At 30.2% G+C, this 144,179-nt stretch overlaps 2 protein-coding genes across 4 annotated transcripts; both read right to left on the bottom strand.

Annotated features, from left to right (window-relative positions):
* Positions 1-26,110: 26,110 nt before the first annotated feature.
* Positions 26,111-31,674, bottom strand: LOC129989039 (sperm-specific protein PHI-2B/PHI-3-like). Of its 2 annotated transcripts, XM_056097350.1 has the most exons (3): positions 31,408-31,674; positions 27,238-27,288; positions 26,111-26,670 (listed from the first exon to the last, which is right to left on the bottom strand). In XM_056097350.1, exons 1-3 carry the CDS (start codon positions 31,535-31,537, stop codon positions 26,249-26,251), a joined length of 603 nt encoding a protein of 200 aa, XP_055953325.1. In that variant the 5' UTR covers positions 31,538-31,674; the 3' UTR covers positions 26,111-26,248. The 2 variants fall into 2 exon arrangements, with proteins under 2 accessions (XP_055953325.1, XP_055953326.1); XM_056097351.1 differs by lacking the exon at positions 27,238-27,288.
* Positions 31,675-47,772: 16,098 nt separating this feature from the next.
* Positions 47,773-133,867, bottom strand: LOC129988378 (chorion peroxidase-like). 2 transcript variants are annotated; one of them, XM_056096596.1, is made up of 15 exons: positions 133,678-133,867; positions 107,268-107,510; positions 100,658-100,790; positions 90,702-90,928; positions 88,456-88,629; positions 86,512-86,667; positions 85,901-86,005; positions 85,683-85,793; positions 83,461-83,596; positions 79,222-79,599; positions 66,721-66,915; positions 60,132-60,301; positions 54,738-54,840; positions 54,586-54,654; positions 47,773-47,965 (listed from the first exon to the last, which is right to left on the bottom strand). In XM_056096596.1, the coding sequence occupies exons 2-15, from the start codon at positions 107,500-107,502 to the stop codon at positions 47,905-47,907; spliced, it is 2,253 nt and encodes a 750-aa protein (XP_055952571.1). In that variant the 5' UTR covers positions 107,503-107,510; positions 133,678-133,867; the 3' UTR covers positions 47,773-47,904. The 2 variants fall into 2 exon arrangements, with proteins under 2 accessions (XP_055952571.1, XP_055952572.1); XM_056096597.1 differs by lacking the exon at positions 54,586-54,654 and having other exon boundaries at positions 133,678-133,866.
* Between the last annotated feature and the right edge of the window lie 10,312 nt (positions 133,868-144,179).

The following is a 144,179-nucleotide window of genomic DNA, read 5'->3' as shown; positions in this document are numbered from 1 at the left end:
CTGTAATGGAAGTAGTGCTCTGAGCAAAATAACTTCTCCATCAGAAATCGTATTTGGATGTCCAATAAAAAGGAAGACTAACTTATGACCCTATTCCTAACCCAGAAATAAGAAAACGCCCTCCACTGACATTCCAAATTATATCAAAGCATAGAAGATTTCCCGCATGTTTCCAAAGATTTGGGAGAATGCAGGAAAATAAACACATCTGTAGGGGAATCGGTACTCTTTACCATTATTTTATAGAAGTTTCCGAACCAAGAAAGAATCTGAAAGTTGAAAATTATGACTTAAGCTCAGTACTAATGATACCAGGAAAATCGTAAAATACTGAAACGCATAATGTTTAAAATTGACAGTTTTTTGTCAATTTAAAGTTTAAAAGTGTTTCCCTTTCTCCTGTTGTGGGATACATATTTGGAGGAATACAGAGATATTTCGAGAAGGTTTTCTCAAAGTGTTGACCTGCTGCTGGTAAAACAGGCTGACAAATGTAGGGGAAGACGTGGAGGAAAGTTAGAGATTGATGATTTGTCGCTTAGGGATAACCTCCTCGAAGAGTATGCCAGTTCGGAGAATTTGTCACTAGTATGGAGGGATTATGTTAAAGACAACAGTCGGCCTAAACAAAACTTGTCACCACTACCACAACCCACCCACCCACTACCACCATTTTCTTAAACATATATACAATAAATACCAGGTAATCCTGATTTTTTAAATTTCAATATAAACCGACATGAGTTATCTCCCCAAAACATTCTCTAATAAAGATATCATCCCTTTCCACTTTTATATAAAATTCTGGGCCTTATGTAATGCACTGATTATTAAGAATACTTGCTTGTTTTTGCACATAGCAGCTGCGAGTTTTTTTTATAAATATTAAATGATGACCGCATGCCATTGGAGAGTAATAGTTACGAATGATAGATCTTTGGCGTGAATCTGCAGCTTCTACCAAATCCAACTTATGATATTTCGCAATTGAATACAAGCGGTTAATATGCAAGTACCAAAAATCGAATATGCATTTTGGAGGCCTTATTCGATTGAAGCCAACATTTGACAGAGGTACAATTGCTGTTGCTAGATCACATTACAAGTTTTATTTATTTATCACCGAGTTTGATTCATCGCATTTACATGTATACAAATAGGCAAACTAAAAACACGATTAGCTCCTTGATTAGTTTGGTTTCAAATTTGATGCCGAAATTCATTATAGATGCAAAATTTTGGTTTCAAATTTTAAGTAGCTGTTTCCTTTTCTATATTAAAGTATTTCATTGTTCTCGGGCGGATACATTTTCCCGAATAAATTTCTTTTAGAGAAATTCTAATCTAAATTTAGTGTAAATACTATACAGGAATTTTCATCTACTTAAAATTTTTGAGTTATTGTGTTCAGATAGAATCTTTTTTTTTTGGAAGCAAGGAAGTATGAAACGTGGAAATTCATCCAAATCTCGAATTGGAATTTCATGATTGCAATGCTTTCCTCGTTGTATACCTCATGTATGTGAAAGTTGAAATCTTGTAGCCGCGATTCAACAAAGCAAGATATGGTTATTTCTTGCAGCACTCATTAGTTTACTCTAGACATCATCGTTATTACTTCGATTTTGAAACTAGGTTTTCTCGTACCATTCGCGAGAATCTTGCCATCAAAAAATAGCAGGATTTAAGTTTTACATGAGAACAAAACACATTTACTATCAAAGAGTTGTAACATACCGTGTACAGTATTGCACGCGATAAACAAAATTACAAAATCTTCACAAGCGAATACAAAAAGCTAAGTGATAAGGAATTGTTTTCCAGATTATATACTGTACTGATTACATCAAATATTTGAATTATGAAATCCTGAATGCTGTTTGAAAGAATATTAAACCTTTTCTTCTTTAGAAATCGTTAAAGTTTCATTAGAGATGGAAGATACCGATTATCAATTCTCTTAGAAAAGATACTAAAGGATTCAATCAAATTTGGTGAATAGGAACGATCGAAAGAGTTGCTTAGCTGCATATTTTTTTAAAACGGAGCTTCACAGGTTATGAAATGGATTTTTCTTTCCGGAAAAGAAGACTTCCGGATCTCCAGAGAAAAAGGTTTTACCATAAGACGCGTATAAAAGCGAGTATGTGGATAAAAGGATTGCACGGTTATTTTCCACGTTTCTATAATTGATGATGGAACCTACAGGAAACCTCGAAATATCCGGATCACGATGAACCCCAACCAATGTTCAAGAATTAAAGAAATCAATACGAACTGAAAAACTTGTGGGCATTATTAAAAAAAATCCCTTCACCGTTGTGGAAAATAAAAGCTTTTCATTGGATATTTCTCCCATGAATTGTTGGACTAGATTTAATAATCATAGCACCACTTGGACATTTCCAATTATTATCACCCAGAAACGGCACCGGAATAGCTAATCGGTCCTGGAATTCTGTTTAATTCACGTCTGTTGACAGATATTGGCAGAGCTCTGCTATACATTTGGCTTCGATTTTGATGCTCCATTTGCTTCCCAATTAATATAAAACCTCCAGAGGACGTGCAAGAAAGCTTCATTTTGTTCCAAAACGCTCCGAGGAGAACGGGGACTTTTCATATTCATGGTCGCGATATGCGAATAAGGAGATTTTGAAAGTCTCTTTAAATTATTTGCTTTCGATGAGCGAAACAAGAATGTTTTAGGACAAGCCCCCATAAAAGATACATGAATGCATATTTTGAAATAACCTTCTCTAAAAGATACGTTTGTGAAAAGTTTGAAGATGCAGATGCGTAGAAGATAAATATTTGTATTCAGTATATCATATACGTAAGTGAAACATTTTGATAAAATGAGCTTTTATGAAAAATGCTGTATTAAAGTTTAGCTTTAATGCGATAACCAATAATGGACATCTTTACGAATGAACTTGATCTAAATATTCATATTTGTGAAATTTTGCTCATTTAATATTCGTTGATACTGTATTCTGAAATTACTAATAATTAATGGCATGTGAATGAGATTATACGATTTGTTTGCAAAATGATTTAGAATTTTAATATAAATCATTTTCAAAAAAAAAAAATCACTCCATTCCAATAGACCAGGCTCTGTAAATTTTCATTATTCTACAGCTTGTCAATATAAATTTCATCTTGCAATGGAAGTAGTAAGAGTTCCATTCTAACTTTGAGAAAAATTCCAAAATTCAGTACCCTCACAGTCTCGAAGACCACTTCCGACAGCTCAGAAACCAACCTCAAATTGTTAACACCTCAATTATAATCCCTGTAAACCAATGATTCATAACTACTGAATTATCGTATTTACATGATTATTGAAGTACAGTCCAATAAAAGGTCACTCTCTTGACGACTTGGGTTCCAGATTTGACATTTAACTATCATTTAGATGTTAAAATCTGTACCAAATTTTACTCATCTAGGTTTCTTCATTTTGTAATTATCGAATGAACATATTTGGACGGCCGGACAGAAACCAAGTTTTGAACATTTACATTGTTAGCTCTATATAGCCTTTTACCTTTGGATTTTCTAGCATTGTTGAGTTATACTTTAATATCCAGACTTCCTTTGAATACATTTCGTTCAAAATATAGTAGATATCTCCAAATCTTAATAACAGGTAGTTGATGGAAGACTTATATTTGCGTATACTATAATTAAAAATACTTTTATAATTTATAATAATGTAATTATAAACATGTCATGGCAACAAATTGCGCATCATTAATGCAGCAACCTTTTGTACATATTGCAGTTATAGACTTTTCAATTCCTTTATCCACCAACTGTATTTGCAAAGCGAATTTTGAAAAAAAAAAAATGTTGGATTTTCACTAGAATAGAGCCGCGAATTTCAGCGAATGAGAACAGTTCAAGATACTTTACGAGCAAATGCAAATCCAAGACTAAAGAATACTTTTAAGCCTGTCTTATTATTCGATTATATTTTCTTATACATACATACAATTTCAGTTCGAAGACGATTTTTCGATTTGTTGATTATGCGCATGTGGTAAACATTTTTAAAAAGTAGTTCCTTTTTAGAGAGATATGTCCTCTTGTTTAGATAATTATTTATAGATACAAAGCACTTCATAGAAATTGGGGAAACAGAACGGCGTACTTACCTTCTCCGAAAGCATCCTTTCATACTGTTGCGCCCTGGACTTGACGCTGGAAGGTCTTGGGCCGGTTTCCTCCTCCTCCTCCCGACTCCTCTTTCTAGAGGGTCCTAAAAGAATTAAAGAATTATTGTATAAAAAATTAAACATGCCAGGATAATTAATAATATTAAATAATTCGTATAAGCTAGAATCACGATAAATAATTTTAATATTAAAAACTCTCACGCTTACATTATTTAATATAGTGTTTATTATATTTTTAGCACCAAAAATGACGCCTTTTAAGGTATTCGAATATTATAAAAATATTGAAAAAACAATCAGTGCATTTACTTTTTTTCTTACACAGTTCGCATCCCTATTCGTTGGGAATCTGCACGATTCTAAGTGCAGAGGGTGGTACTGATGTTAAAGTATGAAAAAGTTACTGCGGATTTCTTTATATCGGTTTATATGAATTGCATTTTTTTTTCACTACACTTTTAAATTTTGGACTACATGTTTACAGAGTTTTAATATTAATGATAATCGTGGGTGATCGATAAAAATCCGGTATGAATGAAGTAAGTGATCGAGACTGCATTGAGACTTTTGTTTGAAAACGTATACAGAGAGTTGACCTCGCGAGTTACAAAAATGGCCGAAGATCAGGGTTATATCGGAGCTGACAGTTATTGAAATTTTTCCTTCTCATAACACGGGCATTGATTTCAAAGCAACTTATTTTAAAGTAAAACCGCGCTTGTAAAGCACGAAGAGTTTCAATTCTCCAACACTGGCGAAGCAAAGTATGAGATTTAACATTCATCGGCGGAGTTGATTCCAGGTTGTATCGAGATTCCAAACCGAGCGCTTCTGATTCAGGGTTTTATCCCATTCTAAAACACTTACGCATACTATAATGAGTCTGATTCGCGTATCAAATGACTGCATTTTAAATTTTAAATCTAGAATTAGGTGAAAGTCATTTTAAACGCAAAAGTCACTTCAAAAGCACTTTATTATCGTGAATAACCTTGTATTAGTATAGAAATTATAATAGGATGCGTCATCTAATTAGGAAGTTAAGCAAATTCGTTGCCTTTTCATAAAATACAGCCAACCAAGGAAGTTGAGCATTTAAACCACCTCACATAAAAGATTTACCGATTTTAAAGAAAATGAACAAGAGAATAGAACTGCTCGTTCGAAGCGCAGAATCACGAAAAATTGATTCCTTCATCAGTAGTATATAAATGCATAACTCTGCATCACTTTGCAAAGTGATACAGACTTATACATAATATTTGACGAGAGAGCTCTTATGAATCGCAAGACGAGAGAAGAAAGGCATCGGTGAGCTGTAAGCAGGGAGAAAGTGAATGTAAATCCGGTTAGGCGAAGAACTCGAGTGGTATTTGCGTAGGAGGGAAATAGATCGTTCCTTCGCTGAGAGTTAACGAAAACCACTTACTCTATTCAACTTATAAGTATAACGGATGGATGAAAAAGAGTTTTTGCATAGTTCAAACCAAGGCTAACTAGTCTGAAAATAACATCATTGTCAATTGCGTTAAAGTGATTCAAGGCGAAGAGCTCTATGATAGTAATAAATGAAAGAGATGAGATTATTTTTCACGAATACTAATGCAGGCCCGGGGCCGGTAGAACATTTTTTGTTGAAAGCAAAAGAAATTAGTTTCGATTTAATTAAAGAATTAAAGCGAGTGAGCAAAATAGAAATTAACGATGAAAGTTTATACGATCCTTCTCGCTGCGTAATTTGCAAAAAACATTTTCAGCCGGGCTATATCAAAGTAAGGCACCATGAACATCATCAGAATTTTACAACAGGACTAGCACATCAAGTGTGCAACATTCTTTATAGAAAAACGTATTTTATTCCGATAATTATTCATAATTCTAAGAACTATGATTCTCATCTTTTATTAAAAAACTTACGTTTTAAATTTGCAGAAGATATTAATATCATTCCGGTAAATCTCGAAAAAATCACTATGTTCACTCTTGAAGATCTCCAATTTTTGGATAGTTATCAATTTTTAGATGCGTCTCTTGATACGCTAATAAACAATCTGCTTGTATCCGAGCATAGTTTTGAAATTTTTAACAGTTTCTTTAAGAACCGATATCTGTTAAAACGTAAAGGCGTTTTTCCCTATTCGTATATGGATTCTATTGAAAAATTGGCCGTTAAAGGATTACCACCTCGGGAAGCATTTTTCAATGTTTTGACTCAAAGTCACATTGCAGAAGCGGATTATTCTTACGCAAAGCTCGTATACCGAGCATTTAACTGCCAAACATTCGGTGACTACTTAAAGCTTTACCAAAATTCTGATGTTATAATGCTTGCAGAAGTATTCTGCTCATTTCGAAATACATCACTGAAATGGTATGGATTGGATCCGGTTCATTATATTTCAGTGAGCGAATTAGCATTCGATGCGGGTCTAAAACTTTGCAAAATAGAGTTGAAACTATTAGGAAACATCAACGATTACATTTGGTTCGAAAGCCAAATGCGCGGCGGCATATGTTTAGTAGGGAAACGATTTGCAAAAGCAAACAATCCTTTATTACCAAACAGTTTCGATAGTTCAAAACCGATAAGCTATATCCTTGCATTAGATGCTGTTAATTTATACGGCTATGCAATGAGTAAACCATTGCCTTATGGAGAATTTTATTGGTTAACTGCAGATGAAGTACAGAGTTTTAATTTAGATGACATCTCTCCCGATTCTGATATAGGCTATGTATTAGAAGTATATTTGGAAATACCTTTATCACAGCATGAGAGACAAAATGATTGGCCTATGGCTCCCGAACATCTTACGATCACTTATGAGATGTTATCTCCATATTCCAAGTAGTTGTGCTCTAAATTTAATTTGAAAAATACTTTGCCAAGTAAAAAATTAACTCCGAATTTTTTCCCCAAAAGGAATTACATAACTTATCATTTAAATCTAAAATTTTATCTCGAACAGGGATTGGTATTGAAAAAGATTCACAGAATTTTGGCTTTTGCCCAGAAACCATGGTTGAGAGAATATATCGATTTTAATAATTCAAAAAGAATAGAATGTAAAACAGAAAGCGAAAAATTGTTTTTAAAAAAATTGAATAATTCTTTCTATGGGAAATGCTTACAAAATGTAAGAAAAAGAATAAATTTAAAGGGTGCGCTTACCCCTGAATCGAATCAAAAATATCTATCAAGCTCAGCTTTAGAATATTTTGAACCAATAAACGAAAATTTAACTTTGCGCATTTTAAACAAACTTAATTTAATATTAGACAAACCAATTTATATAGGGTTTGTAATTTTAGAGATTTCCAGACTCAAAATGTATGAGCTGTATTATTCAAATTTTAAAAAATTTTATGATAAAAACTGTGAATTATTATATACAGACACAGATTCGCTCTATTTACACATACACACAAACAATGTATATGAAGATATAAAAAATCATTTCTCTCGTATATCAGACACTAGCAATTTTCCTCAGAATCACCTGTTATATAGTGGTATTAATAGGGGAAAACTAGGAACGCTAAAACACGAAACATGCGAACCTATTAGTGAATTTATTGGATTAAAGCCTAAGATGTATAGCTTTCTGTTTGGTGATAACGAATGCAAAAAAACAGCTAAAGGAGTTCGCAAAAGTTCGCTAGCCCTTTTAACTCACGAAACTTACAAAAATGTATTGAAAGATTAATTAGTTATTCGAAAAAATCAATATTCCATAATTTCTAAAAAACATTCTTACAACAATGGCCCAAAACAAAACAGCTCTCTCGTCTTACTACGATAAAATGTACGTTTGCGATGATGGAATAACTACGCGAGCTTATGGGCATATAGAAACGTTAAATATCCCTTCTCCTCCCTAGATTATATTCTTTTTTTGGTTTTCCATTTTCTTTGGTCAGCTGCTTTTTAAATCGCAATTTTTACTGAGAAAAGCTCTAGCTTTTTGTGATTGCTTTAATCAAAATGCTTTTTTCATTAAAAAAATTGATAAAAAAAATGAAAAAAACCTGCAAGTATTAAAATGCTTATCATTAATAGAATTATTAATGTTTCTCATCATCATCATTAGCAAAATTTTACGAATGAAAAAAGAATCGAATCAACAGAGAACTGAATCCAAAACAACAGATGAGGCGAACTTTGAAACTGCATTGTCATGAGCTGTATTGAACAAGAGCTGTGCTACCACATTATCGAATAGAGAAGAATTCAAAACGCAAAACATCCAATTATGCGAATTATTAGTGAGAAAATTGAAATTGCTATCATTTTCATCATCGTCATGCTTTCGAAGTATATTTGCTTAGGTGGTGTTTTCCATTTATATGCTGCTTTCTATCGTATTCCGCCATTTTTTTTCCCCAGGTAACAGCAAACCTGAGGAAGCCACGTTTCATTTCTACATTTTGGGAATTGTTGCGTTAAACTTCCTAAAACACTGTCGTGTAGAATAATGGAAGCTGCTACACGTTAATTCAACTGAGCTTCCAAGTCCTCACGTCGCGAATACTTACTAATTACTAACATCTAACACTGTTTCAGTTGTCCTCTCAGCAGCTAAAACAGTTCAAAATTTAATTTTTAGATTTTCATTAGGAATGGGTGAGGTGCTGCTTCAGTTGATTTCACATCAGCTGAACGCAGTTCAAAATTGTAAACTTTTAATATCTATATTATTCGGCAAATGTGAGAACGGGGAATAGGACTTAAGCAATCTATGATTGTTTGGGTGAAACCTCGTGAAAAAATACGAGTGGGGATATCTGGCTGCGGCCTCCTGGGTTCCCACATGGAAAGCCAGATCCCAAATAACGCATCGCTGTTAATGCTTTAACCCCGCTTTACAGATCGTTGATATTTTTTTCTCCTTGGGAGTCAATGCGAACAACATTCGATTGAAATGTAACTTTTCCTGTCATCAACTATCGATAGCGGCTGTCGCTTCGCTTTGCATTCCCCCCACTATGTATACACTGGTCTTGCGATTCATAAGAGCTCTCTCGTCAAAAATTATGTATAAGTCTGTATCACTTTGCAAAGTGATGCAGAATTATACATTTATATACTACTTTCATCTGTATATTTTTAAAATTTTATTAATTATGGCATACCATTCACAAAAATATTTTCGGAAAAGCTTGCGTATAACCGGAGCAATTTATTCAAGTTGTTATGAACCACGCTTAAAATTATTCGCAGGTATTTATATTCATAGAAGAATTCCATTTGCTATATAACTGATAAATCTGTAGTTTCTTGCATTATATCTTAATTCCGAGCAAGTATTTATATATAAGCACTAATTTTGTATAATATTCGCAATCTTTGTATTTCATCCTACCACTTCATTGATTGTAAATGACCAAGGCCCATTGGTAATCGCTTGAAAATAAGATATACGTCAGTTTTTACAATATTTTCTACTCCATTAAATAGCCAATCATGAAGCCAATAAAAAAATTCCAAGAAGGAAATGAAAAAACATAGTGGGACAGTAGATCAGAATCCTATTATTTTGGTAATAAAATTCCAATTTCTCATTTTAAAATTAAATTTAATTGCAGACACAGTTGAATCACAGAATTCGAAATCTCTGAAAATTTAAAATTTTGGATTCCACGACGGTTTTAAAACAGTTCTATTGAAATAATTTTCTTCGAAATGACTGCAAAAAATCGGCAACATTTCAGTTAGCTTTTAATTGAATATGTAATAAACTTTTGTGCTTTGTGAAATGGGTGGTGGTCTTGTCCTAAATAATACGTTTACAAGGCTTGGTTGATATTAATCCATTCATACACACATAGATAGCAGCAATGACTTTACATTACGGCAATAAAAATTCATTTTTAATTTTAAATTAACCGGGAATGTTTAGCATAATTACTGACAAAATTGAGGAAATACAACCTTTAAACTGCCGATTATTTTTTAAATTAAAATATTGAAATGTCCTTTCTTAGCGAACACTTACTACCTAAGAAATAATTAAATTTCAAATCTGCTAACTGTAAATTCAGTATTTTGCATGATTCTAACTAAGCATCTCGCATCGCGTAATGGACAGATAGTGCCTGAGCATTATGAACATTATGTTGAAATGGATTAGCTGTTCATACGGAAGTGAAAGATTTTTCGGTTCATACAAAATGAATTTTCTTAGAGCTTTGACTTTATTATGCATCATATTTTAAGGATACGAGTGGGTCTCTGCCTCCAAATCCTGACATCCGAGGATGAAACAGAATGTCTTGAAAGAATGCATTCCTACCCGTTCTCGCATTGACGAACTTGACAGCAGATCATATTTTTCTCGATTTGTTTTATCGTTAATTTTTTTAATTAAACATTTTTAGTTTGGTGGAAGGTTAAATAAATGTATACAAGATGCTCAATCTGAAATACACTTCGGAGAATCGAAAGATAAGATTTGCGACTGTACGCATAAAATCGTACTTAAACGATGCGGATGCAGGAATATTTCGGAGATTTACTTGAAAATCTCGAATGATAAATCTTGAAGAAAAAAAAAACATAACTAAAGTGAATAGAAAAGAAACTTACCTGCTCCCTCAGGATCGGGGCTCTGCCTTTTACTCATCTGAAAAGCGAAATAAACAAAATTTAATTGTCATGACATATCTGCATTCCCTTAAGAGAAAATTTCGTTAAATCTGTTTTCATAGATTAATAAATTTAGCATTTTATATACTAAATAAAAATGATTTAAATTTGTTTCAGTTATATTCAACATTCTATTCTTGAAATCTGGCGTGCAAGCAAAAGTTTATCTACGGACAATTAATAAATAATTAAGCCTCTGAAATATTGTATTATCATCGAAAACATACGCTTCCAAATTCCAATCATTTTGCATAAGATACATTCACGGCCCAGCAATCTAACTGCACAAAGCAAATTTTTCATACAATTTGTCTACCTTCTATTAGTTACACAGAAATTAATAATGAACTACACACCATTTCTTGCATCGCCTCGGCACTCTACGTTCCCTACGAACAGCATATGGGCCCAAACGAAGTCCAATTCTGCTCATATTTAAATGCAAAATTCTATAAATTTAGAATGCCTGTATTTTACAATCCTGATCAGCCAAGTTTTAAAACGCACGCGAAAATCAACACAAGATGTTTCTCAGCACGGAAAATTGTTTTCAAAATGAAAAATAAGTCTTCTGTCAGGTTCATAATTACCGACATACACGTTGAATCACTGTCCACAAAGTATCCAAACTATATAAATTTGTACTTTCTTTTGCCCATCCTATTATTTGAACTTGGCTCTTTAACTATAGAACATAGGAAAATAATGGCAAATCTATTTTAAATTTCCATTTTTACAAAGCATTAAAAAACATTTATTTTTGTCAGAAAGATTATTGCTTTTACACTTCAATTTTACATTCAAGCAATTAAAAATGGCTTTTTTAGTAATCGATTTTTTTTCCAAACCTTTTAACAATCAACGCGCTACATGATTACATTAACCGCTTAACTGTTTCGCCCGTATTCTGTACGTGCATCGATTTATCGAATTTTGATAGTTGAAAGCAAAAAATAAACCTTTCATAAAGATTATAACTCCATATTAAAATTACTTCAAATATATAAATAAGTATTCAATGGATTTCCATTTGAATCAAAATAAAATATTCACAAAATAAAGACTATCATCTTATTAGATAGTAAAGGAAATAAAACATTTAAGTGATTAAATTTTCCTATGTGAATTTATAAGCTGAAATTCGGTCATTCAATGGCGAAGAATATCAGAAATATTCCATTTTCAAGATTCAGTGCTTTGCGGTTAAGCCAATACGCTGATATACGTTCCCAAATTAAAATGGGTCACATGGTTAAATACTACAGTTGAAGGAGGTGGGGTGTAAAATTCATCACACCCATTTTACAGCAGATATCACTGTTGTCTAACCATAAGAATAAATACCATTCATCAAAAAATCCCAAATCTTAGGTGATCCGAAAGTCGGGAATATACGAAATGTATCATTTATATGGTTATCCAAGACTGATTTCCCCCCCATAAAAAGCAAAATGGCGCTTTACAACATAATTCTTTCACAATTCATTTCAAATCTTCGTCTATTTTGTAAATAATTTCATACAAATTTTGATGGTACTTCCTTGAATGTTATTTAACGAGAACTTGGGGACTGTATGAGAAACATTTTCTACTTTGCAGGAATCGTGATATGTTCGACTCGGTAAATACCAGAGTGGAATCATTTTTATGCAACTGAAATCATTTTGCATAATTTTACACTTAAATCCTCTTCAGTAAGAAAAATTTGCAAACAAGCAATGCAAAACTCTTATTTTGTCAACTTTGCAAAGCAAATTACAATATAATCATCTTCAATAATAATTTAACAGATCACCTTTTTTTCTTCAGATTCATTGGTTCAACTTGAAAGATATAGAATTTGTTAAAACTTTCTTGTAGTGCAATTCTTAGCTCTACAAAATTTTAATCGTAGTCGAAAGCCAGAGAAACTGAAGTTAAAACTTTACTAAATCGAGCGTTCTATACATTCTAAAAACATTAACCCCTTCACTTACAGCTACAGGCATAGCCCGTAGTACGTTGGTCGGGCCGGGAATACAAATAAATGTTATTAACTTATGTTATATTTTAGAGATTGATACCAATTCTTTTGAATATCTACCACAATTATTACATCGGGTTATAATTACCTGTCAAATATCTCACAAAATTAAACCAGTTGCTTCTTATACGTAATATTTATACGTAGTTCTATACTTGGTACAAAATATCACTCGCGAAAGAACAAAAAATCTGCACACATCTATCCCTAGACGATTAAAGACAGTGATAAAATTGAAAGGACTGCAGATAAAATACTCATATTAAAGCTTTCATTCTTAGTCGATATCAATGTTCTGTTTATTGAATGAATACCGCAGAATATTTGATGCTTTTCCGTTTTAGTTCAATTATTTCCTTTTGTAGTTTGATTTTTCGTTGTTGCATCGTGCATGAATAAATTACATGTATTTACTTATAAAGTCACTTATATATTTGAAATAAAACTTTCAATATCCATCATGGAGTCATACTTTATCGATTATATTTTACTATATCGATCATACTTTAGATCAGATTACAAAGAATTTATCTGAGAAGTTGTTTGCTTGAGTTATTGCATTCGCATTTCGCAGACAGACGGTAAGCACGACAAAGAAATTAGTTCTGAACATCTAAAATTTTGGCGATCAAATACATAATAAATAACACCAAATCAGCCATTTAACAGTTTTGTTGATTTGCATGCAAAAAGAATAAACAAACTACCAGAGGAAGGAGTTCGCCTAAAATTTGAAACAATTACGGATTAAAAACCACATTTTTATAGCGTTTTTGAATTCGCAGGCAGCTTTATTAACCATGTTTTAAACTTAGAAAGTGACGACATTTCGAAATTTCTAAATCGAATTTTTGACAAATGTATTGACAGCAGAAGTTATAGAACGAAATTTTCTAACGGAGGAACGTTTTTGTAAGAAATTTGAATTGTCAGAACAAAAACGTTCCTACAAATTAAATAAAATCTCTGTATATTTACTCAAATTTCCGAATAATGCATTACATATACTTATTGCAATAATAAAGTGATGATTGATGTCATTCACCTTAAGGAATATAAATCAAAAAGAATTTTCCCTCCTCTTTGCTGCAATAGAAATATTCAAAACATCAGAAATCATTTACCGAGAAGTAATTTTTTGAAATACATTTTGAAGCATTTACTTGTTTACTATTTTGAGATTTTACTTCGCGAATTTCTTTTCTAACAAAGTGAAATTTTTATTACAACTTAGATCAGATTTCTCGGAAATATTGCATCAAAATGAAAAAACAGAAAAATACTACTAAAAAATGACATTTATAACAAACAAAATAACAAACAGGTACTAAAATTTTAACACACAAAACAAAACAGTAACAATTTTTTTTTCAAAAATATGTCTAAATTTTTAAAAATAAAAGCATTAGATTTTCAAAAACATTTAAATTTTTAAGTCGGGTGTATCTTCTCAGATACCATACAAGACTGTGCATCATTTTGACGTTTTATTGTTTGTTGTTTTAGATTTTGAATGTCAAAAAATACCTACAAAATGGTTAGAAGACGTATTTCAAAATTTAGAGGAAGTCAACAAACAATTACATATACTTACTTTTCGGAACAATAAATAAGCCTTTGTATTATATGAATAATTATAAATTTTCTGAATACAAAATGCTTTCGAAATGCGAAGGATTAAGAATAAATACCTAATATTAAAGATTGATTTTAAAAAGAAAATTAATTGATTGTCTACACATATTGAGATTTATATATAAAGGAATTTTTACCAAAGACATGCACATTCGATAAATAGTTCTCTACAATATTCCTTTGGATATTTCACTTATAAAAGAATAGAAAGATATTTCCTTTAAAATACTATTTACATGTTAAAGAAATAACCGAAACTAGCGGAAGTGTCACCTTAAAACTTTCTCGTATACTGTATACTAAAGATGAATTTCTATTTTAGACGCATTTTTTCCCAACCGATAGAAACCAACATTTGAAGCGTAACTACTACCGAATCACAAAATCATTTACCAAATCTGATGTATTTAAAATTAGATATCCTGGAGCAGACAATGTTTGGTTGATCTCCGAAAGTTCTAACGTTAAGTTACATTTATGAGTTAACTTTTTTACATGCTTCTAAAAATATAGACCGACAATAGTTCAACCCCCCGTTCGATTGGGCTCAAGACTTTTATAGGCATCTACTGCATAGATGTTAAATCTTTTTAAGGAATTTTCTTCTTACTGGCTCTCTACATTTTATTGTCAACTTGTATTTGGAACAACCGGTCAGATAGAATTGCTCTCATCGGATTCCCCCCCCCCAAATATGCTAAAAAATACATTGATTTGATAAAAAATACCTTGAATACATGATCTGCAAATGTAGTTAAAGACCATATATGAAATATGGCTTTTCGACCTCAAGGTGTTATGCTATCTTTGGCAAATAGAGACAACTTTTCAAAAATGTGGTTTCTGAACTCGAAGAAATTTAAATCTCGAATTCGAATTTTGGGTGATCACAGTATTTTCTTCGCATTTCGCATACGAGTAAGTAATAAAAACTTTTAGAGGATTAAGAATATGAATTCATTTCTTACTTAAATGCAGTGAACAAATATAAAGCTGAAAAATATGCTTGCAGATACTGTTACTATTGGATATTTTGAGACATATCCATAACGTTTGCACGGATTCTGAAGGGCCATACAATATTTTAAAAGCTTTAAGATTAATGATACTATACATGCTTATGCAGGGGATGTATTTGGTTTAGTGCACAAAAGCTATTCGTTTGTTATTCTGCTCTAGATTAAATACCTCAGTTCTGTTTAGAATAAAATTAAATCTTTACGAGCTAAATCACTGGAAGAGTTAAGTATTTTTTTTCCAAAATTAATCTAGAATGGTGCGAAAAACATCAAGAGTGTATAAAATATATTCAACTACTATAAATTTATTAAATTTTGCTTTCAATTAAATATATAATGGCAGTGAAATATGCAACACATTCTGGATATGTTCTACGAATACGAGAAATATCGTTTTGTTCCAAGAAAAGTGCATTCTAAATTGCATTTCAAATACATTTTTAAATATGTGCAAACTCATTGCATTAAAAGAAAGAAATGTCAAAATACACTTACTTTGAAATGAAATGTATTAGATCTTGAAAATATTAAAGTGAACGAAATATGATGAACAAAATAAATTACTTAAATAATATTAATGAATGAATATAATCAATTTACAAAATAAACTGAGTTAATAATTTTTAAAATAAATTTGGCAACTGGCCGCTATTAAATAAATATTAAACAGAGAACAATATGAACAATGTATGAATAATGAATATAAATTTCAATTTTAAATCGCAATAGATCGCCCTAACTAGTCACAAATAAATTCGCAAGTAGCTAGAATAGAACGAAACAGTCTTAGCAAAGAGTTTAAATACTTCGGATTTGGTTGATGCCAAATGTTAATCTGCAAACGATAAACTGCTTAAGAAATTCACCAGACATTTAATTTTTTATAAAAAGAGACTCTATAATATAATAAACATATGCATAAAAAATACTTCTGATTGTTTTATAATGTCACGTTACTGAAAAAAAAGAGAACATTTTCTCAAAATATTTCAGTATTACTAGTAGGACCCGAAGCAAAATTGTAATGCATATTCAAATTCCAAATGCTCCAACAAAAGACTCAAGGATAAGAATAATTTATTATTCTCGATAGAAAAAGTGAACTGGGTGAATTCTTTAACATTTCTTCGGAATTTTCTACTTGTTTACGTTCATTTCTATTAACAAATAATTGTTTAAAATTAGGAAGTGTTGCTTTCATTTGATCATTCTTTGTACAAATCTTAAATGGTAATCCTTTGGAACTCATTGGATTGTAGCAATGCATGCTTTTAATCATAAACTGATTTCAATTCTGACAAAAGTTAAACGGTCAATCGAAAAGTGGCTTCAAATCTTAATAATTCGTTGTCGGCCATTTGTGCTGCTTGACTTCTTTACTTTTGGGAATTGCGGCGGAACTGAGAGAAAGAAAATTGCGAGATGAGTTTGTTTCATAAAGAGGCTTCAAAACTTACGTCAAACAGATTGATGCTGAGACTACTTCTTAACGCAGAAAAATGCTTGAAGGCCGCAGGTTTTTATTTCTATCAAAACGACTGATGTGAAACCCGAGATATAAATAATGTTAGACTGCTTCATTTTGAAGATATTTATTGCTGAAGCGACCCCAACTATTTTGCTGATGAATTAAATAATAAATTATGTTAGTTTTTCCAAAACCTAATACATTTTTGATGTTCGTTTTTACGTCCGTCCCGTTTGATGTACGTTTCTGTAAAACTTGTAGAATTACTTAATTTATTTAGCACCTTTTTTACCGTAATTATATCGAATAGTACTGCTTATTAGACAACAAAGAGGTGATTTCCCACAAAAATAAACTCCAGTGTTTTTTTCCCCTTTAAGTTTCCAAATAATTTAATTTTATTATTATTATTTTACGAGAGTGTACAGAGCTTCATCCACGTCTCGATTTAATGGAAAGAGCACCACGTGCAGATTTTAAGTTTTCGATCATCTTCTAAATCCTTTTCAATAAAGAATTTTTTTTTACAAATTTCCTATTTAAAAAAAATAAACCTACATTCCTCAATCTCAGTAGCCTTTTTACCTTCTCGCATTAGAAGTCTAGAGGAAGTATTGCAATCGTCAAAACATTCGAATTCGGGATTCTAATGAATCTCCACGTTAGACATTCCTGAGTTTTGGGAACAGAGTTTAGGAAAATGCCTGTGCGTGACAAAGATAACTCGAAAAGCGTTATGAGCTAGACCGATGAAACTTGGTACATGGTGTTTATAGATTTCCATCAAATTAAGAATAAAATATATTCAGAGAAAGTCTATCTGTCCGACAGTTTCATCTACAAAACTAAGAAAGCTAAATGTATAAAATACGGCACATGGATTTACCATCTGTATTATAGATACGAAACAAAGTTGAACATCTGTCGGTCTCTATTTCCAGAAGTATGCAAACGCGATAACTCATAAATGTAATGTCTTAAATATTTCAAATCAGGTGCGCAATTTTGTGGCTGCAATTGTAGTTCTGCGTCAGATTTTAGTTTCAATCGGCCGGACAGACACAAATTCAATTTATGAAAGTGTAGAACATTTTGAAGAGGAAACTCCTGCTGCTTTTCCTTCATTGAATAAGTATTTTGGATATGAAAAACATCCTTTTTAATAAACTTTCTGAGCACAAACAGACTCGGGGAAATCTTGCTTTAGGAATAACATTGGGGCTTTATTTTAGTTCCGCTCTTCAATTTGTACGGGAGTAAATGAAGAAAAGTAGATATGACTTTATTCGCGTGTTGCAGATGTGTCGGTTTCTTTGATAAAGCAATTGAAGAGTGCATGAGTTCCAAATCCTTGATCGTCTGCTCAAAAGCGAATCTTTTTTTTTTTTTTTTCATTTCAATTTTTAAAAAACCCTGAGGTTCTTTAAGAGTTGAAGATTGCCACAAACTCTCAGGAGTGTGATTTTTGACCTTTGTCTCCGGCATTTTACCTTTTTTTTCCTTCTTGAGCTTAAAATATCTATCACTGTCACATTTCACTGTCCCGACGAGTATGAAGAAAAACTAATTCGTTTATGTATGTATCCCTCAGCTAAGCTCCCAGTTGTTCAAAGAATTTCGTTTTGATAATGTATGATTACAGATATCAGTAATATTTCTCAATATTATATTGCACATTGTAATAAGTCTTAAAATAATATGGTTGCTTTATTTAAGAATAAAACTACTAAACTACCTTCTGCCAAGGCAATATAAAAAGATTTTAATGTTTGTAAGCATTGAAAAATTCTCCCCTTTTTTTCCTTTCTTTTTTTTTATTCGGAATGATATTTTACACAGAGATTTTAAAACTCCAAAACTCGATGATATCTTCAAAGAACTTTCAAGAAAAAATTTTAATCGACTCAAAACTCATGAAAATCTTAAAATCAAGGGAAAAAATTAACTATGCCCACTGCAATGGAAAATAACGTCTTTCCTTACTCTACTACTAAATGGATTTTGCATCTTTAACCTCCATAGAGCCCTTCCGAAATTTAAATCGCATCTAAAGAACTGCTCCAATTTTCACCTTAAGCGCTTTTAAGCAATAATTTTTCTACTCAACTGACGCACCAATAGTACATTACCTATGCTTTTGCCTCTGATACTAACTACTTCAAACTAAGTAGAAGTGCTTAGGTTTAAGGCTCTTTACACATTTAATTCAAGAAGTATGCTTGAAATGGGTGGCATCAAGTAAAAATATTCACTATCTCGGTTTTATATATGAATAATACCGAAAAAAACAAATGAGAAAAGGGGATTTTAGGAGACTTTCTGAATTTTAATCCAAGCATTTTGTGATAGATTCCGTTAGGATTTGAAAGCCTATTTAGAATTATAAACCAAACAGCATTTGATATTTTTTCAATTATTTCCAAAAAAAAGCTAAATTTTGCGATATTCAAAATTAAAATTGGAGTTCTACATTCCTTGAAAATTCTGAACATAACCAATCATTAGTTGAATACAAAGGTAATAAGAAAAATGTAACTTTACAGCTTCGAATGAACTTTTTTTAGAATAAAAGATATAACGTCTTCATTTAATGAATCAACGTGATATAATAAGCTTTCACATACATTTAATGAATGATATTGGGTGCATCTTGTTAATATAACGTGTGTTTGCTATGGCCTTTCTGTATCTACATTTCTAACTTACCTTGCATAAAATAATTTGATTGACACAGTTGAAGCTCATTCAAAAATTTAGAAAGCTCCGACTAACTTTTATCACGTAATAATCTTTTTAAATAAATTAACTTAAATTATCTTATTTATGCTCTTTTCTCTAAAATGTAAGATAAATTGTAATTATTGCACTGCAGAATATATTTTATTAGTTTTATATCTTGTCAAATCCAGCATACTTCATATAAAAATGTTTTTAAATAAATTGGTTTAAACTGTCTTAATCGTGACCATTTCTTTAAAGATTTATGAGAGAAGTTACATCATGACAATTTTGCAAATATGATTTATTAAATTTACATAAATATTTCGCCACAGAATATCCTTTGATTTTGAGTTTTTCTTTTTCTGAAAACTTACACGTCTCATAAAAAATGCTTTTAAATAAAATTGTTAAATTATCTTATGTATGATCATTTTTTTTCAAAAAATATGGAGAAATAATATATATTAATTCTCCAGAATACTCTTAAATTAGAGTCTTATAGCTACTTTCATATGATGCATTTTATAGATATTTCGTAATATAATTGCTAGAATAAAATTTTGAAAATCTGATTCGAGTCTTAAGAAATACTATAAAGATAAAAAGGCTTTATATTTAATTGAACCAATATTTTATGACAGCCAAACGATGTGTTTACTATAGAGAAAGCATGTAACTGCATCTCTTTGACCGTTAGGTTGTTGAAATTGACAGACTTCTTTGGATGATTCATTCCAGCTTTCTGGAGGCTTTGTGCTTTAGAAGATGTTGAGTATACCCAAGTCTCCAGTATCTTCAAATTTCATCATCACCTTCTTCAAACCATACTTTGTCATTTGTCTTTTTCCCAATTCTTTTAAAAAGCGATATTCATGCAGTGCAGTTAAGCTATTGCTGCCGTTTTGATAAAACAGTTTTTACCAGTAAAGCTCGATGGTTCTTCTGTAAGAGCATTATTAACAATGACAAAGGCTTCCAGAAGGATTTTTTGGGTTCTGACTATAAATCTCTTTACAGGTTTGACTAACTTGCATAAGGAATTTTTTTAATGCTATCTGGGGGAGGGGGGTCAAAATTTAAACTTTTTCTTTATTGCAGAAATTATTTCCACATGATCCATATAACATATATACTAAGTTTCATTACAATCCGATTGGCAGAACAGGTTCTAGAGAAGTCTGAATAGGGTCAAATTAAATATAACCTGTATTACTTGAAAATATTACAATCCCTCCCCCTACTATTCTTAAATAATTGCAGCCAATTTGGGATTCTGAAATATTTTGTTATCAATTGACAATCATTTCAATTAAATGAACTATTTGACAAAAAATTGTTTAAAAGGTAAAAAATTGTTTTAACGTCTTTATAAACTGAATTTTAAATTTTTAAAACAAATGCAACAATAAGGGGAAAAAACATTTTTACACACTTTTTTTTATTAATTCTATTATTCATATTAATATCTTTGTTTCGCAAAAGTTTTTTTTTAAATATTCTCATTTACATTTAATTTTTTATTACATTCAAATAAAACCTTTTTTGTCAGTACGCTTATATTCGTTTTAAGAGAGATACCTACAAAATATATCTGCAACATTTCAAATATGTGATGTTAGAAATTATATGATATGTCTCTATCTTTTTAGGTAAAAAGAAAGAAAAATTCTAATAATAAATTTATTTTGTATAATAAATAACCGGAACTCTGTGTAAGAAATAGATTGGTTGTTATCTCTTAAAAGTTAATATTATTTTGTACTGCTAATTCTGACGATAAAAATTTTGATGAAAAATATCCGATGAGCTGTCCGATTTCTGCTTTTTTTTCCAGTAAATATATTGGTTTTGTAGCTTCATACTATGAAACCCAGAGTGTTTAAAACTATGTACGACAATAAAACCGAATGAAAGTTTTTATTTAGCTATGTATGTATTCCATATCACTTTATATTGCTTGTAAAATAAAGTTGTGCACCTTTCTTTGATTTCATAATGTATAAGCATTAATAGATGGTTACAGAGATATTTTTCATTGGTGGAAGAAAGTTGGAGAAAAAAATAGAAAAATCATAGTATAATCATATATTTATATTTCTCTCAAAAAATAATCTGTAATAATAACAACATTTTGTTAAAATAATAAATTATCTGGTTTATTTTATTCCTTTCATTTCAATAATGGTTATAGTTTTTAATTTTAGTGTTTTGAACTTAATGGTAGTCTAAGCCCAAGCGAAATTTAAACAAAACTTATAAAACCTTTGTATGCTTAAAATCAAACTTTATCTTCGATATTTTCACATAATACGACTGTATCGTGTTGTGCCAAGTAATAACCAATTGTAACGTAATTTTAAAGACACTTTTAAAGTGTTATATGAATAAAAATATTACTAATAATTTTTGCTAAAATGCTAAAATATTTAAAACTTATTTATAATATGATGACCACATATTAGGCAGTTTTCTATAGAAAATGCGAGATATCTATGCTCCGTGTTTGTATAATACGCTTACCAAATTTCATCTATATAGCTTCTTGCGATGCTGCGTGTTTGTATAATACGCTTACCAAATTTCATCTATCTAGCTTCTTGCAATGCTCCGTTTTTGCACAATACGCTTACCACATTTCATCTATCTAGCTGCTACCGAAGCTGCGTGTTTGTATAATACGCTCACCAAATTTCATTTATCTATCTTCTTGCGAAGCTGCTTGTTTGTATAATACGCTTATTATATTTCATCTTTCTAGCTTCTTGTGGTGCTCCGTGTATGCATAATACGCTTAACAAATTTCATCTATCTAGCTTCTTGCGATGCTCCGTGTTTGTATAATGCGCTTACCAAATTTCATCTATCTAGCTTCCAGCGAAACAGTGTGTTTGTATAATACATTTACCAACTTTCATCTATCTAGCATTTGTGATGCTGCGTATTCGTATTAGCATCGTTTAGGAGGACAAACATACGGAATTCATTTTTATTTTATTTTCCGAATTTTGAAACTTCAAGTCCTATCGAAATACATTTACCAAATTTCATTTAAATAACCTCTTGCATAGCTACATGTTTATATAATACTTTTACCAAATTTCATCTATCTAGCTTCTTGTGGTGCTGCATTTTGTATAATACGTTTACCACATTTCATCTATCTAGCTTGTCGAGTCTGCGTTTCTTTAATTCAAATTATAAACAATCAATTAATTAATCAAATTATAAACAGATTAAAATAAAATATCAATTGAAAACAAAGGATATAAATTGCTTATAAAGTGATATAAATTTTATTTGAATATATTTATACTGAATTTTGGAATATTTGTCCATGAAAGCATTTTAATCAGTGATTGTAAAAATGATTTATGTATATATAATATATAAGAAGGAAGTCTATATGTTGCGTTGGTTTGTATAAATGCAGCATATTTCATGACTAACTCCTTACAGATAGATTAACTCCTCACATAGAGAAAAAAAAAATTTCGTTGCCTTAAATATTTCTTTGTATAGTATATATTTGTATAAATTTTTTTTAAATATGTAAGATTTTAAAAAGAAAGCTGAGTTCGAGATTATAACTGTCCCAAGATGTGGCTAAAAAGTTTAAGCTTTGCATATTTAACTAATATTTTGAGTTTTGTTATTTAATTTCACGCCAAATGAAAAGTACGTTTGTACTTTTATAATTTTTTCTAGAATCGTAGAGGATTGCAACCAGCCATTTAAATGTTTTTCGTTTTTGATTTCTTACAGGAGAAAGCGGGTGAATTCCGCCGACAGCTGTTTCTGGTAATAAAAAGCGCGGGAAATGGTATTGGACCACATACATACATGGAATGCGCTATAAGATATCTGGTAGAAAATACACAGTCGCACCAAGCCAAACTCGGACATCAAAGAAAATATACGATTACAGTCAAAATTTGTAAACTAAAAATGATAAAAGAACTTAGCTAAATGAATTTTCGATACTACATTTATTGCAATTATAAAAACAAATTATAAAAATTATAAATTAATTCATTTTAGCTAGAAATTACGGAAGAAAGGAAAACAAAGCAAAAAATAATGCACAAGCCAAACTCGAGCGGATAAGAAGATTTTAAAAACTAGTTAATATTTCAAATCAATTATTATTTTGTATGCAAGTCCTTGTCTTATATAACCATTTTAAGACGTTCATCTACAGATTGCACACATTTTTCATGAAACTTAAGGTCAATATTTTCTCATTCCTGAAACAATACTCGTTTTAAATCATCTTTACAGGGAACGGTGTGATCCCGGACATTTTTCGTAAGTTCTTCCAATAAATTTTTGATGGAATTTATATCGGGGATTTGGGGAGGAGTGTCCATGACGTGTTGACAATTATATCGAAGCCAGGAACGCACTCGATAAGATTTATGTTTTGGATCATTATCCTGATAAAATCCAGCTGTTGCCAAGAGAAAGTTTCAGTATACATTATTGCAAATTTTTCTTTAAAATGCCGAGGTATACATTCTGATCCTTCTCCCTTCAATACAATGCAGGGTTTCTGGGCCATTAACTGAAAACGAGCCCCTGACTATCACTGATTCAACGCCATGCTTCACAATTGCTTTATTTATTTATTTATTTTTTTCTTGTTCAAAATTTCTCTTTCGATTTTCTCCAGCCGTAAGGCTTGCCATCGAATCTAAAAATGTCGAATTTGCTCTCATCAGTAAATAGACCATTTTTCCAATGAGAAAAATCCTTGTTTTCATGTTCTTTGGGAATTTTTAAGTCCTTATCTTGCAAATTTTAGTCTGATTTCGCTTATTCATGAAAAGCTTTTGTCTGATTTTTTTTCCCATTAAGATCTGATTTATGGTGCACATTTTTTTTTTTTTTTTTTGATGGGCTAAATCCCCCCCCCCCCCGATTCCTTTTCAGCAATAATAGATAGGTTTGGTGCACTAAGGAACGGATTTGCTTTAACTTTTCTGGTTGAATATCGATTGTCTGCTTCTTTGAATATCTTTTCGTGGGTTGTCTTAGGCTTATTTTCCACCTGATTATTGATTTTAAAGCATTTTATGATCACTAAGCGTTGAATGATTACTGTGAACAATCTCTGATATTTTCGACACATACTTTCCATCTCCAGCATGCTTAATAAGCAATTTTCTTAACTCCATGCTTGTTTGGCCTCTTTGCCTTGATATTTCAATTAAATTCATTTTACTTCCACAATGAAGAAAGATAACACAATTGGGAAATTCCCCTGAATAATTATAACATTAACCCTAAAGGTGGCAGTCATTTTTACCCAGGGTTGCAATTGTTTGGTGCTTCATTGGGAGATGTCAGAGTGTGGTTACAGATTCTTTTTTATATCTTTTACTTCTACGACTAAATTTTTAAATATAATTTGTGAATTGTGCTATAATTTGTGCTATAATTGTGATATAATTTGTGAAGTATGCTATAATTTAACATTCAGTTAAAGTTTTTAATTAAAATGCTAACAAGAATTTTAAAAAAAATGCTAATTGCACATCCCCACTTATATTTGGGGCATATTTAGTATCTATAAGTCGAAAGGTCTGGCCTGCAGAGCGCAAGCACACAAAAACACGAATATGCATAATTCGACTTTATTATTAATTGAGATAGAGATTGTAAGAAATAGAGACAAAACAAACGGCAAAATAGCAATTCTGAATATGAATTTTTAATAAGGGCAACAGATAATATTAGTTTATAAAAGCGCCTAATTATTAATAAATGAAAAAGAAGGAAGAAAAATTCTCAAAATCTCTGAGTAAAAAAAAAAAAAACTCAAAATCATGCGATGAAAATAATACAGTTAAATATTTATTTTCTTTCATATTTATATTCATTAAAATTCATTCATCATATAAATATTCATTATCATTATTAACGTTACATTTTAACAAATTATTAAGTATTTTTTTTTATTATTATTATGGTTACTTCTTTTAAAATCTTCATAATCTCTGCTACTTTTATTTAATAACAGATTTAATTTTCGAAACTTATATGAAAAGGGTTTGATTAACCGAATTATGAGCCGCGGTGGCCTGGTGGTAAGGTCTTGGCTTCGGAACCGAAGGATTCCATCTTCGTGATCCGATTCCACCGAAGAACCGTCGTGTAAGGGGGTCTGTTGCACGTTAAAACCGTCATGACCAAACGTCCTCCCGCTGGTGTGGTGTAGAGAGGGGGGGGGGGGTGCTAGCTCACGTGCCGTCCTCGTCATCTGACTGCGGTTCAAAATTACGAGGTCCGTCCCAAAATAGCCCTAGTGTTGCTTCAAACGGAATGTTCATACAACCAAACCAAATTAGCCGAATTATAAAAACGCTGCGATAAAACACTCGATTTTATTTATTGGACACTTACATATTTCAAATATTTTATTGAAATAATTACATGTAAATAAAAATACAATCAAATTAATAAGACACTAAACTTGGTTATTATACATAAAAAAATCATAAAATATTTAAAGGCAAATCTATATTATTTTACGTTACACTCAATATAAAATTATCATTTGTGATTTTCAAATGAAGTAGGCGTTGGTAAAAATTTAAAATCCAATTTTGTAACTGTCTCAGACAATTCCCACGATTCTTTCAAGGAACTTTTGCAAAGATGTTTTTGAGATAGCATCTTATCCGTTGCATTTGAAACAGATATTTTTCGTTTGATTCCGTTGGCACGTGGTTTCTGAACCAGGAGGCCATCTTTGGTCATAGTGAGAGGAAGTATTTTGCGAGTAAAAACGGACTTCTCGTATTTTGAAGCTTTCTTCTTTCTATTTTTCTTTGAAGACAAACTGAACGATCCCGCAGTTCCCAGGGCTTTTCTGGAACCAACTGCTCTGATGAACATTCCATCTTTTAAGCCTTTTAGAATAGCTTTTTTGACGTTGAGTTTTAATTTCTGGGGATCCAGGATGGAATAATTGCCTGAAAAATAGGGTTTTTTTTTTAAATCTCTAAGAGACATTAAATTATTGAAGTTTTATTCAATACATTTGTTACCAAATGCATCGTCAATTTAAATCTCGTGATGCCGATTAATCCATTCCGTTCTTTACTTTCTAATATTTTTTTAGTTTAGACAAAGAAACTATTGAAATCGTCAAATATTTCGGTATTTCAAGTTTTATGAATCTTCATATTTTCCTGAGACAGAAATAAAAAAACGTTAAGAGTTTTATGAGTCTTTTTATTTTATATTTTTGTTTATATTTTTTATTTTATATTTTCAGCTCGTGAATGAAAAAGTAATATTGCGTAAATTTTGATTTAAAATAAACTGATTTCGTGAAAAAAAGTTATACTATTTTTTTTTTGTCTATGTATTTTGTTATATAATACAGTTTTAAATTTTTTAAATGCAATATTAATTTATAAATCAATACAAATACCCCCCCCCCATTTAATCATTATTACCAAAATTCTATTAAATCATTATTTTTCTATCATTCATTTCTAAAGTCACCAACTGAATTAGCTCAAAAGCATACATACTCAGTATCCAATTCACTATCGCTGTAACAGATGCATTTTTACCATCATTCTCTAAAAGAAAAGTGAAAAGAATGTATGTACTTTATATAACAATAATCTTTATAAAAAAATGATCAATTGTCTTAAAATTGGAAATATATAATTTATCGAAATTTCTCAATAATGAAAATAGGAGCTATAATAACAACAGAGTTGGTAATGAACAGATAACTCATCATTCTGAATGAAATTCTTATGAATTTGTAATGAAGTTTTTCTGTTTAGTTAAGCTTATTCTAAGAGATGACAGATAATCTTAATGAATGCTGAATACTTCTCCGATACAATGACATCCTACCGATCAACATGATGAAGGAAACTGTTCTAGAAAATGCAAGATTCATACCTGTATCTCGAGCTGATCCATTGTGACGTCATACCTTGTCGAGACGGAGGACCACAGGGAGTTTCGTTCTCTCTCTGGAGTTGTGTTATCGAATCTAGGTCTCTAGTCGCACGCTCGGGGGGGGGGGGGTACTATTACTGCTTTCTAATTAAAGATTTCTTGTTCTGATTGTTTTTCCTCTACATGCACTACGTTTTGCGTAGATCTCTGTTTTCATCACCTATGCTTTGTGTTTTCGGATTGAATAAAGCGTTGTTTTTCATTCAGTTTATTGGATTCCATTCACTAACAATCACAAGGCGATTTTCCATAATAATATGCAAACACACAATAACGAAAGATAGACGATTTCAAAACATTTTAATTTTAAATAAGACTGTATTCTTTAATCGGGATCCAGAAATTGGAACATCCTATTTATTCGCCGATATTATAAACAAGGCAGTTACAATAACATCTGGGGCAACTGAAGTTATTATTATTGTTTATGTTGTTATTTTTAACCTCCATTTTCTTAAAATTCATGATGGAGATATACCTTAATTGCATCCATTCGAATGAGTGTAGGTACAACTTTGCAAATCAGAATGGCGCCAGTTTCAGGTGGTAAACAAATCCTGAAGCTTGAATCCTAAACTAGCCTTGTCAAATATAATGGGCATTTAATATTTCATTAAATGAAGCTTAGTTCAATATTAGCACAAAATGTCCAAAGATCGTATTACCATATCTCTACGATGTCATACAACATTCAGAACAAATTGTAGTATACATATATTGTATAGCAAATTTTGGATATTGCCATTTTATAATGGATATCCCTTCAATATTATACCTTATCAAAGTGCTCAAGAAAAGTGCATGTATTCCCTTTTCTCAACGTGTTGTGAAAACGTTGCTCTATGTTATAAAAAAAATCCCAAGTTTTACAAATTCATACGGATAAATTTTTACTTCGCCTAGGTTAATGGTTCGCTTGTAGCAAAGAGGATTTTGTGCCGCTGGAACAGTTAGAGATAATTGAACGGCAAAATGCTCTCCAATATCCTCGAAATCGTTAGCTGAAATCGAGAGGAACATCTGCGACATTTGTTTGGCAAAGCTAACGAAGCAGGTGTTTTCGTTGGATGATAATCATGCCATTTCTTTACGAACTCATTTCGAATTCACAAAAGTGCTTATCAAAGTACAGCGAAGTGTGAAAGGAGGCAGAAAGGAATTTGAGTGCCATTTTATGTTATTTCTTAAATATAAAAATGTCGTAGACTTATTCGACAGTCCTATAGAAAATGACTTCCATTCAAGAAAAAGTTTTACTGGGCACTTCTCGCGAATTTCTTTGAAACTGCTCTCATCGCAGCCGCAAATTGGAAAATTTCCAAACTATTTTCCTCTAATCTTTTTTTCCTTCCAATGAATAGGATTTATTAACGTTTTGCAAGTCAGTCACTGTAAGTTACTTTAATGAATCCTTTCCGAGAAATAACATGAGACGAAAGAGGTATGCAATAGAATAACAAAGAACTTCTTGCAAATTGTGAGCAGGTATAAGTGAAAATTCTAGATGGTCGCCAAAAGCAATGCCAATTTAAATTTGCTAGAAGAAAAAAAAACGAATTGCAATTTTCAAAATGTGCAATGTTAGACTATGTAGCAGCCTGTTTTCGGACTTCCATTATTAAAAATCTGTGCTGTTGGATAAGTCAATCTTTTGGAGTGTATTGAACCATTATTGTATTTATAAGAAAGACACTATATTTTAAAAATGTATTTATTTTTATTTATTTAGTTTTTTTTGTATGTGTAAGTACCTCCCATTGATCATGTTTTTAAAAAATTACGTTTCTTCTATGGTTGTTTTAAAGAGTGATCCAATATGATTTAAAATAAAAAATTTTCTAGTCAGTCTAGACAATGAAGTCAGAATTTTCATAATTTATGCAGTATAGCAAAGAATTATTTAATAAAAATTTCTCTAATGGATCATAAAAGTCAAGATTTTTCTGTTTGTTTTTCAAACGGACTTAAAAGCCGTAATAATTTGTTTACTTTCAGTCAATAAGTTTTTTTTTTTTTTTTTTCAGTTTTTACTTTTGGCAGAGAATCATTAATGAATTACTTAATCAATTCACTTAACGTATGTCAACTGACTTAAGCAGTTTAAAGTTGAGAGCACTCAATATGTGTATGATCCTTAACCTCTTCGCACTCAATGGAATCGAATGACTGAATTTTTAATTTTAAATCTGCAATTCAGTGAAAGTATTAAGTAATTGAAAATGCAAAAATCACTTTAAAATGTTTCAATATCTCCGATTCAATTATATTATTATAGGAATCAAAATAATTAATGCCCCAAATAGGTTGTGCCATCTAATTAGGCAGTTAAATAAATTCGTAGGTCAAAAACTAAAGCACAGATATAAGCGACTCTAGCCGTATTGAATTTAATCTATTAAATGCTGTTTCGGAATTCCATAATACGTTATTAAAATATTCATTTGTATTTTGCGTTTTTCTATAAAGGCATACAATTGTTGAGCGGACATTTCTTAAAAAACAAGTCTTATTATGCCTAATATAAGTTATGGGTTCTTTTCATCTTATCCCTATAAACCACAACTTATTCCTATTTGGACCATGCATCGACATTTTTGAGACACAATACAGCAGTGAAGAAACATTGCAATAATCGCACTTCCTATATCTTGTCAGTTATGTTTGTTACTACAAATTATAATTTCTTTGCAAGTTATCGATATATCGGATTTTCTTTGCCATTTAGGCCTTTTGTGCATTATTATTTTTTTAAGTTTATGAAGGAAAACTCCAAACCCTTTGCTACAGATAACCCAAAATATATACCAATTTTTTTCAAAAATTTCACCATTAATTTTCTTTAATATATGCAAAAAAAGCAGAAAAATGGCAAAATATAACAATTTTGAGGCCAATTTCCATATTGAAATGCTATTTCTGGGTTATTGCTTTTTTCAGGCAAAGTATGCTATAATCGCTGTATTTTTTTTTTTTTTTAATTCACTTAGAAAAACTAAATCGGGTTTGAAAAAAAGGTCTAACTTTTTTCTCTCCCTCGCCCTTGTGATCCGAAATACATATTCTTAAGTAATCGGATAAATTACAGAGAGTGAGACTCAATATTAAGGCATGGTATATTAATTACAAGACATTAATTGAATACAAAGATATTAATGCCCCTATTAGCACACGATATTGTACGATTTCTCCATAACGTTGCCCGATATTCTAAATACCGGCAGATATCGTGAAGATATGTTGTTGAGCATTTTATACTAATAAAGGCTACTAAAAGATGTTCTTTGGATTAAAAGTATATAAAATAATTTATATACAAATCATTTTCAATAATTGTAAATTCCATTTCATGAAAATAAAATCGAATTAAAATGTAACACTTTTTTTTTTTGTCTATTTGAAAAATAAGAATATGAAAATATATTGTCTATACGAAGGATTAGGAAAATAATAAGAGGGAAGAAGGACCATTTCTTTAGATAAATAATCTTAATTTTTAGACGAGGCGAATTCACAATTTTGTATTTATAGGCATGTCAAAACTTTTTAAATATCACCCCCGAAATGTATACACAAAGAGTATTTTAAAAATAAATCACAATATCTGAAAACTTTTGAATATTCTCCCTTTTATTCTCAGAAACCGGAGGCAAATTCAAAAGAACGGATACTAATGAGAATCTCTATTTTTAAATCTTCGAAATATAAGCTAATAAAAAGACACTCACCAATTATTGATATCGCTTTCTCCACTTTCTTGAAAGTAGGTTCATTTTTCGATGAAACGAATGCTAAAATTCGATTCCTTACGTCTGCTTCAAAATCTGGATCGACTTTGATATCTAATGTTGAATCCATTTACGCTCTGAGTTCAAGCTCGGATTTTAAAATTCCAACAAGAAGCAATCCCTGTATGTATAGAATTTACAGTGGAACAGTAATAGTTAATGTTCCGAGATATCACATGATTTTATGATCCTATTCTTATTTGACCACTCTAGTGTTTGAACAAATAAGTAGAGTGGCTTTCATAGGATCGAAAATGAATCCATAAAGAAATGATTTGTAAAAATTTTGCCAGAAATCTGTAATATTTGAATGTTATGTATAGTAAATATTTTTAAAATAATGATTTTTTTTTCTTTGTGAATTTTGTATTACTTAAAATATTGAACTCAAATGATTCTTAAATATCTTATCTCAATATTAACCGAATCTTGTTCTCGTAATTTTTATTCACTGTTAATCAGTCTCACCATGCCAAGAAATGTCGTTTTCCATACCGTGTGACTGCACAGCATTTTGATGATACCTTGAGTACCTATACCCAGGTAGCACAGCATGTTGCACGATATTGTACTATATTATGATATATTAGTCTATATGAAACGATATTATATAATATGGCTAATATCATTTAATATTACTGAAGCTGTTTCAATTACTTACTGAAGCTGTTTCAATAATATTAGAATGCAGATTACCCATTCTAGCAGACGATTCCCACGTCAAAACCATATTGTACGATTACTGCTAATAAGAAGGGTGACTGATGAAAGATTATAGAACTATGCCAGAGCAGTTTATGGGAATGCTTTAAATACTCCTGAAGTTCTGAAAGGGAAGAGAATGTTTAGAATCAAAACACAGCAGGAACAGAATCTACTATCTCGCTCCTTCTGTTAATAAGCACTTCCATAATTCTTTCACTGGATTCGAATCACTTTTCTATAACAGGTGAAGTTGGTGAACTTATTCGCTTAAATACCAGCACAATACTAAGCTCAAATGTAATTAATTGCACTAATTTAATACATTATCTTAATCCTTTCTAGGGCCGTGGGAAGTATGCTTCCCAATAAATTTATTAATCCTTGTATGAAATTATGTAGGTTGGCATAAGTTCTGACAATTTTTTTTAGTAAGTCAGAAACTTAGAGGATTTAGTTCTTTATCTCAGACAAAATGATGTGTCTTGATTTGTTACTTTATTAATTAACCAAATTAATTAATTAATCAAATTAAATTTATGTAATAAGCTAAATGAATCCCTTTCCTTATTCTAATTTCAAGCCTAAAAATATTTCAACATAATATGACTAGAAAAAAATAGCCCTTTAAAGGGTTAAAATAAAACCGATTATCGTTGAATCTTCTTCGATTCACTCAAAACAATGTGTAGTGACACTTTTCTGGGTAAAGAAAAATTCAAGTGCTCTTTCTTCAATAATTATTTAGATGTTCAGTCAAATATAAACAAATTTTATATTAAAAAATGATGAAACATTTATAATTAACAATAAAAAATGTAAATTGACGATTTTATTTTCAATAACTTTTATGAACTCATTTTTAACAACTCATTACCATGCTTATTAACACATTACAACTAAGTTAAATATGAAAGGCACTATAATATTTGCAAATAGAAAATTCCTTTCGTAATTTTGAAATAATGCATCGATGTCTGACTTCAAGTGGTCAGTTTTGTGATGATTTTAGGTGCAAATTTAATAGTAAAATGTGCTCACATCGTCAACAATTGTGGCTGGCGAGACTTAATGTATCTACCAAATATTCTTAAAACTGCAATCTCAAAGAACCAAAGGTAAAATCGGACTAGTTTATCACCAATCGTGGCTGGCATAATCAAAATTTCAGCCAGATGCCCCATAACCATGTCTCAAGCAACCTAATGGAACTAAATCACACGATGTAAGAGTAACATGACAAATTCAATATCCGAAGTCATTTTACATTTAATTGCTGTCAATACACTTAACTGGTATTGCATGTTCTTTAACATCACGTACGGTGAACAAAGGATACCAAAATGAAATTTGCGATTACCACCACGAGTGAACAGATCGAGTCCATTCAATACAGTGATACGCTAATCGTGTCACACCATTAATGAACTGGATATGCATATTGAAATATGTCATTCATAAATTAAAATTGCATCAATCCATTGCCATTTTCACTCAGAAAAATAGTACACAAAACTCTTACACATTTACAATTTTCATTTTCGCACAATATTTTTTTTACGTGTTAGGTGGTAACATTTAATTTTCGAAGTAAAATATTTTCAAATCATAAAACTTTATACAGATAAAAATGAAAAAAAAAAAAAATGATTATCGACTCATGCATGTTCACTGAGATATACATGCATAAAAATAGTTCTCTCTTTAAAAAAAGAATTTTAGATACAAATTTTTTTGAAACATTTTATTATACATTTTCTTCCATTAAGAAACGAACAATTTGACTGACAAAACACCACACAAATATTTGCATTCATTCTAAAACCTTGAATTGAAGACAAATTTAAAAATATATTATAATGAAACTGAATTATTAATAAAAATCTCATTTTTTTCCAAACCATTTTATACTAAATTTTATAAGATCATGAAAAAACATATCACACATGGTGAAGATAAGTCCTTTATCAATAGAATTCACATTAAATGGAACTCAATAAAAAACAAACTTGTGTCATGTCACACTTTTTCCGATTCATTTCAAGAATAGTTCATATGCAAGTACAATAATAATCAAACTTACATTTGTATGCAAAAAGTACTGAAACTTTAAAAAATATTTTCCAAATGTAATTAAATTAGGCTATTTTCTGTTAAAAAACAGAACATCAAGAAGTATATATTATTGACAAATCACAGCAACAACGAATAATATATCTAGTCTAGTTAAATTGAACCACGGGAGAATTCACAGTAAATGGATATCAATAGTAAACAACCTTGTGTTATGTCATACTTTTTCTGATTCATTTCAAGAATAGTTCATATGCAAGTACAATAATAATCAAACTTCCATTTGTATGCAAAAAGTACTGAAACTTTAAAAAATATTTTCCAAATGTAATTAAATTAGGCCATTTTCTGTTAAAACACAGAACATCAAGAAGTACATATTATTTACAAATCACAGCAATAATGCACAACAATATATCTAGTCCAGTTGAATTGAATCACAGGGGAGAATTCACAGTAAATGGATATCAATAATAAACAATCTTCATTTTCTGATTCATTTCAAGAATAGTTCATATGCAAGTACAACAATAATCAAACTTCCATTTGTATGCAAAAAGTACTGAAACTTTAAAAAATATTTTCCAAATGTAATTAAACTAGGCCATTTTCCATTAAAAAACAGAACATCAAGAAGTACATATTATTTACAAATCACAGCAATAATGCACAACAATATATCTAGTCTAGTTAAACTGAATCACAGGGGAGAATGCACAGTAAATGGATATCAATAATAAACAAACTTGTGTTATGTCATACTTTCTCTGATTCATTTCCAGAATAGTTCGTATGTAAGTACAATAATGATCAAACTTCCATTTGTATGCAGAAAGTGCTGAAACTTTAAAAAAATATTTTCCAAATGTAATTAAATTAAGCAAGTTTCTATTAAAAAAACGAGCATCAAGAAGTATATATTATTTACCATTTATATGCATATTACATAATTAATACATGGCACATAATTTAAAAATATCTATAAAGGTTCACAATTTAAAATATTTTCAAACATAAATAGAAATCAAGATTTCAAATAAACATTGCACACATTTGCCTTAAATTAAAAAAAAAAAAAAAATGTTCAGACATAAGCAACCTATTTATTCTTTAATGAAATATACTCTTTTCATTATAATACATTTATATTACCATTTTTTTATGCTTTACATTATATATAACAATGATGAAGTATATATTTAATGAAAATGAACTATTTTGTCAATTACAAAATTCAATAAACATCAAGAACTATGTATTATTTATAATTTATATAGGGTAAAATTATATTTTAGAATATAAATATATCATAGAAGTATAATATATAAGTACACAGTACTATAGTATAGAATTTTAAAAAACAAACATCTATAAATGATATATAATATTTAAAGTTATTAAACAGTTGAAAAAGCAGCATTTTTTTTTTAATCATTTTTCTTCTTGAATGGTAATTTTTTTTAACATCATAATCTTTCAAATATATATAACACTTTCCAGATTTTTTTTTTTTTTTTTTTTCCTTCTTTTCTCTCCCTCCCTAATTTTTGGAAATGACTGAATATGATCAGTAAATCGAGGATCAAAAGAAAGCTTGAATTTAAATACTAATATCCAGATTATTAGAAAAATTTGCACCATTCATCTTCAAAAAAAAAAAAAAAAGATTTAAGATTAACAGAATTGCGCATTCTTGGAAGATGCTGTATTTTTCAGAAATTAAAGTTAATAAAATTGGAATGCAATGCATTATATTGATAAACCTAGTCTAATATACTTGAATACAATCTTAATATAAACAAAAACATCTGATACTTGAAGATATATTGATATATTAACTGAAAAACAACCGATATAAAATTTTCAAACCCTATAAATGAAATTCTATAAATTAAAAAAGAAAAATTAATGAAAGCCTATTTTACTAAGTCATATGCATTAAATACCATAATATGACCATTACAACTTACCGAGAATAATCCATTTGAGTTCTCGCCTAAAGATTTCTAAACATAAAAGGAATTATAAATATGTTTATAATGTCGGTAATATACTTCATTTTAGTAGATAAAACTTGATAATAAATTGAACATGTAAAATATCTGAAGAATCAATTGCAGATTAGTGAAAATATATCATGTCTCAAGAAAGTCTGATTACACAAATTGCTAAAAATTTATGCATTAGCATCATGTAAAAATACATAGAACTTATGCTTATTACATTTCATATAATTGTTAGTTTATTTGTTGAAATGTTCTCAGTCGATTTACTTCTTACTTGAGAAGATAATAATTAAATTCCAATTTAACTATTTATAAACAATTATTTTTTAATTATTTAAATGATTATTAAATGATTTTAAAAATTAGCATTATCTTCATTTAATAATCTTGGACATTTCATGCTACATCATTTCAACTATATCATTTTTAGGCAAATTCAAAACAAAACTTGCAGTCAATTAATTTCAATTGCAACAAAAGTTACAATTGAAAGTAATTTAAATAATTGATTTGAATATACACAAATTTTGATAAAAATGGCACCAAGCCAAAATACACAGCAAATGCATTAAAACTCAAGAATTTATAGAAGTGCATTTTTATTCTCAAATTTATGATATATTTTGGGTCTAAGTGATCACCACACTAAAAGAAAAATGGTTATTTTCCAAAGCCTGGAAAGAACAATTATTGTACAGATAAAAAGAATTCTCTTCTGAAAAGTACTTTTTGAATTTACCATAATTTTTTTAAACAAAAGAAAACAACAAAATGTTTTTAAAAGACATGATAATTTAATGCAGTACTTTCACTGGTACTTGTTAATTTTGCAGATTTACAAGCAATTTTCAGATTACATATAGATCAACAGGCCTCCCTACACATAATGCAACAATCACGTTGACATATCTTGGTTGCTTGGTAATAAAACAAAGACGTTAGAAAAATAAACAAGCACCCCTTTATCGTAATTAATAAAAACATTATTACAATTAATATAATGAAACCAATGCATTCTTATAATATAGTTTAATTTTGCACTACTGATTATAATATTTTAAGAATTTTTACTTATGATGAAAATATTAAATATACAAAATGCCATTTTACACTAATAGCAAGACTGTAATCACAAAAGTGTAATCTTAATAAATGTTAATTCGCTATATAATAATTTTAAAAATTATTTTTTGAATAAAATAATTATCAACAATTGTATTCAAAAAAAAATTTTTTTTAAATCAAATTGCAAATTTTAATTCTGATACTTAATATGATAATATTAAATCCGTTTCATATTTTGTATTCTGCAAAAATAAAAAGGTACAAACAGAATTTCAACTACAAAATACACAATATTGATGAATAAAGTTTAATTTTTTTTTTATAAAATAGCTAAATTAAAGGTGTTGAAATGCTCAGTGGATTATTTGTGAAGAAAAATATGAGCATTCATAACTATTTTTTATTTATTTTAAAACTGAGCAAACCTCTGCTTCATAATTAACAGTTTTAATCAATAAACCAGAACAAATATTGACAATGTACTACAAAAGGATAAACTATTTAACATGTAAACACTTTTCAGAGAAAATTATAAAAACTATTACAAAAACATTAAAAAAATTCACTTGCATCAAAAGTATAAAAACATCTTGATAATTGGGAAATATATACTTCAGTCATTGAAAGTTCCAATGGAATAAAATATGAATAATCATATTCATTTTTCTTCTTTTCCAAGAAGTCATGTTGTAAAAGATATAATTTACTTTGGCACATTTAAAAGGACTTATTTATTGGTGCAGATGCAAGAGATTTTATTTGTCATTCATTGACATCTCTTTAAATGGTCTATGCACACTCCTAATCAAGGAGTTAGTTAGCTATAAAATGGAAACAATACACAAAATTGAACAATGTAAAATCAAATATGAGGAAAATAACACATTGTTACTTTATCTGCAATTCAGCCATTCATAAAAAAAGTATTTTAAAAAATGTCAAGTTTCAAACATCTCAGCATTTAATAGCATCATCAAATGCAAAAGGCTTAACACAAGACGCAAAAATTGCATCAACACGGTACATTTCTTTTAAGTAAATGAACCAATAGCCTCCAATTTTTTTTACCAGACAAGTTTCAAGGTCATATGGTTGTATGTCAGCCTTTTCTTTCATGGCATTTTTCTCTCTCCTCAAAGCAAACTGAACAGCATAATCCACATTATATGAAGGAGCATCATTTTTCTTCCCAAGAACAATATGACAAGCTCTTCCTTTAGCAAAGTGAGATATATTTTCTAATGGTTTATGAACTACCTCACCAGTATTAATCAAAGTCTGATTACTCTTACTAGAAATAAGCTGGACTTCAATATCTTCAAGCTCTCTCTTAGATTCTTCTAAAAGTTGGGATGGGCACAGAAGCTTGAGACTTTTAGTAACATCTTCATCAAGCTCATCATCCATTTCCCAAAAGTCTTTCTGCTGATGAGTCAATTTCACCCTAGCCGCTATCATATTCTTTGAAATAACAAAACCTACTATCAATAATTTTGACATTTTACCATATGCATTTACAACAGCTTCTTTCTTGAAATATTCATTCATAGCTTTCATAGCATTTCCAAATACTTTCACTGCACAGTATGCTAAATCTTGTCTTTTATCAATCAAGTCATAATATTGTCTTACCGCATCTATGGGTGATAATTCCTCTCCATCAGGATCTTGATTGGGAATATTTCTACAAATAATATTGTTAAATTCTGGAATACCTTCTATGCAATCTTGGATATACAAGCTGGCTAAATGTCTTAGTTCATGGGAGTCAAAATCATGTAGATACCATGCACAAAATAAATGTTGAAACATATTTACAGGCTGAATGATTGTTGACGCTTCTGTACGAAATGAATCTGCTAAACTACCCTCAGGCCAAGTATTATTAGAAGTTTTCATGACTATCGGAGGTATAACTAGTATGACATACTGCATTTTGTATGCTAAAGCAACATAATATCGATTTTGATGTATATTAGACATTGTAGAATCAATTACCAGTAAATTATGGCCTTCCTCCAAAGCTCTTCTTGCAGTTTCTTGAAAATAGTCATAGAAAGCTTCAGCATTTTCGGGTGAACATAAATCATTAAATCGATCCCTAAATGTTTCATCCGTGATAACACATGATGCATATTTAAAAACTTTCTTAACAGTTTCAAACTCATATGCACGCTCGTCAGAATATGGACCTTGAGCAATTACCATAACTTTTGCAAACTTAACATACATTTCAGTTTTTTTGTCTTTATTCATCTTTAAGGGAAAATAATTTACTAAAATTTTATCCCTGACATTGGATATTGACGATTCTCCCAGTTCCTCAGCAATATCATCAATGTTAGACGCCATTATAAATATTAAATGTTATTATAATTAAAAAAAGCTTAAAGAAAATATTTATAATTTTGAATTATTTTGTGAAGTACAATCGCTTTTACCACAATGTCTGCCGTTCACGCCTCCAAGAAAATGGAATTCCTCACAGATAATAAAAGCACCAATAAACCTACATCTGCTAATATATAGTTTAGGTTTCGAATTCTCGAAGTTGCAGTTGCAGTTAGGGAATGTTTTTACTGGCTTACTTAAGAAATAAATAGGCTTTGTTAGTGATTATTCAAACAATAACTTTTAAATAAATTGGAGCTTTTAAAAAAATTCACTGTTCGACAAGCTTTTCTGTTGAATGTCAAAATAAAACATATCCGATTATATTGGAGGGTCCAATTTTCGATTTCTTTTTCTCTCAGATAGCAAAAGATTTTCTTTTTTTGCTAATAATATTCATTAATTAAGCTCGTAAATTTATTTTTAGATATATATTAGATGTAAATTGAATTAAATAAATTAGTTTAAGGCCTTAAAGAAATTAGAGATTAAATAAATTAGATTAACTAAATTAAATTAAATAAATTAGATATTAAATTAGACTAACTAAATTAGATGTTACATTAGATTAAATAAATTAGATATTAAATTAGACTAACTAAATTAGATGTTACATTAGATTAAATAAATTAGATATCAAATTAGATTTTACTAAACACGTTTTATAGGTTTTTACGAAAGAGGTTCCCGGTAGGAAAAGTATCCAGACCGGTGACGAAGTTGTCCGTGTCAATCATCCTGGAGGAGGCGTGGCTATGCTTGAGGGTTCGTGTAATAAGTAAAAATGACGAAGTTGTCCTCTTTTCAGCGCATGCGTAAGGATTGAGGGTTTGTATATATCTTTATAAAAAGTAAAAGAAGGTCACTTCTTAAGTAGACAAGACTTATTTTAACTAAAAAAAAAAAAAAAATCCCGGAGAGCGAGATGAAGGCAACAATAGTTAAGCCAAATGGATGAGTGATATTATTGTGAATTTAAGGAGGACTTTTTTTTTCTTTTAAAAAAGAATAATTGGAAAGTCAGAATAAAATTGAAATTTTACACGTCGGGCAGAAGATTTCGATGATTTAACTCGAGATAAAAATTTTGATACTCAGTTTTTTCCAATTTAATTTATAATCATGTGATAAATTCAAACAATAAAATAACTCATAATCAATTAATTTTAACTATTTAATGAAACTAAAAATAAATTCCTTAAATGTATAATTTCTTTAAAAAATTATGAATAACACATGCAAAAAAAAAAAAGGGCATAAATCGTCAAAGAAACAATTGAATGTCGACTTTTAATCAAAAATATCTAATATTTTTAACATCTACTTTGATAAAACTTTATATATTAAATTATTTATAGACAAGAAACAAAGTTTTTAAAACTAAAAATTTTAGCAAACTCCATTAATTTAGAACAACATCTTTCGATGATAATAAATTAATATTTTTGATTATACTAATAATTATATGTATTATTTCAATTCTTGTTTTGTAACTGACTCTTTAAAAAGAAACATCAAACATTTTCATTTATTAATTACTGATTGTTACAATATTTGTTTAAAATTCCGCTGAAAATGAAGGTAAACATATGAAAGTGTAGCCTGCGAGATATTTTAAAATTGTCCAAATAAATAAATACTTCAAGATATTCTATTTTCCCAATAATTTTTAAAAGCCAAGATTTTACTTCCGAAATATAAAAAATGTATTTCGGAATTACCCCAAAATTAGGACATTTACATTTATGACTTTTTTGAGGAGGCGGGGGGGGGGGTATTTACTAAGGAAAACATTACAATGTCTTTCATATAATCAGGTAAAAAGTAATTTTAAAGTAAAGGTAAAAGTATGGAAAGTTTGCAATACAATCTGAGTACTGGACTTAAGAATACTTTTAAACTATATAAATAAAAAACATTCTTTTAAATTAAATCTTATTTTGAAATTAAATAAGCCAGCTGGAGTGATCTTCCCAAAACTTCATCGTTATGCTTTAATAAGGGCGTTATTCCTTTCCCTATTCCCACATAAAATGGCGGATCTTGGACAAAGGCTTGTATCTTTATTATAACATTCGCAAAGAACGGTTATGAAATATAAATCTTTGGCGTAAATTTAGTGTTTTTACTGAATTTATCGTGTGATTTTCGACGGTTTTTTAGAAGGATTACTCCATAGCATGCGGTTAATAGAAACCGGAAATCAAATTTGTGTTTTAGACGAATTTTTTCCCCAATAAATCGAAAACAAAATTTGATACAAAACTATAATTGTAGCCACAAATTCATAGAGCAAATAGAGTTTACATGCTTGTGAAAATTCTATTTCTAATATACGATCAACTGACTGATTTGGATCCGGATGTGATAGATATCTATACATAACATGTTAATTCTATGAACCAAATTTTATCCCTACAGCTCTATTCCTTTTAGCATGTTTATTTACATTCGCACAGCTGGACATATAGACTATAACTGAATGGATTTCGATCAAAATTTGGTAGAAAATAAATTTGGTGTAAATACCATGAACCAAATTTCATTTGTCGAGCTCAAAGCACTATTGAGTTATCGCGTTCCAGGACAAGCAAACAAACAGTGAAACTTTATACCAATTTTTTTTTCTTTTGTACTCATTGAAGTTTAAAACGAAGAGATTCGTCAGAATCTCAAGTCAAATGTTTTAAAGATTATAATACTTACTCTTTATTTCGTTAATGAGAAAAAAAAATTTAATTAAGAAAGAAATAAAAATTTTATTGTTGTTGTTTTAATGTTGGCTATTTGTTTATTGCTAGTGTTTAAAACCAGATTTCGTAGGATTTTGTTTATGTTTGTGATGTACAAAGAATTATATTTTAGGTGCTTTATATAAAACCTTATTATTCACCTCTACGCTTTTTTACTTATTGTGTTCACCTGTACTCAAGTAGCCCTACAGATGGATTTCGTTCAAAATTTTAATGAAATCTTCAAATTTAGCATAAAATCCATGCACCAAATTTCGTACATGTAGCTTAAATCGTTTTTCAGTTACCATGTTCTAAAAACATGTTTTCAAACTTGGGAAGATCTGAAACATACACAGTAATCAAAATCATGACTTTCAATTTACTTAAATTTTATTTTATTTATTTATGTATTTTTTCGAGAATTATAATTGTATGTACTATCTAAATGTACAAAATTTGGTGCATGGTTTTTATACTAAATTTGTAGATTTCTATCAAATTTTGAACGAAATCCATTCTTAGGAAGTCTGTAGGGGTACTTGAGTACAGGTGAACACGATAAGTACAAAACGTATAGAAATAGATTATAAGATTTTATAGAAAGCACCTAAAATATAGTTCCACATCATATTTTAAATAATATCTAAATGCGATAACTTAAATCAAAATAAATGAAATTTGGTAGGTAGTTTTGTTACTAAAATTGCAATCCTGTTTTTCTGTTATATTTGAGATTAGGGGTGCAATCGGTAGAAGAAACCGTTCCTAAAATACATACGCAGTTTGCATAGCTATATTAAGAAGCACAATGCTCTCATTTACGGGGCTCTGAAAATAAAAATTTGAATACTCGTGATGTATACGACCTTTATTAAGGTCCATTTTTGTGGTAGGAGGAGGGATGATAACATCATTATTAGAGGGTATACGAAAAAGTTTCAGGGAGACTATTTCTGTTAACATTAAGTTTAGCTGCGATTTTTTTTTTTTTTAATTTTGAAGATAAGATTGCGACTTTTAAAAATATTTTGATTAGTATGAATATTAGAGTGAAAATCGACAAAATTCCTCGAATTACAATAAATGTCTCCGTTGATATGATGTGGAAGTTTGAAGAAATCGTAATACTTGAAAACCACTGATAAGACTTTAAATTAATACTTTAAATTGACTTTCATGCAATATTGGTCTCTTCAGAAAAAAATTTCACTTTCCATTTGACAGGTTATGAAGATAAAATTTGCAAAGTTGCAAATATTAATTTTCTCATCTTTGGTTTTTTAAAAATTTCAGTCGGTAAACTGGAAGACGTTGAAAATTTTTGTTTATTAAGCAATAAAGTAATAAAAAATACAGCTCTTCCGTCATTTTCCCATCAACTTTATAAAAATAGAGCTTCGAAAATGAAAGAAGATGAGAGATAATGAAAACAGCATGAGTATTCTAAAGAATTGTCACAAGCAATACTTAGAAAATTTAAAGAATATTCATACTTCTAATTCAAAAACTCAGTGTATGACAATTTATTAAACTTGATTAGTTATTATTTTGAAAATTTTCACCTAATTAAAATAAATAGCAATGAATATGTACGAAAATAAATGCATTTAGTATAGTCACTAAGTGCCTGAAAATAAATAATATGACTGAAGTAATAAAAAGTATTACTATAACATTAAAATCTTGAAAAATTAAAGAATTGATTGGAAATTGATTTTACTGAAAGGTACAGGTGAACACGATAATTTTAAAACATTAAAAGCTAGATAGATAAATTGTGATAGAAAGATTCAGCACATAAAATATTGATACGTATCATATTTAGAACTGAGTCCATCAAGAAATTAACTATCTGTCTTTACTTTAACATACATATAAATGCCATAAGTTAAGTCGTAACAATTTAAATAAATTAAATTTGATAGATTATTTTATGACTAAAATTGTAATCCTTTCTTTTTTATGTTATAATTCGAATTCTGGTTTCAATCGTTAGAAGAAATTATCTCCAAAAATGCATATACGGTTTCTCATTACTTTCATATACGGGCCTCTGAAAATAAAAATCTGAGTTTTCGTGATGTTTATGACTTTTTATGTTATGTTTGGTGTCGCTGAAAATTATTCAAGAAAACAGGTTTATATAGGTCGAAAAAGTAATTAATTAAGTTGATTAACAAAGTGTTAGTATCACGGAATTTTTCCATTACAGAAACATTTTTCAAAATTTTGGGCCCAATATGCCTTTATATATAAGTGAGTGTCAAATTCCATTCCGAAATTTTTAGTAGTTCTTGCGTTATAAATTAATTTTGTTTGCTTAAATTATGTAATAATTAAGTAATAGTTATTCAGTAATAGTTAATATTACTATGTGTTTCCAGCTTTAAAATCTTATATAAAGATAATTTTTAAATTAAAGTTATTTTTCTGAAATTCTTATTCTATTGTAGACTTCATAAATAGAAAATTTTATTTTGCATAAAAAAAGTATTTTTACACAACCCTGTAGTTTTATCCTTTCACAACTATCTTAGTCATAACTTCGGGGTTAAATTTGTTAAAATATTTGATGCGTTTAAATTATATGCTTATACTTTGCAATACATATATGCACATATGATATTTTGCATTACCAGTTTTACCTACAATCTGCTTTAATCCTATGAGTCCTGACCGCTCCATTCGATAGGTGGCTGATTCAGGCGCTTTGGGGCGGTTAAATAAGTTTAAGGGGCGAAAGGTATTTCTAGACGAGTGCTCCTTTAAACTCATTTAACCACTCGAAAGCGCCTGAAGCAGGCGCCTATCGAATGGGGCGATATCGGGCAGTCAGGGCTCATAGGGTGAAATATTTCTTTGGAATCAACATTCAAGAACTTTAACTTGTACATAATAAAAAACAATGAAATATGTAATTAGCTGACATCAAATTATCAGTATCAAATAGATGACATCAAATTGTCAGTATCAGTTAGGTGACATCAAATTATAAGTATCATCCAACCAACATTTATTTAATTAAAAGGATTCTTGATTCATGGATTCAATAATTTATTTGAAATATTTATACAAAATCTTGTTCCAATTGCATTGTAAAATGATTAACTCTATCATAAATTCTACTCATTCTTTATAGCAAATATATCAAACAAGGGTTATATAGAAGACAAAAAAAAAATGCTTTCTGGAAATGTTGGCATATTTAAAAAATGTCATATAAAAGAAGAAAGACAAACTGATATCAATGCTTCCTTCTTTGCACGAGGCATCTTCAACTACCCTCATTCCTATTTCAGGAAATAAGTTGTGAATAGTATTAATTTCAAAATGATACAAGGTGAATATCAGTAATTCTCTATCTGACAGAGAACTTATTTCATGTCAAGTGAAAATAATTGCTCATATTTATAATTACTTCAGAAGAGGGAAATAATTTTATATTTCAAGTTTCCCATCTGTCTGCGAAATATACATTCTATGTCTATGGAAACAAATTCAAGAAATGAATAAAACTATGATTCCAAGGATTTTAAATCCTGAAACTTGTTCCATTTACAGTTTCTACTGAACTTGATCTGTTAAAAGAGTTTAATTATGAATTTTAAAAATTCCGGAAAAAAACGTATTATTTACAATTTTATTATATAGTGTTATGGCTACTGGACCATTAACATATTTACTGTTGCTCAGACTGTTGTTTTGAGGAATAAGATATGTGATAGCTTAAAAATGAATCCTTTTTTTCACATTTTCTTCCCTCAAATTTCTAAAAGCATTCAATAATAGAATTACAAACTTATATGATAAATGTATACTTGCATACTTCTAAAAATTCTCATCAAAAATGGTATACAAAGCAAATAAGATTATTCTAATGATTATCACTACCATTGCTTTTGCCATACACAAAAATTGTTATTAATAATAATGTTCTATATTATTTAATGGGGTTTCTCATCGTGAGTGTTGAAAAAAATTATAAAGTAATGAACATATATATATATAGTCTCTTTCTTAGTGATTTTATTAAAATTTTATGTTATTAATATAAACATTTTTACAACATTTGGACAGATATTTTAAATCATGCAGTGTATAACAATTACAATTCGATTGTTTGCGAAAATAATGGATGTAAAATAATGAAATTTATTTTATTCACGAAGTTTAGTTTGATGCAGTTGAAACTATGCATTCAATTAATAAACATGCAGGAATAATTAGCAAAATTACAGTCTTTGTAAAATTTAACATAACTAGTTGAAGATACAGGTTTAAGAGCATCAATCTGTGGCACACACCTCACAATTTAACTTCTTTTAAAAATAAATTTGTTGCAAGGAAGATATCTTTTTGAATTTGAATGGTATTCAGTTGGAAATTTTGTATAAATTGCCTAATATATATGATTTTGAAATCATATAAGAAAAAAAAAATAGATACATTAAGTACTTAAAGAGTTTAAAATTATTTACAATGAATACTAATAATTCTTCAATATTCAGAGGTTTTTTTTTTTTTTTTTTTTTTTTTTTTTTTTTTTTTTTTTTTCAAATTTTATTATGAAATACCGACGATACATTATCAAATATTTTAAAAGTTTCATATAATTTTTATGAAAATTTCATATTATAACCAAAACCATGTGATAAAATTTTGGGTTGTTTAGAAAAATCATTATGACTTGCCGATTATACGTGCTCTTTTTATGAAAATTTATTTCCTTTATCATCAATTTCTAGTTGGTTAGTTGACGAAATATTCGCTGTAAAATTTGAACTTAAGCATGTTCTTCACATATTTTAAGGGTAGCTCGTCCAGTCTTGTGGAAGAATTCGAAACAATGTATAAGTCCTATGGTGATTGGATCCTTTTGGTCATATAGTATTGTTATTTCATATTACATTATAAATAATTTTAAAAATAGCAAAATTAACGCACTGCTGTAGAAGTAAATACCATGAAAAAATATATATCAAGAAACACAAAAGAAATTAACCAAGAAAAAACACTGATCTTGTTTTTTTTTGTGTATTTTGGTTCTTTTTAAAAAAAGTCAAAATATATTATGATTATTTTAACATTTTATCTTTACTGTGAGATAAGATTTATTAACTAAACATATGAAATATTTATATAATCTTTACTTGTATATAGAATGAAAAATTTAGCATCAAAAGTTTTTCCAAATCGATACAGAATGTTGTGGAAGTAAATTTAATTCAGCGTAAATATATATTATTTTTTCCAAGTAAATGTTCGCAGTATCAGTATCCAAAATAAAGCAAACAAAATATTTTCTCTTTAAACAAAACTTGAACTCCAAGGCCTTTTTGTTAAAAAAATTTTTTTATTTTACAAATACATAAAAATTTACAAATCCAAATTATCCGAGAAATATTTCAATTATTACAAAATTTTTTTAATACAAATTATTTTACCAACAGCATTTTCTGAACATTTTACTCTCTCCAGTAAGATAGATCAACACCTTTTGCATAATTGCAGTATATCAAAGGATTACTAGAAAGAAAAAAAAATGATTAAATATTTGTACATCATTAGCAACATTATTTGTACTCAAGAAGAGCATCAAGAATCGTCATTAAATCTTTTTATTATTATTTCTATTATATTAAATGACGAATATATCTCCTTCCTCTAAAATAATTCTAACTGGGGATGCCAGCTCAGGTATCGTCGTCGTCATCTGACCGCGATTCAAAATTACGATTACCATCCCAAAATAGCCGTAGTGTTCTTTAAAGCGGGACTTTAATATGACTAAATTAAACTAAACTTCATTTCATCAGAAATCAGGAAGTATTTCCTAATGGAATGAAGTTCTGTGCAATGCTTAAAGGTGGTTATTGTCCAGATAAGATTATTCAAGGACAGATCAAGAATTTTGCCTGCTTGTCCTAAATTGAATAATTTTTTTATTTTTTATTTTAAAACATTGAAAAAATAAACAATCATATTTACTTTTTAAAAATCTGTTAAAATCACTAATCGAAAATAAAAATAATTCTTCTTTCCAATTTAGGTTATAAATTTAATAAAAAAAATCTTGGGGGGAAAAATGATTAGCCCGCTCGGAAATGTTTCGAAATTATCGTTTCGAATTGTTCAAAGAAAATGTAACTTTGAACGATTTCAAACGATACATTTAATTTAACGATTTTATACGATGTTCAAAATTGACCAAATATAGAAGAAATTAAGTCTTTATTTCATTCTGAGTGCTGAACTGTATCAGTAGCTAAAAATATTTGCTGGTTTCTGATATTCCTCCTGAATAAATTACAGAATAGGTCGAAAGATGCCGTTAAGTAATATCAGGAACATAAGCTTTGAATCCTGCATTCTTGCTAAAAGTTCTTAAATCGATAAGGAAATTAAAGGTGAAGTATAAACATATATGTTCCGGAATTCAGATTGCTTACCATAAATTTCGATTATCATAATAATATGATGAATATTAGATTAAGCAATGTTTTTTTAAAATTGTTTATTTGATAAAACAGGACTAACACTAGAGCGTCCGTTGGTGTCGATTGGACACCGGAGACTTAGTTTGTTCTCCTTTCCGTATTTTAGCAGGGAATTTGAAAATGTTTTACAACTTTTAATCATTTTTCATGGTGATTAAATAGAAAATGGTTTGTAGTTCTAAGTTAATTAGGAGATATTTTGCAACTAAATATATCTAGAACGTCCGCTGGTGTCATTCCGACACCAAGACAATTTATCATTATAAATAACTGTCATTCAATAAACGATTGTTCACTAGGTTAAACAAACTTCTTAAAATACTATCGCACATTTGAGTGACCTTGAATGCAGTGTTATTGGGTTCACAGCAGAAATGAATCAATTATTCTAAAATTGTTGTGTCTAAGCGTTTCGTTTCGCAGCATTTGCTTACATGCTCATGAAAGAAATTTCATTCGATTTTCGAACCTTGTGCAAAGCACGCACCTTGAAACGATGACTCGTAGAAAAGGTCTAAGCCCTGAATAAATTGCTAATTTGTTGCGAGAGCTTTCTGAGAATGAATCGAATGGAGGTGAGTTTAGATTCCGATGAAGACATAAGATTGCGTGAAAGTGACTGCGAAGAAGCTGAAGTATTTTTTAAGTAATTTGTTTTATTACAGTTTTTTATGATATAAAGGGTCATAATGTATGATAATTACATGAAATAATATTAAAAAGTCTTAAAACTGAACCCTACTGAACAGTAGTCCTGCAATTATTTAGTTATTACAATCATCTTATATATTTTATATCGCTGGGTCGAAATGACACCGGCGGACGTTTTAGGGAATCGAAATCCCGGACAATCTAGTGCTAAATCGACTATTTAAAGAAGGTAATATTGATCTCGAAAACGCTTTGCAGATAATAGTAGTAACGGAATTTTTTTAAAAAATGGATAAATTATATTATGTTACAAGTGACAATGACAAAGCATACAAAAAAATACTGAAGAACAAAAAATTCTAATTTTGTCATAAAGCAAAAGACACTATTGGTTTGCAGCCGCTGCACAGATATAGAAGTTGTAAAAGAAAAATGCAAATTTGTCATTAGAAAATATTTTTTTTTCAAACACTGGGCACATTCAAGCACCATGTTAGTTGCTGGGAAAATCAAGATAAACCAATCTAGCGAAAGCAAGTTAGTTTAAATGATAATAATGAGCACAAAAACAAAATTCTACTATTTGGATTAAGTGTTAAGGAAATTGTATTACAAGAAGAAAGAATAAAAGGATTCCAATAATGATTAATTTGAAAACTGAGAAAAAATCATATTATGGATTTGACTAAGGCTGAAGCGTTCAGTGTAATAAGTTTAAATATTTTAAAATAAAACTTTAGATAAATAAAGATAACCAACAAATCTAGTTTCTCAAATTTTTAAAAGTGATTCATTGATTCTTATATGTTATATCATCGTAATGCTCGAATAGAAGAATTAAGTTTTGAATTTGTAAATCGGTAAGGAAAATTTGGATACCATTGTTGTTCTCTTAGGCGTTATGAAATCGGATTGGTCAGCATTTTATGGGCAGTTAGAAGAACAACTAAAAGAAATAATGAACTTTTCAAGGAATATAAAGATTTTTTCCGAGGCGGCACCAAAGTGCCCTGCATGTCATGTGGATTTTACCATTAATCATATTTTAATCGAGTGCCCATCTTTTAATTCCTCTCGTTTAAACTTTTTTAAATCATCGTCATTAACTTTACAAGATCTTGTGGGTGAAAAATTACACCCAAACATCTTTAAATTTTAAAAATACATTAGCTTTTACACATGTATTTAATACTTTTAGCTTTCATTAACGCCTGATTTTTACGTTGCTTCAATGTAATGCGTTTTTATACCACTGTTTCATTTAAATTTATTAACGTTGTACGTACTAGAACTTTTTTTTTGGAATTTGTATGTTGATAACTTTTGCTTTTATATTTTATCATGTGTTTTTTTTTATATATATAGTTTGGTCTATTATTTCACCATTTGCTTGGAGCAATATAATCAAGTATGGTTCTTGCGCCATAAAACACTAACTACCAACCAACCAACCATAAAGATTTTTTCAGTGATAAATTTGGAAAAATAACTAAATATGAAACTCAGGACTATAATTTCATAGGTTATTTAACCCACTCTCAAACTTATTTTGCAAGATGTGAGTATTATCCATAAAAAGATACTGTTAAAAATAAGATTGACAGACTATAAAACAATGGTTATCACAGAAAAAGTTGAAAGTTCTGAATGAAAAACGCCAGTAGTATCGATTGTAAACGGCGCTATACGACTATCTGTGAATTATCCAGCAAACTTAAATCCCAATTTAATAAATCCATTTCATTCTATAGGTAAAATTGGTGGGAATTCCAATCCGCACTTTAAATACCTATTTAATGAAGCTGTTGTACTCCATATGGAGGTTAGCGGATAACCTTAAACCCCAATTTAATTAAGTAGTGCGAAAATTGGATGAAATCCTAATTAATAAAGTCATTATATCATATAGAAATTCAAGAGAATGTATGCTTGTTTAAAAAAAGAGAAAAAAAATCCGAATTTACACTTTAAATATGCATTTTTCAAATGAAATTCCACACACGAAGTAAGAAACATATTACATTAAATGTACTGAAGGGATTATACATTTTCAAGAGATTTATGACGGAATGAATGGGGCACTTGCAGTTTGGTAGAATTACCAAACAAATTATTTCAGGCCAAGGGAAGAGTTAACGACTTTATGGACGATACAAGAAAAATGGGAAGTAATGGAACTTTTCAATGAACTTAAAAAGAATATTTTAGGATGAATCATTTTTTCAAAATGAAACACATTTTCTGGGGCATAAAACTACCGCGAATGAGTTTCATGAATTTGACGAGGAAGTTTCAGCAGTAGTTCCCGTACTAAAAATGTTCAAGGAACATAAATTTTCTTAATATTAGTACATTTCTTTTGTAAGTTTTGCAAGAATTAACCACTATTGTAATTCTTTTTACCAATTCAAAAGAAATAATTGTTACATCTTATTATGAATAAATTCTCATACTCATTCCAGCTTCCATTGGTCAGGAAAATGAAGAGTTTCCTTTGAATTTGAAAATCTAGGAACAAAGGAAGGTAAAAGCTCATATAACGTTTTCCAGAGATCACAAACTGAAGTAACACTGTTTGTTATTTCAAAGAAGGTACACAGGCGGGATAATCTGGTTGGTAGGGCGTTGAATTTCAATCCTTTGGGTTGTGAGTTCGAACTCCTCTGATCGAAAGCTCTCCTTGTATGTGGTGGCTGGTGTAGGTATAAATCTGCCACAAAGTCCTCCAGGTCGAGACAATATTATTGGGGGTACTGGATCAGAGGTGATCATTCAGGTCTAAATTACGATCTGTGGATGAGTGAATGAAGTCAGCCCATGAAAAAGGCTGTAACACATCAGTAGATATGACATACTCTTATCCCTAGATGACGCTACTAAAAGAAGAGACGCTAAAACTCGGCTTAAAAAAAATCGTAACTTCTTGAGGGAGCTTGTCTATGACAAGTGATATAAACAACAACAGAAAGTTACAACAAGAGAAGAAGAAAGAAGAAGAACTGGGCTAATCTTTAAAACTTTATAAGAGAATCAAAAGAGAAACGTCCAGCATAACATTGGGAATGGGTATTTTATGTATGGCAAAAGGATCTGAATTCCAGGAAGTAACAAACATTTCAGAAGATCACTTGAATATGCTAATAATGAAGACGAGAGCAAGCTCGTTTTTCTCTTGGGATAATGCAGATAAAGATAGTGCATTGTCCGTTAGAAACTTTATTGACTGTACCAGACTGATTCATTACCGGCAATATCACAAGTTGTCTGTTTTGCTGGTCCCTTTTATAGTTTTCATAATTGTTGATGCTTAATCTATCTCAAGAAGGCAACCACAGCTAGAAAAAAACCATTCTATGCCTTTAGGATAGTTCAAAAAGATTTCAGTAAACAATGGCACTTATCAGAGATAGCGTATCTCAACTTCCCATGGCATGCAGTAATATGAAGGTAATATACAGCAAGATAACATTTTAAAACATTCTTATTCCAGTACTGGAAAAGTTTCAAATACTAACATACTTCATAGTCTAACGATGTTATTCTTTAAAAGAGGTATTCAGACTCAGATGATTTTACTTTTTTCTAAAATAAGAATTGAGAATACAAAATAGAATGCGAAAAGGTGTATTAAATTCCGCTCGGGATATTTGTTATCAGAAATCGCGTGGTTTTGTGAATGTACAGTTTAGATCATTCAAAATGAAAGTTTGGTAAAGCTGCGAATAAGAATAATTCTCCCCATTATGATCCATTGCATTACTCACATAATTTACACAAGAAAATGCTTGACGTATTTGAATGAACTCTGTCATTCCACCCTTTTCAGGTATTAATAATCACGGGATCGATTATTAATCATGGTCTGCTAGTTTCATCATGTATTGGTGATTTTAATTTCACTTATCCAAACCTGTCGAGCCACTGATTTTAATCTCATTTATCCAACCATGTCGAGCCAGTGATTTTAATCTCACTTATCCAAACCTGTCGAGCCAGTGATTTTAATTTCATTTATCCAACCATATTGAGCCAGTGATTTTAATCTCGCTTATCCAAACATGTCGAACCAGTGACTTTAATATCACTTATCTAAACCTGTAGAGCCAGTGATTTTAATCTCACTTATCCAAACCTGTCGAGCCGGTGATTTTAATCTCACTTATCCAACCTGTCGTGCCAGTGATTTTCATCTCACTTATCCAAACCTGTCGAGCCAGTGATTTTAATTTCACTTATCCAAACATGTCGAGCCAAGTCTTTGAAGTACTGAAAAGGTAGATACCATTTAATTTCAATACCTTCTATTGATCACAATGACTTTGAAGAGATTAGATAAGCCCTTCAGGAAGAAGATTTATGTATCACAAATGCATATTAATGTCCATTAAGTTACAGTTTTAGAGGACATGTCCGCAATTCCCACATTTGTGTCTTGCTTAGAGAAAAATCAAGAAAGCCTTTAGCAGCCAACTTCAGCACGATGTGTCAATTATTGCTGAGAATTGGTACATTAATTTTGGATAATGCATATTAAAACACCTCTAGAAAACAGCACTCTAGTTTCTTTCTTCAACAATGACAAACCTTTACCCAATTGACGAATGTCATTATAAAATTGATTATTCTGAAAGTCTTCTTTCAGTTTAGTTGAATTGCAAATAATGAGATATCCACGCAAGTGCTAATTGAATATTGGCAGCAAGTAAAACACAAATAAGAAATTTAAGTAAATAATAATAAAAGTATTCCAATGGAATAGATTTTGGCTTCATGTGAGATGCATCAAATAAGTTGCATCAATTTTGTTTTGGAATCCATCGCATAAGTGGAGTAAAAAAAAGGAAGTGACGTCACAGAATAGCTTGATAGCGTGCAGATAGATGATAAATGGGAAGTGCAATTGCATTTCCTGTGATGCCAATTGAAATGGCTTCGTTAAGATAGAAGAAAAGTGCAATAGCAAGAAGTTAAAAGCTAAATGGAGGTAATTTTTTTTACGTCTTTCTTCTAAAGCTGGGCTTCCCATAGTTTCTCCAAAAGTGCCCCCAATTCGATTCCTTTCCAGAGCTTTAAGAAAAATAATTACATTTTTGCTATGAAATTGAATCTGTTTTGATAAAATAGATGGCAAAAAATTGCTTGATACTTACTTTCTGTCATTGAATAGCATTGCATTTAGTGGCATCGTTTTCACTTCAGTGTTCAAACAGATGATTTTAGCTAAAGTCATTTTTCGTAACTCCTGCATTTGTTCTATTTTCAAATTATGAAATCAAATAATATATTAGTAAGGAAATATAAAAACAATTACAGGATATTTAGAGTAAAATTAATTCCACTTCGATCAGAAAATGATATGATATAAGGTATTCAATGTAATCATAACCCAACTGTTAATTTCAAAACCACAGAAAAAGCCATATACTTCCAGTCTGAAAAATGTCTTACACGTTATAAAAGATCATATTTTGTTTTTTGAGTTTATAAATACTTTTCTAACCTTTTCGCGACGGCTGTGTCATATATGCATCACCTACGAACGTCTCTCACAGCCGATCGTACCAGCCGTGCATTTCTGGAAATCGAACTCATGGGGCGATGATGCATATGTGCATTTTGAAATGGAACAATTTTTAAACGCCACTAGATGACTCCATTACTTTTGAAATAAATGTAATTTTAGTATTCTGACCTTCAGTTTTCTCATATTTAACCTGACTTTGTTATTTTACTCATCAGCTGCTGCTAGGGGAGGGGTGGAGATAAAAGTAATAAATGAACAGAGCTGTGTTGCGTAAATTTCCACTTGATAGAATCATTTGTGTTTCTGATCTCCCACCGAATACTTTTCTTCTTTTTCCGTTATTACTGTTACTGTAATTAATCTTTTTGAGGTTTATCGGCAGTTCTTTCGTATTTCGCTTAGCTTTAGGACGCATTTCACTTTTTATTACGGAAAGCCTTGGTTTCGGTTTAATATTGCAAGAAAACGCTATTTTTCGGAAGAATGTGCTCGGATTATGAATTAACTAATAAACTGAAAAGGTACCAAAAAATGACAACGTGATGACAAACTTTATTTTTTGTGATTTTTTTCAAAGTTAGGCTTAGCGACGCAAAACCCCGTCCTGTGGGATGATTCTTTTCGCGTGCGTCCAGTGCGTGTGTATAGGATAGAAGCCTCTCGTCCCGAAAGGGCTAAAGAAAACGCTGTGTTTACATTATTCAGTAGTCTGCTATTAATTATATTTAGAAAAATATTTTTGTTCCAATAACCAACGCGTGAGAATGGTCTCTCCTTACTTTATTCGCATATTGTCTAAAAAAGGTGATTTTTCTTCATCTCTGCTTATAATTCTGGGCATTTGGTAAGGCTATGAACTCACGAATACTCACTGTTTTATTCTCAGAGAAATTTATGTTTCATAGTTTAGTACATACAACCGATATTTTCATACTAACGCCATGTCACTGGCGAGCAATAATTACTGTTTAGTGAGGTGTTTCGGGCAGTTTATCGCTGGTCTGTGGTTGATATACAGGCACCAGAAAATCAAAAATAGATTTTGGATGCCATTTTCATTCGATGGGTTGAACTAAAACCTGATATGCAACTATAATTGTACTCTCAAGATCACATGGCTGATTTCATTTATTTTAGTCATTGCGTTTTTAAGCTGCTGGGTTTATAAGCACGGGGAAATACAAAACAGTATTCTCTGATAGGTTGTCAGATATTTTAGTTCAAACTTTGACAAAAATATGGAATTTAGATATTATGAATTACATTTGCAGTAATTTTTTTATTATTGCGTTTATACACATAAAATAGTACAGATCGATAGATCCCTTTATGGATTTTGCTCCAATGTTGAAACGATTCTAAAATTTAGATACTAAACCTGTGAACTAAATTTTATTTGTCTAGCTCTTTATGTAGCAATGAACATGATACTTTAACAGAAAAACCTTAATCTGATTGGATTTCGAAAAAATTTTGAAAAACCATCTGGTGTAAGACCATATATCAAATTTCATCTACTTAAAGCGTTTTTGAATTATCGTATCCATAGAGTCGATATATATATTTTGATATATCGTATTCACAGAGTAGATATATATATATATATATATATATTGATATATCGTATTCACAGAGTAGATATATATATTTTGATATATCGTATTCACAGAGTCGATATATATATTTTCATATACCGTATACACAGAGTAGATATATATATTTTGATATATCATATTCACATATTCGATATATATATTCGAAATATATTTTGAAAAATGTGCTGAAATATAATAAATCATCAAATTCTTGATTTCGATTTTTTTTTTTTTTTTTTGGCGATTACAATATACTTTCTTCATGTATAACTTCATATACAAAAAAAAAAAAAAAAAAAAAAAAAAAAGAAGGGGGGGGGAAAACTAAAAAAAAAAGCAAAAAACAAACAAAAAAAATCTATTCTCATGTTTCTAAAGCAGACAGAATAATGAAGTTTTCTAGTAAATTTCAAATAATATCGTGGGAATATCAGTCAATGTATATTTGCTCAAGATGACGAGAGTATTAAAATATAAAGGCTGATAACTCGGAAAATTTCGATCAAAGACGAATGGAATTGTTTTGTTTAAGCATGTCAAGAATATTTTACTAAATATCATTAATACGATTTGGGGATTGTATAAAAATTTATGTTTATAATTTTTTTCATCAGTGCATTCATCGACACAAACAACATAAATAATATTTCTTTATTTCATTGAAAGCAAATTTTCCAACTGAAAAATCACACTCATAGGTTTTAGAAACAGTTTAAAAAATAATTATTTAATCTTTGGGAATAAAAAAAATACGAAAAAAATAAAAGTCAATTTAGATATTTAAGAAAATTAAGCTTATATATTTAAGGAAATAAAAATAAATTTAAGTATAACATAAATTCAAATATAATTTCAAAATAACTTTATATATTTAAATTTTTTAGCAAAAATTTTAATTGTTACATTTTTACACAAATATTTTTTGAATTGTGTGCAATATGATAACTTGCAGAATTTGTTAACATTTTGAATGGCAAATTATATTAAGATAAAGTTTTCGATAATGAATCCGAAATCCATCACTTGATTATTGGTTTCCGGTTGGTTTGCTCCTGAATGATTTTTCTTTTCTAGTAACTTTAACCGCATACTCTCACCCACCCGAAGGCGCACGGAAAAATCTGAATGACCGGGCCGCCTCTACCAACACTGATGGGAATTATGGTTGAGTCCTAAGAGCTATCATCGGTCAAGACACAACCCTTTCGGTGGGAAGTACGTCCCGTCATCGATAGGATGTAGCCGATCCCCATCATTTCTGTGCCCCCCCCTTCCCCAGGGTGGCGAGAACCAGCTACCATACCGGAAGCTTTTTATCTTCATTTCTGAGGTGCTCCCCACGGTGGGAGATTCTTTTCAAGTAAAACAAAATTCGTGAAAATATTTTTTGACAGAAAGAAAACTTTAATGATTGGTAATTTTAAAAATTCACAATCACAAAATTTCTGGTCAAAAAAATTAAATAGTTATTTCTTTTGTGATTCATGACATTTGTGATTTGTGACATTTTATATGCATGTTTTTTAAGAATTCTATGGATGAAGCATTCTTAATATTTCAGAAAATTGGTTAAATGCATATATGTTCATCTAATTCAATTTATACTATTTATTTATATGTTCATCTAATTCAAAGATCAAAGAATTCCTACAGAAGGAAAGAAAATATTAATAGAGTCTTTCGGATTACTTGAAAAAAGAGCAATGTTCTTTCGCAGCTAAATAATGTATAATTATATTACAAAAGTGTTGGCAACATTATTGTGCAAGCGTTGTAAGCTCCATCTTTCTCGATTTCTTAAGTTTAAAAAGAACAAGAAAAAAAGCTGAATTTATCACAACTTAAAAAAAAATGACTTTATTTCACAACTGGTAAAAATGCTCAGTCTAATATTCTTACTATGTATGGAAATATTCAGAAATATCAGAAGAATTTATTATTCATATAATTGAGCATCTGAAATTGTTATATGTTGTTTAGAGAAACGTCTGTGGCAAATTTTTACAAGGTTCGTTCTAAAATAACTCTCAAGTCGCTTCAAAATTAGATGGTAATATGACAGAGCTATACCAAAATCACACATTAATATTTTCCTTTTAGTTAATATTACGATATAGTAACTTTATTTTTAGTAGCTTCATTATAATTTAAATTAAGAAAGATTGTACAATGGATATTCAGAAATTAAGTTCCGTTTTCAATTTCTGCTGCGTAAATTGACGCATGCGCTCTCCATTCACTGAGTCATTGACTAACAATAGAAGGCATTTTTAGATCAATGAGTATTGAATCGTCTGCCTGTTGAGTGTTTAAAATGTATAAAAGAATTAAATATCTCGCCGCATGAGAGTGACGTTCTATCATCAGCATTTTTAATGCTTGGAACACTAAAATTACTCATTAAAATTCACAGATAAATTTATGAAGTTCATGAACAAAATGTGATGAGAGATTCTATGGTAGGGAGATAGATATAAAATTTCAATAAAGGGTATGAAAATGTTCAAGTATGTACAAGGAATTGGGTGGTGGTCTCTGATTGATGATGATTTCCGAAGATTTATGATGATCATCGATTGATTGATTACGATTTGTTGAAAATGCTTCAAAAATGGTGGATGTTAAGAAATAGTCTAAGTATTGTATTTCATTATTAAATAAGAATGCTTTTCTAATAACCGTTTCCTTTTTTTAAATTGTTTAACGGAACTTAACTTCTGGATACTTCACGTATTAAGCTAGGTTTACACTAGGCCATTTATAAGACGGCTTGAAGGCAGCGCATGCGCAGAAAGGGACTGATTGATATTTGCCACAATTTCATAAATAGATTCAGGCATTCCATGCTTGCTTATAAATTGCCGTTTTGGCGAGGCTGAATTTTTCTTTTTCACTGCGTATCGTATTAAAATAGTGGATATTTACACAAAGAAACATGATGGAATAATAAAAAAGGTAAACATACTTAAATTTGAAAAATTATAGAAAAAAGATGGTAAATAGAATGAAAAATAAAAACACAACCTCGCATCAGAAATAACAAAGAGCAAAAAACGTTCGAATTAATCTATGATAAGTAATCAATATTTCCACGCCTAAAAAGGGGGAAAAAACCCTACAGAAAATACAATACAGCGGAATATTGTTTTCCCCTCGGAACAATTACTTGCCATCGAACGAACAGCATTTTTCAGCCTTTCTGAACATTCACTGTCTACTGGCCATCTTATAACTGGCCGAGTGTAAGCCCCGCATTATATTTGCTCAAGATGTTGCTGTCAAATCTCATCGAAAGTTTTCGATATTTGAATGCTTCACAATAATATCAAAGCAGCATTGAAGAATATCTTGAATTAATAGGTTACGTTTAAGCTTTCTATTTATAAATTATTTATATCGAAACTGAATTACGTGTTATTACTTACGGTAAGTGAATGACCCGGCTTGATTCCTATGTTCGAAGTAGAATCTGTCCCCATACTTAAGCCTATTGAATTGAAGTCCAATGACGCAAGTAGCTGTTGGCCCAACAACGGCTCCATCATTGTAAATCTCACTAAGGACACCAGTCCACAAATCTATATCTCTTACATCCCTAAATAGGAAGGAATTGAAAAGAAAAACCATGTACTAAATAGGATAAAATTCAAAATAAAAGTTATGTACTAAATAGGAAAGAATTCAAAACAAAAGTCCTGTACTAAATAGGAAAGAATTCAAAATAAAAGTCATGCACTAAATAGGAGGGGATTCAAAATAAAAGTCATGTACAGAATAGGAGGGAATTCAAAACAAAAGTCATGTATTAAATAGGAAAGAATTCAAAACAAAAGTCATGCACTAAATAGGAAAGAATTCAAAATAAAAGTCATGCACTAAATAGGAGGGAATTCAAAATAAAAGTCATGTACAGAATAGGAGGGAATTCAAAACAAAAGTCATGTATTAAATAGGAAGGAATTCAAAACAAAAGTCATGTATTAAATAGGAAGGAATTCAAAACAAAAGTCATGCACTAAATAGAAGGGAATTCAAAATAAAAATCATGTACAAATAGTTAGAGTAAAGTGGCGGCTTGAGATTTATTGAAATATACGACATTGCAATGGTATGGTCAACATAACGAAGTGCTATATTGTTTATGTTGTGTCTTGACTAATTGTTTAAAATTTTTTAAGAATTATTAAATTTAATGACCTAAGTTCTATCTTTATCCAATATTTTAATTATAAAACCGAAAGAGAACTATAATTTGTTCCGAGAAATAACAATTACAACATATACATATGTAATGATATCTCTTAATTTAATTAGTCTTAATTAATTTGGTAATTTTCATCTTAATTTAACCCATATTAACTTCATACTAAAATGTTCTCTTAGTTCCTGATCCTGTTCCATATTTTTTATTTTATTAATGCTACACGCGCTCTATAAAAATGCTTACTTCTGTATTTTCTCACGCTCCGAATGAAGGTATAAAAATCTTTAATGCTTAGAGCATTCCTTTAAAGATACCTAAATTTCCCTATCCTAAATCGACATATATCAAAGAAAGCCCTATCAAGAGTTTACGTTAAAACCAGTGAAGAGAAAAATGTTAGTCTCTTTTGCTCTTGTATCGCTATTTAAACGGACGTTAGTTTCATCATCGCTTCTGTTACATGCCTCTAGGATGGAATAAACCAAAGTTAAAAATTCAAAAGTATCTTCTCTACGGTCATACAAAAAATTAGTTTTTTTTTAAAGGTCTGTCCTGTTATAATTTGTTATGTATTTATAAACTCAATATAATAATCTCAAAATTAAATAATATAATAATAATTTCAAAGTAATATAACAATAATCTCAAAATGACATAATAATAATCTCTCTACAATCGATATAACAATCTACTGGTACTTTCCGGTTAAGTATGGAATGTTCCAAAAATTCGAACAATAGCAATTTTGGGATAAAATAGAATGACGATAATTTTGAAATTTTTAAAAATAATATCCTCTTTCATATGCTTGTTGAGTTGCAGAAGACTCTGAAACATATTTTTCTCTTATCCCAATAAACACGTAAAATTCGGAATTCTTACTACAGCGTCATTGAAATATGATGACTACTGATACACTGCACAATACAGTGCGCATGCGACCATTAATAGAAATCTGTAGCTATATGCTTCTATCTTGTATTAGCTGACTGACAAAGATAGGAAATTGCACTAAGTGTCGAAGAGTTATAATGTGAAGAAGAGGAATAGAAGAGTTTTCAAGTTTCCACAAATCAATCATGAATTAAAAGTGTGATCCGCGAAAAATCAAAGAAGAATTTAAAAATATATATACATTAAAAATTAAAATATAAACCATATACTAAGCTATCGTATGGATGTTATATGAAAATACTTTCTTCACTGGCAGTTTTTCTTCAGTTCTGTGACAGTACACATTTATGCAAGCATGCTGAGCGTCTTCAAACTATCTACTTATTCTTTCTGAACGACTTTCTGCATTTTCTCCAAATGATTCTTTTTTCTAGTTGAATTTGTCCGAGATGTAGTAGAAGATCGAGCTTTGGACTCCCATAAATTTGGGGCCGCGGTGACCCATTGTTAAAATCTCTTCATCGGAACCCAGTTCGAGACCCGATTCCACCGAAGAACTGTCATGCATGCTAAATCCAACGGGCCAAACGTTCTTAAGTTGATGTGGTGTGGAAGTTTGGAGAGAGGGTACCAGTTCAGGTGTCATCCTCGTCATCTGACCGTGGTTCAAAATTACGAGATCCGTCCCAAAATAGCTATAGTTTTGCTTTAAAACTGGACCTTAATATAACTAAACAAAACTAAAACAAAATCCCGTTGAATTCGTCCTATTTCATGTTTTGATTATTCTTTACTAGCCGCCTTTGGTGACCAGCCGGTTCGCAATCTTAAGACTCGTTAAAATGTTTAATTAAATATTTTATGTGCCTCGTCTTTTAATAGCTTCTTCGTCAAAATATTTTTCCGCTTCAAATTTTGAAAGTCATATAATTCGCTCATACTATTAAAAGGCCTTAAGCCATAAAGTACTATGTATCCCTCTGATTTCCAATCAGTACCGTAAAATTTCAACTTTAATTTAAAGTAAGAATGATTAAATTGCAATTAATATAAACATTTTATAGCTGAAATCAAGCATTTTTTTTTTAAAATATGAGTACTGAAAGTAGAGTCGTCCAGGAATTAAGTCTTATGTGAACTGCAGAATAATTTTCATAATTTATGTAATATATTAAGAATTATTCAACAAAAATTTCTCGGATTGTTTTTAAAATTCAGTTTTTAGCTTTATTTTCAAAAAGGATTTAAATGACGCGAATAACAATATTTTATTTTATTTCCGTCTATAAATATACTGCAAAAAATTATGGTCTACATTTCATACAATCCTTTGTTCCTATGGAATCATATTTTGCGAAATATTCTTGACACTTCAACTTTTAAATAAATAAATGAACGTTTCTATTTTCTGCTGTCAAATCTGATCTATTTATGAAGTTTTGAATAGAATAGTGTAGAACAAACAACATTTTCGTAATCTTAGGCCGATCAGTCTAAGAAACGATCGGCGCTGATTGGGGTATCCTCTTTGAGACCGTCGATGAAGTGGTCAAATTCGCCCATTTTTATTGATGATGATGATAGTGATGTTCAAATTTTCATAAATCATTATTTTAATGACTGATTTAGCTGATTGGAATGCAAAGCTTTTTATTTAAAATATTAATGTTTCAAGAATATTCTGTTAAATATGATTTACAGAGGCGGAGGATCTAGATTTAAACATTAATAATTTATTAGAGCATTTATTGTCTCAAGTTACATAAAATATAATTATTTACGTCATTTAGTCCGTTTTAAAACGCGCATTTCTATTATAAAGGTTTACCAATTAGCCATTGGGCCCTGAATTAAAAGGATATATATTAAACCATGTTTGTCTTAAATGAAACTGATTTATTGAATTAATAATGTAGATGAAAAAGATCATAGTAAACCTTTTTTTGCATTTATTTTTTTGGAAAATATCATTTTATATTTATATCATTTCATTCAGACACGTGCTGAATATTACATTTAATTTCCAGTAACAGTTAACTTATTTTTTAATTTGAGCTTTTGTTAATGTGATGACAACTCGTTAATAAAAGCTAATTTGACGTGCTCGGGCAGGTTAAATTTTATTTTCATTTTGCGCGAAAGAAATCGTTGAAATATATGCTTATATTAATATAAATTAATTATATAAAATATTAAAAATAGAAACTTAATTTATAGGTTAAAAACATTGGTATCATTAAAAAGATAATTTTTTGAACTTCAGTTTGATGTAAAAATCAATTTTGTGATGTAATATTTCCGGAAGTTATAGCGGAAAAATACCGAAATTTCGCTTAATATTTACTTGATTAAAATTTTAATTAAAATTTCAAGAAAATCGCTCCGAGGTGCACATTCCCGACCTCTAAGTTATACATGTGCCAGATTTGCTGGTTATAGGTTAAATGGTTTGGCCTGTAGACTGCAAACACACACACACACGCAAGCATGTACGCCCACATTGAGCATTATTATTAGTATAGATACGCAGCTGAGATTCATATCGAAGTAATAATGGTAAATAATCGAAACAACGCGTACACCAAAGCTCACTTGTGTTTATATTTCGAAAGAAGTCAAGTAGTGAAACCTATAAGTGTTGCCAATTTTCTAGCTAAATAAACTATGGCAGCTGCATAGAAAATTAATTATATTGATACTGAATATTATGTTTTTTTGTGCATATTCACTTTTTCTACGCATTAAACAGGTATTTATCAATTTATAAAATTAAAAATAAATTAGGAACTTATTGAATTATAAATAATCGTATATATAATTTTTTTAAAAATGTCATTGCACTGGAATTTGAGAAAAGATAAGCTATATGGAAAAATTTATCCGAAATTGACAATTCGATATAAACATGTTTAAAATTTACTGAAGAGATTTCTGAACTCTTTCGAATTCAAAACATAATTGAAGACAATGAATAGTTGCCAATTTTCGTACTGTTTTGGCACTATATATTATCGAACCAGTTCATTAAAAAAACATAACGAAACTGGCGGAATTTATACTTGTACTGTTCTTTTCAAATGTAATTAATTTATGTTTATTCAGAAATTTTTAATAAGCATAAATGTTCCGAAGTGAATGAAAAAACACAGCAAAGGATGATATAAATTAAATTTTAAAAATCTTAACATCAAAATCAAAATCTCTTTAAGAAAAAAATCAAATACCTATTTTACAGAGACAATTCATAAAAAAGGCTTAACAAAAGTGGCGAAATTTATATTTGTAGTTTTCCTTTCACATCGACTCAATTAATTTAAATCTATTAAAAAAAATTGATAAACATGAACGTTCCAAAACAAATAAAAAAAATACAGCAAATGATGATATAAATTAAATTGTAAAAATATTAAGATCAAAATCAAAATGAATTTGAAGAAATTGAAATGCGTTTAAAGAAATCAAAATGCCTTTAAGGAAAAAAAAATCATGTCTTAAGAAAGAAAATGTCTTTAAGGGTGAAAAAAATGTCCTTAAGGAAAAAAAATGTCTTTAAGAGTAAAAAGAAATGTCCTTAAGGAAAAAAAATCATAATGACTTTAAAGAGAAAAAAAATCAAATGCCTATATTATAGTGACAATTCATAAAAAAAAGTATAGCAAAACTGGCGGAATTTATACTTGTATTGTTCTTTTAACATCGATTTAATTAATTCATGTTTAAGAAAAAAAATCAAATGCCTATATTATAGTGACGATTCATAAAAAAAAGTATAGCAAAACTGGCGGAATTTATACTTGTATTGTTCTTTTAACATCGATTTAATTAATTCATGTTTATTTAGAAAATTTTAATAAACTCAAATGTTTAAAAGCGAATGTTTCAAAACAACACAGCAAAGGATGATATAAATTAAATTGTAAAAACATTAATATCAAAATCAAAAGGCTTTTTAAAAAATCAAATTGCCTTTAAGAAAAAAAAAAAAAATCAAAAGGTCTTTAAGAAGAAAATATGTCTTTAAGAAAAAAATCAAATTTCCATATTATAGAGACAATTCATAAAAAAAGTATAGCAAAACTGGCAGAATTTATACTTGTATTGTTCTTTTAACATCGATTTAATTAATTTAGGTTTATTTAGAAAATTTTAATAAACTCGAATGTTTAAAAGCGAATTCATCAAAAGAACACAGCAAAGGATGATATAAATTAAATTGTAAAAACATTAATATCAAAATCAAAAGGCTTTTTAAAAAATCAAATTGCCTTTAAGAAAAAAAAAATCAAAAGGTCTTTAAGAAGAAAATATGTCTTTAAGAAAAAAATCAAATTTCCATATTATAGAGACAATTCATAAAAAAAGTATAGCAAAACTGGCGGAATTTATACTTGTATTGTTCTTTTAACATCGATTTAATTAATTTAGGTTTATTTAGAAAATTTTAATAAACTCGAATGATTAAAAGCGAATTCATCAAAAGAACACAGCAAAGGATGATATAAATTAAATTGTAAAAATATTAATATCAAAATCAAAAGGCTTTTTAAAAAATCAAATTGCTTTTAAGAAAAAAAATCAAAAGGTCTTTAAGAAGAAAATATGTCTTTAAGAAAAAAATCAAATTTCCATATTATAGAGACAATTCACAAAAAAAGTATAGCAAAACTGGCGGAATTTATACTTGTATTGTTCTTTTAACATTGATTTAATTAATTTAGTTTTATTTAGAAAATTGCAGTAAATACGAATGCTCGAAAGCAAATGGAAAGAACACAGCAATGATGATATGAAAAAAATTTAAAAAAAATTTAGATCAAAGTCAAAAGGCTTAACTAATTTTTTAACATAAAAACTAGAATTGTAATATTTAAAATCATTTTTAGAGTAATTGACAAAATACTGAGAAATAAGAATACCTGTAATTCCTTTGCAGCAGTTGCATGTTTTCATACGTCATGACTTTGTTTCTAACTAAATCATCAAAACGCTGAATTCTGAAGGCATTGTCTGAGCAAAAATGTACCATATCTACATAAGGAGGCAATCCGTGATCTCTTCCTCTTTGAATGTTGATGGAAGCCAAATCGAGACCAGTTTGATCTCCGCGAATTCTGAATAAGTAATGAGAAAGAAAAAAAAGTCTTTAAGTCACACATTTTTGATTAATAAAACACATTTTTAAAAATATTGCTAAAAAAAGCTAACAATGGCATTTAGTTCTTTCTTTGCTAACCTCATTCTTATGTCATTTTAGTTCTTTTACCAAAGCGAATATATCAGCCACCATGCCAACATGATGACCATCGATAACGTTGATAATAAGTATGAAAAAACACGGATAATATTGAATCTAATAATACATATTCATATTTGTAGTGGTCAATATTTGTATTAACCATCAAATTAAATATGTTGCGGTTTTTTTAGAATGAAGAATTTTAAAGATTTTTTTAATAGTTTATATACATTTTCCAGTATCTAATTCTGTAAATAATTACAATTCTTTATTTTGTGGCAATGTGTAGTGTTTTCTTTTTATTTATTTTTATTTTGTCGTATGAGAAATAAATTCGAATTAGAGATTGTGACAAATCTCTACGTATCAAACTTCTCTGAGACGGAAAACACATCTCTGGAATTATATACACAGTGGGTAAAAAAAGCTTCCGTACGCAGCTATGACTGTTAATAAAAGTTTAATTTTTGGAACAAAATATTTTGTTATGAGAATAAAAATTTTAAAATCGATTTAACACAATTTCATTTATTATTTATGAATATTATAAAGGAAAAACTATGAAGAAAATTAAATACTTAAATTGAAAGAATAAAAAAAGGCCACTAAAAAGGAAAAAAAAAGTTTCTGTACGGTATTTACATGGTTCGTGAAAAACCTTTTTCATGCGATCAACTTGCCTTTAATGATCGGTAGGCCTTTCTTTGGCCTTTATCACTTCTCTCAAATGTTGTGGCATAACCCCCATCAGTTTTTTTTGTTGTTTCTGGAGAAATACTACTCCAAATGTCTTGAATGACCCTTTTGAGTTCAACCTTGTTCTTTGTGTCATATTTTTTTTAGTTCACGACCGATTTCTTCCAATAAATGTCCTATAAGGATTAAATCGGTAGACTAAGGAGGGCTATGAAGCTCTTTTTTAACATTATAGAGACATTACTCTTGATAAATCTTGGAGGTGTGCTTAGGATCGTTGTCCTGTTGAAAAGTAAAGTCCATTCCAAGGGACAGTTTATCTGTATTGGTTTAAACGTTTTGTTTTAGAATGTTAAGATGTATGTACCTATCCATATTTCCATTTATAAAACCTAAATATCCGACACCAGCAGCACTTATACACCCCCATACTATATTCCAATCCTCACCGGGCTTCACAATTCCACATAAATTCTTAAGTAATATATGCTGTTTTGATTCCCTCCAGATCATAAACTCGAACATTTGACCCACGGATATTAAATTTTGATTCATCACTAAAAAGGACCGATTCCCAAAAAGATTGAGGCTTGCTTATATGCTTCTTTGTAAACTCGAGACGCTTTTTCTGTAGCAGAGATTTATAACAGGCTTCTTACGGGCCCCACATCCATTATAACCTTTTTCTTAAATGACATTTCTCACAATTTAAGATGGAAATTTAATGTTGTAATTAACCATTAAATCAGTTGCTAGTTGAGGTGCACTGATCCGAGGGATTGTCTTGTACCTTAAACATGATATTTCTTTTATGCAAGCGATTTAACTTCGGAGTTCTTCCGGATCGATCTCTTTCCTCAAATTACACATCACGGTATCTTTCAATAATATACTGCAATGTAGACTTTGGTTTGCAAGTAATTTCACTGTTTTTTTTCTCATAAATAATCCATTTTTTCGCAACCGAATCACTAACTCACGAATGGATTTCTGAATTTCCATTTTAAGACGATCAGCAAAACATTGGAATTAAGCAACTGTTGTTATGTCGTATTCTTCACTCTGACAAACCATCAAGCTTCGAATATTTACTGTGGATTAGTTGGAGAGCGCCAGGAGGAATTTGCATATTGCGTACAAAAACTTTTTTTGCATGATACTTCGTCATTTATCTTAAAAATTGCAAACGGACTTGCTGAGTTTTGTAAAAAAGAAAAATTTATTATGAAACTCCTTTTAAAGACTCATATTCACAATATATAAGTAGTTTATAATGATAAAAAGCAAATATTAGAAATTATGCTAGTTTATTTTTATTTTAGTCTTCCGTACAGAAACTTTTTTTACCCACTGTATATGTTTCTGAACACAGCAACTGAAAAAAGAACTAAGTTAGATAAATGAAATTTAAATGCGATCTCTATATAAAATTCGTAGATTTCTGTCAAATTTTGAGTGAAACAAATTTGGAGGAAGTCTCTTGTCCAAGCAGAACACAATAACTAAAAAAATCTAAAGAGCTAGATAGATTGGTACAGAAATTTAGCATTTAAAATATATATTCGAATTAAATTTTTAACCAAATTCGAAAAGGGTTTTACAATATGTCATTTGTGTTTTGTATGCTTGAAAATATGATAAATGTAACTGGGGCCACAGTTTATCATCTTAGGTGAATTCTTTTGATAGTTTGTTGTCAAATTTTGAACAAGTGATTGACCATCTGTCGGTTTCTACATTCTCGTGTATATAAATGCGATAACTCAAAAACGCAATGTCTTGAATAAATAACACTTGTGTGTGATCTTGTGACTGAAATCATATCTCTATGTGCGGTTTCAATTGGACAAACAAAAATGGGCCAAAAATATCGATATTCGATTTTTCTATTATTTATGTAGTAAAATTCTTAATGCACAAGTATCAGTTTTCTTTACTATACTGCGAAACACACAACTCCTATGTGCAGGACTTTGAGACTAGAAACCGAGCACACGTGAATAATTAAGCATTATGGCATAATTGAGCATTACGGCCCAACGTCTACAGTTTTATGCAAAGGTCAAGTTGATAACATCTCTAATAGAGAACACGAGAGAAGTTTTCGAGAAGACCACAGCTACTGGTTTAAAAATAAAATGAGTAGAATTCTGATAACTTTGAATCGTAGTTGTTTCTGCAGTTGTGATTTTCTTACATAATTATTTGGCAAACAATGCGAGGGCTCTTTAAAATGTATCCGACCTTGAATTTCCCTGCGTAAGTAATGAAATGCGCATTCTTGAATATTTTCTTCGCATTCCAGTGTGTCAATCGCTGCCTGCTGGCCGTTAAATAAAGTGCTGCTATAAGTGTTTGTTGGATTTTTAAATTCCTTCAAGATGACCGATCCAAACGTTCTTGGCGAAACATGGGATTCCAGTCGTCGCTTAACTCCCTACTCAACAGATATGGCTCTTTGTGACTTCTGGTTGTTTTCGAAATTTAAGTGTCCCAATTTGGTCACGTAAGATATTTTTGCTGGACAAAGGTGGATACTTTTTAGGCAGACATCGCATTTACATCAGTCATGAACATATTTATATAAAGAAAAATCACTGCATTTTTCTACTAAAAATAATAAAAGCTTATAAATTTAAAAAAATAAAAAACATTGTTCTCTCTAACCCATTCTTAAATAAAATTTAAAAAATAAATGAATATTAAAGCCATTAAAAATATCAGACTGAATCAAAGAATTCAATACATTAATTCAATCTACTCATACTTTGACGTTGAAAGACTGTGTTAACAACAATTTTTTTGAAGCTAGTGGATCGCCATCTACCTTATTCTGGAAAAATTAGTTTTTTTTTTAACGTTTAATTAAATGTATACAGATTTATCTGGAAGCAGAAGTTTATATAAAAATTCTGTAGATATTACAAAAATTCCAAATGAACCAAACTATATTAAGGAGTATAATAATACCTTTAAAAAAGTATAAATTGGAAAAAATATTAATTTTTTTCTTTTAATTTAGCGAAATATTTTAAATTCCTCTTTAATACATATTGCATATTTGGAAATATCTGGTAAGAATTTAAAATCGATATCTGCCTTATTTATAAAAAAAAAATCTACTTTGATAAAAAAAAAATAAAGTTAACAGGATTGACAAAAGAACTAGTAAATACTTATCCATTCGTTCGAATTCGTGGTGTGAAAAAAAATTCTAATCTAAATATATTCATAGGTTTGAAAAGATGCAATGAAATGCTCATAAACCATGCATTGACATAAAAGGATTAATCATTTAATATCCCGACACCGCACTTTCCTTTCTAGAGCTCATGTAGATGCTATCTAGATTAGCATAGATGTAGATAAACTTTATTAAAAATATTACACTGCAATCAATTGTTAAGGGTCAAGCATACAACTAAGTATATGAATATAAGATAAGCCAACAACAATGATAAAAAAATAAAAACTAGGCAACAGCTTCGATACAAGGAGATTGAATGAATATCCATAGCAATCTCTACTACTAATAAAGGTGAATATGTGTGTGAGTTGGCGCTCTACAGGCTAGATTTTTCGATCTAAAGATATCACGCTTGGCCCATGTATACTATGGAAAGTGAAAATCTGCACCTTGAGACAATGTTTTCAATTTTCATGGACATTTTAATGAATTAAAATTAAAGATGAATTGTTTTTCCGCAAATATTTCTTAAAATATTATTACTCAAAATGTTTTTACACTTTTTCAAAATAAAAAAAAAAATTCTTTTTAATGATACAAGTTTAATAATCCCGCAAATCATTCCCCGTCCAAGCATCTTTTTATAAAGATTTTTTAATCTAATTTCGAACAATATATTACTTTGTTGACAGGAAATTCAAAAGATGTTTCATTGTTTCCTCGACTATTTAATCGCGGGATTTTTTTTAACATGGGTGAAAACTAAACAACAAGGTTTCTGTTTAATATCTGTATAATGGACTAGACGTATAAGAAAATAAAGCTAGAATATCTCGATATTTAACAGATATTTGATAAATGAACCGGTTATTTACGTTTCTAATAACTGTATGATGTCATGGGAGCGATATTCATTAGGAAAGTTGATATACATTATAAACAGAGCCTATTTAATTGACAATTAAAATAACACAGATTTGATATCTGATAATTTGGCGGAATTTTCTTTGTTGGAAGGTAAGGAAGAAGGATTCTGTTTAGTATCTGTGCTGATTAGGAAAAAAAAATTAAATTTAAATTGAATTTTCAATACCTCGGAATTCATAAAAGATATAAACCGGACAATTACGTTTTTCATAGCGCTATGATTGATCTCCAGGAAAATTCATATGCATACTGAACAGAAAATGTGTAAGACTATTGAAACAGCACGATTTCAATGTCTGATAATTTGCTGAAATCATAGACATGAAATTATGTCCAATGATCTAATTGAAATTAAGTATAATCAACATTCTCTGTACATCATCTCTTCTCCAAAGTCGGTTAGTGTATATGATATGAGTGAAAACATGAAACAATGTCTAATTTTTACAAAGTAAAAATGAGAAATGTTGAGTTATGCTTCGAATTTAAAAGGTAAGGAGAAGATAATTATACAAAAATGAGGGTACTAAAGTATGATTAAGGATGCATATGAATAAAATGAGAGAAACATTAAGACTATTACCCGAAGAAAATTGAGGTGATTTTTCGAAACAGAATACTTATTTACTATCTATTAAGAATTTAATCTTGTTTATGATCCGTTTTTTAAAGATGTGTTGGATACCAGGCCTTAACTGTAACCAGTTTTAACTGTGAAGAACTTTCCCTTCTCACCACCAGGGGTTTGTTGACTTCCTCTCGATTTGGCGGCTTCCAACGAACGCGTTTTATACTCTTCTAACTTGTAAATATATTCTTAATCATGTAACCTATAATCAAGTAACTATTAAAATAATATCTTAAAGAGAAGTTCCCCATGTTAATGAGTCATACAGTCACTGAACCTGCCACTAATTAGATATTTGAGATTTTCAGCTGCAGATGGAGACAACAACACCAGTATGTAAACAAAAAGAGATTCCAACCAACAAAACAAAGGTAAGCGCATTTACTTGCCTTTAATTTAGTGATTGTTCGTGTTGGAATATTATTTGGCATCCCTGTCGGCATAATTGGTGTGGTTTATTCCAATTTAGAGCTGAAAAATATATATTAGAATTTTGAACTGATTTATTATTATTATTGAATTTATATATTATTGAATCTTACTGAATATAAATTTCGAACTGTTCAATTCTAAAAATGGATGATAAAAGTGGCAGGTTAAGAAAGAAACGGGGAGTTTTGAGAACATCTGTTACCAAAATTTGTAAAACTATTGAAACAGAACTAACGAAAACAGATGTAAATGTCGATATGTTAGAAGAAATGTTAGAGCAGCTTGCGGTTGAGTCAAGTGAATTAAAGAATCTAGATTCACAAATTGAAGAATTCGTTTCCGAGGACAAATTAGAAAGAGAAGTAAAAGAAGTATCGGAATACACCCAAAAAATTATAACTTGGAAATTTAGAGCGACCAAAAAAATTCGCGAACGAACAAAAAATGTTGATTCTTTGAATGTCTCAAGTTCCTGTTATAAAGAATCATCGAACATTAAATTGCCAAAACTTGCGATATCTAAATTCTACGGGCAATCAAGTTTATGGCTTTCATTTTGGAACTCCTTTGAATCAGCCATACATGAAAATGATTCATTAAGTGAAGTCAGTAAATTTAATTACTTAAAAGCACACCTAGGTGGTTCTGCCCTTAGTACCATAGAAGGATTTGCATTTACACCAGAAAATTACGAAATCGCCATAAAATTACTTAAAGAATGCTTCGGAAGATCAGATGTTCTCATTAATACCCATTTGAATAATTTACTGCGTATATGCCCATTAAAGAACTCAGATGATATTGTATCATTCAGAAAAATGTTTGATAATATACAGACAGAAATCCGATCTCTTGAATCTCTTAATGTTTTGAAAGAAACCTACGAAAACCTACTTTGCCCAATCCTGTTAAAATGCCTTCCCCCCGATCTCGTTTTAGAATATAATAAAAACATGAAATCGGATAAATATGAAATAGATGAATTGCTCGACTTCCTGTCTCTTCAGCTGAAAGCAAAAGAACGATCGTTAATGTATGCTTCTCCCGTGAGTTCGAAAAAAGAAAAGTATTCATTTCACCCGTTGCGTTATGACTCAACTAGCGGAAAAATAAATAATCCTAGATGTTCCACTGCAAAGAGATTTAGCAGTTCAGAATTGATTAGTTCTGAAGTAAAAATAAAAACACCGGAATGCTTATTCTGCAATAAATTTCATGATGTTGTTGATTGTGAATACGTACGTACTTTAAGTTTGGAAGAACGGAAACGTATACTGTCTAAAAAAGCTGCGTGTTTTATTTGTGCAAAGCAATTTCATGTTGCTAAATTTTGTAGGTCAAAAATAGTTTGTACTCTCTGTGGTAAAAAACATTTATCCATATTATGCAATCAAGATAATTCTGTTCCGAAAAATAATACCCATTTTAATGAAAGTAAGGATGAGAATAATCTTTTAAATGAAAATTTCACGTTGGCGAATAATTTATGTTCCAGGGAGGTTTATCTGCAGACTTTAATTGTTAGCGTCGAAAATAATGATTTAAAACACTATGTTAGATCGATCATTGACCTCGGGAGCCAGAGGTCGTATGTCAGCAAATACATAGCGGATGTAATGAAATTGAAGTGTCTTGGGGAACAAACGGTGACTCATGGACTTTTCGGAGGACTGAAAAGGCGGGAAAACCACAAGATGTATTCCATTAAATTGCGTAATACAGAAAATAATTTCTGTTGTAATGTAGAAGTAATGGATCAGAATAAAATTTGCACTTCTCTTCCCAAATTAGATTCTAAAAACATCGAAGAAGTAAAACAATTGGGTATATTTGTTAGTGATATTTGCTTAGATGAAAATCTTTGTTTGTATGAAAACGATCCCAAGGAGATTCACATATTATTAGGGGCAGATACGGCAGCCAGATTATTTACAGGAGAAATTAAAAAACTTTCGCCTGATCTAATTGCGATGAACACCAAGTTAGGGTGGACAGTTATTGGAAGATCAGGAATTAATAAAAATGATAGTTCCAGCACGCTAATGTCGCTACTTGTCAACGACGTAAATATATCCGATCTTTGGAGGCTTGATACATTGAATATCAATGACCCTGCGGAAACTCAAAGTAGAAAAGAACTAGAAGAAGCGGCTAAGGAACATTTTGAACGCAGTGTAACACGAGATAACGAGGGGCGCTACATTGTCAGTCTACCGTGGATACATGATCATCCACCTCTTCCTGATGGCAGAAAGTTAGCTGAACGAAGACTTAACAGTTGTATTAAAGCCTTAGAACGTGTCGAGAAGCTGGCCGATTATGATGATGTTTTTCAGGATTGGCAGAATGAGGGTATCATTGAAGAAGTTGATCCTATGCAAGAAATCAAAGAAGGACAGCATTTCTTACCTCACCATCCTGTCTTCAAGGAGAATTCGACGACCAAAGTTCGACCCGTTTTTGATGGTTCAGCTAAAGAAAAGAATACACCTTCTATTAATGACTGCCTCGAAAAGGGACCAAATCTTGTAGAACTCATTCCATCTCTCATAAATCGCTTTCGTGTTGAAAAATATGGAGTGATATCTGACATTAAGAAGGCCTTTCTGCAAATTGGATTACAAGAACGAGATAGACCATATCTCAGATTTTTATGGAAGGATAGAAGAAAAGACGGAAATATCAAGATCCTGCAGCACAAAAGAGTTGTGTTCGGAATCTCCTCCAGTCCTTTCCTTCTAGGAGCTACATTAGAACTTCATTTAAAAAACGCCCCAGATCATCTCAAGGAAACAGCCCAGCAACTTATGAGGTCCTTCTACGTTGATAATTGTGTTTTCAGCGTCAACAGAAGAGAAGAACTCGCTAGATTTATTTCGGAATCACAAGCACTATTATCTACTGCCAAGTTTGAACTTCGAGGGTGGGAGCATTCTCCTACTGAAGACAAAACTGAAGAAAGGCAAGAAGACCGAAAGGTTCCAGTTCTTGGGCTTCTGTGGAATTTACCAAAGGACACTATATCTCTAGATTTGAAAAGTTTGATGAAAGAAGATAAAGGACCTATTACAAAAAGAAAAATCCTGTCAACCGTTCATCGAATCTTTGATCCGATAGGATTTTCTTGTCCAGTGACTCTAGAGCCCAAATCTTTGTTGCAGGAATGCTGGAAATTGGGTCTGTCCTGGGATGCTGAACTCCCTCTGCTGATAACTGAAAGATTCGAACGCTGGAAGATGAAGTTACCGAAATTGAATGATCTTGAAATACCAAGATGTGTACGTGAGGACTTTGCAGAAGATTCCAAATTTTCCATCCATGTTTTTTGTGACGCAAGTCAGAGTGCCTACGCTACATGTATCTTCTTGAGAGCTGAATCTGCTGATAGCACGTCGTGCCAGTTAATACAAGCTAGAAATAGAGTTGCTCCTTTGAAAAAGATCTCTATTCCACGCCTAGAACTTTTGTCCTGTACTATTGGTGCTAGATTGGCAAAAGCAACCATATCCGAACTTGGACTTGAGAACATACCAATCTTCTACTGGTCTGACTCTATGAATGCTTTGTATTGGATCAAAAGAAATGAGAATTGGGCCACGTTTGTTTACAACAGGGTACTGGAAATCCGTAAACTCACCAATCCTGAAGACTGGAGGCACATAAGTGGAACATTAAACCCAGCTGACCTTCCATCACGAGGTTCCAATGCAGAGGAACTTGTGAAATCTCTTTGGTGGAAGGGTCCAAATTGGCTGAGAATGCCTATAGAAGATTGGCCTGTTTCGGAAACTATGCCAGATTTCGACGTTGTAAACTCCGAAAAAAGAAAATCTATTGTGTCTGTCACTAACACCACGACAGAGCAATTAGAGTACTTTTCTAAGGTATCTTCTTTCCGAAAAATGACCAGAATCACGGCTTGGATTTTTCGTTTTTATAAAAATGCTAAAACCCAGAAAAAAGAAAGAAAATTCGGTACCCTAGATTTTGAAGAAGTAGAGGCTGCAGAAAAGTACATTTTAAAACAAGTTCAAAGTCAATGTTTTTTGGGGAATGAAAAACTGAACTTACAGACATTCCTGGATTCAGATGGTTTATTAAGAGTAAAGACCAAAATTTCTCAAAGAAGTGATCTACCAACATTTAGATTTCCAATTTTGCTGCCTTCAAAGCATGATGTTATTGGAAAACTTATTTTTGAAAAGCATGTTGAACTTAGTCATGCTGGGATACAGATTTTGATGTCGAGTTTAAGAGAGAATTATTGGATCTTAAAAAGCAGGAAGACAATACGTCAAGTAATAAGGAATTGTGTAATATGTCAACGTTTTTCATCTCGGCCATTAGAAGTAGCAAGTGCTCCACTACCCGAAGATCGCGTCAGAGATGCTTATGTTTTTGAAGTAGTAGGAGTTGACTTGTGCGGACCACTATATTTGAAAAACAAAAGCAAATGTTGGGCTGTACTTTTTACATGCGCAGTCTATCGCGCAGTCCACATCGAGCTGGTAACTAGTTTATCAACAGATAGTTTTATTCTAGCTTTACGAAGGTTTATTTCTAGAAGAGGAAGACCAGCTACAATTTATTCAGATAATGGAACCAACTTAGTGGGTACTTCTAATGAGCTGAAATCTGTTGATTGGGTGAAAATACAAGAATATGCCTCAGTAAAGAAAATCCTATGGAAATTCAACCCCCCATCAGCCCCATGGTGGGGCGGATTTTGGGAAAGGCTTATAGGTATGTTGAAATCTATCTTAAGAAAAATTCTTGGAAAGGCCTCCTTACAATTTGAAGAATTGTACACTGTACTATGTGATGCTGAGGGCATTATAAATTCAAGACCTTTGACATACTTAAGTGAAGACAATGAGGACCTTATAGCATTAACACCTGCTATGTTTTTACAAGATTTAAAAGAAATAGGAGTTCCAGATATAGATCAAATAGATGCTAAGAGAATGAATAAAAGATTCTTCTACAGGCAAAAAGTGTGTCAAGATCTCAGAAAACGTTTCAGAATCGAATATCTTGGACATCTTAGAGAATTTTCAAAGATTCGTAATGAATCTAAAATTAAAGAAGGAGACATTGTTCTCATCGGTGATAGTAACGTCAAGCGAATAAATTGGCCTTTGGGAAGAGTCATCAAATTATATCTTGGAAAAGACAAGAAAGTTCGTCTCGTGGAAGTCCAGACCAAATCTGGGTCTTTCCTACGTCCAATCCAGAGACTTTTTCCTCTTGAGGTCAGCCAAAGTGAAAAATCTGCTATCCCGTGTCTCCCAAAGAGTGATTCTCCATCCACAATGATGATTCCTGATGGTACACCTACCTCTAGTGACTCTCATGCTGTTTCAGATGTGAGACAACCAAGAAGATCCCGTTATGGCCGGCTTTTAAAGCCCAATGCTCTCCTAGACTCATTGGTTTGAGTTTCTAAAGTCTTTACGAAACTCAAAGGTGGGAGAGTGTTGGATACCAGGCCTTAACTGTAACCAGTTTTAACTGTGAAGAACTTTCCCTTCTCACCACCAGGGGTTTGTTGACTTCCTCTCGATTTGGCGGCAACCAACGAACGCGTTTTATACTCTTCTAACTTGTAAATATATTCTTAATCATGTAACCTATAATCAAGTAACTATTAAAATAATATCTTAAAGAGAAGTTCCCCATGTTAATGAGTCATACAGTCACTGAACCTGCCACTAATTAGATATTTGAGATTTTCAGCTGCAGATGGAGACAACAACACCAGTATGTAAACAAAAAGAGATTCCAACCAACAAAACAAAGGTAAGCGCATTTACTTGCCTTTAATTTAGAGATTGTTCGTGTTGGAATAGATGTATTGCTCTTTCATTCCAAAGTCTTTATATGGAGAAGGAAGGTTTTCTGAGGTAATAAAAAAAAAGGATAATATATCTCGTAATGAGTGAGTTACCGATTTCTTCACGGGCACAAAAGTCATTATCTGATAGGTAACCACCCTAGCTACTCCGCCCCAACTAATTAATGCTTTTAGATTAAATCTGAGTGACCGAACCATTCAGACAGAAATCAGGAATCAAGGTTGAGTCCTAAGGGTCATCACCAGCCACGGTACAACCCTTCCCGTGGGTAGCACTCCCTATCATTGATAGGAAATAATCGATTTTCACTTTTTCTGTACCCACCAGGGAGGCGAGAACCAGCCACCATACCGGAAAGTTCTCATCCACATTTATCAGGTGCCACCCAGTGGGGGTTAACTGATAGATAAAAGCGATAAAGAAGAATAGAAGAAAACGGATTGGTTTATCCTTTACCTGTACAGGTAATTCGTTACATCCGGAACTAAGTTCCTGTCAAACCATTGCGCTGGACTACTCGAGATTCCACTCATGAGGGGGCCAATGATTCCCTGGCGCAAGTCAAAAGGTTGGAAGAATCCATCCCTGAGCAGCCTCCTGCCATTGGTAGCATTCAAGGGTGAGTACGCAATGAGACTGTTGATGAGAGAATGGCCAAAGCGGAATGCTGCAGCTGAAAATTCCACGTAGAGACTGGGGTCCAAACTACTGTCATATCTAGTGGTTCCACCATTAGATGGCCACAGCTTGAAGAAGGTCATTCTCTCATTTCCCAGGGTTATAGGGAGGTATTCTTTGTAGGTGATGACTTGCATTTCTGCTCCTACGATTCTCCTGGGGGAAGAATGTGCTTTATTAAAAACTTCTATCTATTATCTGATACATATGATAAAGTGATAAGTGTTTATAGGCTATATATTATCTATAAATTTTGTGATCTGACAAATATGACTAAAAAAAATCCATTATATTTTCCAGTGGGCAGATTATTGGACATAGAATTGCAAAATCTGGTACACTTTCAGCAATACCTATTTTAATTTAATACAGTTTTTTTCTCTAATTTTAATAATTTTTTGAAGTATTTTTTAAGAATATTTGGATGGTCACAGCTTAATGAAAGTCCTTTTCTCATTTTACAGGACTGTTGGGAAATATTTTTTATAGTGTTAGCTTGCATATTTGCTCCTGCGATTGTCTTGGAAAAAAATGAGAAAAGAAGTGGAAAAGTTCTGTTTTGCAGAAAACGCGTTTACATGTTACTAAAATTACATACTGAAAAACGGTCAACCCCTTGTTGCATTTAGATCAAAGAGAAGTGTATACTATAGATGCTAATTCTGTGGGCCGAATATTATTTATCTAATTCTCCTTGGTTTTATTTATCATGTTAACATATATTTGAACAGCCGAACAGAGAGACTTTCTCTGAACGGATTTTGCTCAAGATTTGATAGAAAACTATAAATTTCGCATAAAGACCGTATACCAAATTTCCTCCATCTAGTTCAAAGGGATTTTATTTACCTTTGTTACAGACAGACATTTCCCAAAAATGTGTTTTTCAAACTCAAGAATGTCTAAAACATGGAGACTCGTCAAAATCTCGAGTTCGAATTTCTTGACGATCACAATACTCTCTATGTACTTCGTACAGGAGAAAGTAAAAACTGGTATTTGTTGAAATTTTTGGCCTCAGAATTTCCGGATTGTGCCAAATTTCATTTTAGGTAAGATTCCAAGTTTTTGCCAAAATAGTTGTACTATCGTTTCATTTGATTTGATTTATCGAGGGCTAATTCATTTGGCTATTTTTAATCTTTTTGATTATTTATCGTAAATATCAATAAAAAAATTACATGTACTGGGTTTTCACTATGATCGTGGCTTGATAGCTGGTTTCTGAACTGTTAGACATGGACAAAGGATGGAACAAAAAAACAATATTTTGATTTTTAATTTGTAATGGCTTGTAAAGTTGCCTTTTGGTGTAGATAAAATAAATTATAAATATAAAAATTATTGGAGTAGGTATTGAGATACAGCAAGGACAGTAAGGTTTCATAAAGTTGAAATTTTTGCTACATTTTAAAGTTTTTTTACGAAATAATCAACTTTTAATTTTTAATTTGTAATAGCACTGAAAAGTTGCCTTTTGGTATAAATAAGATAAATAAAAATTATAAAAAATATTATAGTACATCTTGAGGTGCCACAAGGACCTTAAAGTTTCATAAAAACACACTTTTTGCAACTTTTTAAGGATTTTTACGTACCTTGATTATGAAATAAAAAGCTTTAAAAAGGCGTTGTCATCTGAATAAAAGTATAATCAACTCAGTAATTTTACTGAGTGCAATTTTACTATTGCACTGAGTCTTCGCTGGAGTGGTTGTTATTGGAGGAAGGTGGAGATTAGTCTCCGTTCGGTGACAAGGACAGAGATGATTTCAAATCAGTAGTTTTTCCAAGTTCGGTTGAGTTGGCGTCTCTGCTCCGTCCATTGTGTAACTAATTAACATAACTGATTTGTTAGTTTATGCACTGGCATGCTTTGTTGTGAGTAAAAATGGCTCAGTTTAAATTAGTGAAGAAAAGGCAAATATCGGAGTGTTCTATTTTTGGGAAATTTAGTGGTTTGCTTGAAGTTGAACTCACTACTTACGAATTTAGTGCTACTGTTATATTAAACATAACCTCAAAATTGCTTCAGAGAAGGATCCTTCTGTAAGCGAAATATGTGACACTTTAGTTCCCATAATAGAACAAATATGGTCAATAACTTCTATTCCCGTTGATTTTAGCAAAAGAATTTCACAAATGATAAAAGCTTATCATGCTAAATAGAGGAATTTGTTAAAGTCTAAAAGCAGAAAATGTTCAGATAAGTTTAATTACAACTTCACAGAATTTAGAGAAGAAGCTAGACATTTATTAGATATTATTGATTTGTATAAAAGAAAGAAAAGTGCCAGTTATGGAATAAAAGGTTCTAAACGATCAAAGCTCTAACAGGAAAATGGTTATAGGTAATATTGATTATTGATACCACAAGCAATTGAGGAAGAAAGAAAGAAAGAGTAAGAAACTACAGAAAATAGTTAAATTTAATCAAGAATGAAGAAAAAAATAAGTGCATCAGAAACGATTGCTGGCGAAAATGACAACGCTGAAGAACAATAGTGTTCTTTACAAAATAAAGGCAAAGCAATCAGATCCATCAAATGGACAAGAAAATATAAAACTATCAAGTGCCTGTGTGATTTAATATTATGTTAAAACTTTCATGTACTTATGGTTCCAATTATCTTTTTAACCTTATTTCATATTCAAGCTATCTCTCTGACGATCTCAAGAATGTTATAGACCAGATTATTCAAAAAAAAAAAAAAAATCGGATACTTTTCTGCTTCAGAAAATATCCTTTTGTCCATGCTAAGTGATGAACGTAAAATTCAAAGATAACTTGGTTTACGATGTGTTTTAAAAGCAAGAATAGAAAGTAAAGACAGAGTCAGGAAGTTTAAAGTTCTCAAGATAAACTACGATACAACGGATTGCATTGGCATGATATCTTGGCTTGAAAATGACGTAATTGAACCCTCTTTGCTAAAGCAGGTTTCCAGTGACTCTCTCAAAGACTTTATACAGAATGCATCTGAAGCTGAAACAAATAATATAGATGACTCAGTTATCGATTTTCCCCGCCTTCCTTGTCACATGCAAGCGGTGGAAAGATCTGTGAAACTGGTGGCCGAATCGGTTCAAAATGTCAGTAGTTAAATCGCAAGAGAAGGATGCGTAACAGCAAAAATTGACTCAAGTGTGAATATGGCAAAATTTAATTTAAAAAAACCAGTTTAATGTGTCAATGATTTAGAAACAAACATTTTGCCGCTGTAACATTTGTAATCATTAAGTAAGAAGTAAGAAACGCATAATTTGACATAAAAATATTTTTTTATTATTATTATACTTTGTAATCAATAATTTTTCCAATTGTAATTCTTATATATGTATTTAAAATCATCTTTTGTAACATTATATGAAAGAAAAATTCATAAAAATATTTTATCAAAATTTATAACTTTTCAATTTAAAAAAAACTCTGAGCTCTTTGCGCATCTCGAGATATTGTGGTACTACAACCCGAATTTTTAAAAATTCTTTTTGAACCTAAAAGCTAGCGTTTCTCCATTATTACCAAACTAAAATCTAAGAAAATTTTTTAAAGACCCATTTTTAAAATTTCCATTTTTTTTTCAATTTTTTTACAAATTTCAAGTTTTATTTTGCGGCGCCTCAAGATAATGTAAAATTTTAACCAAATTTTAAAAAAAATGTTTTTGAACCTAAAGGCAGCTTTTCCGCACTATTACCAAACTAAAATCTAAAAAAAAAAAAAGCCATTTTTGTTTTACTCTAATGGGTATATTCCAAGCAAGGCATTCTTGGCCTTTTCTCTAGGTCACCTTTTTTATGTAGGGACGAGGGTTAGGTGTAACCTTCAATGGAAAATATGCATTGGAGGACCACTCAAGCTGGGTTTTTAGTTTTGTTTTCATTTTTTTTTAAAAATTTAGCCCCTCTGCTTCTTACTAATCAAGCTAATAAATTGGATCTCTACATTTAGAGGCAATTTAAGCCTCGAATTATTTTTCCATTTGCAAAGGATTGAAGATGAGTATATATTACCTTGCTTCTTGAAATATCCTCTCATCGTCCCACGATGGATTCATTCTGCGCAATCCGTCAGCAAGACGGTTGTGTTCGCGCATGAAGATGGTGTGAAGAGATGTCAAAGGAGGATGCTGATTAGCTCTGGAATCACCTGTTGGAAAATAAAGTTAAGATAATAATAGATAAATTATTTCAACTTTGCAATGCTTGTAGGCTGGATATTATCATTAAGTGGCATGTGTTGAGTAAGATTAGCTCAAAATGTTTTACACTACAGTTATTGAACGAAAAGCCTTCAAATTTCCTGCTTCCTTTATTGATATTAATATTTCGATAAGAAAGCGAATTTCAGAATTTCAGCTATATTTTTAAATTTATTTAAATTAATTGAATCTAATTTTTAAAAATGTTTTTAAAGCTTTTCCTTGATAGCTTCAAAGCTTTACAATCATACACGCACAGAAAAAAAAGCCATATTGAAACGATATATATATATATATATATATATATATATATATATATATATATATATATATATATCATTTTATTTGTGTGTAATTTTTTCTTTAATTTCGATGAATTTTAATTTAAACGCAATTTTATAACAACGTTTTTATACAACCTACAAAATAAACACCTTATGAATAACCGTTGCTAATATTTTAAAACTTCTTGCGGAATTAAATTTTGATTTTTTTTTCCAGTTTATTTTTAGTTAGTGCTTTCAGATATTTTTTAAAACACAGTTTTTTAACTCATTGTTTAAAAAAACACTGAATAATTTTAATATAAACTTTTTAGGTTAGGTTAATAACTTTTTTAGGCATTCTTCCTGCAATTGTGTGGTATGAAATTCGTTGTGCGCAGAATGAAACGGCGATGCCATTTAGGCAGAAGAAATTAAGATCGATGAATCCAGCTTAAAACATTTTCATGATTCAATTGTTCAGAATATAGACTCGAATATCTTTTTTATATATATATAATTCCTTACTCTTAAATAATGAGTATATAAGTGATAACGAAAAAAATATTAATACGTACTAATGTATTTCACATAAAACCAACATTTAACTGAAGAAAATATATTTTTACAATTTGCATGAGATTAATAAAAAGAATTAAGAATTTAATTATTGTGTAATAATTTAAAAAATGTAATGAATATATGTTTAATTAAATGCTTGTGAACTGATCGAACTAAAATTTTGAATGGCATAATTTCAAAGTTTTAAAAGACAAAACGTTTCTGAAATTTAACGATATTATTTACAAGTTAAATATATTATATTTCACCGTTTTCTTCAGAAAGTTTTATTAGAAGAAAATTCATAAAAAAATATCTGCATTAATCTACTGAATATCACCTCAGATATGTAGTTTTTAATGGCTAACATTTTACAACAATTGAAAATAGTTTTTTTTTTTTTTTTTTTTTTTTGTGTGTAAGAGACTATATCTATCTAATTATATCTCTCTCCCCCCTTCACTCTGTATATAAAGATTCTTGATGTATTTACATGGTGATTCTTTCTATAAGATTGGCATTTCCATCATTTTAGCAATCTTTAATTGTTATATGTATGGAAGCTTTTTAAAATGTTAGTATAGACATCCAATCACAATGCTAGCAAAAATATCACATAATTGGCATCTGAAGACAAAATTCAGTCTATTTTTTTAAAAATTACGAGTCTACCTTATTTTGTTTATCTTGTAAACACACTTGAAAGAATTTGATACTACTCAAGAAATGCAAATTGAAAAAAAGAATCCCTGTTATATACAAACAATAGCCATTAAAAATTTAAAAGGCTTCAAACAATTTATTTTTATTATTTCATAAAAAAGACGTAAACATGCATACGAATCAAAAGAAACAAGTGTTCGTGCTGCCCTCTATGGTCTTCATTATATACTAAAACCCTATTATTTTCTAACAAATCGTCAAGGGGTTATCGCCTGGCTACTGTGGCAATTTTTTACACAAGCTCTAGAGACCCTGGAGCGCTTTAAAATCTATTCAACGAATGTTGCAATACTAATCCGACGGCATAATTACGACTTAGCATTGTAACATTGTAACAAATTTCCGTTTGTTACAATATTCTTAATATATTCTTAATTTTGATCATTGTCTGTCCAAGAAAAAAAAACAACTTTTTAATTGTAAATTCCGACGCGAAACTGTCTTTGACGCCGGTTTTAAATAGTTTCGTAAATAATGTTAACCTCACCAGCTTGAAAGCAGATATCATTCGTTTCCGGAAAGCTGCAGAAGTCATTTTGTGGATCAGGACTCGAAGGCAAAAGATCTCCATACCTCGATCTTTCAGAACGTAGTCGGCCTTAAAAAAAAATTAAGTATACTGTTTATTTAAATTCTTATTAGTAAATGTGAAAAGTGAAAAGAAAAATGAAACAAATTATGAATTTAAAAAATCAGTCGAATTACCAGTCCCATCGAGAGTTCTTAAGGTCCTTGTTTCATTTTCGCTGTTACCGTAAACAAAGGATGCATCAATAAAAGCAGTTATTTGATTGATTTGCTGCCTAGGACCTAAAAAATGTTTTTAAAAATGTAGATGGCTTTGAATTTGAGATAATACAATTACATTTTTCATTCAAATTCTGTAAATGAACCAGTTGCGTTTTATCTTGAAATTTACTGATTGAAATTAAGGATATATTATTGTTCCCTATTAGTTAGGGATGAATTATTGTTCTCTAGAAGTTAGGGATACATTATTGTTCTCTTGTAGTTAGGGATACATTATTGTTCTCTTGTAGTTAGGGATACATTATTGTTCTCTAGTAGTTAGGGATACATTATTGTTCTCTAGTAGTTAGGGATACATTATTGTTCTCTTGTAGTTAGTTAGTTCTCTTGTAGTAGTTGTAGTTAGGGATACATTATTGTTCTCTTGTAGGGATATATTATTGTTCTCTTGTAGTTAGGGATACATTATTGTTCTCTAGTAATTAGGGATGAATTATTGTTCTGTAGTAGTTAGGGATACATTATTGTAAATTCACAATAAATACTAAATAAATAAGATTTCTTACCCAGACGACATGTAGGACATATGGCTGATCTTACGAAATTCATACAGGTGGTTCCGAACTGAGAATAAAAGTAATCGTTTGGAGGAATGATGATAGGAGCACATTGCGGGTGAGTATTATTCGCTGGTGGGCAGCACTGGATGGCTTGATTGTCGACTGAAAGAAAGCAAAACATTCAATAAAAACAATTTTTCCAGTTCTATAGTTTACTTATTTAAAGAAACTTTAAAAACAGTTGTACAGTCTATTTTACGTTGTATAGTCTGTTTTAATCTATCTAACGTTCAGTTTTAGGTACAGTGTAACGTACATTAACGCAAAATTGAAAGGTAACATCAAAATATTTACTGAAATTGTGGAAAGTAAATTCAGTAGTCATAAATTTTCTATGTTACCAATATTTTTCTCATTTTTATCAAGAAATTAATAAATGATGTAATTAATTTCTTTATAAGAATAAGAAAAAATGATGTAACATAATTAAGACGGCATCATAAATGATGTAGATGGTTGCATTAAGACTTTCGTGAACTTCAGCACCAGCAAAGGAATCCTAATACATGCCATTTTTGAAAAACAATATTTCTCAATAATCTTGAATAAAATTTTTATAATAAAGGAAATCTGTAATGTATTAATGAAAGTGAATTCCTTAAAAATCTTCTACTAATTCATGTCGAAACCAGCGAGAGTGGTCTCTGAGAAAATTTCTCGTAAAATCCCTAAAAAATGTACTTCTGGATTACTAACAGCACGCTCTTGGTGGACAAATGCTACAAAAGAACTTATAAGTATGCTATGTTTGGCGATAATTGCTGAGATACGGCTAACAACAAGGATCATAAAACATAATACCTATTTGGGACGCATACTTTTTTTTTAGATCGAATGAAGCCTAAATTTGACATACAACTACAACTGTAGTCACAATATCAAATTTCCAATATTTATGTCATTGCATTTTAGAGTATAACATTTACATGCTTGTGAAAATACAGACAGACAGACGGTCCACTTTTTAATGTCTTTAATTTCAAATTAGATCCTTTTATACACTGTATATATTAAATCTGTGTTCTTAATATAGTCCATTTAGATCTTCTAATTTTGTATTTATCTTGTTAACTAATAGTAGGATGGCTGGACTGACTCCCTTTAAATGAATTTTGTTGAAAATTCGATAAAAATGTATTATGGTGTATAGAACATGCACCAAATAGCATTTCTCTAACTCAAAACGTTTCTTTAGTTATTATATTCACAGAGGGACTGACTTAATTTGAAAAAGACTCAGAGAAGTCTCAAACGTAAAGATTCGTTAAAATCACGAGTTCGTTTTTTTTTGGGGGGGACGATTATAATACTTTCTCTTTTTGTACTTCATATACGATAAAGTAAAAAAAAGTTAACAACGTTATAAATGTAGATTTTAAAGTTTGCTATTATTATTTTAAAAACACGATTTTCGTTATTAATTCAACTGATAGCATTGAATTGAATTCTGATAACACTCTTCACATTCGAAAAAAATAGATGGTGACACTGAATGATAACAGAAGACACTGAATGATTGACTGATGGTGACACAGATTGTGATTCGAAATAGACATCAGAATTTTAAGGGTCAGACATTTCAAAAAGATTATAAGTCTTTTTTTTATTTTTTTTTTTTTTTTTTTTATTGTGGCAGACATTTTATGTGTCATTATTAGTCTTTTTTATCCCTAAGTTAAATTTTGATTTTCTGAAGACGGATTTTCAATGACTAATATCACAAGGAATGCCATTTAATACATTCATATATTATCATTAAAAACAATCACATAAGATCATTAAAAGCAGTCACATAAGATCGTTAAAGACATTCATATATTATCATTAAAACAATGACATAAGATCATTAAAGATATCCACATAAACAATGCCATCAAAGACATTCATTACCTGTTGTACTAATTGGAGCTTGAGTGATATCATGATCTAGGAGCTGTCCGAAGAACATGTACAGGTGGTTGACATAATTGGTGGGCCTGTTGAGATTGTTATGGACATTCACCGACAGATCCCTTGGTTGGGGTAAAGGTCCACCAAGAACAGATTGTCTAAAACCGGACTGACCTGTTCAAAAATAGTTTCTATCAAACCAATGATTATTCGTAAATGAGTATTTTTGAATTATAGATTTGAAGTTAATGTTTTAATGGGATATATATGAATTGTATCGAAATATTTTCTTATTTCTTCTTCAATTTTTGTTTGTTTGTTTGCGAGAATAAAATAACCTGTAACTGCATGTAAATTAGATATTAAAATAAGAATTTAAATATTGAAATTTTATTTTAATATATCGATTTGTAACTCAACTTATTAGATACTTAATAAACCTTTAATACTCTGCGCACACGTTACTTTTGCGGAGCACAGGGGACAGGCTGGGGCAATCTATGTGCTATCTCATTATTTTTATCTCTAACTTGTTTAATTATTCACAATTTTATTTTTATAATATAAAAAGATAAATGTTAATTAAATAAATATCACACAAGTAACGTAAAATTACGAAAGGAAGGGGGGGGTCATCCATCGTAACTTCGTTGAACTGGAGTTTCGAACCTTACAGTACTGATAGAGTTAAATCTTTTCTTATTCATAAAATTGCAACAAATCCCCTTTAAATTCAAGAAAAAATGCTTAATTCTTTCATTACTAAAACCCTTTTAATTTACGTACCTTAGAATGCTGGAATGTTCAAGTTTCTCATATAATGATATAAAAACTTCTCTACCCTCTCTGAAAAATCGCAATGAAAACTGTGATCTTAAGGGTTTGATATAAAAAGAAGGACCCATTTCAGCTGATGGTTACTAAGCAAATATGTACTCGGACACTTTTTGAGAGTTCTCATAAAACTTTCCCGTCTCCTAAACTCATTTGTACAAGCATATCTGATGAATAAAGCCAGCTTATTTGGTATTCATTCAATCATATTTAACGAAAAGGAGAGGAAGTTCACACTGATATCCAGACGTCTCGATTATGCATCGTAGCTTCGTTGAACGGTCGTTTGGGGCTTCCCAGTATTCATAGAGTTAAGTCTTTCAAAATAAAAAACAATGCTTATATCTGTGGGCAAATTTTTTTAAAAAAACGTCTATGTTCTGAAAAGATATTTATTTTCCTTAAGTCTAGCAGATTTTGGATAATTATGACTCCAGTATTCCTAAAAACATAAAATATTATCATTAGCCATCTACATATTCTACCTTAAGGCTTCTATCGAGTTTGTCTACTACATCACCTTCTTCTTTATTTCTTCTTTAATTCATTTTAAATCAAGTTTTTGAATCTGCGCATTCGATTTGGTTGTCATCTTGACTTAGGCTAAAAAGCATGATATGCTTGTTTTGGTGAGTCGCGTAAGAAATTAATAACCGAATAAACTTTTAATATATCCCTTTTACGAAAGCAATCTATATCTCAACAATTTTTTATGTTCCTTTACTAAAAAAATGGGCCTTTAAAGGGTTAATTCTTCTACAACCGTAGCATATTGCTCTGAAGAGATAATTTTTCCATGTTTCATACCAGTCAAACTGATTTATGGAATGCGCCAACGAGTATTCAATGTTTTTGCATGAGTGACCGTATCGAACTTGTTGCTTCAAGGTCAAGGAACTTTTTGAGCAATTAGGGGGGGGGGTGCTAATTAGAAGTTAAAGAGTGTGGGGACTTCCCTTTTTTGCCGGTGTTTATTTGGCTTAACAATTTATGTCGACTACCGCAGCCAATTTGTGCACAAAGGGTTGAACAAGTTGCCAAATCTACTCATCAATCATAGGCGGTTTATTGAAACAGATTATGTTGCGAGAATTCTTTCTAATCGGCAGGAACTGTGATGCGTTGCCGGATGGGATGACCGATCTCTGTTTGCCATTGGCGAAATGGCGAACATTCTGGTAATCCCTCACACTGGAAGGCGAGCTTTTCCGGAGTTTCTTCAGTCGGTTTGCGGTTACCTTGCGTGCATTTACTTTCTGGATGCAATTTTTAAAAAAATTATTTAAAATTAGTATTTGACAAATTTTTATAATTACCTTTTTTATATAATTTTTTAAAAAATAATGTTGTTTTCAGTTATATTTCATTTCTTTTTATTAAAAGTGAAAAAATGCAACGTTTATTCACTTTACCTACGTAACTAGGAGGCAAAAGCCTTCTGAAACAGACACCAGATGAGCCCCAGTCTGGATTTTGTAAGTTGTTGCATGTGCCATCAGCCCTGCGGTAAAGAGCATTTGGATCACACTGACCGACGGTTGTAGGTGCGACGCATTCATCCCTGGCGTGTGTGCAGTAGTCACCTTTCAGAGGTTGTTCCGGCAGTTTCTCGTAGACGTCTTTGGGAGACAAATTATGCCTAAAAGTAAATATTTTGCAATACATATTAGATTGGCTAAAAAGAAAATAATTCACTCAACAAGGAATTAAGAAATTCTATTCATTAACATTAGCTATCATTTTATTTGATTTGCTTTTGCGATCACTTAGGCAACTTCTTCTATCATGTTCATAAAAGTTCTGATTTCGTGTGAGCGATATAAACTCCTAAAACGAATTAATATCAATAGAGATAATGATGGTTTTATGCTTTGAGAGCTTCGAAAGCTAAGGAAAAACTAATTGTCTATGTTTTCATACTTCAGTAACGACATGTTAGGTACATAGCATATGAATGGTAAAAAAAAAAAAAAAAAAAAAAAAAATCGGATACACTTTTGACTATAAACAGAGGGATAACATACATATTTCGTACACAACAAAAAATTTTGATTTACCGAAAGAAAATGATCTAGTTATCAATATGCGTAAATAAGCTAGGGTGAATATGAAATATGAAACCACGTGACAAGAATCAAAGTCATACATGAAATTAGAAAATAAATCGAAGCAAAATGCAAAAAAGATAATGTGTACATAATCTACAGATGATTTATGCTTTTTTTCATTGATAGTAGTAAATTATATAAACCAAAGAAAGCATGCAGACGTTTTTATTAGTAGAATTTTGGTAAATCAAAAGACTGTTCAATCATAGATGTTTGCTAATAAATTTGAAATTGCATGAAAAATATTATTCATTGAATGTAAAAAGGACTTCATAAAATTAATGCAGTCACTAGATATTTTAGTAATAGTCCGGTCGACTATGTAAAACTACTGTCTATGGGAATTGTTACATACAGATAACATCTAAGAGAAATCGTAAGATACATGCTGTCAAATTGGCGCAGGGGTTATAGACAAGCTCAAATACCAGAATATTATACTAGATGGTGACAAGGTGATTAAACTGTCTTAGCCTATTTTCCCATAAAGTAGTAAAATGTGTTCGACTGAGTATTTCAAACGAATATGGAACGCCTATATGGAGAAAAACACTTTGGAAGTTTCCCCTTACAGAGGTAGTGGCGTTATGATCTGAAAAAGTATAACATTAAACGGACGGACAGAACTTTAATCTTTGAAAGAGGAACAAATTTACTACTAGGATATTGTAATGATTTAGTTGAAATTATTTTATTTTCAAGGATGAGAATTTTCGCTGTCATTAAATATTATCAGCCTTGAAGACAATCTTCTTGAAAATGATGCGAATATGGAATGGAGCAGTATACTTACTTACAAGGCATTTATTTCATATATGCATAGAATGCTCTTGGGAGCCACATGGCACAGAGTATTTCACCACTACTTAGCATGTAATTGGAATGCTCTTGGCATGCTATGTATAAAATGCTCTTGGGAGCTACATGGCACAGAGTATTTGACATTTAAATCCAGTAACAAAAAAGTGGAAGTATGGCACAGAGTATTTCACCACTACTTAGCATGTAATTGGAATGCTATTGGCATGTTATGTATAGAATGCTCTTGGGAGCCACATGACACAGAGTATTTCACCACTACTTAGCATGTAATTTGGCATTTAAATCCAGTAACGAAGAAGTGGAAGTATGGCATTTATTTTATATATGTATAGAATGCTCTTGGGAACCACATGGCACAGAGTATTTCATCACTACTTAGCATGTACTTTGGCATTTAAATCCAGTAACGAAGAAGTGGAAGTATGTACATTAAATTTTCTAGATAATTGGAGCAAGAATATGCACACCAAATGTTATGTATTGATGTGGAAAATCCATCCAATGAGTACATGGATAGAAGTCCAATGGATAAGTATGTTTTATTCCACAAGTAAGCATAAAACACAGGCAATAAAAAACAGCTCTTGCAGAAATCAATAACTACCAGGCAAATAGCAAATCTTTAATTGAATAACAGCATTTCACAAAGCGCTCAGATTGCAACTGGAGATCCTTCTTCGTGAGCAACTGGAGATCCTTCTGAGTGAGCAGCTAGAGATCCTTCTGCTTGAGCAACTAGATATCTTTCTGCGTGAGCAACTAGAGATCTTTCTGCGTGAGCAACTAGAGATCTTTCTGCGTGAGCAACTAGAGATCTTCTGCGTGAGCAACTAGAGATCTTTCTGCGTGAGCAACTAGAGATCTTTCTGCTTGAGCATAAATCAAAAAGAGAATTCGCTGGACTCAACTGTTAATCTTTTTTATGGCTCCAAGTAAACATTTTCTTTGACAGGATATAGAGATTCCTAGAAAAATCATGTATCTTGGAGATCCTAAAATAGATGTATCCGAAATTTCTTCACAGAGATGTCTCCAAATGGTCGTCAAGACCCAGAGGCCATTGATCAGACATCCATTCAATATTCATTAAAATATCTGTAAAACTCTTCCATTTTATGAGATTAACAGCGTGGAGAAACAATATTACTGATTTATAAAGCTATGTATTACAGTTAGGAATTGATAATAGATAATTTTAATAAGATTTCATAAATGAAACTATACTCAGTTTCATATGATAATTTTTCATCTCCTTGGAAACCACAAATGGGCTTGTTTTCTTTTACTGCCAATATTTCCTTGCATTCTTAGCATTCATAATACTTCCTATACATTCTTTTTCATTTTGTGCATTATATTTTTATTCAAAATTCTTTCGTACTTTATATTTATGCCTTTATTAGCATAAAACTGTCTCAACTTACTTTTTCCTTACAAAATATTACGCCCCACAATTTGTGGAAAGCAGTGTATTTTATGCAATAATTGTTTGACGAGAAGAGGGGAGGACAAAATTATTTGCATTCTGTGTAAGGATTGCAATACCGGTATACCGGGATACCGAATACCGGTATTTTGAGCCATTTGTACAGTTTTGTAATACCGGTATTCACATATTTAAATACCGTTTTTTCGGTATTTACTAGAAATTTTTAAAATTGTCTCCACTATATGTTCAGGAATCGCCAAGATAGCAAAATAGTATACGTTTTTGTTTTTATGTCTCCCTAGGGCGAAATTAATTAGAAGGTGAATACAAAGTTACATCGTACAAGAGAAGTGATAAAATACTGTTTGACAACGGACTGTAAAACGCTCCGTACTTTTACGCATGCGTTAAGAAGGGTTTAATTACACAAAATAGGGGTGAGAGGAAAGATGAAAGGAGGAGATGTTTACATTTACAGATTGATATTGATAATGATAATGTAATTGTCGAAGAAGATATTAGTATGAGGTGAAAATATTAACCCATTAAAAATTGCTTCCTATTTTTTATAAAGTTCGAAAAATTGATAAGATATTTAAACGTTCCCCTACAAAAAATGCCATATTACAAAAATATATACTAAATGAAAATAAAACAGAATATATGTTAATATATTCTAAAACACGTTGGAGCAGTTTACTCCTAATGATGGAACGATTTTTGAAACTGAGAAATCCAGTCCAAAAAGCAATAATAGATTTAAACCAGCAAATTAATTTTTCAGATAGTGAATTCAACTTAATATTCAGAATTGTATCAGCTCTTCTTCCAATAAAACTGATTATTGAGGCATTATGTCGGAGAGATTCTAATTTATTAACAGCTAATGTAACAATAAATTTCATGTTGCAGTCACTGAAAGAACAGCACACATCACTATCTGAAGAATTATATATTACATTGAAAAATTGCACAGAAGAAAGGCATACCGAAATAGAAAATGTCTTATGGTATTTACATCATTATATGATTTTATAAAGAAAAAAAAAGGAAAAATGAAATGATAAATGAAAATGAAAAAAAGAAAAAGACACTAACTAATTCAAATCTTATCAAGTTTAAAATAAATGTTCTTAAATTTTTTTTACCCACAAACATATCCACATTCAGAAGAATTCAGTACAGTTATCGAAGATTATGATGACACTAATGTCGATAGTGAAAAGGAATTGTCTCTAGAACAAAAATTAGAATTAGCGATAAATAAAAAAATTTCAACCAAAATACAATACAGAAATCCTCTATATTCAAAGCCATCCGACGAGAAATCCATTTATTTGAAGATGAGGGATTTAGAGGTAAATACTTGAAAAATGTATATCGTGCATTGCTAACAGTACCACCAACTAGCATAGATGCCGAAAGAAGGTTTTCGACAGCTTGTCATTTTTTCACAAAATTACGTTCCAGGCTTAATGACAGTACAATTGATGCATTACGTTTTTTTAAGATCACATTTAAAAAAATTGTAATAGTACCACAGACTGAATAGTGATATTTACACTATTTGGGATTTAAATAAATAAGATGTTCCTTTACTTTTTTGTGATTCTTTACATACTGTTATAATTTATAAGTTACAAATTATTTAGAGTGATATTTACACTCTCTAATAAAGCTGGCAAATGAAACAAGGAAACACCTATGTTTTCTTTCTTTTTCTAAAATTTCTAATACCGGTATCCCGGTATTAAGATCTAAAAAATACCGAATACCGGTATTGAACTTTTGGTCCGATATTGCAATCCCTAATTCGGTGGTTATCATAGTGAAGTCATATTACTGACTCTCCGATCCACCCGAAGGCATACGGATAAATAATGCTGAGTAACCGGACCGCCGCAACAGCAACATTGGTGGGTACTGTGGTTGACTCCTAAGGGCCATCAATCAACGGCCACGGTACAACCCTTCCCTAAGGAAGTACGTCCCGTAATCGAAGGGAGGAGCCAGACCCCCTCCCCTTTTCGTGTACCCTCCAGGGTGGCGAGAACCAATCACCATGCCGGAATATTCTCATTCTCATTTCTAGAGCCCTCGGGGGATGTTATAGTGAAACATGATATCTTTAAATTGTATTATATTTGCCACTTTGTTTTTACGTACAACTCCTCAATTTATGGACAGCAGTCTATTTTCTGCAATAATATTTTGAAGGGAGGGAGGACAAAATTATTTTCATTCTGTGGTTATCATAGTGAAACATGACATCTTTGAATTGTATTGTCTCTACACACTTTTGCATAGTAATGTCATTTCATTTATATAAGTGACGAGATAAAAAATGTATGATATTTCGTATTTCAGAAGCAATTTAAAACAAATGTCTTCAAAATCCGATGAGATTGACACAAAACGTTCAATTGATAATTGTTGGTTTTAAGAGTTTTGAACAGATTTGTATCGCTCACAAGTATATCGATGCGAAACTTTTGCTTACTCACTTTCCTCACCCCCTCAAAAATGATTTATTCTTTTGTTGAGTTGTTGAAATTAAATATTCACCGAAATATATGAGAAAAATAACAAAGATTTTATCGATGCTACCATATTTACAATGTTCCATATCAGAACATAATAATTAATATGAACTATTTTACCTGTCATTTTTGGTAATAAATTGAAAAATATTGTTATTTTTAGTGACTTTTGAAAAGGTTATGTAAGTTACGTAATTTATATAGATAAGTTTTGCAAAATAGAAAAAGAGATGCAATTGATCTACAAATGCTTGTTGACGATCATATTTATGAAAATGATAAGAAAAAACTTTTTTAAGAAATAGCTTTTTTTTTATTATTAACATTTATTGTTAAATATCCTAAACATACATATGAAACGTCCACTTTCAACTCACGACTCCTTTTGTCTGTGATTGGATGCAATTGCAAAAGAACACCTTGGCATGAGAAATCATACGCTTAACTTTCTTCATCGCTAGATTGCGGATTCAATTTTTGTTTCATGTTAAATTTTAATCAAGCAATTAATCCAGTCAAGTTGTACTTCGATATGGAAAGAATACCTAACAGTATTTTTATTTGTTTAAATTTCTGAGTTGGCTATCCAAAACAGTGTTCTAGATTTGCATATAGTTATATTACCAGATAAAAGAGTAAAGAGATGAAAGTCGAAACGTCCGTTTTTCGCGTTTAAATAAAAACCTATTAATGTAAGAGAAAAACATTAATTAAGACGTTATAGGCATTAATAGGAGTAGTGAAACGAGTTGTAGAACATTTTGTTAGTTTTATTAATTATTAAAAATTTGAAAAACTCTTTTACACTTTTTAAAAAAATTGAGAGAAATTTTTGGAATTCCTGTTAAGCAAGGCTACATACAACGAAAAAAGCGAATAAAAATTTTTCAGGCTGATAACTGCATTAATTTTTTAAAAACGGAACTTCATTGAATCCTCCCCTATGATAAGCTTATGAGATATTTTCCTAGTGTTTCTGAAGAACCTTATTTACATCAATAGTCTTATTGAAATAAATATCTTTCAGCTCATGAGAAGATAAGTTTTGCACATACAAGAAGAGCTATGCGATTTTTAAAAAATATTCTTATTTTCTCGTATACTAAGTATACAAATACATAATCATTTTTTATTAAGTATATAAGTATTATAATGGTATTCATATTTTAAATCTTTCTGAATCCGGAAAACACATTTTTGGAGTGATGCTGTCTTTCTACGAGCACGATAACCGATAAACGTTTTAAGCTAGACAAATAAAATTTGGTATGATGTCTTTGCATCAAATTTCTAGATTTATATCGAATTTTGAATGAATCCATTCATAGGAAGGTTGTCTGTTAGACTATCCCATTATAAGTGAGAACGGAAACAGCAAAACTTAAAGAGATAAAGGGATACAATTTTGTACACAGATTAAATCAATAAACGTATGAAATTTTGGGCCAAATGAGTCACTGTTTGTCTGCAATTAAGCATGCATGTAATAGCTATAATTCAAAAATGCAATGACATAAATAAGTGAAATATTGTATGCGGCCCTCTTACAGAAATTGCATTTTTGTATCAAATTTTGGTTAAAATTGGTTGAAAAATAAAAGGTGTTCAGAATGCATATTCGATTCCTTTTCTATATTACGATGCACGAAAATTTAATGCTGAAAACTAGTTGCTTACACATTTTACTTAAAGTCCTTAATTGTAAGCGGGCGGCAGGGGAATAGTAACTTGATTTACTAATACGCAAGTACACCACGGGGACACCACCGCTAATTACGGGGACACCATTCTCTCTAGTTTCTTATAATATGATTTCAGCATTATGTGCTAGAGCAAGACTTCAAAAGAAATTAGCCAGTGTTTTTTTTTTTTATTTTTTTTTATACAAAGTGTCGAAAACATAGAATTCGATTTTTTGACGAATCTGCGTGTTTTAGAAATCCCTGAGTTCGAAAAACAAATTCTTGGAAAATATCTATCAATCTGTGATTAACATAATTAAAGAACGTTTTGACTTGTATGGATGAAATTTGGTTTAGAAGCTTAAACCAAATTTGTGGATTTCTGTTAAATTTTGAGCGAAATCAGTTCAGAAGAAGTCTGTCTCTCCGGCTGTTCGAATATAAGTTAGCACGATAACTACAAAATGCAGACAGCTAAATAGATAAATTTAGACACATTTAGATTAGTAGACAGATTTAGCAACTTTTATTTTGAGCGAAATCAGTTCAGAAGAAGTCTGTCTCTCCGGCTGTTCGAATATAAGTTAGCAGGATAACTACAAAATGCAGACAGCTAAATAGATAAATTTAGACACATTTAGATTAGTAGACAGATTTAGCAACTTTTATTTTGAGCGAAATCAGTTCAGAAGAAGTCTGTCTCTCCGGCTGTTCGAATATAAGTTAGCACGATAACTACAGAATGCAGACAGCTAAATAGATAAATTTAGACACATTTAGATTAGTAGACAGATTTAGCAACTTTTATTTTGAGCGAAATCTCACAAATGGTTGCCTGTCTGTCGGTCTGTACTTTCAGAAGAATGTAAACGCTGTAACTCAAAAATGCAATGAGTTAAATATATAAAATTTTGTAAGTGATTTTTGAGACTTTAAGTGTAGTTTTATATCAAATTTTTGTTTCAATTGGTTGGGAATAACGCATCTAAAACTCAAATGCGAGTTTTGTAAATTTTTGGCAGCAAGCAAAGGATTAATCGTCAAAACACTTGCCAAGGATCACGCAACATTCAGTAAAAAAGGCTAAATTCTCACCAAAGGTCAATATTTCTCTACTATTCAACTCCAATGCCAAGCAAGGTGTTCACTGCGATAACATCTTTATTAGAAAGTATGAGAAAGAGTTTGGGGAAAACCATTCCCGTTAATTTTGGGGGGGAGGGGATACTAATTTCACGTTGTCTTTCTGGAAGCTTGCTTCCTTACATTCATAATATATGAAGATTTATGTATGAGATGCATAAAGTTGTTTTTTTACTTTCATAATGTATGAAGATTCTTCATTACGTACAAAATACACGAAGATGCTGCTTTATTGTTGTCGTTTATAATGGCACTTACCCTGCACAAGCTCGCTGACTAAATCAGCAATTTTAAGCCAATGGAGTGTCTCTTGTTTTAGTAGCGCCAACTAGGGTCAAGAGTACGTCTTAGCTACTAACGCATCACATTTGCTTGCAAACCCCTTTCTACAAGAGGCACATTCACACATCTCACAGAGATGAAGAACAATCATGCTTAAACCGGAACTCGAACCCAGGACGCCCAGGTCACGGGGAAGATGCGCTACTCCTATGCCAGGACGCCCAGGTCACGGGGAAGATGCGCTACTCCTATGCCAGGACGCCGGCTATGCTGCTTTATAATAGATATAAATGTTTCTTTTTGTTGTAATGCATAAAGGGTCATATTTTCAGAAGACTATTCGAAGTTAATACTGCCAAATAACACTTTCCCTTTCCCGATCTTCACAAAAAAAAATTTCATTGTTTTTTTTTTTTTATTTTTTATTTTGACGGTTTTTATCTTAATTTAGATTTATTAATCCCTTTTGACATTAAATAAACTGCTATCGACAATTAAAAACGCATCTTGTATTTTTGAATCTTGATTAAATAATAATAATAAAAAAACCATGAGATAATACTACTATTTAGATTTCTGCACCTAATAAATTTATTAAGGACCTATTGGATTTAGGAAATAATGAAGGAAATAGAATTTTAATGCATCTGTTTAAGAATTAAAAGGAAAGTATTAATTAATTGAAAAATAGTACATTTTTATTTTGCTCAAACATGATTGACCTATCAGCTGTCAATACATGAACATATTCATGTATTCATGTAAATTATTACTAATTATTTATAAAGTAGCTGGTTACTATAAAACGAAAGTAATGTTACCATTTGAAATATCATATTTACCTTATCGGCAGTTTAATGTTTGTTAAACAACATATAACGAGTTTCTGAAGTTGTAGGATTTAAAAAAAATCTCTCTTTTTTTTCACCACGCATTTCAAATGGGTTCACATTTATGTACTGACATGTTAATATATATCTTAAAAACATTTTTTTTTTTCAAAAATAATTTTTTTGGAAAAAAATTAAGTATAAAGCAAATCGAAAGAAATAATCAAGAATCTATTTAGAAGATCTTGTACTGACTTTCAAAATTAAATTTCTATTATACCACGCTCTTAATTATTGCATAAAATACAAAAGTTAAAAAAAATCAGTCATTAATTGTACATATTCTACAGTGTTTTCTACTTATAAATGGAGAATCAAATAATAATGTCAGTAAATCTTATTTAAATACTATTACATTGACCGTAAAATTATTTCTATTGTGTGATCGAAATCATGTTATCTACAGTAAATAATATTGCTATTTAAGGATATCCTTATAATCTTAAAAATATGAGTTTGATGTCTCACTTACTTTTGTATCAGGACATCTGTCACTGTTCCAAATATCAGTTGTTTCGATTCAAGCATATGAACATGGGGATCTGTCCTCCTTCTTCGAATGATACTGATGTCGGCGCAATTTGCGTCTGGTTTTATGACTCTACCTAAAATAAGCAAAGATGAAATTGTTATGTACTTATGTATTAACCGCATGCCAGGGATTTATTGTTTTTTTATTTGATTTATTTTTGAAGTAATGGAAGGAATTCGAAAATAATCACCGTTTTTTTGTTATTTTACTATAATTTAAAAATCGTTTTAATATCTATCAAAGTGTCATTTTAAAATGACTTATCACTGATTTTTTGATGATATTTCCAACACACATTCAAAAATGTTATTATTTTCAATGAAATTTAATTTTAATTCCAGATTATATTTGATCTTTTGAAAACTAAATAAAATTTATAAAATCTGTGTTTGAAATAAAACTGGACATTAATTGAATAGTATATATTTCAATGGATTTAAATTTTTGTTTCACTCAAAATAACTTTTTGCTCTTCGGATCTTTTATCGAACTTTTATTTATTCAGTTTTATCTTTTTAATATATATTTATTTTATTAATAATTTTAAATGTGTACTTTGACAATCAACTGTATTTCCTGACTGTCAGTGCTTTAAAATCCTCTAAATTCTTTTCCCCCAGATTTTGTCTCTTTCGACAGTTATGAAATTATATACTTTTCTCAATCAATTTCAGATTAATTTAAACCCAAAATATTCATATATAAATTCACTGTTTTTAAAATCAAGCGGAATTTCTTGTTTCTTTCAAGAATCTGATAAATATGTAGCAACCTTTAATCCATATATATCATTTTCAAGATTTGCATTAACCTGTTCAGGTAACCACTGAATCAATAAAGAGAAAAGGAGTATAACACGCATAGAAAATGGAAATCATTCTTTATAAATTTTCCTTCCTAACGTTATTGGGTAACTACGAGCATTTTTAATGGCAGGGGCTGCGCTTTGTTGTGAGAACCTAATATAGTAAATTTAATGTACAATATGTTAAATCATTCATTATAAATTTTCTTTTATAACGTTATTGGGTAACTACGAGCATTTTTAATGACAGGTGCTGCCCTTTTTGTGAGAACCTAATATAGTAAATTTAATGTACAATATGTTAAATCATTCATTATAAATTTTCTTTTATAACGCTATTGGGTAACTACGAGCATTTTTAATGACAGGTGCTGCCCTTTTTGTGAGAACCTAATATAGTAAATTTAATGTACAATATGTTAAATCATTCATTATAAATTTTCTTTTATAACGCTATTGGGTAACTACGAGCATTTTTAATGACAGGTGCTGCGCTTTGTTGTGAGAACCTAATATAGTAAATTTAATGTACAATATGTTACTTTTTCCAAATATTTAATTTATATAAAATATCTCTACAATGAATTTTAACATCATCTGCAACTGAAAAAAAGTTGAGTGTTATACATATTTGAAAAAAAATTCGAAGAAATTGAAATGTATGGGTATGAGGGAGTTAATAGCTTTCTTTGTTAGTTGTTGCTATGACTTCATCCATAACAATAGAATGTAATACCTGCAAAATTTTAACAATAGTTGAAACATACGCTGCAAAAGTACTTGAAAATTGATATTTTTCTTTCAATTGGTTAAATAAAGAATGAAATAGAGAAGCCTGTTATTTTTGAAACACCACTTGTTTAATATTGAAGAATGACAACTAAGACCCTGAAGGCATAATGTCCCATATTTTATATCATTAGTATAAAAATTGACATCATGCAATTGCGGAAAATATAAAAGAGTGTTTTGTTAGAAGAGATTTCATAAATTTTTTCATGAAATCTTTTCTAATAAAAATTGAGGAATGTGTTTTTTGAAAATCTGCTGGCGTTCTGAAATTGAGATTATTTGATCCAGAACTACTAAATTTAGCACAAATTTTTTATGAAGGATAAGAATGTGCACCTCGTTATGATTATATAATTTTTCAATTAATTAAAAATTGAGCGAAAATTTTATCTCTTCTTCACTGTGACATCCGAATAAATAATTGCATAAACATAATTTTCACAACATTTTAGAATTAAGAGTGTTTGACTTTTAAGGAATATCAATTTAATGAGAAGCTGTTTTCTGAATTTTGTCAATTTTATATAAACGATATTCTTATAATTTTCAACCAAAATTTTCGTTCTGGCATTGAAATCCAAATTATTTTCAGTGCTTTGTTAAATATTTAATCGCATCATTTCCTTTAATTGTTGAAAGTGAAGTACAAGATCACGAAATGTACACTGAAATTAGAAAATAGATTACTGTATAGTTACATTTTTAATGCTACTATGATGTCATAATATTAGAATCGATTTGGAAGGTTATGCACACAATAAATAATCACACTCTTATGCTAAAAATACTTTTTTGAATGAATAAAGAACAGCAAGCTACGTTTCAGAGATTTAATTGAAATTAAACATTCTTAATATTCCTTGCAAACAAACTAGTTGCCAAAAGCGATTTGTATTTCATACTCCTTTCCTAATGCAAAAGATTTCGCTATCTTATTATAGCAAAACATGGGTATAAATTACTAATAAAGGAAAAGAAATACAATTTAAAATGGTAATTCAACATCTTAATTCATATGATTAATATGGTTTACATAAAGATATAACAAAAAATAGCAAAAAATGTGATCCTGAGAAAATGCAATTTGCAAGTTTTGTCCATCGTGACCGTACTTGATATCATGTCTGACGGCTTAAGAAACCCTGATGCATTTGCAATAACATCAGGCATATGAATATTAAAATAATTTTTAGGTTATAATATCCAACGAAGCGCTCATTAATATACAGAGACAAAAAAAATTGAAAGCGTTTCTTGTAATCCTAATTTTTTAGTCAAAATGTAAATGTTAATAAGATGCAGTTATGCATTCAATTATGTAGCCAAAGCAGCAGTTCATTTAATAATTGCATGAAAATTATTATCGAATTTATTAGCATAAATAAATTAAATTCATATTAATTTAGTTTTAAGCTTAATATAAATTTAATTTAATTTACTTGGACTATCAAGGACAATATTTGTATTTAATTTTTTGAAATGTGATCAAACGACAGATCCTGCTCCCTTAACTCCACATTATACTTGGATAATGGTGGATTTAACTGAACCCTTAGCAACATTCATTCTACGTCTTCAATAAATTCGATATTTAATTTCGTAGAATCATCTACCTGATATGAAATCATCACTTGTCGGTAAGCAACGATTTCTGTCACATTGGAAGCAAACAGTATTATAATTTTTCTGTCATGTTTACAGAACACAATTAGTTCTCATAATGTCGAGGATATTCACTTTGGGTCTTCAATGGATTCGATATTTAATTTCGTGGAATTATCCTCCTAATTTTAAAGCATGACTTGCCAGTAAGCAACAATTTCTGTCACATTGGAAGCAACAGTATTATAATTTTTCTGTCATGTTTACAGAACACAATTAGTTCTCATAATGTCGAGGATATTTACTTTGGGTCTTCAATGGATTCGATATTTAATTTCGTGGAATTATCCTCCTAATTTTAAAGCATGACTTGCCAGTAAGCGACAATTTCTGTCACATTGGAAGCAACAGTATTATAATTTTTCTGTCATGTTTACAGAACACAATTAGTTCTCATAATGTCGAGGATATTCACTTTGGGTCTTCAATGGATTCGATATTTAATTTCGTGGAATTATCCTCCTAATTTTAAAGCATGACTTGCCAGTAAGCAACAATTTCTGTCACATTAGAAGCAACAGTATTATAATTTTTCTGTCATGTTTACAGAACACAATTAGTTCTCATAATGTCGAGGATATTCACTTTGGGTCTTCAATGGATTCGATATTTAATTTCGTGGAATTATCCTCCTAATTTTAAAGCATGACTTGCCAGTAAGCGACAATTTCTGTCACATTGGAAGCAACAGTATTATAATTTTTCTGTCATGTTTACAGAACACAATTAGTTCTCATAATGTCGAGGATATTCACTTTGGGTCTTCAATGGATTCGATATTTAATTTCGTGGAATTATCCTCCTAATTTTAAAGCATGACTTGCCAGTAAGCAACAATTTCTGTCACATTGGAAGCAACAGTATTATAATTTTTCTGTCATGTTTACAGAACACAATTAGTTCTCATAATGTCGAGGATATTTACTTTGGGTCTTCAATGGATTCGATATTTAATTTCGTGGAATTATCCTCCTAATTTTAAAGCATGACTTGCCAGTAAGCGACAATTTCTGTCACATTGGAAGCAACAGTATTATAATTTTTCTGTCATGTTTACAGAACACAATTAGTTCTCATAATGTCGAGGATATTCACTTTGGGTCTTCAATGGATTCGATATTTAATTTCGTGGAATTATCCTCCTAATTTTAAAGCATGACTTGCCAGTAAGCAACAATTTCTGTCACATTGGAAGCAACAGTATTATAATTTTTCTGTCATGTTTACAGAACACAATTAGTTCTCATAATGTCGAGGATATTCACTTTGGGTCTTCAATGGATTCGATATTTAATTTCGTGGAATTATCCTCCTAATTTTAAAGCATGACTTGCCAGTAAGCAACAATTTCTGTCACATTGGAAGCAACAGTATTATAATTTTTCTGTCATGTTTACAGAAAACAATTAGTTCTCATAATGTCGAGGATATTCACTTTGGGTCTTCAATGGATTCGATATTTAATTTCGTGGAATTATCCTCCTAATTTTAAAGCATGACTTGCCTGTAAGCGACAATTTCTGTCACATTGGAAGCAACAGTATTATAATTTTTCTGTCATGTTTACAGAACACAATTAGTTCTCATAATGTCGAGGATATTCACTTTGGGTCTTCAATGGATTCGATATTTAATTTCGTGGAATTATCCTCCTAATTTTAAAGCATGACTTGCCAGTAAGCAACAATTTCTGTCACATTGGAAGCAACAGTATTATAATTTTTCTGTCATGTTTACAGAACACAATTAGTTCTCATAATGTCGAGGATATTTACTTTGGGTCTTCAATGGATTCGATATTTAATTTCGTGGAATTATCCTCCTAATTTTAAAGCATGACTTGCCAGTAAGCGACAATTTCTGTCACATTGGAAGCAACAGTATTATAATTTTTCTGTCATGTTTACAGAACACAATTAGTTCTCATAATGTCGAGGATATTCACTTTGGGTCTTCAATGGATTCGATATTTAATTTCGTGGAATTATCCTCCTAATTTTAAAGCATGACTTGCCAGTAAGCAACAATTTCTGTCACATTGGAAGCAACAGTATTATAATTTTTCTGTCATGTTTACAGAACACAATTAGTTCTCATAATATCGAGGATATTCACTTTGGGTCTTCAATGGATTCGATATTTATTTTCATGGAATCCTCCTCCTAATATGAAAACATGACTTACCTGTAGGCAGCGATTTCTGTCACATTGGAAGCAACAGTATTTTAATTTTTCTATCATGCTTACAGAAGATAATTATATCTCATGATATTGGGGAGCTTGCCCCCAATGCATAAATTGAGACCAATTATACATGTTCTCATTGAAAATATTGTTAGAATTTTTCCATTATATTTTCCAATTTTTCCATTATATTTTTACTTTATAGAAAATAATTATATCTCATGATATACGGAAGCCAATCCAAAAAGTACATAAATTTAAACCAATTATTCCTGTACTTATTGAAAATTGAAAAAATTAATGGCGATATTCACTGCCATACATTCATCCTCACAATATGAAACCATTACTAGCTGGTTAGGCATGGTTTCTGACATATTGGAAGCGAACAGTATTAGAATTTTGCCATCATGTTAAATAATGGGTTCACGTGATGTCGAGGAGTCAATCCCTTAATCACAAATTGTCATTCACTATTGAAGTACTCATTGGAAATCGCAATATTCTCTTGACTAATATTTCTATCGAATATTTAAGGGTCATGACAGTTTGATGATATATAATCAGTTTCTTAACTCGACTACACTAAATGTCTGCCATTTTTGTGTGTTAATGCACACCAAATGAATCTTGGATATAATGTTTTCATGTTAATAAATTGACAAAACATGGCTAAGCAAATTCTTGGTGTCATCCCAGGCATTAACTAATAGTTCAACGTTATGGAATCCGCCTACTATTTAATCTCCATGTAATTTCAAAATAAATTATTGACCTAAACTACCGAATGATAATTTCATACCATTTTATTTGTTGATATTTATTGAAAATTAAAATGTTCCTTTGAATAATCATTTTATTCAATATTTAAGGGCCATACCCTTGTGGTCAGTTCAGCTTTTCACGGTTTGTCCAAATTTAATCCTCGTGTCATTTCAAAATAAATTATTGATCATAAATACCGGATATTGATTTTTGACTCATCTGATTTTAATGATAATCTCTATTCGAATGATAATCTCTATTCGAAGCAAAAAAAGCCTCATTTTTTAAAAAATAAGAAGAAACTTTTTGTTTTTGGTTAGAAGTTTCTGAAGTATTCCTCACCTTCTTTAGCGAGCTTTTGTTCCAATGCCAGCCTTTTTTCTGACACATTCGCGTGCTCCTTGAAACATTCCTCAACCTCCTTCTCGCTAATCAAAGGCTCCTTTCCATAATGGCGCTGAGGAGCTTCCTCGAGAACGTAGATGGTATACAAAGTGTACTGTGGACTAGAATATTCATTGGTGCCTTCAGCACAAACAGTGCAAGTAGCAAAAGCGATCCATAGAAGCAGTATCATTATGGAAGCTGGAAATAAATAAAATGATTAAAAATATGTCGTTTCTATAAACATCGTTATTTTTTTTTTTTTTTTTTTTTGAAATTTTCCTTTTTGTGTTATTTATTTTTAAAAATCTATTCTGATGAAAATAACCGTCTCAGTATTTCCCATTTCATTTTCCAAGTACAAGAAGAAAACTAACTTGTGCTTTATTGTCTAGTATAATTCTCAAAAGAGGCTTTGAGAATTATAGAAAACCAATTAACAATATAGGTAAACTGAGCTATTGTATTTAATTAAGATAAAAAAAAATTTAACACGTTCTAGCTTCTAAAGGGCAGTTAGGACTGTTATAACCCTTTTTCATATCGTCTTCGAACGAAAACAGGTTTCTTATTCCAGTTTCATGCTAGTTTTCATTCAATATGATGTTTTTATACTCAATTTTACTGAAAACTACAGAGTGATCTATTATAATTTCCACTGTCTTATTCAATGAAAGGTCTCCTCTTCAAATTATGGAAAAATGAGACTTTTGTCACATTCTGTAGCTCAGGAGATTACACATTCTTTTCAATCTCTTTACCAATATATCTAATAATAATCCTGGAATGAAAAAGAAGACAGGTTGACAGCAGCTGTTAGTTGCTGGGTAATTAAGGAAATAAAGCTTAATTTTACTTGGAGAAGGAAACCAAACATCATAGTGGTACAAAACCTGTGCTAGACTCGCATGCATTTTACAACACCTGTATCACTTCAACGGAAAGTCTAAGGAACACAAATTAGCTTTGTTTTTTTTAATCGACATGGGATTTTCTCCAGAAAATTCAAAGAATTTTTTTTTTTTAAAGAAACTCTTATTTAGGGACTTGAATACGTATTATGAATACAGAAAAACGTTTATTAACATTTTTTATTTTTTTCAGCAAAAGGTATAATATAATCGCAATTGAGAACTCTTCTTGGAATATCTTTGATACTGACTAAGAAATATAACTATTGTGGTGATAATTGCATTTGGTACAGAAACACTTTTTTACAAACACAGCCTATAAGTTTATTTATCTTTTGAAATAACAGTGAATTTAACTGTTGAAGTCTAACATTCGCATTATTTCAAATATGTGTCAGTAAATATTTTTTTTTAAAAAAATCTTATTTTGATGATTACGTTTATAAGAGATTAGAGAGGAATTGTTTGGGAAAAGCCTATCGAAATCTTTAGAAGAATATTGAGAATTTGAGGTGATTTTCTGAAAGTGGTGGCCTTCTTGTTTAATAGGATGATAGGTATACGGGAGGATGAGGAGGAAGGTCAGAGATTGGCCATTTTGTTGCTGGGTGTCAACCGCCTAGTAGGTGAATTGGTCTGTGTTATGGGTTATGGTCGGGTTATGATAGAGACAGCAATGGGCCTCAACCAATCCTCTCGATACTGCTTAGTTCAATGGTGGTAGGGTGGTTGGCTGCACGCAAGAAAAGGAAAAAAAACTATCGAAGTCTTGTTGTTTAATTTGACCATTAAAAGCATTTGTAACTATTTACATCTCTTTTTTGATGCAACGTTTGTGAATTGATTAGAATACTTATTGTTCAAAATACTTTTAGGCGAGAAAATTTTGAAATCTTGTAAAGATTCACTTGATTGACCATTTATGATTATTTAATTTTTTTATAGATATAATGTTTGAATATCGATACGAATATGTTGTTCAATGACACGTATTGTTAATTTTCATACAACATAGAAGCGCTAAAATGAAATTATACATTTCTATAGTAATATAATGTTATAAAATTAAATTTTTAATTAATCCATAAAAATAACAGAACAATAAATATTACATAGAATATTTAAAACACTTTATTTACTATGATGGACGAAAGTGTGTTTATAAACTTATATTCATTTGATAAATTTTATGCACAAAAAGTCTGCATAACCCTTTAAGTGTGCAGCTAATGTTTAAGACTTATCTCTATTCGAAAACGTATCAATCAGCCTCTTGCTTGCTGGTGAATTTAACTCTGAAATTCTAATATTTATATTATCTCAAATGTATGTCAATAAATAATTTTTTTGTGACAGATTACCTCGATGGTTACTTTTTTAAGTGATTATGGAGCAATTCACCGCGAGTGCATTTCGAAGTCTTGTCATTGTATTTGACGATTCATGGCACTTGTGACAATTTCCATATGCAACTCTTACGAATCGATTCGGATACAAATTGCTCAAAATATTTTTAGTAACATCTTTTAAATCTTGAAATTATTTTTGAATTTATATTTTGTTTCTAATTAATTATTAGAAATTTTTATTAATTATTGAAATTTTTTATTCATTAGCCTTAAAATATTTGACCATTCAATTCATTTATGATTTTTTTTTTCAGTTTCTTTTTAGATAACGTTTGCGAATCGATACAAATATGCGAATTGTTGAAGGACACGAATTCTTATTTGCATGCGAAATAGACACGCTAAAATGAAATTAGATATTTCAATAGTAATACAATGTAATAAAATACAATTATTAATCCATGAAAAAATAACAGAACAATAAATATTACATGAAATATTTATGTACTTTACTTCAGGAAAGTAAATTTACGAACTTATATTCATTTGATAAATTTTATGAACAAAATGTCTGCATAATCCCTTAAATCTACAACTAATATTTAAAACTTACCTCTATTCGAAAATGTATCAATCATTTTCTTGCATAAATTTTCTTTGCACAACATTTCATCAAGCGGGCGAAAGAGTGAAGAACGATGCTGTTGATTGTTACATATAAATAGTTTTTAGTTCCTGCATAACTGATGAAATTTCTGCTTTCTCATTGACTTTCATGTTTTACGAGACTAAAATGACAAAGCTGAAAACACTTTTTTGCAATGTGTTTCCTGATGTATTTAAGTTACTTAATTTGTGATATCTTTCATTATGTAACTGAAGGATTTGTCACTTATCTGATGTATAGAGACCTGATCTGATGTATATGTATATATTATCAGTCAAGATTAAAAATGTAACATTTATATCATTGAACTTTTTTCATATTTAATGTATGAATTTAGATAACGTTAAGAAATACATAAAAACTTGGTCTACTAGAATACTAAACTTTATCACATGCTATTTAATTAAAGCGTTGTTACTCCCCTACTAATTATTATGGATTTTGGTCAAGATCGTGTGTGTCTCTAGTACTCAGATTATTATTTTCAAAGACTATTCATAAACATTTATCCCAGCATATTATAGTAAAAATATGAATATCCATTTTGAATGCGTTTATTACCCGGTTAATTTGAAAATTTGGCACAGAAATGAAATTTCGGTTATAAGATCGCTTACCAAAAAAACATCTGTTGTTGTCACGTTAATATAACAGAAATTTTCAGATATTGGCAGACGAACAACATTTTGACCGACTTAATTCAAAATTTGATCCTGATCAAAACTTGATAGATGTTAAAACGTGCAGCAAATTCTATTTGTTCAGTCTTTGCATTTGGAGTCATCGCGTTTATACGCATGCAAAGGAGAAGATTGACGGATGGTCAACTCTTGAACAAATTTAGTTCAAAACCTGATAAAGGTCTAAGCTTAAGGTACTAAAATTGTATACCAAATACCTTTGATCAAAAATGATGTGTGTTTAGGTTTTACATGTATGTATAATTACAGAAAGTCAACTCTAATTAATACAGACAGACATAGTTATACAGAAAGTATAGAAAAATTTCACATTTCTGTAATTATCGAGTTTTCTTATAGTCGGACAGCCAACCATATAAAATTCCTACTTCCTTTGAATGGATTCCGTTAAATGTTTGATAAGCCGATAAGTGTTTTTGAGCCACCGTATTCAATGAGAAGTATGATTCTAAAAATTTGTCTTCCTGACTGAAACGTGGAGATTGGTCAATGTCAAGAGTTCATATCTTTTTAATTATTACAATGCTTTCACTTTGTATAACTTCGTTTTCGAGAAATTGACGATTTAATAAAAACTTATCGTTAAATTAAGTTTTATAAGCATTATTCCTATCTTGAGAAATCTGTATGCCATTAAAGATATACACTTTATGATACTTTCGCATTTACATATATTTTCGAATTTTATCAGAACAACTGAAGGATTTACACTTGAATTTCAGTGCAGATGCGAGAGTTAAAGAGAATCCTCCTCTTAAATAGAAACATCTCCAAAAAAAAAATATTGCCTCAATTACAAGATAAAGATGTATTTTTACACACAAACACTAAAAGAAAACAGGAAGTAAAATAATTAAAAAAGAACAAACATAAAATTGAAATCTGCTATCCCAAATTTTAAGTTATCATGTGAGAATATTATTATTTTTATAAGTCTTCGTTTGCCTTAATTAATTTAAGTCATTAACGAATTTAAACCGGTTTGAAACAATCACGTGACTATCTCATTACGCATGCACCGATATTCAGAAAAACGATGGATTCTTTTCATTTCAAAATCGGTCGAACTTCAAAATTTTTTCTCAAGGCTAGAAAAAAAATAGACAAAAATCAGGTTTAAACTGGTTTGGAATGAACATGTGATTACTGTATTGCGCAATCGTCAGCTTTTAGAAAAGCGATTATTTATTTTTTCATCTCAAAAAGTTCTAGCTCCAAAACTTTTTTCACCAGCTAGATTCGGTTGCTAATATTTAGGATTTTGGCCCGGAAGGAGGTAGGAGGAACTATTTAGGGTACATCGTATTTCACGGAAAACTTATAATGATTTGCATTATTAATCAATGCGTTTCTTCACTATGTACAATGCTTACCCACTTCATAGTAGAAATAGTATGTACATTCTAATAAAGGTGTTCACTAAAAATTCCAAATATTTCGGCACGTATTTTATTATTGTACTTAGTGAATTTTTAGCATTTGGAGACCAACTGGTTCGCCAATCTTAATGCACTTTAAAATTTTCAATTAAATATTTTATGTAACTTGCCTTTTAATAGCTTCTTCATCAAAATGTTTTAAGTCTCAAATTTTGGTAGTCATTTAATTTAATCATAATATTATAAGCCGGCGTCTTTGCATAGGGGTAGCGTATCTTTCCTGTAATCTGGGCGTCCCGGGTTCGAATCGCGGTTCGGGCATGGCTATTCTTCATCTGTGTTCTGTCTGTGAGGTGTGTGAATGTGCCCCCCTGTAAAAAGGGGTTGTGCAAGCGAAATGTGAGTTTCATCTTCATATGAGCTAGACTTCTGCCCTCGGGTGCTCAGGGCTCTTTACCCTCAGAAGCTACTGCATCCCCTTTCCGTGGTCACGCGGACACGACATCATCATCACCATAATAATATTATAAATGCTGTAAGTCATAATGTACTATGTATCTCTCTAATTTTCTGTCAACTCCCATAAAATCTCAACTTTAATATAAAGTGGAAATGATTAAACTGTAATTAATATAATTTTTTTTAAAACTGAAACGAAGCATTTTCTTAAATATGAGTACTGTGAGCAGAGTCGTTCAGCATTTAAATCGTATGTGTACTACAGAATAAATTTCATAATTTATGTAATATCTTAAGACTTACTCAACAAAAATTTCTCAGACCCATCAAGAAATTCAGTTTTTAGTTTTACGTTCAAAAGGATTGAATTGATGTGAATTGCAATATTTTATTATTTTCCGGTCAATTATAATTTCAAAAAATTATGAAGTCTAAATTTTATATAGTCCTTTGATCCTAAGGAATCATATTCTTGACACTTCAACTTTTAAACAAATAAATGAACGTTCCTCATCGATTTATGAAGTTTTGAATAAAATAGCTTAGAACAATAAGCATTTTCATAATCTTAGGTCAATAAATATTGAGAAATCTGGGCACTAATTGGAGTATCAACTTTAAAAGGATCGATGAAGTAATCTAAAATCGTCCATTTTTATTGAATAGTGATATTCAAATTTTCATAAATCAGTCAGTTTTAGTGACTGATTTAGTTGATTGGAGTGCAATTCTTCTTATTTAAAATATTAGTGTTTCAAGAATATTTTGCTAAATATGATTCATAGAGCAAAGGTTCCAGATAAAAGACATTCGCAAACATTCGTCATTATAATATTTATTGACTCAAGTTGCATAAAATATAATTATTTACTTCATTTAGACGATTTTAACAGGATTACAAATTAGCCGCTGCGCCCTAAATTGAAGGGGTGTTCAGATGAAAAGGTAACAAACAACACTGTGAGTATAAATGAAGACTTATTCAAAATATACACCTACACACCATAGACCTGATCATAACGATCCCATTGATTAACGAGCCGAAGTATTCCTTGTTCTCAAAATTCCTGTGGCCGTGACGAGACCCAATCCTTCACAACTAGGGATTGCAATACCGGTATACCGGGATACCGAATACCGGTATTTTGAGCCATTTGTACAATTTTGTAATACCGGTATTCACAAGTTTAAATACCGGTTTTTCGATATTTACTGGAAATTTTTAAAATTGTCTCCACTATATGTCCAGGTATCGCGAACATAGCAAAATAGTATACGTTTTTGTTTTTATGTCTCCATAACGGGCGAAATTAATTATCTAATTAAGTGCTTAATTAATTGCTTAAATCTAAATTAGCGAAACATGGATTATCACTGAAAGAAAATATTGTATCCATAACGACTGATGGGGCAACAATTATGAAAAAAGTTGGAAAGTTGATTGGTGCAAATCAGCAGTTGTGCTATGCACATGGAATTCAATTAGGAGTAATAGATGTGTTATACCAAAAAGATAAAGAACAGGAGAATCCAAATATTGTGGATATAGAAATTTCGGATTCCAACTTTGAAAAGAGTAAGAGTGAGAGTGGTATTGACAATGAAGATAATGACAATGTAATTGTTGAAGAAGATATTGCTAATGAGGATGAAATATTAACCTATCAAGAATTGTTTCCTATAATTTATAAAGTTCAAAAAATTGTTAAGATATTTTAAACGTTCCCCTATAAAAAGAGTATATTACTAAAATATATACTAACTGAAAATAAAACAGAATATATGTTAATATTAGATTCTAAAACACGTTGGAACAGTTTACTCCTAATGATGGAACGATTTTTGAAACTAGGAAATCCAATCAATAAAGCAATAATCGACTTAAACCTGTACATTAATTTTTCAGATAGTGAATTCGACTTAATATCCAGAACTGTTTCAGCTCTACTTCCAATAAAACTGACTATTGAGGCATTATGTCGGAGAGATTTTAATTTATTAACAGCTAAGGCAACTGCAGTCACTGAAAGAACAGCACACATCATTATCTGAAGAATTATATATTACATTGAAAAATCTCACAGAAGAAAGGCATACCGAAATAGAAAATGTCTTATGGTATTTACATAATTATAATGATTTTAAAAATGAAAATGAAAAAGAAGAAAAGAAAATAACCAATTCAAATCTGATTAAGTTTAGAGTAAATTTTCTTAAAATTTTTTACACCCACAAACCTATCCACATTCGGAAGAATTCGGTTCAATTATCGGAGATTATGATGTCACTACTGCCGATAGTGAAAAGGAATTGTCTCTTGAACAAAAATTAGAATTAGTGATAAATAAAATTTCAACGAACCAAAATACAATACAGAAACCAGCTATATCCAAAACCATCCGACGGGAAATCGATTTATTTGAAGATGAGGGATTTAGAGGTAAATACTTGGAAAACGTATATCGCGCATTGCTAACAGTACCACCAACTAGCGTAGATGCCGAAAGAGCGTTTTCGACAGCTGGTCATTTTTACACAAAATTACTTTTCAGGCTTAATGACAGTACAATGGATGCATTATGTTTTTTAAGATCACATTTCAAAAATTTGTAATAGTATCACAGACTGAATAGTGATATTTACACTTTTTTTGTGATTTAAATAAATAAGATGGCTCTTTACTTTTTTTGTGATTATATACTGTTATAATTTATAAGTTACAACTTTTTTTTTCGATATTTACACTCTCAAACAAAACTGGCAAATAAAACAAAGAAACACCTGTGTTTTCTTTCTTTTTCTAAAATTTCTAATACTGGTATTAAAACCGGTATCCCGGTATTAAGATTTAAAAAATACCGAATACCGGTATTGAAATTTTGGTCCGGTATTGCAATCCCTATTCACAACGTCCTTGAGTTCGCTGTCCAAGTTGAAGAGCTTCCCTTTCAGATGTTTTTTCAGGGGACCAAACACATGAAAATCGCAGGGTGTCATGTTCGGACTGTAGGGCGGATGGTCGAGTTGCTCCCACTTGAACTTGGCTATTACCACGTGTGTGTCAATGGAGACGTGTGGACTCGCGTTGACATGGAGCAGAACCATACCCTCCGTGAGTAGCTCCGATCTTTTTTCTTGAAGAACCTGCTTGTGCCGGGATAGCCTGGTTGGTAGAGCGTCGGATTCGCGTCCCTTTGGTTGCGAGTTCGAACCCCGCCGGCCGAAGATTCCCCGCGTGCTTGGTGGCTGACGCGCGTTAAATCTGTCGTGGTCACAAAGTCCTCCATGTCGGGAGTAATATCACTGGGGGTACTGGATCAGGGGTGATAGTTCTCTGATTCAGATCTAAATTACGATCTGTGAGTGAATGAAATGCGTGAATGAAGTCCGCCCCGTAAAAAGGGTTGTGACGTGTGTGTAGCTAAGTCGTTCTCTTGGCCCTAGATGGCGCTACTTTAGAAACAAGAGGCGCTCCCCCCAGGCTTAAATCCGCTGTCTTTTAACAGCGGGCTTGCCTGTGGCAAGTGCCATAAGAAACAACAACAGAACCTGCGTAGTCTTCGATGTGTCTTACAATACACATCGGAGTTAATGGTTCTTTTGTGCTCGAGGAATTCAAGAAGTAGGATCGTGCAACAAGTAGGTCAATTGGACGGTGCTCTTTATAAGAGCCTCTGCTCTCTCCTGTACATGCGGGCTCCCACGCATGCTTTGATCTTCGCCGGCCACTCCAATCTCATCCCTAGATGTCTCGCTACATTTTCTCATAGTGGTAGAGGCAAATATGTTAACGGTTATGCTGCTACGACATTTCGTACATTTTCCCTTTGTATTCAACCCCTTGTATATTAAATCATGTATGCCTTAAATAAAGCCGATTTATTGAATTAAAAATGTAGATATTGTGAAAGATCATGGAAAACTCTGTCTTGCATTTATTTTTTTAGGAAATATTATATTTCTAATTTATTCATCTCATACAGACACGTGCTGAAGATCGTACTTTTCTAGGTTTACAAAAATACTTCACTTATTTTTTTAAATTAAATTATTGTCAATGTGATGGGCACTCGTTGATAAAATCAAATTCTTTACCATGAACTCGTTAAAAAGATAGAATCTAATTTATTGGTTAAAACATTGGTATCATTAAAAAGATAATAAATTTTTTGAACTTTAAATTGATGTAAAAATTATTTTTGTGCGAAAACCTTTTCGGAAGTTATCGCGAAATGACGCAGAAATTTCATTTCATTTTTAATTAATTAAAATTTTAATTGAACATAAAAAAATTGCACTGAAATGCACATGTCTACTGATTTGTTGCCAAAGCATTGAAAAAGATTTTTTTCTTTATTTTTAATATGAGAAGAGGGGGGAAATTTTTTAAAAAAATGGTTAAAGCCTTAAAAAATAGGAAAAATTTATAAATTTCACATTAGATGCGAGGAAAGAATTTCATGATAATGGTTCATTTCTTATTAGCTTCGACTGAGAGATCAGAGTAGATAACCTTTATATAGTAAATTATATGTGCTTTAAATGAAACTGAATTAATTATGTAGCTGTTTTAAGTGTCACAGAAAATTTTTTCTCGCATTCATTTCTTTTAAAAAATATCACATTTCAGATTTTTTTCCATTTTATATAGATACATTCTGAAAATTAAATTCTTCTAGATTTAATTTGCAGCAAAATTTAACTTATTTTTAAATTTCAGCTTATGTCAATTTGAGGGTAAAAAGGTAAAAGATAATTTTTTACAATGCACTCGTAATGTGCTAGGACAATTTACATTTTATTTTTATTTTGTGCAAAATAAACGATGAAAAATATAATTAAATTATTTTTAAAAAATCATTAAAAATAGAAAAATAATTTATAGGTTAAAAACATTAGGATCATTGAAAAGATTATTTTTGGAACTTCAATATGATGTAAAAATCAATTTTGTGCTATAATTATTTCTTCAAAAGTTATAGCTAAAAAATAACGAAATTTCGCTTAATTTTTAATTATTTACAATTCTGATTAAAAATTTAAAAAAAATTATCTCCGAGGTGCACAATCCCAACCTCCAAGGTATACACGTGTCACATTTGTTAGTTGTATGTCAAACGGTCTGACCTGTAGAGCGCGAACACACACACATTGAGCTTTATTATAAGTATAGATGTAGAATTTTTTTCCAAACGACAAAGTGCTTTGAAAATATGTGGAAGTAATCCGCAAAGCATTATATTAAAATTCATAATAATTTAAATATTGGAAGCAACACGAATAGTTTTAGAAAATAATTTTTAACTGCGTTTGATAGAAATACAACTTATTTTTTTCGTACATTTAAAATTTTTAAATTAAAATTTCTTTACATTTAAAATTTAGAAAGATATTGGAATTACTGTGAGTTGCATTTCAGTTGTTTCTGAAGGGAGATAGCTGGTGTTGCACATAAATTTGGAGAGGGGATACCAATTCAAGTGCCAGCCTTATTATCTGAACTCCGTTCAAGGTAATACGGTCTGCCCCCAAATAGGCCAATCGTTATTTTTAAACAGGAGCTATTATTGGCTGGTCTTTTCCTGAATGTAAAAAATTGTTGCAAATATTTATAATTTGGCATATGGTTGTTTCGATATACCGTAAAGACGTATTTAATGAAGTTACTTGCATCAGGAAATTTCAATCTGAGTTCTCTCGAAATCAGATTAAATATTGCATTATAAGAAGTATTACGAAGTATTGTCTAGCGTTTTCAGTAGACATAGCATCTGTAATTCTAAGTTTGAATGTATGAATATCGTCAACTAATATTGCAAACACCCTATCAATTATGGAATCTGAAAACTGACATTGAGCTGTAATGGCAGATTTAAATTTAAAAAAAAAAAAAACACTGAGAAATTTTTGTTCGCAGACACTATTTTTTTAAAATAAAAATCTAACCTTTTAAGATCAGCTGCATGATGAGGTTTTTCGACAAATTTATATTCTTTAAATCTTCGAAAACACGTGAATTTTTTTTTAAATTTAGAAACACTCTGAAGGCTTTTGTATAAACATAAATTAAGTATGTATTTTAAATTGCAATAAAATAGGCTTCAGTGTCAATGAATTTTATTATGTCATTCATTTTTTTCGCAAATACAGTAGACTCCCGATTATCCGCGGGCGGGTTATCCGCGGTGCGGATTATCCGCGCCTGCCACACGAAGTTTTTTTTTTTTTTTTTTTTTTTTACTGATTTTTTCAAAACGGTGCAGTTTTACCGTTATGCTTTTGTAATTACCTAATACATTACAGTATTAAAACAGTACGTATGTATTCATTTTTCTGTGTATCCTTGACGCCTCTCGTAAATACAAAGCACTTTTCTGTTTTCATTAACAAAATGCATTTTAGGTTAGTTTTTAGGGATATACTAAAATATTAAGCGTTAGTTAAAAATTTCCTGCTGTTTATTTTACGTTTTATTGCACATAAAACAATTTTTCAAAGTTGCAATGACTGTTTTCTTTTTTGCTATACCCGTTTTTAGCTTTATTTGGATTATCCGCGATTTTTGTTATCCGCGGCGGCCGCGCCACCCAATTCCGCGGATAATCGGGAGTGTACTGTACATTAAAATTGAAGTATTATGTAAGTCAATATGCTTGCATAACTAAAAATCCTCTGCTTTATATATGATACCTTTATGTTTTGATTGTATATGATACCTTTATGCTTATAAAATGATACCTTTATGTTTCGTTTTTCTATAAATGCTTCTATTGATAATGCAAAATGAAACCACCATTTTTTCTCCATTATAATCTTTTATCCTATGAAGAAGGTCTATATAATAGTTTTTGGAAAATTTATTCTCTTATTCTATTGGCATGCTGAAGAAACGTAAAGAAAGCCTGCCAACTCAAATATCGTCCTCATCACCTGTTCGAAGTTCAAAACTATGTAGGTTTGTCTCCAAATAGCTACTTGGTTATTGCTGGGTCCTATTCTATTGTTAGTTGATTATTCTTGAAAAAATTCGATAAAGAGTATTCTGACGAACAATTATATTGTTTCACATTGTAAACACTTTGTTAAGTTTAATAAGGATATCAAAAAAGAGAAAGATCTTTCATGATATTTAGTAAAAAAAGCTTCAGTTTTTACTGAGAACATTACATTAGAGCTATGTTTTTTCAGAACTGAATTCTTATCAAATTAGGTCATCAAACACTAGAAGAAATAGAATGAATTATGACGAACTGTCTGTTCAGTATTTTTGTTTTAAATGTTTTAACAGACATCCTTTTTAAAAATGCATTTTATTTGTAACTAAATGAATGAAGAATAGAAAAATTTATAAACATTTTCTACATGATATATCGAAATAGTATAATAGTTAACAGAGTTTCAGCAAAAGGATGTGACTTAGTATAAAGTGGGTTCCAAATGGGAAGTTAATATAATTAAACCAAACAGTACTTGAAACATTTCTGCAAGAATGGCACACCATGCTACTTTAGTGTTTGATGTAAGGAGGTGGGGGTCTAAATCGAATTAAACATTTCATTTCATCTTGAAAATGATTTATGAGGTTGAGATCTAACTCTGAGGGCGCCAGTTTTAACAAAATACGTCAACAAAACTATTTCTTCACAACTGATGCAAAGGAATTAATGTAAGATCATGTAAAAATGAAAGGGTTTTATCCAGAAAATTTGATGTCGTAATGTAAATAGCATGCAAAAATTTATGTTATTAATTATAATTTGAGAAATATATATCTGCATTTGAAATTATAGAAGAAGTATTACTGTCTTTTTTCGTATGCACCGTTTAACTCATTTATCAGAAATATTCACTGATCCACTAATATATAAAGTATTTAATGTAATTTTCATTATAAGGCTTCTCAAGCGTATAGCCACGTATTCTGGAAGTTTCATATCAGTTATTATAAAAAAAATCCATAGAAAAATTTGATTTTTTTAAATACTCTTTACACCTTCTTAAAACCTTCCCAAATACTTACTTGCATTTTCCTTACACGTTGCTGACACTTTCAAAAATACATTGACAATTTTTGAGAAGAAACATATAAGTATTGGAAATAAGTATAGCAATAACAACTAAATATCTATAGCAATAACAATAAAAAGTATTGCAAAAACAACAAAATGAATATTGAATTATTATGTTTTCTGTGAAATAAAGTGAATCGAAAACATTTTCTTTTTCTTCAGTTTTTGATTGATCCAAAAAATGTCCTCTCAGTCGAACCTTATTTAAATATAAAAGAAACATTTTACTCCTGTTTATTGTGAAACTTACAAGACTTACAACTTAAGACTGGAAAAAAATTGGCGCAGTTGCGATAATTATTTGCAGCTACAGAATGTTTCGAATGAATTCTTATATTATGATCACAGTGTATTTTTTCCTAGAAATGCCACGAGCTTTAAATCCATATCTGACGTTATGTTTACTTACTGAATGAAGAAAAATCGTGAATGGAAGTAACCACGCGAAGGTAAGTAAACTAAACCATCATCAAGAAAACTCACCTGCCTCCGAAGAATTTTCGAATATTCTATTGTTAGGAGCATATTTTTGAAAACCTTCATTAAAGAGTATCTTAACAAACAATTATCTTGTTTCGGATTGTAAACACATTGTTAAATTTAATAAGAATATCAAAAAGTGAAAGAATAATAATATTTAGTAAAAAAACAAAGTTTAATTTTTTCCTGAGAACATAGCAGTAGTGCTATATTTTTTAGAATTCAATGTCTTATTTAATTAGGCCATCAAATATTAGAAGAACTAAAACGAATTATAACGAATTGTTTATTCAGTATTTTTGTTTCAAATATTTTTACAGACGCTCTTATTAAAAATCTATTTTTATTTAGATGCTAATTAAATTTTTAATTAGATGAATAAAAAATAGAAAAATATGTAAGCATTTTAATATGATATATCGAAATAATATAATGGTTAATGTAATTTCAATAAAAGTATGTGGCTTAGAATAAAATTTGAAAATCTTAATATCTTACAAATGGAAGTAAATTTTATAAAACCGCTGTTATAAAGTGTTTAAAGTATTTGAACTTTCTAAGAACTTGGATAATCTGAATGATCGTCGTCGCAACAGCAAAAGAACTGGAGTTACGTATTAAGGGTGATATTCGACCACTTCCCTTAGGAAGTATGTTCCATGATTAGAATAGAGACATCTGGACCAAGTTCGTTACATATCTACATTTTGTTTGTTGTTTGTTTGTTTGTTTCTTATGGCACTTGCCACTGACAAGCCCGCTGTTACGAAGGCAGCGATTTAAGCCTGAGGGGGACGTCTCTTATTTTTTATAGCAGCGCCAACTAGGGCCAAGAGTACGACTTTGCTACTCACGCATCACTCATTCGCTTGCACAACCCCTTTTTACAGGAGGGCACATTCACACATCTCACAGATAGAACAACAGAAGAACAACCATGCCCAAACCGGGACTCGAACCCGGGACGCCCAGATCACGGGGAAGACGCGCTACCCCTATGCCAGAACGCCGGCATCTACATTTTAAATGTTCAAACTACATATTAAATTTTATCTACTACCACTCTTCAGTTTATAGTTATGGTGTTAAATAATATTCGAATAGCAGGACAAGCAGATATCCCATGGAAGGATTTTGCTGAAAATTTGATAGAAATCCACTAAAGTGGCGTAGAAATCATATGCCAAATTTCATTCATCTAGCTCAAAGTACTTTCTTGTTATTATTTTACAAAGCAGACATTCAAGCACAATTCTCAAAATATGTTTTTCGCTTTCTGGGAAGTGTAATACATTAAATAAATTTAAATCGTCAAAATCTCGAGTTCAAATTTTTTTGACTATTAAATACTTTATCTTTGTATATTTAATACACGAGGAGATAAAATGCTGTACCACGAAAAAAAAAGTTTTTTTTTGTTGCAAAAAATGTTTGAAAATGTTTTTTTTTTTTTTTTTTTTTTTTTTTTAAATAAAAATAATGCTATAGGAAAAGAAAAAATTCGTATAGCGATCACTCCAGGTCTGTAAGGAAGTTCATACCTTACTTCTCTCAAGACAATAGGAATACTAGTGTGTATTATATCAAAGTTTTATTAAAAAATGTTTGAACTTTTATGGTTCGGTTTTAATTTTTTAAATTTATGTTAACAAAAGATAAAACTTGTTGACTCTGAAAAATATTTTGTAATCATTGAAAAAAGGAGTTCAACACCCAACTGAGACTAATAAAGAAAGTTAATGCAAAAAATAAATAAATGTTTTCGATAATTTCAAAGATGACAATTTAAAATATATGAATTTATCAATAAAGAATTCCAGATGTGGCCTCCTAATACAAATTTAAACCAGCTGGAGTGGTCTCTTCAAAACTTTCTTCCATTCTCCCAAATAAAAATGCAATTCCTTGCATGGAATGACGTACAATAGTTACTAAATATTAACTTTTAACGTGAATTTAGCATTTTTCTGAATCTATCGTGTGATCCTTGGCGACCGTTTTGGCGATCATTCCCTGGCATGTGGTTAAAAGTACCTGAAAGATGTTTTAGATGCTTTCTTCTCAACTAATAGAAACAAAAATTCAAAATTTCTTCTTCTGAACTAACAGAAACAAAAATTCAAAATTTCTTCTTCTCAACTAACAGAAACAAAAATTCAAAAATTCTTTTTCTCAACTAACAGAAGCAAAAATTCAAAATTTCTTCTTCTCAACTAACAGAAACAAAAATTTAAAATTTCTTCTTCTCAACTAACAGAAACTAAAATTCAAAAATTCAAACCTCCACTTGTAGCCACAAAATCCAATACCATATTGGATATATTTAAGTCATTGCACTTTTAAGTTATTATGTTTAAATGTTTCTGAAAAAAACAGATCGACAATCTGTCAATTGCCTTGTTGAATTTGGCACAGACCTCGCCATATCTACACGACAGATGTTAAAACGATGCACCGAATTTTATCCATCTAGTTCTCTTCATTTTGGTTATTGTTTTAATTTATATTCAAACAGCGGAACAGACAGACTTCTTTTGAATGGACTTTGCACAAAATTTAATAGAAATCTATAAATTTGATGTAAAGGCCGTATATCCAATTTTATCCGTCTAACTCAAAGCGTTTTTGGGTCATGTCTGTCCAGACAGACGGACATTTTCCAAAACTTTGTTTTTCGAACTCACGGAGATTTAAAAAGTGGCAATTCTTCCAAATCTTGAGTTCGATTTTTTTTTTTTTTTTTTTGATGATGATTAGAATTCTTTCTTTATACTTCGTAATACAAATAAGTAAAAAAAAAACCCGAATTAATAAGAAATTTTAATGGATTTCCTTTTGATGCCCTGAAAAAAATACTATTTTTTTATTTTTATTTTGTAATGATTTAGAAAAAAAATTCATTAAGGAAAAAAAAAATCCAAGAAGCTTGACAAATGAAGAATTTTACGATAAGCAACTTATTTGCAGTTATGTAAGTACGTTGGTGTTTTTGATAATTTTTTAAAATAATTTGTATATATTAAAATATTAATACAGCTAGAGGTCGAAAAATAAACAATGCATTAACTTCGGAGTATTATACTCAGCCTCGTAATATCTCTTTGTTAATATTATTCAAGCCCGCTGGGTTCTTGAAACAAATTGCCTTTTTTTTTTTTTTTTTTACACTTAAGGCTTATCAGAACTTTGTCTTTCTTCTGGTAGATAATGATTAAAATTTTTGTTTAACTATTGAAAAGAAGGTTCAAATTTAGTCTACATTCGGAAAGTGAAATCAAGTGACCCAGAAACTGTTTCTCAAATTGCCTATTTTGTAGCTGAACTAGCTTTATATAGCCTAGCCCTTTTAAGAGTCACAAGGGTAAACGCTAATATAGATATCATAAATGATGTTAAAATTTCAATTTATATATACTTTATATAAATTGATAAAAAACTCTTACTGATCTCAACGCCTTACACTTTTATGCTTTTGTTCCGCTCTCCTAAGCTTTGATGAAAAACAATTTTTTTTCTACTTTATGGAAGTTTCATAACAACGTGTTTTGAAACGCTGTTCAATTTTTAAATTTTTTAAAGGCATTGTGCTATAAATATTTCATAACTGAGCAAAAATTCTGTAATAAATTATCTTTGATAAATCTGCAAAATAAAAAGCGAAGTGGATAAAATGTATTTTTCAAAAAAGAAACTCAGAAAGAATTCAGTAAGATCCATCAATGTGAATTTATAAAGTGAAGATAATAAATTATTTTTAAATAATTCTTAACGAATTAAAATTTGCGCAAGCCAGTACCAAATAGTGAAAATAGTGTTGTGTCATTTAGAGTATTTACGTGATGACACAATCACAAGACACATGTAATTGTCTATATCGTCTGACATTGAACAGTATGGTGTATTTCCCTTAATTGTAAATCCTTTCTATTTTTTTCTTGCGTGATGTGAAATCAGGTAAATCAACAGGAGAAGACTTCCTGAAATTTCCTTGCATATTCACCAATAAAGGTCCTATACCTCACTCCCTACCCATCATAAAAATATAGGTCTAGGCAAATGCCTTTCAAAGCTAAACTTTTCAATGTGTTATCTTAAACAAAGGAAATAAATTTTTAAAAATAAATAATGTTTTATCTAATATATTGAATATTTTATCTAATAAATGAATTTTGGTTTGTTCTTTCTTTATGAGCTGTCGTACCGTTCAACCGATTGCGATGAATCTTGGTCAACTTACTGCTTGCACCTGCGCAAAGGTTACAGAATATTGTAAAGTTATCATATCTTCATATCTAGTATATAAAACTGAGTTTTTGTTTGTTGGCATTTTATGCGCCGCCGTACTGTTCATTTAATTGCGATAAAACTTTGCCAACTTATTGCTCGCACTTGAGCGAAGGTTATAGATATAATGCAATTATTAGAATTTATTTTGAACGCAATAAAATTTACTAACAAATCATGCATTTCTATAATTCAACATTATTTTGAAATTGGCGAAAAGCAAACAGTAAACGGCACATGTCATTGCGTGTTAATAGCACATATATCAAACAAAATAAAATTATTATGATTCCTGCCAATCAATGTGAATGAAATGAAAGAGAAAATATTTAGTGCAAGCGCTAATTTGTTTTTCATTTCGTTAATGAATAGTCATCTATACACGATATTGTCATCAACAGGCACAATATTTTGGCTGCGTTGAACCGCACAAATTAGTCAGAGTTTATCTCGCACGCACAAAATAGAATTACTATTATCAATGCCGATCAAGGTAAATTATATATAACAAATTTTCCAGTGCAAACAGTATTTTTTTTATTTATTCAGTGAATCGACAAGCGACATTTGGTTAAACAAGCGTATATCCTGCTGATTGCTTCGTCAAAAAAAAAAAAAAAAAATCCCAAACGTTCGTAACTTTTCTATCGCAGCATGTAGAAATAAGCGAATTCGAGCTTCTCAAACATACGAGGAATGACAAACGAGCAATGAAGCAGATCGTTTACGAATTGCAATTCACGGGCTTCAGAATCCCAAGATCAACATGTGGCAAAAATCGAAAGATAACGTTTTTGTACTAAGTGATCACTCACATCAGAAAACCAATATGCGGCAAAAATCGAGGCAACTATTCTTAGCGGAAAGTCAAATGAAGAAGATGTGTTCATTCCACGCATTCTCATTATTCCCACCGACATGCTTTTTGATTTCAAACAACTGCAGTTCCCCATTTGACTTGCATTCTCGATGGCCATCAACAAGGCGCAAGTTCAATCACTTCAAGTATACGAATTGAACCTAGAAAATCCATATTTTTCACATGACCAGTTGCATGTTGGATTCTCACGAGTCGGATAGCCAAGAAATTTATTTACGTTTACTGAAGACGGAGAAACAACAAAAAAATATTGTCTACAATAAAGCACTTGAATAATTAAGTCAAAAAATAGAATAAATATTATTTCTGCTTTTCCCTCATATATCATTCAATTTCAATGAATGTATTCACTGTCGACAAGAAAATAAATATCATTCCTAATTAAATAATGTAGCTATTTCAAACGATACTTCCAAATTATTTCTTCTTCGGCAGCAACGCGCCGGGTTCCACCTAGTATATTATAAACTTTTATATATACAAAAAGGAACTACCATATGTTTCTTATCATATCAATTTTTAACACTTTAGATAAAAGACTTCCAGACTTTTTTACACGTATATTACATCATAAGTTATCAGTTTTCTATCGCAATCTTTGCTTCCACCATTATCACGTAATCTAAGGCAAACTGCTTAACTAAGTGAAATTAATATGAATGGATAAGGTAAGTGTTTATTTGAAATGAGTCATCAATTTTATGCAACTTAATAATGAGATAATTCTTGATGTTTGCAAATAAGTACAATTATTCAGAATTATATTTATTTTGTGATGATTTAATTTTATATATATCTTCTAGTATAACACATTTTTAAATGCATATAGTTTAGCCTAAGAAAATACGTTATATATTTATATGGATTTGCAAAGAATTTTATAAAATCTTCTTAAAAAATGCTTTACAATTGATCGATGCCTAATTTTATGTAGCCTATTAAGAAATACTTGAAAAAAATGGTAAATCAATTTGTTTGAAATTTTTATTACTATTCGTGTATGCAAATTTAAGATCTAAAAACCCTATCATATTAGCAGTTATATAAGTTTCTTTAGAAAATTAAAACTATGGCGTCATAATTATCTAAACAATCATTAAAAATAATGACATACGTAAATATCATAACGAAATTCATCATAAATATTTTCATAATTAATATCGTAAATGGATTGTAAATATTACTTTTATCTGGATTTGAAAAAATAATCATTTACAAATAAAGAATTTAAAGGAATAAATAATGGAAGTTTAGATGAGAATTATAAAACAATGCTTAAATGTGTGTGTGGAGAATGCATTTTAGGAAAAAAAAATTTAACTAACTTTAAATTTATTATGAATATTCTGAAATAACTGCTTTGTAAAACTATATAAGAAATAGGCTCCAGGTATCATTTAAATTTTTTTTAAATTTCAAATTTGATATTAAGGTACATTTAAGAATTTCTGATGCGTTTAACAAGAACAACAAAAAAAAATATCAGCAGTAGAAGGAAATCAATGCCTAATTTTATGAAACCTATTATGAAATACTGGAAAAAATTATAAAAAAAATATGCAATTAGAAATAGCTCTTGGATTTAAAAAATGTTTTCTAAAACTTAAATTTTAGAAGTATTTACAATTGAAAACTTTCAGAATGTTTCCTTGTGGGATATTTCGAAAGTATTAGCTTACAAGAAATGAATTGAAATCTTATTAAAATTATTAAAATAAAAAAAATGTTCAAATGGCACATATCGTCTATAATTTATGTTTATGAAAGTAAATATTTGTGCATCTGCTGTGTTCAGATGACTTTTAGAGTCGTAAATTTTGTCACAGATGTAATCGTAAAAGTGACTTAATACACTTCGAAATTCGAATCTATAAATTTATACCCCAGCATTTTTTAAATGAATTCTTAGTATTGGTTTATGAGATATGTATTTTCTCTTGATATTGTTTCTGATGATTATATAAAAAATTTGGTTACCCATCCAACAGTTGCCCTATTGATAAAATTTTGTTGAATATCTAACTTTATATATTAAATTTTGAGAAACTTTTAATATATAATCCTCACTATGTTTTTTCCAATTTTTTGAAGTAATTGCTGGAATATCTATCCCTAATTTAAAGCAAATTAAATAACTTTTAAATTTATATCTAATTAATTGTTTTTGGAATGAATTTTAATTCTTCGTTGATTTAATATGCTGTCATCCATACAAGAACCATGAAAATTATTTTGATACGATTTAAATACCGATAGCATCGTTTGAATAAACTTTGTTTTTTCTTTGTTTATTTACTTAGTATCATTTTTTATTTCCAGTTTATTTCGATTTTTTTTTATCGTCTGCAGTTTGTTCAGATGCCCAAGAAGAAAAATAAAAGCTTAAAATTAAAAACATTTTTTTTTATTTTATAATCGTTTTCACAATTTTATTTACTTTATTCAGCATGATTTTTTTTCGTCTGCAGTTTGATCAGATGCCCAAAAAGAAAAAGAAAAGCGTAAAAATTAAAAACTTTTATTTTATTTTATTATCGTTTTCACAACTTTATTTACTTTATTCAGCATGATTTTGATACTGAACATATCACGTTTAATGATAACAACTATCTATATATTTATATAACAGAAAATGATTTAACTCATTTATTAATGATTCATTCAAACTAAAACTTTATTATTAATTCTGTTTATATACTTTCTTAGATTGAACACTATAATTTTATTTATAAAAATACTAATATATAAACAACATTTAGATTTTCTATCAGAACCATTGAAATTAAAATTGTAGAAAAAAATTAATCCTAATATATTTCTTATATTGAATATGGAAACATAACTAAATATTTAAAAAAAAACTTGAAGCAACTTTATGAAGTCATCTCTATTGCCTCTAAATTTGTATTGCCATCTATACTAATAATAAAGAAAATATGTATGAGATTTTGTTCTCTATTAGCTAAACCGTTTGATCTAGAATTATAAAACTTGTCATATAAATGAAACCGAGAGTAAACATGTGAGTAGTGGAGAGATTTTTTTGAAATTTTAATTAATTAAAATTAATAAAAATTTGGCTTTTCCATACGATAAATTTTGCAAATATTATGGATATAATAATGACTTTATACTAAATATTCAATCAATGACCCAAATTTAATTTCAATAAAGGGTTGCTAATTTAAAAGATGTTTTAAATCATATTTTGCAACAACATTTTTAGTTTAGTAATACTTATTTTCTTCCGCATTGAAGCGGTGTTTTTCTTTTTCTTAAGCATGTTTTTAAATAAAATTTTTGATTGCTGCGGCAATTGCAGTAGAATTATAAAAAATTTAAAATTCCGTCATTTGTTAAGCTTTTTTATTATTTCCATTTCATTTTTATGTTTTGTTTTTGTTGCAGTACTTGATTTTATTTTGAATCAAAATTATTTTTAATGAATATTATTTGGATATTTTACCTAAATCATGAATATTATCCATAGTACATGCAACACTTCAAAATTCATCGCTTCATATATAATTCAGTATATTTTCTGTTTTATAATTCTTGACAATTTTAAAGCTTTAAAATGATTTAAAAATTACTTTTATGCTGTAATATATTTTAAAGTTATCGCAGAAAATGTCAAATCTCTTTTAATTGATTAAGATTGTAAATAAAAAATTCTGTAGTTCTAAATTTAGCGGTCTAATCTACAGATGTCAACTCACGCTCACACACACACACAATATTCATTATTATTTCTAGAGATAGAGATCAATTCGAAAATAAATTGACATTCACAAAAAGTTTCTGCTCAAAAATAAAACAAAAATCTTTCATTAATATGCAAAGAAAGAATAAAACTACAGTAGTTAGTGGTATTAAAATTTCTTTGTCATCATTTTTTATTAATTTAAAATAGTTGCATTGAAAATGTTATTTTATTCATCGATTTCAAGTCATTCAAAATAATATCAGTCATTTTTGTTTAATGGAATTTTAAAAAAAGAAAGGAAAGAATTTGCAAGTCGATATATGAAATGAATATAAAAATATATTGAAATGGAATTCAGCAGAAGAAAAGCTTTAAATGGGAAAAAATTGTCACTAAGTTAAGTGAAATCAGCAGTATTCCTTTCCATATTGTTTTTTCTCATATAATTCCATTACACCATTTTGTGGTTGCAGTTTCGACAATCCAATTTATCTTCGCTGTATAATTGAATATGGGATTTAATTATATGAAAAGAATCATGCAAACGATTTAATATGCTATATTAATAATTATGTAAAGAATTAAATAAACGGGTTGTGCAGTATATCTCAAAATTTGACTTTTTCAAAATTTATAGAATTGAAGCTTTGATTGATATTTATCATTTTGATTTCAAGATTACCAAAACAATATTATCCCATTTTTAAATCATTAGGTGCACATATATAGAATACTTTTTTTGAAGTGATTATTTTGGTCTAAAATTCTATTTAGATATACAATTTCGATGACAATACTATATGCATTATTTTACCCATCTTGCTTTATATTTTTTGAGATATCTTATTTATATACAATAGATGGACTGAGAAACCGGTAGATTTTTTTGTGTCAAATTTCTTTAAACTCTTTAATTTCAATATAAATATAACTACCAAGCTTCATTAATCTAACTTGTTTAGTTATTGATTTATTGAATTTACAGAATGACAAATATAATTTGCAAAAGTCTTATTGTCCAACTTTATCTTGACATTTAGAAATTTTCCTTTTTTAAAATAGGAAAAGAGAAATTCAAATTTATAACAAATTACTTCACATCGAAATAATTTTCTTTGAACTGTTATATTAAGATAAGAAAACGAAAGTCAAAGTTGTGATGGATTATGTAAAGTAGTTATAAACTTTTTTTTCAACCGGATAATAAAATAGAATTTTCAGCATGCATATAACTCATAATATAATTGATTAATATCAACATTCTTTATAAGACAGGTGCGGTTTCTTCTATGTAATTAAAAGTAATTGCATAGAAGAAAGTAATTGAATAATTAAAAACACTCCGCACTCTTTTTTTACGTTATACAAGAAATTAATAGGTTTTCCTAAACTCCTACACAATAATTAACTGGCATATGTTACCGATTAGCGGGACTTTGAAGACAAAGTGCAGCTGTTTTTATATCTTTTTTCGGAGGAGGGGGGCTTTGATTTATTTTCAAAGTAAAGTAAATAGAAAAATTCGAAGGCCTGTTTTGATATTTTAAAACAGTACATTCTTTTTAAACATTTTTATCTGCAAAAATATTTTTAAAATGACTTTAAAAATGTTTTTTTGATAATTTTTTGAATTTTTTTTTAAAAATATGATTGGAGTTTTATTTTATATTTGAAAAAATTCTTCAATATTTATTTACGATAAATTTTTAAAATGTCGAATTTTTAATTATAATTTCTATTTTAATTTAATTTAAAATATCGAATTTTTGAAAAGTTTTTAGTATTTATTTGCGCAACATTATAAAATTGCATTTTACAATTTTGTCAATATTTTTTTTAAGTTAAAATTTTTTTTATAAATATTTATCTATAACAAAGCCTCTAAAAATGATTTTTTTAGCTGATTTATTGTTAATATTTCTAAAAAATAAGCACAAATTTACTTCAGAATTTCATTTTATTTTACAGTAATTTTAATTTTGTCTACTTCAATATAATTTAAAATTAATTTTTTAAAGCTATATTTTAAATTAAATTGGATTCAAATAATTGGTGAATAAAATTCTTTTCTTGAATAATTTATTTCCTACAAAATTTAAATATGGAAAAACATTTTGCACATGTGCAAAGAACAGTCGAAATTCTATCATGTTGAGCATATGGATAAACTGCGTCACAGTACCATTATAAAAGGACTTTTTACAAATGTTACAATAAATTTTCTTAAAAAAAAAAAAAAAAGGCGAAATGTTATGTTAAAAAATTTTTTCCAAAAATATTTGATGTCAAATTGACTCGCCTCCGTATAGGACATACTCGTTACATGCACAGGCACCTCATTTTTGGCGAGGCGGCGCCAAAGTGCCCAACATGTCATGTGCATTTTACAATAAATCACATTTTAATTGAATGCCCATTTTTTAATTCCTTCCGTCTACACTTTTTTAAGTCTTCGCCATTAACTTTACAAGACCTGGTGGGAGAGAAATTCCACCCAAACATTTTTAAATTTTTAAAAACTATTGGTTTTTATTGTTTTGTTTGTTTGTTTCTTATGGCACTTGCCACTGACAAGCCCACTGTTACGAAGACAGCGATTTAAGCCTGAGGGGGACGTCTCTTACTTTTTATAGCAGCGCCAACTAGGGCCAAGAGTACGACTTTGCCACTCACGCATCACTCATTCGCTTTCACAACCCCTTTTTACAGAAGGGCACATTCACACATCTCACAGATAGAACAACAGAAGAACAACCATGCCCAAACCGGGACTCGAACCCGGGACGCCCAGATCACGGGGAAGACGCGCTACCCCTATGCCAGGACGCCGGCATTGGTTTTTATATTTGTATCTAGTACTTTTCAACTTTTGCTCATGTTTGAATTTTTACATCGCTTTATTGTAGCTTTTATATCGCATTAGTGTTTCATTTACAATTATTAACATACTTGCACATTTATTTTCTGCATTTGTATTTGGATACCTTTCGATTTATATTTTAATATGTATGATTTTATTGTCTTCCCTGTCTTCTTACCATTTGCTTGGCGCACAACATGGCCAAAATTGGCTTTTGCGCCAAAAAAAAAAAAAAAAAAAAAAAAAAAAACCACAAACAAACAAAAATATTTATACAAAATAAAAAATTTAAAAAAATTTTCAACAAATTTTCTGTAAAAATTTCAAAAAATAAACGAAAATTTTCTTCAGTTTTTTATTTTATTTTACAGTTTTTTTTTTTTATTATTATTTTTGCTTCACTATAATTTAAAATAAATTTCTTAAATCTATAAAATTAAATTAAATGGATGCAAATAATTGGTGAATAAAATTCTATTCCCTACTGAATTAATTCTAAAATAGGCAAAGAACAATGCAAAAAAAAATCCAAAGGACAATCGACATTTTATCATAATGAGCATAAGAATAAACTGTTACTGTAACAAAATGATCGATCAATGCAGGAAACAGTAAGTACTTACCCAGATGGCATTCGGAGGAGATAAAAACAGTTTCAGGAAAGCTGTACGAATTTACAACAGCCTCCAGGAATGAAAAAGATCCAATTTAGTTAAGGAAAATACTATCTCATTTTGCATGTGTTAAAACAGCTGCAGCTAATTCTTCTCTGGAATCCAACAGATGGTCAGTGCTGCACACACAATGCTGACTGCTGATTTTAATCATACAATGCTTCAGAAGTGATCATGTTTTTTTAATAGATCTAGGATATTACTTTTTATCTGAATTGTCGTTAAGAATAGAAATGATTAGAAACAGAAATATACTTTTGATCTCTAGATTTGTATCTCTAGTTTGAAGATTTGTAGCTTTATATTGTTCCGAGGTTTATTTGTCTCTATATTTCTTTTATTTTTAAAATTTGCTTAATATTCAATACATTCGCAACGCCTGTGAATATAAATTAAGTAATAAAAATAATGAAAACTACTATTGCAAAATATACTTAAACTATTTTTAAATTTATTAAAATGAGAGAAAAAATATTAGGAAATTAGGCATTTAATAATGTAGCTAATGTAATTACTAACATTTAATAATGTCTGTATAAATCCCGTAATTTAACAATAATATAGAATATATTATTTAAAAAATTAAAAAAAAAATTTCTTTTAAATAGCAATGCTTCAAGTTTAGACAAGGTTGTTCATCTGTTTTTATTTTATTTTAAAATTTTGCTCTTAGTTATACAGCAGTCATAACCGTAAAATAGCTGCCTCGACCTGCCTTGAAGGCACACGGGGAAAATTATATGGATATGGATATATGACCACAATGATAGCATCGGCGGGAACTAAATTTGAGTGCTACGGACCATCACTGGCCACAGATCAACCCTTCCCGTAGAAGGCATCTCCTGTCATTGGTAGGGAGTAGCTGCCTCTACATCATTTGTATACTCATTAGAGAGGCGAGAACCAACTACCGTATCGGAAGCTACTCATCCCTGTGTCTCATATGCATGCCAGTAGGATATACAGCAGTGATAGTAAGTACACACAAGAAAAATGCATATAATACTGTTGCAATGCTTCTGAGCATACATCCAACAAATAAATAATGATAAATATTGATGTAAATGTACTTAAAATATTAAAAATGTATGAAATTAGAAAAAAAAATATATAAGGGCATATTATAAATTTCGTATTGTTACAACGCGTTTGAATATAAATCCAGAAATCGAAAAAATATTTCTTTAAAATTAATTAGAATTTTATGGATGTTTCATAAGGAAAACGAACTGATAATATTGAAAAGATTTCTTGTTGATTTTTAAATTGTAATAATAATAATTTTCCTGCAGTAATATTTCGTTACGGGGGTAAATCGTGTTGCAGTTAGTGAGAAAAAATGTTAAAATTACAATTAATTGTTTAATTAAAATCAAAACCATTTTTGCAAAACTATTTCTTACTCAGAACTTATTTTCCGAGTACTTTGTACTTGTCAAATTTGGTAGCCCTAGAATCAATGGTCCTATACATCATTTTATACTATTTTTCATCAAACATGTTGTGTAACTTGTATCCCAATTTACCAATAGTAGGCCAGTTTATAAACTTATAATATAATATTTTGATTCACAACATTCTTAAGAATAATTCGTTCGTGTAAAGTCTAAAACGTATGCTTGAGGACGAATGACGATGCTTTATTCTACAAAAATACTCTAAATAGAGGTAACAAAATTTAACATTCTTAAGAATAATTCGTTCGTGTAAAGTCTAAAACGTATGCTTGAGGACGAATGACGATGCTTTATTCTACAAAAATACTCTAAATAGAGGTAACAAAATTTAACATTCTTAAGAATAATTCGTTCGTGTAAAGTCTAAAACGTATGCTTGAGGACGAATGACAATGCTTTATTCTACTAAAATACTCTAAATAGAGGTAGCAAAATTCAACCCAAGAGTTCACAAAGTCAGCATTTGTAGAAACCAATAACATACTAGCTGACAGCAAATTGCTAATCGAAAAGCAAGAAACATAATGATGCTTAGCATAAAACAACCGGTGAACTCGCCTTATAATCAACACTCCAAAGAAAATATTCAGTCTGGTAACTCTTGTTTAGGTGTCTCTGCAATACTTTATTGACGGAAAATGGAAGTTTCTAGAAACATCCCATATCTTGGCTCCTAATAGAAGTAACACTAAAATTTATACATCCGAGAATCTACTTATACATTCTTGATCTCTTGCACATTCAAGATTACTTGATCTCTTGTTCGTATGAAAATCTTCGTTTTTAATCCAAAAATTCTCAAAATTGTTCGCAATTCGCCAAGCGTGTCAACAAGAATAGAAATCATTGACATCCCATCCAGTCAACATCTATAAAAATACCTTCAAAATTCTCTTTTTTACTATGAAACCAACTCAGGAATCGCAGCAAAATACTTAGTATTTTTCTTTGTTTTTTTAAGGTAACAATACGTACCTAAAATAGTGCTATTCAAAATTATTTTATTTTGGAACAAAATTTCTGTGGCAAAGACAGACATAAACGTTTAAACGATTTGTGCTGATTCTCGTATTTCCTTTTAAATAGATTTTAGAATCTTAAATACTTTTTTTTTAAATTCAGCATTACTCATTCACAAGTTTATTCCATTTATAGAGTTGCGTTAAAATTTTGTTTTTAAATAATATGTTTTTCTTTTATTGGTTTCAAGTCTTTTGATTTTTGTTTGAGGATATACTTTAAATATGTTTAGAATTTTCTTTTCCTTTCTTTCTTTTAACATTTTGGAGTGGATATGACTTATCTACACATAATAAGAATACTTCATTTCATCGTCCATGAAAATGGATTTTATCCAAATATATTGCGCTTTCATAATTTACATAATCATATAATAATAATCATAACAGAAGACGAATATGAAGTGGATGGACTTTACATAGCACTAACTCATCCTGAAAGTTCTTCCATCGATGGCATAATTGACAATCTTTTTGAAATCCCCGTTGACTTTGTTAAATCAACATAAAATATAATCAAATACTCTGCTCGGTTAACAGAGACCCGGCTCATAGAAGCGCAGATAAATGTTCTGTTGCACCTTTTAAACAATGAAAATAATTAATATACACGCATTAAATATGATTAATATTTAACTATAATGGATTCAATTTCCATATATCTCATACAAAAATATCTCAAATTGGTCTTGATATGTTATAACTATATTATTTTTTAAATAAAATTCGAAATTTTTCGTCAATTTAATGTTTAATCTAATTTACTATTTAAGATCTATTATTGTATTTCTTTTTGTTTTAGTCCTCTATCAGAAGCCCTTCAACGATTACCACAAACTACTGAAAGCAGCTTATCATGGAACCCATGCTTGTTGTTGCACCTACCGTCTGTCAACATCAAATTCAGAGGAGTTCTGGTCCAAGAAATCAAAAATGCTTTCAGGCTAATAACACAGGTTTTCAAACTTGGGGGAAAAAAAGCCTTTTTTCCCAATTTTCAGTAAAAAAAATGAAAAGCATTAACCGATAATTAGCATTAGCGGTTTAAAAAAAGTGCGCTCAATATATGTTCAACAATGAACATTGATTACTTTTTTTGCATGCTTTCTAGAAAACTACCCGTTTTATTAAGCTTCTAACTATAGCTTGCAAAGCATCATAAATTCTTAAAGCTAAAATAATACTCCAAGCAATTTAGAATTTCATCGGCTTGTTTATTCTTTCAACATAACAGCGTATCTTACAAACATTGCCAGATTCCAGAAGGTTTACAATTGATCATCAGCTAGTCAAATAAAAATAAACGAAATAATATTAACAAAATATGTTTATCGAAGAAAAAATCGTTTGCTTTTACTTTTTAATAACATTTTAACAAAATAAAAATAGTAGCAGTTATAAAATGTCTGAAAAGGAATCGTCTGCTAAATGTCTATTAACAGATTTAGATTATGATATTTACCGCACACTTTTAAAAGCTTTTTAAAGCTAATGTGCACAAAATGAGTTACATTTTTTAAAAAAATTCTGTTTGGAGTATGTTGATTATATTAATATGTGGTGAATTTTCGATTTGATATCTACTTAAATATGCTGAGGAAGACTTCAAACTATTTAATGCAGCGTTTCTCAACCTTTCAGTATTCGTGGCCCAGTTTTCAATCATAATTTTCATCTTGCCCCCCGCTTACAATAAAATGTATACAACAATAATGTAAATTGAGTATTTTTTATTCTGTTTTTAAATTATTTTTAACTAACTGCCAAAACAAGAGTAAAAGTGAGCCGCCAACGTTGGCGCGAAACCACATCTTGCAATTTTAACAGATGAAAGCGGAGAAAATTTAAATATTATAAATATTATATTTAAAATGAACGCCAAACAGGGAGATAATGTTAAAAAAATATGAAAGTAGAAAAATTCGTTTTTGAAAGTTAACCTAGACGGGGTGAGCTAGGAATACATTTTTTCGAATAATTAAAGAAATAAATTTTACTAAATGACTAAACAAAAGAGAAAAAAAATAAGTAATGTTTGTAGAAGGGAATCCACACGACCGATGCCGTCTCGAGCATGCTTTCAAATGATACTGTTTCTTGTCGAATTGGCGATATAGCTGAAGATGTACAGTGTCAGCTTTTCTCGAAGTTGCGTGACAAATTGTTTTCCATACAGCTTGACGAAGCAACAGATAGTAATAAATTTAATTTGCATTTAATTGCCTATGTTCGAATTTGTGATATGTCTGTAGTAGAAGAACTACTTTTCTGCAAGCCAATAGAACTCAAAACATCCACGCTCGCATTATTTGCTATTTTAAATGATTTTATGAACGAGGCAAACATAGAAGGGAAAAATTGCGCCGGAATATGCACCGATGGTACTCGTTAAATGTCCTTCTAGTGTTCTCATGCCCCCCTAGGGGGGGGGGCGCCCCACAGGTTGAGAATCGCTGATTTAATGAAAAAGTGTTATTTACCTAGTATCCAAATAAAAAAAATATATAAGAATATAAAATCTATGAGTTTTAAAATACTAGGATAACATTAGTATTTTATCAAATATAATTCGTCCAATTCCCAAATGTTTCATATTTTCAGTTAGTTGTTTTATTGTCTATAAAAATTGAACATTTATTTAAATAATATTGTGTACCAATGCGGTTGTCATTCGATTATAAATTATCTATACTTATATAAAGTTCAGTGTGTGTGTGTGTTGGCGCTCTACAGGTCAGACCGTTTGACCTACAGCTACCAAATTTGGTACATGTATACCTTGAAATGTGCACCTGGGGTCCCTTTTTTTGAATTTTTAATTAGAATTTTAATTATTAATTAAAAACTAACTTTCCCGCCAAAAAACTCTTTTCATTTTCCCCACCGCCAAATGAGTAAGGCTTCAGTTTTTTTTCTCCACGCTAACGATGATAGGCTTAAGATTTTTCGACTGATTATTTCAAACGATTCTGTTTATTTTCTTAATGTTTGATGCATTTAAAATTAAACGTTGTTAATTAATAGATCTTTCAGATTCATTCTGTAGTGCTTTTGAATTAAAATAAAACAGAATGAAGGAAATTAAAAATTTCTAATCTGCATAGCGTTACCCCAACTGGCGTAGAAAAATTCAAGCATTTGCGTTACCGTAACTGGCGTTGAAAATTCACGCATGCGTATTGTGTTCTGATTGTTGACATAACAACCCTTATCAACGGATGCGGACTTGATTTCAATTATTTTTAGGTTAGTTGCATGTTTTTGTAATTAAATTGTATTTTTGTTAGTTATATATTTTTTTGTATATGCTTATAGTTTTAAGTACATCGTTTTTAAGCAGTTTTTTTTAACCTGTTTTCAACCGATTAGTTTAAACGATTCGTTTTATTTTCTTAGTGTTTGTGGCATTTAAAATTAAACATTGTTAATTAATCGATCTGGTCATGATGAATCTGAGAAAATTTTGTTGACAAATTCTTGAAATATTACATAAATGAAGAAAGATATTCTTTAGTGCCCATAAAGTCTAAACGCTCAGTGACTGTTTTCAGTAATCATATTACAAAAAATACTTTGTTTCAGTAAAAAATATTATTATATTAATTGCAGTTTAATCCTTTCCACTTTAATTTAAGGCATAAATTCTACGGGAGCTAACAGAAAATTAGAGAGATACATATTATGTTATGACTGAAGGCGTTTATAATATTATGAGTGAATTCTATGACTATCAAAATTTGAAGTTTTAAAATATTTTGATGAAGAAGCTATTAAAGTAGGAATTGCATAAAATATTTACTTTTTAAAATTTTAACGAACATTAAGATTGGCGAATCGGCTGGTCGCCAAAGGCGGCGAGTAATCAATAAAAAAATAATTTATACTAGTCTCCTTTGGCGATCTGTTTGTTCGCCTATATCATGGATTGTTTAGGCTGTTAACTTATTAATATGGATGCATTTTCTTTAAAAAACCATTTCACTTTGTAATTTGATACGTCTGAAACTCATGAATTCGATTAAAACAGTTTACTGCAAATAACAAAGTATAATATTAAATAAAAATGGAAGTGAAAATATTACTTCCGATTGAATGATTGGCAAAAGTTCGTGGTTGAATGTTTTGATGGAAAGTTTGAATCCCATAAAAATATTATTTTAGATAGTGTATCATATTGAAATAAAAATATTAAAGTTAAATGAAACATTGTGCTAAAAAGAAATTGATATAATTGAATGAGTAATTTTTTAGTCTTAAGATGATGCAAAAAGAATTTTTATACAATAATTGTTTTAAACGATATGAATATCAATTTTCGTAGGCAAGACTTAATAAATGGGCGCCGAAAATGAAACATTTTGGAGAGATTTCTCGCCAAATACAAAACATGGCAAATTTTTTTATTGCAGGTTTAGAAGCCGATTTTTAGCATTTCTAGTATCCCAGGATTGCAGACTTTTAGAGAGTTTGATTGACATGATTTTGACATACTCGGCGAGAAACCGTATATTAATACTAAGTCTTATCAAGAATACTTATCTGGCAACGGTTAAACCTATTGTTAAACATGATAGAACTTTTTGTTTGAAATCTATTTCTTGATTTTTTTTTATATATCTTCTCTTCTCTGACTGAATGTCCTCTTTGGTGGCATGGCAGATCATCTCCGGAACACTTCTAATAACATTTTGTAGCTGCATTAATTAGCTAAGCAAAGCATTTAATTCAATACAGTATGAAAAATATTTAATGAACGAAGCAGTTTGAAATTCGTATGATGTTTTGTTTATATTTGATTCTTTCCATTCGACAATTAGTAATAAGTTCAATTTCTGTGCCACGTATGTTTGCATTTTATATAAATATAGACTTTCATAAAATAAAAAATAAATACAAATTATTAGCTTGCTGTCTGAAAACTAGTGAAATATGAACCTAATTTACCATATTATTAAAAAAAAGTACTTTTTTTGTATAATAGCAAGAATTACAAATATGAATATCCATCACACTAGGTTGATGATTGAATAAAAGAGTAGTGTATGTGTTCTTGAAGTTGAACGGATGAATTAATTTTTACAATTGGAAGTTCCTTATATTTTTCTCATAGAATGATATAAAACATCTTCAAAATAGAAAATTCAGTTGTTATGAAACCGAATGAATATTACTGAATGAGCACTGGTATGAGGAAGACATACTAGGTTATACACATGCGTATAAATTGGAATAAATACTGTTCAACTGGTGTGAAAAAGACATATTAGATTATACACATGTGAATAAATTGGAATAAATACTGTTCAACTGGTGTGAAAAAGACATATTAGATTATACACATGTGAATAAATTGGAATAAATACTGTTCAACTGGTGTGAAAAAGACATATTAGATTATACGCATGTGAATAAATTGGAATAAATACTGTTCAACTGGTGTGAAAAAGACATATTAGATTATACACATGTGAATAAATTGGAATAAGTACTATTCAACTGACAATGCTGAGTGTTATACCGACTGATATATACACAAGAGACAAATTCGTTAATTGCTTCATCACGAAATCTCCTCTCCATGTACTTCTGAACTTAAAATTCAGCCAGAAATTCTTTCTCATAATTGGTATAAGAATAGTTAATTGTGAAGATAAGTTTTTGAATGCTGCGAAAATGTCTTTATTTAAATGTGAATATCCTTGGTGTTAACACTTTCCGGTGAGGGGCATTAAAAGTTTTGAGATTTAATGAAAAAAACACAATCAATGTAGGTTGTATACATATGGAATTTACAGTAAAAAAAATGTTTTTTAACTTTCCTCCTTTTGCAGGGGGTGGTGTTATCAAACGAGGATATTGCCCGTCTAGAGCAATCTTTGTGTAAGAAAATCTTAAGAAATAATTGCATAAATTCCTTATGACAACAGCACTAATTATAAATATTTTAGGTTTATAGTCATTAATACTATTAATTAATTATAAAATGTAATAATAATATATAAAATATAATAATAATATATAAAATAAATATTAATATATAAAATATAATATATTTACTATAAAGCTTCTAAATATAAAAATAAATAATTAAAAAATAAGAACTGTTACAATTTAATAGAAATTATAATGAAAATTTTCTAATTAAAATATTGAAAATAAATATTTCATATTAAATTTTATTAATTAATAAAGGGAAAAATATCAAATAAAAGACAAAATTAAAATAACTTATTATTTAGCATGACAACTTCTCAAAGCATGTGGAATGCCTTTTCATCTAACACGTAATGGGAAATAATTGTTTTGCACATTGTTTGTGTTTTGTGCATATTGTGTTGATACTGCACAGCGGGCACATTTGATTGGTATATGTTGAAATTTTTTTTTTAATCAATCGCTGTACAATTTTTATACGCTGAATGCAATAATAATAATTATGAAAAAAAAAGTTTCAATAAAAAAATTATGGCTATATAAAATTAAATATTTACAGAAAAGGATAGTAAAAAATAATGCAGAACATGCGGGTGAAGCATAAGTAACAGTCTAGAAAAAAAAAGACAAATCTTAAATGTGAAATGTTTTCTGGCTTACAAACATGGTTTTCTTTCTCCGAATCCGAAGATAAATAAACAATTCCCCCCCCCCTTTAACACAGAATCAACATCACATCCTTTTCTGCAAAATATCAAATTACATTTTTCACACTGAGAGAGGTGGTGACGCAGAAGAGAAGTTAACTAATAAACTGATGTCCTAGACTGGAGGTGTCATCAAATGAGGAATGAATGAGGGAACAACTGTGAACCAGCCAATTTGGTTCATTCTTAAATTAATTTGAAGATTAAACAAAATTATGATTTAAAACTTCAGGGATATTGTAGGAAAATTGGTGATTCATTTTGATAAAATTTCATTTCTTAAAAAGTTTTTTAAAAAAAAACATATTTGAGACAAAAAATCGGGGTATTTTTGACATAAAATGAATGCCATGAAAGAAACCAAAATTGCTTTTGCTGCCATCTATTTTTCTAAAAGAAGTCTAAATGCTATTTTTTTTTCACCAACTTTTGGGAATTTAAAGGCAATAGTTTTTTTCATAGAAAATTTTAAATTTGGTGTCCTCTTTTTCGACCACCGCCCTGGAAAGGGTTGAAGTATTTATTAAAATTATGAAATATGACCATTTCCATGTTAAATATTAATTATAGGCTACGTTGAGTTCTATTCTGACAAAGTACTGATTGTAAATTATAGGTCATAGATTTCACTTATAATTAGAGAATCACTGACATCGATCGATCAGAGCTAATTAAATTCTAATAGGTGTTTAGCTTTAAAAACTGACTTTTTTCCCATCACCATTTGTATTCTGCTTATTTCATATTAACTCCTCTCAGAACTTGGTACTTTTTTGGCTCAAAAATATCTACAATTGTTTTTTGTTTTTTCTAGACAGTCTTTAAAACTTAGTTCTATTGAAATAATTTGTTCCTACCATATCGATACTGTATGAAAAGAGCAACTGCAATAGAAATTCAGGTTATATTAAGTGCGAAATTTATTTCATATTTTTTAAATTAAAGAAAAAAAGGAATTGTTTAGCAAAGCTACGAAAAAGATAGCTGTTTTTAAAGTTAGCTTATGTGGTGCTCATGAATTTATTCAGATTCTTGTTTCTTGGTATATATATAACATAGATCATCTTTTATTCAAAGCATTTTAGAGGGAATCTGCAATATGTACACACTGTACATATTGCATAATATTGTACAATACACACACACACACACACAAACAAACAAACATACACACCCATACATCCTGATTTCAATTTTTTCTAAATCTTATATAGATTTTCTGTTATTCTAATTAATTAGATAAATTTTCTAAGTTGAAAAAATTTGGTAAGAAAAAAAAACTTTTAAGGTATACAGTTTTTTCTTCAAATAAATTCTCCTTTTAAAATTTC

Source organism: Argiope bruennichi, chromosome 10 (genome assembly GCF_947563725.1).
Source record: "Argiope bruennichi chromosome 10, qqArgBrue1.1, whole genome shotgun sequence".
Lineage (NCBI taxonomy): Eukaryota > Metazoa > Arthropoda > Arachnida > Araneae > Araneidae > Argiope > Argiope bruennichi.
The sequence above is the reverse complement of the archived record's forward strand: the minus strand, read 5'-3'. Positions and strand labels throughout refer to the sequence as shown.

Bases quoted from the DNA above. Each gene is read 5' to 3' on its own strand.
- LOC129988378 (XM_056096596.1), bottom strand. From the start codon at position 107,502: ATGATACTGCTTCTATGGATCGCTTTTGCTACTTGCACTGTTTGTGCT. The intron at 86,668-88,455 runs GTAATGAATGTC...GCTTTCTTTCAG, and splicing joins AGCTCCAATTAGTACAACAG to TCGACAATCAAGCCATCCAG. The intron at 83,597-85,682 runs GTGAGGTTAACA...ATTTTCCAACAG, and splicing joins TGATATCTGCTTTCAAGCTG to GTGATTCCAGAGCTAATCAG.
- LOC129989039 (XM_056097350.1), bottom strand. From the start codon at position 31,537: ATGGATTCAACATTAGATATCAAAGTCGATCCAGATTTTGAAGCAGAC. The intron at 27,289-31,407 runs GTGAGTGTCTTT...CTTTTCTTTTAG, and splicing joins GAAAGCGATATCAATAATTG to AGAATGATGGTAAAAATGCA. The intron at 26,671-27,237 runs GTATGTATGCTT...CCTATTTTTCAG, and splicing joins GATAGTGAATTGGATACTGA to GCAATTATTCCATCCTGGAT.